General features: G+C 42.5%; 3 protein-coding genes, 1 long non-coding RNA gene and 1 other non-coding gene across 5 annotated transcripts; 3 read left to right on the top strand and 2 right to left on the bottom strand.

Annotated features, from left to right (window-relative positions):
• The first annotated feature begins 16,409 nt into the window (after window positions 1-16,409).
• LOC125372046 lies at window positions 16,410-26,551 on the top strand. Its single transcript, XM_048380920.1, has 7 exons — window positions 16,410-16,446; window positions 17,107-17,214; window positions 18,240-18,494; window positions 20,221-20,328; window positions 24,185-24,430; window positions 26,124-26,183; window positions 26,281-26,551. Exons 1-7 carry the CDS (start codon window positions 16,410-16,412, stop codon window positions 26,529-26,531), a joined length of 1,065 nt encoding a protein of 354 aa, XP_048236877.1. The 3' UTR covers window positions 26,532-26,551.
• A 5,463-nt stretch (window positions 26,552-32,014) lies between these two features.
• On the top strand, window positions 32,015-43,286 carry LOC124148308. Its single transcript, XR_007217959.1, has 4 exons — window positions 32,015-32,112; window positions 41,438-41,509; window positions 41,836-41,910; window positions 42,449-43,286. It is a non-coding gene; the product is annotated as an uncharacterized LOC124148308 (long non-coding RNA).
• Window positions 43,287-57,085: 13,799 nt separating this feature from the next.
• On the top strand, window positions 57,086-70,765 carry LOC124148333. Its single transcript, XM_046519369.2, has 2 exons — window positions 57,086-57,389; window positions 67,168-70,765. Exons 1-2 carry the CDS (start codon window positions 57,368-57,370, stop codon window positions 69,048-69,050), a joined length of 1,905 nt encoding a protein of 634 aa, XP_046375325.2. The 5' UTR covers window positions 57,086-57,367; the 3' UTR covers window positions 69,051-70,765.
• Window positions 70,766-84,871: 14,106 nt separating this feature from the next.
• Window positions 84,872-99,253, bottom strand: LOC124148335. The gene is made up of 5 exons (XM_046519370.2): window positions 99,139-99,253; window positions 95,631-95,860; window positions 88,970-89,086; window positions 87,498-87,572; window positions 84,872-86,419 (listed from the first exon to the last, which is right to left on the bottom strand). Exons 2-5 carry the CDS (start codon window positions 95,842-95,844, stop codon window positions 85,854-85,856), a joined length of 972 nt encoding a protein of 323 aa, XP_046375326.1. The 5' UTR covers window positions 95,845-95,860; window positions 99,139-99,253; the 3' UTR covers window positions 84,872-85,853.
• A 4,751-nt stretch (window positions 99,254-104,004) lies between these two features.
• Trnai-uau lies at window positions 104,005-104,113 on the bottom strand. Its single transcript has 2 exons — window positions 104,076-104,113; window positions 104,005-104,040 (listed from the first exon to the last, which is right to left on the bottom strand). It is a non-coding gene; the product is annotated as a tRNA-Ile (tRNA).
• Window positions 104,114-144,179: the final 40,066 nt, after the last annotated feature.

The raw sequence follows: 144,179 nt of genomic DNA, 5'->3' as shown, positions 1-144,179 counted from the left end.
ATCTTCATGTAGAGACACATGTTTACAGTACAATATAACATGTCTATATTGAAGAGACCCACATATCCTCATGCAGAGACACATGTTTAAAGTCCAATATAACATGTTTATATTGAAGAGACCCACATATCCTCATGCAGAGACACATGTTTAAAGTCCAATATAACATGTCTATATTGAAGAGACCCACATACCTTGATCTTCAGACACATGTTTAAAGTCCCATGCAACATGTCTATATTGAAGAGACCCACATATCGTCATGTAGAGACACATGTTTAAAGTCTCATGTAACATGTCTATATTGAAGAGTCCCACATATCTTCATGTAGAGACACATGTTTTAAGTCCCATGTAACATGTCTATATTGAAGAGACCCACGTCTCTTCATGCAGAGACACCTGTTTAAAGTCCCATGTAACATGTCTATATTGAAGAGACCCACATATCTTCATGCAGAGACACATGTTTAAAGTCCCATGTAACATGTCTATATTGAAGAGTCCCACATACCTTGATCTTCAGACACATGTTTAAAGTCCCATGTAACATGTCTATATTGAAGAGTCACACATATCTTCATGTAGAGACACATGTGTAAAGTCCCATGTAACATGTCTATATTGAAGAGTCCCACATATCTTCATGTAGAGACACATGTTTAAAGTCCCATGTAACATGTCTATATTGAAGAGACCCACATATCTTCATGTAGAGACACCTGTTTAAAGTCCCATGTAACATGTCTATATTGAAGAAACCCACATATCTACATGCAGAGACACATGTTTAAAGTCCCATGTAACATGTCTATATTGAAGAGACCCACATATCTTCATGTAGAGACACATGTTTAAAGTCCCATGTAACATGTCTATATTGAAGAGACCAACATATCTTCATGCAGAGACACATGTTTAAAGTCCCATGCAACATGTCTATATTGAAGGGTCACACATATCTTCATGTAGAGACACATGTGTAAAGTCCCATGTAACATGTCTATATTGAAGAGTCCCACATATCTTCATGTAGAGACACATGTTTAAAGTCCCATGTAACATGCCTATATTGAAGAGACCCACATATCTTCATGTAGAGACACATGTTTACAGTACAATATAACATGTCTATATTGAAGAGACCCACATATCCTCATGCAGAGACACATGTTTAAAGTCCAATATAACATGTTTATATTGAAGAGACCCACATATCCTCATGCAGAGACACATGTTTAAAGTCCAATATAACATGTCTATATTGAAGAGACCCACATACCTTGATCTTCAGACACATGTTTAAAGTCCCATGCAACATGTCTATATTGAAGAGACCCACATATCGTCATGTAGAGACACATGTTTAAAGTCTCATGTAACATGACTATATTGAAGAGTCCCACATATCTTCATGTAGAGACACATGTTTTAAGTCCCATGTAACATGTCTATATTGAAGAGACCCACGTCTCTTCATGCAGAGACACCTGTTTAAAGTCCCATGTAACATGTCTATATTGAAGAGACCCACATATCTTCATGCAGAGACACATGTTTAAAGTCCCATGTAACATGTCTATATTGAAGAGCCCACATACCTTGATCTTCAGACACCTGTTTAAAGTCCCATGTAACATGTCTATATTGAAGAGTCCCACATATCTTCATGTAGAGACACATGTGTAAAGTCCCATGTAACATGTCTATATTAAAGAGTCCCACATATCTTCATGTAGAGACACATGTTTAAAGTCCCATGTAACATGTCTATATTGAAGAGACCCACATATCTTCATGTAGAGACACCTGTTTAAAGTCCCATGGAACATGTCTATATTGAAGAGACCCACATATCTTCATGTAGAGACACATGTTTAAAGTCCCATGTAACATGTCTATATTGAAGAGACCCACATATCTTCATGCAGAGACACATGTTTAAAGTCCCATGCAACATGTCTATATTGAAGGGTCACACATATCTTCATGTAGAGACACATGTGTAAAGTCCCATGTAACATGTCTATATTGAAGAGTCCCACATATCTTCATGTAGAGACACATGTTTAAAGTCCCATGTAATATGTCTATATTGAAGAGACCCACATATCGTCATGTAGAGACACATGTTTAAAGTCCCATGTAACATGTCTATATTGAAGAGACCCACGTCTCTTCATGCAGAGACACATGTTTAAAGTCTCATGCAACATGTTTATATTGAAGAGTCCCACATATCTTCATGTAGAGACACCTGTTTAAAGTCCCATGGAACATGTCTATATTGAAGAGTCCCACATACCTTGATCTTTAGACACATGTTTAAAGTACAATATAACATTTCTATATTGAAGAGACCCACATATCTTCATGTAGAGACACATGTTTTAAGTCCCATGGAACATGTCTAAATGGACAATATATTTGTGAGGCTGGCTATGCTTTTGGAATTCATATCTAAAATATATCAATTCTTCAGCAAAGATGGAACATGAACGCCATGGAACAACAAGTCTCGATTATCTGTCGAAGCAGATTTCATCGCGGGGGAAAAGGCAACGCAAATAGTTATGCTGTTTTATTCGCATTCTGAGGTGTTCTTCACACAAATTACAGTGAAATGTTTGGCTCTTTTCATTCCCATATAGAGATAAAAAGTAGTTTTGTAGGGAAAGAGAATTTGAGGTGTGACTTTCTCTCTTACCCTATTCATATTCAAACGGCATCAAGCTGACGTGGTCTGTGGTGTCATCTGTAGCATTCAAGGGAAAAAACATAGGCCAATCTATTGGGATTTCAGTTTTCAGTTATCAATTTATCAGTTATTTTTTTCTGCAATTATTCTTATGCACACTGCTGACATTGACGCTGATGCACTCGATCCCTGATACCAGCGTTTCGTTTACACGTTCTTGGATGCGGTTTTGTTGAACCTATATTTTGCCTTAAGGAGATCATGACACTTTGTGTCAACCTTGATACTGGATCTAACTCACGATCAATATCTATGTCTCTCTTTTGTAGATAACTTTGCAAATGTATGAATGTTTCTAGAGTTGTTTATGCCTATTTCTGTTATTTTCTAGTAACTAGTAAATGTCAATTCAGCCATAGCTATTTGAGTTGATATCAGTATAACGAGAGCAAGTATTAATTGTTCAAAACAGGTTTGTTCCCGAAAATAATTTGTCCTCAGGTTACTTTTTAAAGCAAATTGCCCGAGTTAAGGGTGCTACCGCTAGTGCAGGACATGCTTACCTTTTTTCCAAACACACACCCACTCACTCACTCAAAACTCATCCACTCAAACACACACCCACTCATTCACTCAAACCTCATCCATTCAAACACCCACCCACTCATTCACTCAAACCTCACCCACTCAAACACCCACCCACTCATTCACTCAAACCTCACCCACTCAAACACCCACCCACTCATTCACTCAAACCTCACCCACTCAAACACCCACCCACTCATTCACTCAAAACACATCCACTCAACTCCCCCCCCCCCCCTCTCATTCACTCAAAACTGATCCACTCAAACACCCACCCACTCATTCACTCAAAACACATCCACTCAAACATCCACCCACTCATTCACTCAAACCTCATCAATTTAAACACCCACCCACTCATTCACTCAAAACACATCCACTCAAACACACATCCACTCATTCACTCAAAACTGATTCACTCAAACACCCACCCCCTCATTCACTCAAAACTGATCCACTCAAACACCCACGCACTCACTCACCCAAAATTCATCCACTCAAACAACCACCCACCCACTCACTCATTTAACTCAAAACTCATCCACTCAAACACCCACCAACTCATTCAATCAAAACTCATCCACTCAAACACCCACCCCCTCATTCACTCAAAACTGATCCACTCAAACACCCACCCACTCATTCACTCAAAACACATCCACTCAAACACCCACCCACTCATTCACTCAAACCTCATCAATTTAAACACCCACTCACTCATTCACTCAAAACTCATCCACATAAACACCCATCCACTCATTCACTCAAACCTCATCCACTCAAACACCCACTCACTCTTTCACTCAAAACTCATCCACTCAAACACCCACTCACTCATTCACTCAAAACACATCAACTCAAACACCCACTCACTCATTCACTCAAAATGCCTCCACTCAAACACCCACCCATTCATTCGTTCAAAACTCATCCACTCAAAACCCACTCACTCATACACTCAAAACACATCCACTCAAACACCAAACCACTCATTTACTCAAAGCTCATCAACTCAAATAACCACCCACCCACTCACTCAAAACACATCCACTCAAACCCCCACCCACTCATTCACTCAAAACACATCCACTCAAACACCCAACCACTCATTCACTCAAACCTCATCAATTTAAACACCCACTCACTCATTCACTCAAAACTCATCCACTCAAACACCCACCCACTCACTCACTCAAAACCCATCCACATAAACACCCTTCCACTCATTCACTCAAACCTCATCCACTCAAACACCCACTCACTCTTTCACTCAAAACTCATCCACTCAACCACCCACTCATTCATTCACTCAAAACACTTCCACTCAAACACCCACCAACTCATTCACTCAAAACTCATCCACTCAAACACCCACCCATTCATTCGTTCAAAACACATCCACTCAAACACCCACCCACTCATTCACTCAAAGCTCATCAACTCAAACACCCACCCACTCACTCTTTCACTCAAAACACATCCACTCAAACACCCACCAACTCACTCTTTCACTCAAAACACATTCACTCAAACACCCACCCACTCACTCTTTCACTCAAAACACATTCACTCAAACACCCACCCACTCACTCTTTCACTCAAAACACATCAACTCAAACACCCACCCACTCACTCTTTCACTCAAAACACATTCACTCAAACACCCACCCACTCACTCTTTCACTCAAAACACATCCACTCAAACACCCACCAACTCATTCACTCAAAACTCATCCACTCAAACACCCACCCATTCATTCGTTCAAAACACATCCACTCAAACACCCACCCACTCATTCACTCAAAGCTCATCAACTCAAACACCCACCCACTCACTCTTTCACTCAAAACACATCCACTCAAACACCCACCAACTCACTCTTTCACTCAAAACACATTCACTCAAACACCCACCCACTCACTCTTTCACTCAAAACACATTCACTCAAACACCCACCAACTCACTCTTTCACTCAAAACACATCAACTCAAACACCCACCCACTCACTCTTTCACTCAAAACACATTCACTCAAACACCCACCCACTCACTCTTTCACTCAAAACACATCCACTCAAACACCCACCAACTCATTCACTCAAAACTCATCCACTCAAACACCCACCAACTCACTCTTTCACTCAAAACACATCAACTCAAACACCCACCCACTCATTCACTCAAACCTCATCCACTCAAACACCCACCCCCTCATTCACTCAAAACTGATCCACTCAAACACCCACCCACTCATTCACTCAAAACACATCCACTCAAACACCCACCCACTCATTCACTCAAACCTCATCAATTTAAACACCCACTCACTCATTCACTCAAAACTCATCCACATAAACACCCATCCACTCATTCACTCAAACCTCATCCACTCAAACACCCACTCACTCTTTCACTCAAAACTCATCCACTCAAACACCCACTCACTCATTCACTCAAAACACATCAACTCAAACACCCACTCACTCATTCACTCAAAATGCCTCCACTCAAACACCCACCCATTCATTCGTTCAAAACTCATCCACTCAAAACCCACTCACTCATACACTCAAAACACATCCACTCAAACACCAAACCACTCATTTACTCAAAGCTCATCAACTCAAATAACCACCCACCCACTCACTCAAAACACATCCACTCAAACCCCCACCCACTCATTCACTCAAAACACATCCACTCAAACACCCAACCACTCATTCACTCAAACCTCATCAATTTAAACACCCACTCACTCATTCACTCAAAACTCATCCACTCAAACACCCACCCACTCACTCACTCAAAACCCATCCACATAAACACCCTTCCACTCATTCACTCAAACCTCATCCACTCAAACACCCACTCACTCTTTCACTCAAAACTCATCCACTCAACCACCCACTCATTCATTCACTCAAAACACTTCCACTCAAACACCCACCAACTCATTCACTCAAAACTCATCCACTCAAACACCCACCCATTCATTCGTTCAAAACACATCCACTCAAACACCCACCCACTCATTCACTCAAAGCTCATCAACTCAAACACCCACCCACTCACTCTTTCACTCAAAACACATCCACTCAAACACCCACCAACTCACTCTTTCACTCAAAACACATTCACTCAAACACCCACCCACTCACTCTTTCACTCAAAACACATTCACTCAAACACCCACCCACTCACTCTTTCACTCAAAACACATCAACTCAAACACCCACCCACTCACTCTTTCACTCAAAACACATTCACTCAAACACCCACCCACTCACTCTTTCACTCAAAACACATCCACTCAAACACCCACCAACTCATTCACTCAAAACTCATCCACTCAAACACCCACCCATTCATTCGTTCAAAACACATCCACTCAAACACCCACCCACTCATTCACTCAAAGCTCATCAACTCAAACACCCACCCACTCACTCTTTCACTCAAAACACATCCACTCAAGCACCCACCAACTCACTCTTTCACTCAAAACACATTCACTCAAACACCCACCCACTCACTCTTTCACTCAAAACACATTCACTCAAACACCCACCAACTCACTCTTTCACTCAAAACACATCAACTCAAACACCCACCCACTCACTCTTTCACTCAAAACACATTCACTCAAACACCCACCCACTCACTCTTTCACTCAAAACACATCCACTCAAACACCCACCAACTCATTCACTCAAAACTCATCCACTCAAACACCCACCCACTCATTCACTCAAAACACATCCACTCAAACACCCACCAACTCACTCACTCAAAACACATCCACTCAAACACCCACCAACTCACTCACTCAAAACACATCCACTCAAACACCCACCAACTCACTCTTTCACTCAAAACACATCAACTCAAACACCCACCCACTCACTCTTTCACTCAAAACACATTCACTCAAACACCCACCCACTCACTCTTTCACTCAAAACACATCCACTCAAACACCCACCAACTCATTCACTCAAAACTCATCCACTCAAACACCCACCCACTCATTCACTCAAAACACATCCACTCAAACACCCACCAACTCACTCACTCAAAACACATCCACTCAAACACCCACCAACTCACTCACTCAAAACACATCCGCTCAAACACTCGCCCACTCACTCACCCAGTTTGCCTGTTCCCAGAGTGCCGGCTGTTCAGCGCTCACTTTACCCTACAGTCCACCACACAATACAGCAAGTCATACCACAAGAAGCACATCAGTGTCAATGAAACGGTGTGTGAAGCGTTGTGTCTGGCAGTTCAGGATCACTTCTGTGCAGCCTTTCAGCTGAGGGAGGGCAACTGTTATCTACTAGACAGAGGTGGTGCATGGCCCAAAGTACACTGGCAGCAGGATGAACACTGCAGACAACCAGCTGTATCGCGGAATATATATATTATTTCTTCAAAACGAGAAGTGACATGAGCGTATGCATGCACAACTTGCTGTTCAGAAACATCTGAAACAACACATGTATTTAAATCATATCACCATGAGAAAGGTTTGTCAAGACCTGACTCAGTAAGTCAATCACAATGACAGCGCGTTGTAATACATTTGCATCAAGTACAAGATGTCAAAATGGCCGACACGATAAACATGACGGGAGTGATTTCGGAAGTTGTTTATGAACCTGTGGCGGTTACGTGTTTTAGCCATCATTGATCAACTGGTCTATCATTGAAAGGTGAATAAAGATGTGTCAAAAAGACACAAAGGTAAATTCATAGATTGCTGTAGGCTGTCACCATGGGCTGCAGCCTAGACACGGATAGAGTCAATACTACCATAGTTTGGATGTGTTTTTCTTCGTTTCGTTCACTAGGATGGATCGTAGCGAGGATATTCATGAACGATCATGCAGTCAAACTCTCTGACGTTTCTCAATGTATACTAAAACGCTGAGTTCAAGATTAAAGGGTCTAAATGTTCAGAAAGAACGCTTCTGTATGTTTTCGTGTTAGGGAATTCCCAGGGGTTCCACCAGAACCGTGGAAGTAGTCCGTCAGTGTTTACGTCATTTCAAGAACACGGTCTCGTGAAAAACGAATGAACGTCAAATTATGAACAACAATTTCGCGCTCATGTGACCGAGCTCTCGTCCAAGGAAAAAGTCGTATATCGTGTAAACTCCCAATTAAAGACTTATATACGTATGTATATCATATAATCATGTATATTATAATTATGTATATCATATAATTATGTATAACTTATTATTATGTGTATCATATAATAAAATTATTATTTGTATCATATAATTATGTTTATGAGGAGTGCTACATGTATGTAGGTCACTGTTGCAGATTTAATCTTAAAGATCACATAAAAGTTTGTTTTTTTTACCCTGGTTAAAGGGGCGGTCGGGTAGCCTTGTGGTTAAAACATTCGTCCGCCATGCCGAAGACCCGGTTCAATTCCCCACATGGGTACAATGTGTGAAACCCGTTTCTGGTGTCCCCACCTATGATATTGCTTAAATAAAGCTAAAAGCGACGTAAAAACCCTTCTCACTCTAAGGTTACAGTGTTATGACCCCATGTTCACCCACACTAAAACTAGAGAGACTATACAGACTTAATATCACAAGATTAACAAGCCTATTCTAAACTCAAGGTGAAGCACCGATCGTTGAGACGTGTGACAACTGCAAAGCTAAAGAACACCAATGCAATAATGGCCTCTGTGAATGTGCTATGGGTTACAGCGTGATCAAGGGAAGCTCTCGTTGTGTGAAAGGTAAGCTGGAAACTGGTTTTGCCACGGTCTGGTCTTCATTGTCTGGGTAGGTGTATTTAGAGTGAGTGAGTGAGTTGGGTTTAAGGCCGCTTTTAACAGTATTCCAGTTATATCACGGCGTGTCAGCTTTACGTGGGAGGAAAACCCGAAGTGATGCAGGTCACAGACGTTTACCACTTCGGTGAAACCCACGAGCACGGGTATGTTGCTGACAAACCTAGAAACATAATCGGGGCGAACCGGCATTCGAACCCACAACCATAGGTTCCTGGCGTGCCCAAGGGACGCAACTCTGCAGCGAATAGCGGTGCCTTACACGACTGGGCCTCGGTGTATTTAGAAACATGTGTGAGGTCGCGTAACGATTTCTGGTTGAAAGTGGCCTTCAGCAACCCATGCTTGTCATAAGAGGTGACATACGGGATCGGGTGGTCAGGCTCGCTGACTTGGTTGATGCATGTCATCATATCCCAATTGCCTAGATCGAAGCTCAGGAAGTCAAACACTCGACTGTCTGGCCCAGACTTCCGTCATAAAGCTGGAATATTGCTGACTGCTGAGTTAACAAGCTACGGCTTATAATCAATTTGTAGATGCCTGATAAATAAGATGATTTTAAATGAATAGTCTGAACATTAACCCGAGTCTCTATATTTCAGATGACTTTGGGAAACTGTGACGAAAAAGGACGAGCGTATTTTATTTTTATCTTTATTTCAGATGAGCAAACTTGTATAAAATGAGTGTAACAGTAAACTTCAGACAAGACAAGAGGTCCGAGAGAAATTATCTTTTTACGTACCGTCAACCATTTCCCCCACTGCATGTTCTGCATGTGTTATTCAAGGCTGCTTCTTAATTAATTTTTATAGAATTTTACGCACATTTCCAGCAAACAAATATGTATTTATAAGATAAAAAAACTGGAAACAAATATTTTTTTCAAACACAAATATAAGTCGATCCCATCCGATAGGATGGGCCGTCAACGAATCAGAATGTCTTTTGCAACATTCTCTCTCCACTTTTCCTTGCCAATAATTCTCATTTTCATTTTCAGAATGTCCACTTTACTCCAATGAGTTCTCCGTGCAATCGGAGCGTCTCTGCAAAACTACCTATCATGCAAAATACAAGCACGTCACTGAGGACCAGTGCAGACAGAAATGCGTCAGCGCCGAGTCGGATGTATGCGTGGCCTACGAGTATTATCGTCATGTATGTTTTCTCCTTACCAAACATACTCTCGACACAAATGTGCAGTGGGATGACTTGACTCAGTGCGTTCACCATCAGAGAATGTGTGAGTAGACCGTTGTTGTCAGGTACTGTCTAACATAAACCTTTGGAACCAGCCTCATGTATAATTGGCAATCTCATATTTGTCAGGGACTGTCTAACATAAACTTTTGGAACCAGCCTCGTGTATAATTGGCCCCGTCTAGGTTATGAATCGTGACCCACGGGGTACAGCTTGCAACGTGACACAGTAGTTGGTTAACTGAATATCGGATCTTGGTCACCTCCTTCTCTCAACTTCTAATATGGAGTCGAAATTTAGACTGATAAATGCATTGCATTTTCCCCGAAATATTATTTTATATTATTGTGATTGACTACGGTTGCATGAGAGTACATGATGCATCTATATACATATAAACATATGTAAATATATCGTATTTATAAACACTATCATATACATACATATATATATATATATATATATATATATATATATATATATATATATACCAACATTCACAAGCACATGCAAAGACAAATAAGTTCTTCATGGTTATGTGCGGTACGTTAAAATAGGCAATAGCATCAGACACCATTCACAAAAACAAATATAAAATTAAATAATTAGACATTTTGTATTGAAAGCATGACGAAAGATCGACAGAGACTCACACAATTCAATTCAAGTCTATTACATATCTAATCTGATTTTCGAACTATCAATACATTGAACATGTATACTAGTTTTACAGTCTATATAGTCAGAGATGATGTGGAACTCTGATTTGTTTTGACAAACTGAACGCTGCCAAGACGGTATTGAAGATGTAGCTCTCTATTTGAAGCCTTTTTTACTTCTCCGTGACAACATATCCACGAACCACGGATTCGTGGATGAGACAGGAGACACCGGTGGCCGTAATTCCCGATGGAGAGCACCCCTTTATCCCGGTCCAGAAGTCTATGATCGGTGGTTCCAATCTCATATTTGTCAGGATTATGTCTTCTTGGTTTGTCAGCACCATACCCGTGCTCGTTGGTTTTGTCTACCGACTGATTTACGATTACCATTGTCTGAAGTACATTTGACTCCAAAGGCAAATTACCCTGTAGCCATGTCTCCATAACTTAATTGTCATTAAGTTTTAGGCGCTAATCCCCGTTGTTAATCCTCACCAACATTTCATTGTATATTGACTGACAGTCAACCTGGACTACTTTATCACTTCCCGTTCATTACTGTTATTTATAGTATGACATTTATTGCCGTAAATGTTCATCCCCCAACCCCAGAAGTCCCATGTCCAGAGCAAAGTCATTGTCTTTCCATTCTTGTTCATTACTATATATGTGCTACCATTACACTGTTACTAGGGTGTTAGTCAGGCTTGGTATTCCGAGTGCTGGTGTAATGACGACCTCGAGCAGGATGTGCCGCTCGTAGGAAACGCCCTGAGGTGAGCTGGAGCTCCGCTCACCTCTTGTACGCCTGAGCTGGAAGGTCCGCTCATCGCTGTGTTTGTGTTGTCAGAGCAGGTATTCCGCTCATTGTGCAATTGTTGTTTATTGTTTACATGTTGTGCATAAAGCGTTCCTGGACAGTGATGTCGATTTTCTCCTTTATTCCCCCAAGAGCTAATTCCCCGTCAACATGCGCGTTGACAGTTTCACTAAGGTTATAAACGTCTTTATCTGTATCAAGACCGCCTCCGTGGTCTAATGGTAGAGCGTCCGCCCAGAGAGCGGAAGGTCCGGGGTTCGATCCCCAGCCGCGTCATACCAAAAGACGTTTAAAGATGGTACTTGTTGTTACCCTGTCTGGCGCTCGGCATTAAGGGGCTAAAACAAGGACTGGTCGGCTCGGAGTCAGTATACTGTGTCTGAGTGGGGTATTCGTGTTAAACTGCGGCATGGTATCTCAGTGTGCTAGCACTATAAATCGGCATCGGTCCGGACTAGTACAAGCAGCCACACACACACATATACATATATAAGTGCAATAATCTTGGACGCGACGTTAAACCCCATTTCACCTCACCTCACCTATCTGTATCACTTCGGGATTTCCTTCCACATTAAGCTAATTCCCAACGACATAACTGAAATACTGTTCAAAGCGGCGTTAAACTTAACTCACCTTCATACGAAACGTTAAGTAACACTTCCTAATCACTGTCATTTCAGGTAAAACATGTGACAAAACATGCAGGGCTCCAAATTACGCGTGTGACAGAGGACTGTGCCACTGCAATGTAGGCTATAGCCTCACAACGGATGAGAAATGTGTAAAAGGTAAGCACAATGTATGTTCCATAAAAAAGCATTTGTATCTTGCCATTGGATTTATTTATCACCAGTGAAATAAACTGATGACTACGACTTTCATGAAAATACACAAATAGATAAATACAACAATGTTGCAGTCAGAACAGAACAGATCGCAGCTTTATTTACACTCAGGCTGGATACTTTGATGTACAAATTAACAAACAATTTTCAATAACATGGCGGAATGGTTTACATGGAAGATTTTATAGTTTTCAAAACACATCTTTATATAACTCTTATTTATTTATTTTTATTTTATTTTTTATTTTTTTAAATATTTTATTTATTATTTTATTTTATTTTATTTTATTTTATTTTATTTTATTTTATTTTATTTTATTTTATTTTATTTTATTTTATTTTATTTTATTTTATTTTATTTTCGGGGCGGACGGGTAGCCTAGTGGTCAAGACGTTCGCTCGTCACGCCGAAGACCCGGGTTCGATTCCCGACATGGGTACAATGTGTGAAGCCCATTTCTGGTGTCCCTCGCCCTGATATTGCTGGAATATTGCTAAAAGCGGCGTAAAACTATACTCACTCACTCACTCACTCTGATTTTTTTCAATTAAAGAACTTCTTTAGATTTAAGCGCATTTCGGTTTTACTTATGAATTTGGAGCAAATATTTTCCGTTGGTTTTAAAAATGGACAAAGCAAAATATACCTTCCGCTCTCCGGGCGGACGCTCTACCATTAGACCACGGAGGCGGTCTTGATACAAATAAAGACGTTAACAACCCTAGTGAAACCAACGAGCATGGGTATGGTGCTGACTTCATCACCAACATGACTCATGTCGCTGAGGTTACACGTTCCTTCACAGATGGGCCATGTGGGCTGTGTGCCATGCCTGACTCAAAGGTAAACGATGGCATGAGGCTCTACACAATAGTTTACCAGCCAGAGAGATTGAGATAAATACATTTCACACTGAAATATTGGTTGTGAGGGTTGAAACTCCCTGGTATAAAGGACTGTCAGTTTGTTTGGTCCTGTTCTCTGCGTTCACAGTCGATGTCCAGAGATCACATTCTTATTTGCAGGGAATAAGGCATAGCTATTGTTTTCAGATATGTTACATATTAAAACATATTTAAATAATAGTTACCGAGATAAGTTGCCAGTAACCTTGTTGTAATACTTACATTTTTATCTTTTTGTTGGGACAGGTATAGAGAATTACATTCTAGCAATGCAAGTTGAATGTTGATTTTAGTATTTTTGAAATAAGGACTGACTCGTTGAATCAGTTTCAAAATACCTTAAACGACCCAATAATTTCATTCCTTATAGTAAATGTAGTCTTATGAGCATTCCTTGTTTGTGATTGTCATTGATTCACATTAACTTTAATTTCGATGAGTTAACCATTCTGCCATTCTTTGTGTGATGACAGGTTTAAACAGCACATAACATAAGTACGTCTGGTATTATGATCAACCACCGAACGTTAATAATATAAAGGAATTAGTTTTCCGTCTGAGTAATTTAACATGATGAACCTTGTGGTTTAATTATGTTGTAATACTTTCACCATAAAGGTTTACTCTTCCAAACAAGGATATACATTTACAAGTCCATGCTTTTCATGCATACCAGCCCACATGCACCTCTTGTTCTGTTAAATGTTGTAATGGTTTCCCCTAGATGAGATGAACATAAAGGTCTGCTCTTTCAGATATGGATATTAAAAATCGAATATAGTTTTTCACGCATATCAACCTACCTTGCTTTCTGTTAAAGGTTGCAATGCTTTCGCCAAGACCTTCACAAAGCATGCAACCGCAAGATGCCAGAGAGTGTATCCAGACTCAAATTATCGGATCAGTTCTCTCGAGAAATGCAGAGACAAATGTCTCAGTGAGAACTTTAAGTGTGCTGCATTCGCTTTTACCGGAGAGATGTGTTTCACTGCGATGTGGGACCAGGTATCTTTTGATTCCAAAGACTGGTATTATGCCCCGTCCTGTTCTCACTACACTCGTCGATGTGATCATGAAGGTGAGTGAGGGAGTGAGGGAGGGAGGGAGTGAGGGAGGGAGTGAGGGAGGGAGTGAGGGAGTGAGGGAGTATGGTTTAACGCCGCTTTCCAGTGAAGGAACGTGTAACTCAGCGACATGAGCCATGTTGCTTTGTCCATTTTTTAAAAGCCAACGGAAAACATTTGCTCCAAATTCATATGTAAAATTCGAAATGCGCTTAAATCTTAAGTCTTAAATTGAAAAAAATCAGAGTGAGTGAGTATGGTTTTACGCAGCTTTTAGCAATATTCCAGCAATATCACGGCGGAGGACACCAGAAATTGGCCTCACACATTGTGCCCAAATTGGGAATCGAACCCGGGGACAAGCGAACACTTTAACCACTGGGCTACCCGACCATAAAGGGGAGTGCCTCTATTTGACTTAAGAACCGACCATTCCATATTCCCGCATCGCCTGTCATTTTGGGGATAAGCAATTTGTTCACGAAGATATTGGAAACAATATTAAGACTCTGGTCATAATAAAATTACATGCCCTGAAAACATTTGTTGCGTGTATATATATATATATATATATATATATATATATATATATATATATATATATATATATACACACACACACACACACATATATATATGTGTGTGTGTATGTATGTATATATATATATATATATATATATATATATATATATATATATTCAGCTCCTCCCTTCAGAGAACAAAACATGTATTCTTCCTACGATACGTCATACGACTCTTGTTCCAATGCTGTTTGATCAAGATTGCAACATTTAAGATCTCAGTAAAGCTTCAAAAAGTTTTATAGCAGACATGTGGGTGAGATTCCCAAATCTGGCGTATCTGTGACAGAGATTATGTCAGAAGCAATTTTCTATTTTGACTTGTACCATATATCCCCGTGTATGTTTTACATGAACAATATTTTTCCACGTGAATATTCCGGGGTAGAATAGGTCTTCAGCAACCCATGCTTGCCGTAAAATGTGACTATGCTTGTCGTGAAAGGCGACCAACGGGATCGGGTGGTCAGGCTCGCTGACTTGGTTGATGCATGTCATCGTATCCCAATTGCGTGGATCGATGCTCATGATATCAATCACTGGATTGTCTGGTCCAGACTCGATTATTTACAGACCTCCGTCAAATAGCTGGAATATTGCTGAGTGCGGCGTTAAACAACAAACAAACAACACACAACATGAACAATTGACATGCTGCATGTGTTTGTGGTCGGTGCCAAGGATGGGGAAGGATGGAGAAGGATGGAGAAGGATGGGGAAGGATGGGGAAGGATGGAGAAGGATGGGGAAGGATGGAGAAGGATGGGGAAGGATGGAGAAGGATGGAGAAGGATGGGGAAGGATGGAGAAGGATGGGAAGGATGGAGAAGGATGGAGAAGGATGAGGAAGGATGGGGAAGGATGGAGAAGGATGGGGAAGGATGGGGAAGGATGCAGAAGGATGGGAAGGATGGAGAAGGATGAGGAAGGATGGGGAAGGATGGAGAAGGATGGAGAAGGATGGGGAAGGATGGAGAAGGATGGGGAAGGATGGAGAAGGATGGGAAGGATGGAGAAGGATGGGGAAGGATGGGGAAGGATGAGGAAGGATGGGGAAGGATGGGGAAGGATGGAGAAGGATGGGGAAGGATGGAGAAGGATGGAGAAGGATGGAGAAGGATGGGAAGGATGGAGAAGGATGGAGAAGGATGGGAAGGATGGAGAAGGATGGGGAAGGATGGGGAAGGATGGAGAAGGATGAGGAAGGATGGGGAAGGATGGGGAAGGAAACGCTCAACCTTCTGCCAATAACTGGTATCATCACTATTATAGTGATTCAGAAACACAAGCTCGTAATGAGGTCAGAATCAAACAATGGACTCGTATAAATATCGAAAGGGTATTGTCGCTTGTATTTATCCATATATTTTGTTGTCTGTGGAATGTGTCTACATTCAACTACCCCAATAAACGAACTTGCAGTTGGGAGGTACAGATTGGCTTTGGGTAATATTGGTTTGGATTTGCCCCAGTGTATTTGGCAAATACTATTTCTATTTGTTTTCAGTTGAGATCAGTCATATTAGATAGAGTCAGTGTCGCTCACTGTAGTTAGCAGTACGCGGTTTGATTGGTTGGTTGGTTGATTTGTTGTTTAACGCCGCACTCAGCAATATTACATCTATATGACGCCGGTCTGTAAATAATCGAGTCTGGACCAGACAATCCAGTGATTAATACCATGAGCATCGATCCACGCAATTTGGATCGATGACATGCATCAACCAAGTCAGCGAGCCTGACAACCCGATCCCGTAAGTTGCCTTTTACGACAAGCATAGTCACCTTTTACGGCAAGCATGGGTTGCTGAAGACCTATTCTACCCCGCAATCTTCACGGGTCTACGCGGTTTGATGTAATAGACCAAACATTATTTAGCAAGTTTAATATAGGTAATACATTGTTCCGTCCAGCTGGAGATTGTTTGACGACATGCAGACAGCCCAATTACATCTGTAAAGACAAGACGTGTGTTTGCAACATTGGATTCAGCACCACAACAGATGGCAAATGTGTCAAAGGTAAGCACCATCTATTCAGCAGGTTTGCCATTCTTGTGTGTGGATATGCAAATTACCAACGACTTAATTTATTGTTATTGTTATTATTTGATTTTTTTCGGTCTTGAATGAAACACTGCTGTTGATACTCATGCAAGGTACAATCAAATGAGCAGTCACGTTGAATTGAACTGTGACCATCAATAACCAATGCACAATTATGGAAAAATGTTTCTTGTGTTAAACTACAGTGAAATTATACCAACTTCCAGTGCATGTTGTCCTTGCAATTTTGTATCAGGTCATTCAAAAACCACACCTTTTGTTACTAAATCAACTTTCATGAAGTATTCAATCACGCAGTTAATAAAATGGCATAAAATGCCCTGTGTAGAGTTAGCTGGAAATTGGCATCTTGTTTAAAAAAATTCGACACAACAGGTGCTGAGCATTGTTACAATTAGAATAACTTCCCATGGGCAGTATAGTAAACTATTGAATTATTCAACAAAAGGAACATTTCCATAGTTAAACAGTCGTAGCCAAACGCCTGTTATGTGCTGGAGGGTACATGTTTTGTTTGTTAACGCCACGCTCGATAGCAGCACTCCAACCATATGATCGCCAGATAACCACCTATACAGAGTATAATGACTGATATCCAGAGCCTCGGTCTTCACAGTTGGGATACTGACTTGCAATCAACCAAGTCACAGTGTCTGTTTAGCAATCCATTAAGTCACCTCTAGAACCCCCTAGCACCTAAGTTAACCGGAATGTCCATGAGTTTTATAAAGTTATAATATATTATGGCTATAGCAGAGGTGACTTAAATTCCACTGATAACAGGACCAATCACCAATAGTGATGATTTCATGCTCAGTGGTAGAATGTTGCATTGAATCTACATGCAGTGGTAAATCATGCATTTATAATCGCTTGATTGGCGTACTAATATATCTCGGATAATTTAAATTAGTAGATGTTCACTGCTAAAATATAACTTCAAGTAGTGTGCATTCATGAAGTAATCAATGCTGATTCAGGTTGCAGCAGTTACAAGGATTCATTCACTGTCCAGCAAGAAGGACTCTGTATGTGGAAGTACCAGGAGAAATATGCAGGCCGCAACTCTGCCTGGTGCCACAAGAAATGCATTATGTCCGACTTTGAATGTGGAAGTTTCGAAATGTATGACGATACGTGTCATATCAGCAAATGGAAACTCAAATACTTTCAACATGAGATTTGGCAACCATATACAGGCTGTAAGCACTACACAAGAAATTGCAACCACAAAGGTAATTAGAAAACGACTATTTGACTGTTATTGAATGACATCAGATCATCGATGTTCCTAAGGCCTAAGTTAAACTTCTTGGCCAAATTCCTTGTTTTGATTCTGCCAATCCGAGCAGTTCCTATCCATATGCATGAACAGATCAGCAAGAAGAGGAGCACAACCGGTGCCCATGAGAATCCTACTTCATGTCCAAATCTCTTATCCCTAAATATTATCAAGTATGGTGCATTTCTGAACCAAGTAAGTGCAGCTCTTTTAAGGATTCCTTCCCTGAACTACAGACAGGACTCTTTATGCGGAAGTTTCAGAAGAAATGCACTGATCACGGCATTGAGTGGTGCAGAAGAAATGCCTCAGGTGCGACTTTGAATGTGCTTTTGTTAAATATATGACAAAGGGTGTCTTACCATCAAATGGAAACTGAAATATTATCAGCTCAAGGTTTGGGTAACGTGGGAAGGAGGCTGTGTGCACAACACAAGCGATTGCAACCACAAAGGTAAGTAGAAAACGACGTACTTAACACTGTTATCTGTCAACACCAAAACTGCCAATTGGGATCATAAGGTAGAATTTACTGAAGAGGTATAAAGGATAATTCTACCATGAATTTGGAATTTACTCGATACTGATTGGTCAATCAGAGGCTATTAAATCACAATAAGCCCCCTCTGATTGAAACAGCTAGTTTGACGGCCGCATCACCGCGGAAGCTAATATTCATAGAATAGTACTATTTTCAGTCATTGTCGGTAGGCATATTTAAATAATTATATCTACAATTACAGGTTACAAAATGCATAGATGCGGTTACTACAATATTCAAAGGATGTGTGGCAATACATTTCGTGCAGAAAAACACGACAGAAATCTACAAAGGGAATGTATTTACGTTTTGGAGACAACAAAGAGCTTGGAATTTTGTCGCTTTTCTATATACGACTGTGATGTCATATTTTTTGCGTCACAGTGAGCGATATGACGTCATAATGGTGACGTGTGATGTAGAGCGAAAGCCTTGCAAAGCTTGCTTTGTTTTCTTTAGGAATGCCCACCTTATGTTAGCTTACCAAGTTTCCTTGCTTATATGCTTTCAATGCCTGTCATATGTTCGAGTGAAGTATTACGGTTTAAATAAACTGCTTGAGTATGTACAGCACCATATTTTGTTCGGTGATTCCGTAATTCAGATCGATAACCCACTCAAAACACTGAGCTCAACCTATGCCGTTTCACTCAGTATATTTGCTAACACCAAAGAGTTCGCGTTTTATTTAGTCATGGCAGAATGGAGATAAACATACTGTGTTTTCAATCTAGAGCTAGGTTACCTGTAGATTTAACCGCGCTTAATTTAACATTTGAAACCTCACGCTGTGCGTTCGGTTCCAAATTCAATTTAGTGGGTTTAAATCTACAGGTAACCTAGCTCTACATTGAAAACACAGTATGTTTATCTCCTAAATGTAATGTGTCTCATGACCGCTGTGCAAAGCTTAGGAATGACTTTGTTTGGTTTTGGGTAACGATGGAAGGAGGTTGTAAGCACTGCAGAAAGGTAAGTAGAAAACGAAAATGCTATCTGTCAACACCAAAACTGCCAATTGAGATCCTAAGGTAGACCTCATTGAAGAAGAGCTATAACGGTAAACAAATATCATAAAAGGGAGCTTGTGTGTGTATGACTACACGTATAGCAAGTTATGACTTTGTTTGGTTAACAGGTAGCCACTGTGATGTTTGTGATGGACCCCAGTACCAGTGTCGAGACAACAAGTGCGTGTGCAGTCGCGGATATAGCTTCGTTGTTGGAGTGGGCACCTGTGTCGGAGGTAACTAGTAGTCACCATATTGTGTCACTGGTGTTGTAACATGCCCTAGGGTCCCCAGGTGACGCTTCCGCAGCTACCTACATATTGCCGTTCCGTCTCGTCATTGTGAGAGTCTTCTCTGGAAATGAGAAGTTCTCTGATCCTGAGGCGATGTGTCCATGAAACGAAGCACCTAAAAAACCTAAATAACAAACATTCATGAACTGTCGGACGCCTATACAAGAATTAATGCAACACAATGTTTGATACTCGCATAACTGCGTCGATCGCTGAATACACAACTAACTGGACAGGACAGGCTCGTCACAGAATTGACAAATGAAGCTCACCGATCACAAGATGCGAGTCTGACTTGTCTATCACGTGTCCTGAGATACCATCTAGAATCGTCAAAAACACAAGATGGTTACATGTCGTTAATTGCGTCATCGATCAATTCCCTTAAATGGGATTTAACGTCACTTCTAGTATTTTTCACTTATACAGCGACGTTTTATCTTGCCAAACGATGTGGAAACCTGTAATGTATGTCATATCCCAGTGGTACAAGGCATAGTATGCAAATAGGATAGATAGAAACGGAAGTATTTTTGCTGTTGCATGTAAACAATGGAAGAACATGTACTTCTTGATGGTGGAGACATATACTGAAGGGGAGTGTTATGGTGGTTTCAGGTGATTAGAAACAGGAAAACGTTTACTTTTACATCAGCAAACATGCATGCCTAAATCCTGCAAAAATGTTTTTTTCTTTTTTGAAATCGTATGAGAAAATGTAAACATCAACTCTCATGGAATGTATGTGTGAAGCCGCCATGCTCGAAACGTCAATTCGACGTACAAATCACCAGATAACCTATCAGCAATGAAGAACTGCTGATTAGCTGTATCAAGTGAATGCATTTTGTAAGGTCCTTTTTATGAGAAAAAAAAATGTGTCTCCATAATATTTCAATTTCTTACCAAATAGTGGAACTTTCAGGTGACATGCTGACCAGAATTTCTAACTAGAGTGTTATGGGATTTGTCAACCGAGTCACGATTATCAGTACAAATTAACACTGTTAACGTGCAGTGCAAATTATATCAACGTGATGCATATGTGTGTTACGGCCTTTCTGGCATGTGGATTGGGCACTGGGTCCTCAATATGACTGCCTCTGGGGTGTGGCTTGAGTGTCTGCCTGGAGGGCGGAGGGTTGGGAGTTCGATGCCAGGTTGCACCATAACAATGTGCTCATATAAAACAGGGTACACCATAAAACAGATCATCTGATAGGTTGAAATTTTCATCAGCTGGACAGAATGTTTCAATTGTTTCATTCTTAGCTCATTCCTTCAGTATTTGTAATTATTTGACTCCTGATAAAGTGTGAATGCACAATGCCGTTTAGAAATTGGTCAAATCTAACAAATGTAATGTATACTAGCCACATAAAGAAACTGTGCACGGAGAAAATATATTCTGGATTGAAATACAACACAGCAAGAACAAAATGATGCAGACGCTGTAGCAGCTGAATGATCGGACCATAAGAAAATGCCCACGGGACCTGAACAACATCTGTTACGATGACGTCAGAAGATCAAAATGGAGTAGGGGGTCAAACGACAAAGTCACAAAGTCAATAACGGGTATGACCACCCTGTGCGTGAATCACAGCAGTGCATCGGCGACGCATGGAGTCCACCAAATGGGCATGGAAGGCCTGGGGAATGGCCTGCCATATCCTCCTCAAATCCTGTGCCAAGTCACGGACGTTATCTGGAGGATGTGGAAGACGACGCAGACGGCGCTCCATTTCATCCCACACATGCTCTATTGGGGAGAGATCTGGAGAATTTGCAGGCAATGGCAGTAACATGACATTGTTATGGTGAAGGAAATCCATTGCGACCCTAGCCGTGTGAGGACGAGCGTTGTCCTGTTGAAATGTCAATCCCGGGCCATGACGTTGCAGGAAAGGAATGACCACAGGTCTCAGAATCTGATCTCTGTAGCCAACACCGGTGAGATTGCCCTGAACAACCACCAAAGGGGTTTGGTGCCGTGCTGTTATCCCACCCCAAATCATCACAGAGCCACCTCCAAAACGATTCCTCTCCACAATACAGTTGCGTGCATAACGTTCAAACGCCGGTAGACACGTTGGCGCCTGTCACTTTGGGAAATGTTGAACCTCGATTCATCTGTAAAGACAACATTTCTCCACCATATTCGAGGTTGGAGAATATGATTTCGACACCATCTCAGACGGTTGACGCGATGACGGTGTGTCAGGATGGGACGTATGGCAGGGCGTCGTGGTCGAATCCCGTACTGACGTAAACGATTCCTGACAGTTTTGGGATGGATATGGCGCAGTCCAGGAAATGTCTGGGACGTCGTTACTGCCGTTTGGAACCTGTGTCGGAGATGTGTAACTCGAATCCATCTGTCCTGTCTTGGCGTCGTTACTCGGGGATGTCCTGAACGTGGGTGGTCGGCAACGTCATTTGTGTTCTGATAACGCCTCACCAATGCCTCACCAATGTTACGATGGCATTGGAAATGTGTTGCCACCTGTTGTTGCCTCATTCCGCTCGGATCATTCCAATGGCTTCATGACGCTGTGCAGCTGTCAATCTTGGCATGATTTGCTTGTCATATGCTTGTGTCTGCGCCTGAGAAGTTTTGAATTTTTGAATGACCACAGATCATGCTTTCCAAAGTGACAGTGAATTTTGAGTTCAACATGTTGTGCACAGCTGCACAGGATGCACGTGCAGTAACACATTGCACGTCCATAGGCCCCCATCAATGACGTCATATCGCATGGCACGTGCATGAGCGTTTGAATGTCTCCAATAATTGCTGTGTTCAAACCTACATTCATATGTGGACGGTGTGCCCTTATATCTATATTTTCTCCGTGCACAGTTTCTTTATGTGGCTAGTATAACACTTTCTTGGTAAAGTACAAATTCTCAAACATTTTTTGTTTGAGTCCCATCAACCCAAATACTCCATGTCTTACATTTGACCACCTTCTAAAAGGCATTGTATATTCATAGCTTTAGGCCATGGGAGCCGTACCAATTTCTGCTTTTCAGAGGGATACACAAAGTATGTGATCTGGACTACAAGTTGTCGGACTTCTATTTTTAGATGCTGAGGCAGTTAAATTGCTGACTTTGCGCGCTGACGTTAAAGTGTCTCACTATGGCAGTGTGGGTTCGAATCCTGGACAGAACTCGGTCCAAAAACGTATGGGTGCGGTTCCAATGTACACTTGTAAGAGGGGTACACAAAGTACGTGATCTAAACTACCAGTTGTCGGAATCTCATTTTTGTGAAAGGCTCGGTGACTGAGTGGGTTAGATTGCTGACTTTGTGTGCTGGCGATTAGGTGCCTCTCTCTGTGATTCTCATTCGTGAACGTCTTTTTAGGGCCACTGTGTAGGTTAATTTACCCTTTTGCTTGCTTGTCACTTGAGTCTCTTTCATCCCTAATTGTCTAATAGTCCACCTCAGCAACTGATAAAAAAATATTCCTGTACATATGGTGGAGAATCCGGGTATCCTTGTTTAGGTTGCGCGCAGTTTAGAGAAAGTACGAATTTATCACTGTCGTGTGTTATACATTTTCTAAGAAAATAATTGCCATACGATTCCACTGTAATAGAATGAACAGCAATATACCTGTACATATGGTGGAGAATCCGGGTATCCTTGTGTAGGTTGTGAGTAGTTTAGAGAAAATACGATGTTATCACTGTCTTGTGTTATACGTTATTTAAGCAAACTCCAAGGTGACAATTCCAATGAACAGTTTAATCATAGTGTCGGCCCTTACCTGCTTACTCTCTTTTACAGAGTGTGTCTCATATGCCCATAGTTTCACAAAACAGTCGACACATCACTGTTTTCGGAAATACAAAAGGAAGTACCCCAAAACAACAGCTAAGACCTGTGAACACAAATGTCGACACGAGAAAAAGTTCACCTGTGGAGCATTTCACATTTATAAAGGAAACTGTTACACCATGGAATGGGATATGACCTCACTTGAGAAGACCTGGGAAAGAAAACAGAAAGGATGTGAACAATACATGAGGGATTGTAAGTTTACTGAATACTTACATCATAATACCCGTGAAGATCCGGGGTAGAATAGGTCTTCAGCAAACTATGCTTGCCGTAAAATGCAACTATGCTTGTCCAAAGAGGCGATTAAGGTGATGGGGTGGTCGGGCTTGCAGACTTGGTTGATGTGTATCATCGTATCTCAATTGCGTGGATCGATGCTCATGATTGTTTTGTCTCCCTTCCTTTCTTGAGCTTTGGTACATGTTTATGATTTGTGCAATATCCCCGCCCCAGGATGGCGTTCTGTATATAATTTGTTTCTTGTTTAATGCCACACACAGCAATATTCCAGCTATACGACGGTGGTCTGTAAATAATCGAGTCTGGGCCAGACAATCCAGTGATTGACGTTATGAACATCGATACGATGACATGCATCAACAAAGTCAGTGAGCCTTACAACCCAGTCCCGTTAGTCACCTATTACGTCAAGCATAGTCACCTTTTACAGCAAGCATAGTCACCTTTTACGTCAAGCATAGTCGACTGGTACAGCAAGCTTGGGTCTAATCGAATCTGAATCAGACCATCTAGTGACATAGTGGACAATGATCAGAAACAATAACATGCTACCAACTATTTCATCAAGCCTGACCACCCGATCTTACGACCAGCATAGGTTGCTGGGGGAACCCTCTTACCTGGGATCCCCACGGGGCTTATAGTTAAGAGGTACCACAGAGGAGAAAACGTGTGAACACCAGAATCATAATTAATTTACTGTAACACATTTGCATACAATCTGATCTCCCACGATGCATGAGCAAAGAATAAGTAAGAGAACCCTTTTCATATTACTTTGGATTTAATTAAAGAAATAAAGCTTTTGTCAGGAAATACTTGTAAAAAACAATGTGTCTTCATTGGACATGCTGGCTGCCCTTAAAAACATGTTTTGCAAAATTGTTTCCAACAAAAGTCTGAGCCCCGTACTGAGCAGTATTCAACCTGTATGATACCTGCCTGTAATTAATTGAGTCATCAGATAAACCAGTGATTGATATTAGGAGGAACAGATTAAAATTTTAAAAAATGCAGCAAAGAAGGTTTGGGTTTTCCTGGCACAGTCAGTCTGGTTAGGCTCATCATCAGCTCGGGACCCTTGCCCCCTCTACACGCTGCCCAGACGGGAACCAATCCAGAGCTTTTCCGAAAAAGTGAAGACTCCCTAAAACTGCAGCCTTCTGCATTACCCAGATTGTCAGAAGGGCTGTATTCCTGGTAGCAAACCCGGGTACTCTCCCAATGTCAGTCAATAGATTTGGGAGGTAGCAAACCTAAGGCACCAAGAACAATGGGGAGTCGGACTTGGTACTTGGGATGCAAGTGTGACATTTCAAAAGCGAGGTCCGCATATTTGCCATGTTTTTTTCTGAATCTTGTCAATCACGTTAGTGTCAAAAGGGACAGAAAATTCAACAATATAAATGATTATATTAGATCACTGTATTATTAGTATTATTATTGTCGTTGTATGTGACAGTTCACAGTAACTAATCGTGCCTTTCGTGTACGACTCCTTATAACCAGGAAACAAGGTAAAAATGACTTCTGTCTGTATAGACTACTTGTAAGTAGGAAGTGAAAGAGAGGAATTTTCTGCCTGTATACGACTTCTTATAACAAGGTAACGACAGTAAGGATGTAACTCCTGTTTGTGTTCCAGGTAAACCTAACTGCGAGATGGGCTACAGCCTCATCCCCGACAAGAACAGGTGCGTCCGAGGTATGTAGACCACGTCGGCTGACTGACCCCAGATAGTGAAACGTCAACCTTCTTTGTTAAACATATAAACCAACTATTGTGTTCCTCCCTGTTCCAGATTGCAAGGTGTACAGTACCAAGTTTCAGAAACAGTCCAACTTTATCTGTGACACAAAATATGACAAAAAACTAAAAAATGTCGATAGAAGAGGTTGTGAAAGGGCATGCCTGAAATCCAAGAAGATGTGTGACGGATATGAACTCCACAAGAACAACTGTTATATTATTCCAGAAAACAAGGGTCACGGTGCAGAGTGGAAGGTATATGATAAAGGCTGTACTCACCATCAGAGAATATGCAAGGAATAGTTACAACACAGGACACCTATTTACACCAGGAAATGAAATATTCCGCAAATGCAATATTACACACAACATGTGACAGTACACCAACATAAAATTATTCTGATAATGACATGTTTACAAGAAAATGTAAATGAAAACGTATGTCCATCTTTCCATTTTCACATAGATTGTTATTCTCTGAAATCTGATTCTCTCAGACATCTAGTGCAGATAATAAAGATTAAGGGTTGGCAAATACTGTTTCTCTGAGAAAAGCTGGTACTCAAGGCACTTTCATAGGCGTGATTATACCCAGTTGGGAAATGACACTGAACCATTTCCCTGAACCAATATGTACCAATTCCACGCAGGTATTGTGCAGCCAATGACTTGAACGTTTGCCCACCCTGACTCGCCGACCTTCAAAGCGATCACAGGACACGGTTGGGCCAGTAGTATTTGTCGCCGTAATTCGTTGTGCAGAGTTACGTCCCTTAAGCGCGTTGGAAACCTCTGGTCAAGTGTTCGAATCCCGGATTCGCCCTTTTGTTTCTAGGTTTGTTAGCACCGTGGGTTTAATCAAAATGGTAAACGTCTAAGACCTGCATCACTTGGGCATTCCTCCCTCCTCAAGCTGACACGCCTTGATAAACTTGAGTACTGTTCAAAGCAGCGTTAAACCCAACTCACTCACTCACGCCTCCCACATCAAGCTGACACGCCTTGATATAACTGGAGTACTGTTCAAAGCAGAGTTAAACCCAACTCACTCACTCACTCCTCCCACATCAAGCTGACACGCCTTGATATAACTGGAGTACTGTTCAAAGCAGAGTTAAACCCAACTCACTCACTCACTCCTCCAACATCAAGCTGACACGCCTTGATATAACTTGAGTACTGCTCAAAGCAGCGTTAAACCAGACTCACTCACTCACTCCTCCCACATCAAGCTGACACGCCTTGATAGAACTGGAGTACTGTTCAAAGCAGCGTTAAACCCAACTCACTCACTCACTCCTCCCACATCAAGCTGACACGCCTAGATAAAACGGAAATTCTGTTCAAAGAGGCGTTACACAGAGAAAATCACCCAGTAAATACAAAACATCAACACAAGAGAATGACCAATCAGGAGGCGTACACTCATTAAAGTAAATAAACCCTTTCCATATCTAACAGACATAGACATTGCACGACACCGACTGTATCAAGAGCATGTGTTTATCAATCACTATCAAATAGTAATGATACCAGGTGTTCGCGAAGAGATGAGCGTATCCTGCCCCACCGGTGGCACCCATCACAAACACATGCAAAGGCAAGTGAATTGTTCACCTAAAAACCCATGGGAACATATGGTACAAGTCAAAATAGGGAACTGCATCGGACATCATTTTTGTCACTGATGCGTGAAATTTGGAATGTCCTCCACATGTCGACCATGAAACGTTTTGAAAGCTTCACTGAGGCCTTGAATGTTGTAGCCTTGATCAAACAACTGCTGAGCAAAAGTCTTATGACGCACTTTGAAATCTTGGTAGAAAGAGCATGCTTGATTGTATCTCAGCTCGACATGTAGGGAAAGTTGACTGTTTTGTCATCCTGTATCTTTATGCAAATATTTATCTATGAAAAAGTTGAGGCGGTCTCACTAGTCCCATAAACAAAGCTAAATAGAACGACAACTACACAGTTAACTCTCTGTGTTTAGGGGTATATCTGCTGTGTGTAGTTGGGCCTCTGGAACTGACAAAGGTGATGCGGTCTCACTAGTCCCATAAACAAAGCTAAATAGAACGACAACTACACAGTTAACTGTCTGTGTTTAGGGGTATATCTATTGTGTGTAGTAGGGCTTCTGGAACTAACAAAGTTGAGGCGGTATCACTGGTCCCTAAACAAAGCTAAATAGAACGACAGCTACACAGTTAACTGTCTGTGTTTAGGGGTATATCTGTTGTATGTAGTTGGGCTTCTGGATCTGACAAAGTTGAGGCGGTCTCACTGGTCTCCTAAACAAAGCTAAATAGAACGACAGCTACACAGTAAACTGTCTGTGTTTAGGGGTATATCTGTTGTATGTAGTTGGGCTTCTGGAACTGACTGACAGGTGCGTGTGAGGGGTGTAGGATATAATACTACAGCTGCGTGTCTATCCACTTTCATCAACTCGTGTCCTATGTAACAAATCACATATTATCAGTACATTCGTGAGATCTTAATTTGACCTGTTGCTATTTCAGCATCATACACGTGCTCGTGGGTTTTACCAAAATAGTAAAAGGATTTCGGCTTCCCATTCATTTTCCTATTGAGCTGACACGCCGTGATATAAATCAAATGCTGTTCAAGATGGCGTTGGACCAAATCACTCACTCACTCATATTCTTTGGGGATAATGGGTGTTTAATAAAAGTGCCTTTTACGTGTGGACCAACAAAAGTCAGACTATTTGGAGTGACGATATAACTTCACTTTGAAGCACTTGTTATATCTGATCTGATGAAATATGAAATGGCACCTCAGCCGATTTGGCTACCCACTCACATGTACATCACTAGCAGAGATGCATCATCCATTCTGCCTCTATGGTATTCGATCACCGACCGTGCCATACCAAACGACTTGCTGTCACCCTATCTAACGCTCGTCACCAAGGGGATAAAAGAAGGATTGTTCAGTTTGTGTCTCAGTTCAGTGTTAAACAGGGGCATGGTATTTCAGTCGGCTAGCACAATAACACAGAGAGGGAGAGTGGAGAGAGAAAGAGTGAGAAAAGAGAGAGAGAAAGAGAGAGTAGGAGAGCGAAAAAGAGAGAGAGAAAGAGAACGAGAAAGAAAAATAGAGAGAGAAAGGGAGAAAGAGAAGGAAAGAGAGTAGGAGAGAGAAAAAGAGAGAAAAGAGAGAGAAAAAAAAGAGAGAGACAGAGAGAGTACAGGAGAGAGAGAAAGAATGAAAGAGAGAGTAGGAAAGAGAGATAGGAAGAGAGAGAAAGAGAGAGTAGGCAGTGCCGTAGCCAGCCGGGGAGGGGGGGGGAGATTTTTTGCCCCCCTAGATTTTTTATAGAAAACAGTTTTATTTGAATCAAGTTGGGGACAAGTGATCCCCCCGTCAAAACAAAAGTTAACTACGGCCTTGGTAGGAGAGGGAGAAACAGAGAGAGAGAGAGAGAGAGAGAGAGAGAGAGAGAGAGAGAGACAGAGACAGAGAGAGAGAGAGACACAGAGAGAGAGACACAGAGAGAGAGAGAGAGACACACAGAGAGAGAGAGAGACACACACACAGAGAGAGAGACACACACAGAGAGAGACAGAGAGAGAGAGACACAGAGAGAGAGAGAGAGACAGTAGGAGAGAGTGACAGACGCAAACACACATACAACAATACACACACAATGTTTATATCCTGAATTATTCAAACAAAACCTTTTGGTGACATGCCATACAGAGAATGTCATGTTGTCCATGTTGTATCAGAGGGGGGAGACTGAGTCTGATAGGGACAGTGACTAACAGGACAGCTTGCACAGAAACAACGAAACAAGTTCCATCGAAATACAACGAATAGAAGTGCAGTCTTACAACAACGCTTGATCACACCCAGTGAGAATAGCATGGAATAGACGCACTCGGTGCTTGAACCAGCAGCTGATGTTTTGTTGTGACTTGTCAGCTTGTCCATGTACATCAGGCGTCGCCACTGGGAGACTGGCGTATCTATCCATTGAAATTTATCATTTAAGAAGTCACAATTAAACTTGAATTTGTCTTCACCAAGTGTTGACAGCTGAAACCAGTCTTAACGCAGTCGCATTCCATTGCCACCTGTGTATTGTGCCTTCGCTGGTGGGGACATTTCAAACAGCTAATATGAGGAGTTAAAGATCACACGAATCGGGTGTCCTTCTTTCAAATAGTAAACTATGCCATGCAAGATAATAGGTTTTCAGCAACCCATGCTTGCCGTAAAAAGTGACTATGCTTGTCGTAAGAGGCGACTAACGGGATCGGGTTGTCAGGCTCGCTGACTTGGTTGATGCTTCTCATCGATCCCAATGGCGTGGATCGAGTGCGGCGTTAAACAACAAACAAACAAATTTACCAGACTTACTTTGATAGTTTAAAAGCGTCGCGTGTTCTTTAACTTGAGTAGTATATTAAGCCATGACAGATAAACTATAGTAATATGAAATATTTGGGTTTTTCACAACTTATGTTTAAGTAGTTCACAATGTGGAATTTTCTGCCAATGACAAAACGTTAAAATATGGCTCTTGTTATTGTGCCTGGCACCTGGCACCGTTCCTATAAATAAAGAGACACAATCATTTCCATATGCAATAGGGGCGGTCGGGTAGCCTAGTGGTTAAAGCGTTCGCTCGTCACGCCGAAGACCCGGGTTCGATTCCCGACATGGGTACAATGTGTGAAGCCCATTTCTGGTGTCCCCCGCCGTGATATTGCTGGAATATTGCTAAAAGCGGCGTAAAACCAAACTCACTCACTCTGCCTACGGGGTTCACCTACACTAAATCAGAGCGAGTTGTGCGACCAGGTGCTTTCGCTGAGAAGATTGAAACTGCAAGTAGGAGACAGAAGCTAATAATTGTTTGTTTGTTTCTTTGTTGTTCAACGCCTCTCTCAGCAATATTTCAATCTATCTGATGGTGGTCCGTAAATGATCGATTCCGGACCAGACAATCCAGTGTTTGACATCGTGATCATCTATTCACGCAATTGGGATGCGATCACATGCATCAACCAAGTCAGCGAGTCTGACCAACTGATCCCGTTAGTCGCATGTTAGTAACAAGCATAGTCGCCTTTTTCAATTACGACACACATGGGATGCTGAAGACCAGTTTAAACCAGGATCTTCACGGAGCGTTCAACAGCTTATAATCCTTTTTAAGGTTTTGATGGTTTTGTTCAAAATCTACGTCTAGGGACACGCCATGCAAATACAATAGTGGTCCTGTTTTTTCACATAGTACACGTGTACACCTATAGGAAAACGTTATCATGTGTGTACACACATGCACGTGCATGTGCGCCTGCGTGAGTGCATGAGTGAGTGAGTGAGTGAGTGAAAGGGATGAATGCATTAATACACATTCTTCATCTCTTCATAGGGGCGGTCGGGTAGCCTATAGGTTAAAGCGTTCGCTCGTTACGCCGAAAACGCGGGTTCGATTCTCGACATGGGTACAATGTGTGAAGCCCATTTCTGGTGTCTCCCGCCGTGATATTGCTGGAAATTGCTAAAAGCGGCGAAAAACCATATTCACTCACTTATCCCTTCATCACAGCAGTAAATAAATGTTAATGACATTGAACGCCCCTGTCAGCAATACGTTTAGAGTATTGGACTGCTGTTAAGTAACGCACACTGATTGTATTTTAACAAACGTCACCAAGAAGGCACAAAAGCAGGCACGTCTCTCTTTGCGGTCCAATGCTCGGTTGCAGCGGCACGTCATATAAGACTGACACATGTTCACACAGACGTTCACACTGACAACTCAACACCAGCAGAGCAGCGTGTGGACTTCCCTCCCTCGGAGTCGAGCAATGCTGAGGATTACTTTGTTAGCAACGTCACGGTAGGTACACCAATACCTGCTCACCACAGGTTATATAAAAGCGAATTTTTAAAACATTTTTATAATTATAAGAAGTCTCTCCTAAACGCAGAGTCCATTGAGCGAGTCCGACTTATCCATGATCAGGTCTTTATGAATCACTATCAAATAGTGATGATACTACATGTTTGCAAACACAAACACAAGTAAAGGCATGTCAAGTGTTGCGCTGAAAAGAAACGGGAACATGTAGAGTACAAGTCATGGTTGTCACTGATTTGGCAATATCTGTCATGCACATTTTTAAAAGCTTTGACGAGTCCTTGAATGTTCTAACAGTGATCATGTTTTGTTTGTTTGTTTGTTTGTTTGTTGTTCTCTGTGATCTGTAAATAATTGAATCTGGCCCAGACAATCCAGTGATTGATATCATGAGCAAACGTGATACGATGACATGCACAAGCCAGGTGAGCGAGCCTGACCACCCGATCCCGTTAGTCGCATGTCCCGACAAGGATGGGTTGCTGAAGACCTGTTCCACTCCGGATTTCCACGGATTGTATAACTACAGTAAACTACGGTTATAACGAACACGCTTATAACGAACTGACGGATATAACGAACTTACTTTTTGGTCCCGACTATTTGCTGTAGTTATGCTGTATATATGTTTATTACGAACTACGGTTATAACGAACTAAAATTAGTAGTCCCTTTGAGTTCGTTATAACCGTAGTTTACTGTATTATTATAGTTAAAATTGAATTTGGAACCGAACGCGCAGCGTGAGGTTTCAAATGTTAAATTTAGCGGGGTTAAATCTACAAGTAACCTAGCTCTACATTGAAAACACAGTATGTTTATCTCCATTCTACCATGACTAAATAAATCGCGAACTCTTTGGTGTTAGCAAATATACTGAGTGAGGCGGCATGGGTTGAGCTCAGTGTTTTGAGTGGGTTATCGATCTGAATTACGGAATCACCAAACAAAATATGGTGCTGTATATACTCAAGCAGTTTGTTTACACCGTAACACTTCACTCGAACATATGACAGGCATTGAAAGCATATAAGTACGGCAACTTGGTAAGCTAACATGAGGTGGGCATCCCTCAAGAAAACAAAGCAAGATTTGCAAGGCTTTCGCTCTCCATTGCGCGTCACCATTATGACGTCATATCGCTCATTGTGACGCAAAATATATGACGCCACAGTCGTATATAGAAAAACGCCAAAATTCCAAGCTCTCTGTTGTCTCCAAAACGTAAATACATTCCCTTTGTAGATTTCTATCGTGTTTTCTGCACGAAATGTATTGCCACACATCCTTTGAACATTGTAGTAACCGCATCTGTGCATTTTGTAACCTGTAATTGTAGATATAATTATTTAAATATGCCTACCGACAATGACTGAAAATAGTACTATTCTATAAATATTAGCTTCCGCGGTGATTTCGGCCGTCAAACCAGCTGTTTCAATCAGAGGGGGTTTATTGTGATTTAATAGCCCCTGATTGACCAATCAGAATCGAGTAAATTCCCAATTCATGGTAAAATTTTCATTAAACCATCCGCATGTTATCCGCATGAAACCAGCGGACCACTGTAACTTGATAATGCCGTCATTAGCTTGTCGACGGGCCATTATCACGCCCGTTGTTAGGTGACGTCATAGGGTAGGGATAGGTGACGTCACGTTCAATAGTGACGCCATCTGGTTTGTTCCATGACGTTACCATATTTGTAAAAGTTGGTCAGTGACATTCGTGTTGATTGCAGTAAATGTTTCAAAACCGATATTGTTGTTTCTTTTTATATGATAACAAATTCCATCCATTTTAGCTATAATAACGGTAACGCTGTTTTTCAGGGCATTATCATTTGCAGAAGCCCTCGGTCTTTTCAACTGCCCTCCTTCGTCGGGCAGTTAATGGAAGACCTCGGGCTTCTGCAAATGATAATGCCCTGAAAAATAGCGTTACCCTTAAATCACTGTGACGTAGCCATTAAACATCGTTACAAAGTTGTTTTCCAAAAGAAGTTTCATGTTTTCAGGATATATGTAAATAAATATGAAAACGAGTCGATCATTAATAAGTCCCCGTCGACAAATAGAGAATCTCACCCGAGTGTCTTTTGATATCAAATATATCAACACGAGTTGATAAAAGTGGAAAATTTCCGAGGCTTGCCGAGATTTTATTTATCATCCAACATCATTCTTCCAACTTTTTCAATTTGTAGACAATAATTAGCAGTGTCTTCAGTGTAAAAAGTACTGCTAACAGCTTCAGTAGCAGAGCCATTAGTGATGTCATTTGATTGTGACGTCATGGTAACCAGTGACGTCACAATGGTCTGCAAAGCATTGTGATGTAATTTCATTGCAGCGATATCTACAGTGTAGATATCGCTTGATCTCATCCAAGCGATATCACCTGTGGGAGCCAGTTTTGGATGATAAAAGACAGTTAACGCCTTGCTAAATACCTTAGTTTAAGTTTGAAACTGATAAAAAACATTACAATTCAATATCATCAAGTAGTACCAGCTTAAACCAAGTAACAGACCACAGCTTGATGTAAGAGGATGCATTCGTCTTCATCTCAAAGTATAACCCTATTTCTGTAGATGTTGACATCTACATGTACAAAAGGTATATTCAGTTGTGTACAATCATTAAACAATGACCCCTGACGATTCGGGATAGAATTGGACTTCAGCAAACCATGCTTGCCCGTAAGAGGCGACTAATGGAATCGGGTGGTCAGACTCGCTGACGTGGTTGATGCTAGCGTCGTGTCCCAATTGAGTAGATCAAGGGTCATGATGTCAATCACTGGATTGTCTGGTTCAGACTCGATTATTTACAGACCACCCTCATATAGCTTGACTATTGCTGACTGCGACATTAAACAAAAACAAACAATTATTAAACATTGAAATAATTTCAGAGTTGCAACAGTCAGAAATTTAAGTGTCACTTATGTTTATCGTATATTGAAAATCATTAATTGTCTGCAATGAACAGTTTACACTGGACATTTCATTCTCTAATGCTCTGTGCTGCATCTTTGTTCAAAATATATATATTCTAAAGAAGCCCGAGATATAATATATATTTCGAAGCAATATTCCAGCAGCTCCGGCCTTTTGTGTTTACTTTTCACAACTTTTGAGATACAATCGAGCATGCTCTTTCTACCAAGATTTCAAAGAGCGTCATACGACTCTTCCGCAGAAGTTGTTTGATCAAGGTTACACACTCAAGGTTTCAGTAAAGCTTTTAAAAAGTTTTATGGTCGACATGTGGAGGACATTTCCTAATTTGACGAATTAGTGACAAAATTTTGTCTTGTCCCATATGTTGCCGTGTGTTCTCATGTGAACAATTGACTTGCCTTTGCATGTGTTTGCGACGGGTGGGGCAGGATACGATCACCTCATATCATGACTATTTGATAGTGGTTCATACACACATGCTCATGATATAGCCGGAATCGTACAATCGACTCTGCTTTATGCAGAGATTTCTATTGGATATTGAAATGGTTTTGTCGCTTTATTTAAAGGAATACATTAAATGAACAGGCTTCGCCTAAGAACTGCCTATACTAATGCACGCCATTAAAAGCAGCAACCATACATTCAACGTGAATCCCATTGACGTGATAGCCATTGATGTAATGGTGAAGTTAAACCAGAAGAGATTTCTATGAGATAAGTTGATCGTGACAGGTGCGAGGAGCACACTACTGCCGCGGGAACATCCCCTCCTGCATAAGGCCTTTCATGAGGTTTTCCTTGGTTTACGGCACTGGCGATCTAAAAAACAGAATGGCTTGTTGTATACCACTGACGGTGAAGATAGCTTTGACAATAAAAATATTCCAAGAGATATAAAATATATGTTTTCTAATGATACATCATTACAAGGACAAAAACAGGACAAGAAATGTGTATCACCTACTGACCCAAATCAAACTGAAAAAGATCCACAAAAAAATGAATTTACCAAATTCTACCTCCAAATGTTTCACTATCAAAATGTGTAAACGAAAAATAAATATTGCCTTAGTTTGTACTTGTTTCACGACGTTGAGAGTGGGCATGTTTAGGCGAGCAGGCGAAGTTTTGTCAGTGTTATTGCACAGTCTTTGTTATGCGTTCACTAACTATGTCTTGCAGAGCACAATACATAAGCCAGACCCGTGAAGATTCCGGGGTAGAATAGGTCTTCAGCAACCCATGCTTGCCATAAAAGGCGACTATGCTTGTCGTAAAAGGCGACTAACGGGATCGGGTGGTCAGGCTCGCTGACTTGGTTGATGCGTGTCATCGTATCCCAATTGCGTGGATCGATGCTCATGATATCAATCACTGGATTGTCTGGTCCAGACTCGATAATTTACAGACCGCCGTCATATAGCTGGAATATTGCTGAGTGCGGCGTTAAACATCAAACCAACCAACCAACAACATAAGCCAAGGTGGTCGGGTCTGACATTTTTACATACTTGGTTACCGAGAATAACCTGTTATTCTGTGTCACGATTCTTCGTCCTTGCAAGAGTTAATAAGCACAAGTTCCCAACGTACGGAATGTTATTTGACTCGTCATTGGTATTTGGTATTTAATGATTTTAATATCTTTGTATCAAATTAATTTGTTCTTAACCATTGCCGAAGCAAATAACTGTGCAGGAAAACAAATATGGACTTGACTTCTTCTGACTGTCACTGTTGACAAGAGCAACCTTCATTGTGTCCGACAGGTGGTCCACTCTCACAGTGACTGTCCATGTCGAAAAGGGCAACCTTCAGTGTGTCCGACAGGTGGTCCATTCTCACAGTGACTGTCCATGTTGACAAGGGCAACATTCAGTGTGTCAGACAGGTTGTCCACTCTCACAGTGACTGTCCATGTTGACAAGGGCAACATTCAGTGTGTCAGACAGGTTGTCCACTCTCACAGGGACTGTCCATGACGACAAGGGCAACATTCAGTGTGTCCGACAGGTGGTCCACTCTCACAGTGACAGGCCATGTCGACAAGTGTAACATTCAGTGTATCTGATAGGTGGTCCAATCTCACAGTGACTGTCAATGTCGACCAGGGCAACCTTCAGTGTGTGCGACAGGTGGTCCACTCTCACAGTGACAGGTAATGTTGACAAGGGCAACTGTCGGTGTTTCCGACAGGTGGTCCACTCTCACATTGATAGGCCATGTCGACCAGGGCAACCTTCAGTGTGTCCGACAGTTGGTCCACTCTCACAGTGACTGTCCATGTCGACAAGGGTAACATTCAGTGTATCTGACAGGTGGTCCACTCTCACAGTGACAGGTAATGTTGACAAGGGCAACTGTCGGTGTTTCCGACAGGTGGTCCACTCTCACATTGATAGGCCATGTCGACCAGGGCAACCTTCAGTGTGTCCGACAGTTGGTCCACTCTCACAGTGACTGTCCATGTCGACAAGGGTAACATTCAGTGTATCTGACAGGTGGTCCACTCTCACAGTGACAGGCCATGTCGACAAGGGCAACCTTCTGTGTGTCCGACAGGTGGTCCACTCTCACAGTGACTGTCCATGTCGACAAGGGCAACCGTCAGTGTGTCCGACAGGTGGTCCGCTCTCACAGTGACAGGCCATAACGACAAGGGCAACCTTCAGTGTGTCAGACAGGTGGTCCACTCTCACACTGACTGTCCATGTCGACAAGGGCAACCTTCAGTGTGTCAGACAGGTGGTTCACTCTCACAGTGACAGGCCATGTTGACAAGGGCAACCTTCAGTGTGTCAGACAGGTGGTCCACTCTCACAGTGACAGGCCATGTCGACCAGGGCAACATTCAGTGTGTCCGACAGGTGGTCCGCTCTCACAGTGACTGTCCATGTTGACAAGGGCAACCTTCAGTGTGTCCGACAGGTGGTCCACTCTCACAGTGTCAGGCCATGACGACAAGGGCAACCTTCAGTGTGTCCGACAGGTGGTCCACTCTCACAGTGACTGTCCATGTCGACAAGGGCAACCGTCAGTGTGTCCGACAGGTGGTCCACTCTCACAGTGACTGTCCATGATGACAAGGGCAACCCCCAGTGTATCTGACAGGTGGTCCCTTCTCACAGTGACTGTCCATGACGATAAGGGCAACCTTCAGTGTATTTGACAGGTGGCCCGCTCTCACAGTGTCTGTCCATGTCGACAAGGGCAACCTTCAGCGTGTCTGACAGGTGGTCCACTCTCACAGTGACAGGCCATAACGACAAGGGCAACCTTCAGTGTGTCCGACAGGTAGTCCACTCTCACAGTGTCTGTCCATGTCGACAAGGGCAACCTTCAGTGTGACCGACAGGTGGTCCACTCTCACAGTGACTGTCCATGTCGACAAGGGCAACCTTCAGTGTATCTGACAGGTGGTCCACTATCACAGTGACTGTCCATGTCGACAAGGGCAACCTTCAGTGTATCTGACAGGTGGTCCACTCTCACAGTGACAGGCCATGTTGACAAGGGCAACCTTCAGGGTCTCCGACAGGTGTTCCACTCTCACAGTGACCGTCCTGACGACAAGGGTAACCGTCTGTGTGTCCGACAGGTGGTCCACTCTCACAGTGACAGGATGTGTTGGTTGGTGTTTCCGATAGGCGTTCATCTCTCACAATGACAGTTTATGCTGACCTAGAGAATCTTCAGTGTGTCCGATGGCTGTAGGTGCAGTATGGGTAATGCAGTATAACAGAGGCAGTACATTTTAAGCAATACAACATTTATCGTGCATCAGTTTACAATTAACGGTACACCAACAGTTTAAAGGACCACAGGGTCATCGGGGCAGATACGATATTACCCAAATGCCTCAAATACGTAAGGTTGCAAACTGTATTAGCTGACACACAATGCTGTTCTGTTTGATGAAGTTAAAATCAATCTCAGTTCTCGCTACCGCTGAACAAAGATCTGAGGACATCCCATTACGGGTCACGTCAGAACGACCTTTCATCCGACCAATCAGAGCATCGCTTACCAGATTATGAAAGTGACAGTCGGAATGTGATTTCTGATCATGCAACCTCGAAAGCTTTAACTACGAACGATAGTTACGGGCTTAACGACCGTATCCATACAATATAGACCATATGTCAGCCATTCAAGGATGTTCTTTTGTTCAGGTTTCAAATTGTAATCGAGATATTGTCAAAATACGTTTCGAAGCGTTGTCGCCAATTTGAAATTAGTGCCGTAAAGCACAAGAAAGCTGCCTTCTGATTGGTCATTCCATTGGTCGGTCAAAGTTCGCGCAAGGTCGGTCTGACGTGACCCATAATGGGATGTTCTCAGATCTTTGTTTAGCGGTAGCGAGAACTAAGATCTGATTTTAATGAGATTGGATGAAGTTATTTAATGATTTATTGAAATATAAATATGTCTAAACAGGAAGAATACGTGTCCTGTCATGCTTAATGACGTACGTCCAATGACACACTGTGTCTTATATTTGGTTTCAGTTGATTTTACATCCTGGGTTTTGGGCGACTGGGAGTTCTTGTTGACATAATTTTGAAGCAACAAGAAACCAAAACCGTCTAGTGCCAAATTATCATGGAGCGTTTAAAACATCAACTTTTGATTATTTGTCACAATCACTTGTCAACCATGACTGTTTTAGATTAAAGGGGGATTGATTCTTGTGATCGGCTACGGAGAGACAGATAAACCGATGGCGGACCACCAGTTGGATGAGTTTAAGAGATGGCTGCAAAAAGAGGGCTTCACCGACCGATCTGTTGCCAAGTTGCTGCTGGGAGGATTCACTGACTGTCGCAAGCTGACACGGTGGGGGGTATGGGGGTTAAGATGTGGTGTGTGGGGTGTGGGGTGGGGTGTTTGGGGTGTGGGGTGGGGTGTGATTCACTGACTGCCGCAAGCTGACACGGTGTGGGGTATGGGGTGTGGGGTGCGGGGTGGGGGGTATGGGGGGTAAGATGTGGTGTGTTGGGTGTGGGGTATGGGGTGTGGTGTGTGGGGTGTGGGGTGTGGGGTGTGAGGTGTGGGGTATGGGGTGGGGAGGTGTGGGGTGTGGGGTGTGGGGTATTGGGTGTGGGCTGGGGGTGTGTGGGGTGTGGGGTGGGGAGGTGGGCCTTAGATTTTGTATTGAAATTAGGTATATGTTTTCAGGTACAACTACAAAACCAGATATTTCTTTATCTAACACCAATGAGCCTGAATATTTACCAGTAAATCCCTAGTATGGTGATCTATCTTGGCTCCTGTGGATGTATAGCCCAGGTTTCATGTTATGCCACCAAGCAATGGGGAGATATTTGTAATGCTCGCACGCTAGTTTCTGTGATAATCTAGTTGCTGTCCATCGTCGTTAAGGTTTTGCAAATATTACTAATGTATAACCTTTGCTAGTCACGATATTGCTCAATGTCTCTATTTACCTATGCTTCTGATAGCCATTTGTCACTAGCTGCTGGAACCCTAGTCAGCTCAGTGACTTGGTTAATGCATGTCATCCTGTCCCGATTGCGTAGAACGATGCTCATTATGTCAATCACTGGAATGTCTTGTCCAGATTCGTATATTTACAGACCACAGGCATGTTGGTGAGTGTGGCGTTAAACAAAAAAACCAAACAAAGCTATTTGACACGTCTTTTGTTATTGGTGCAGTAACAAATGGCGGCGTTGGGCATCTCACTATCAACGTGGCTGGAGCCGTACATGATGGCATGGGACACAGGATCAGTGGGGGCTGTGTTCCTGATGACAAGCGAAGATGGTCGCAAGAACCTCTCACCACAGCAGGTTAACCCTGTTATCAGTACCTGCTGTAAAATACATGCATCTGTACCCCTACAGTTTTCGAAAAATTAGTCCTGTTAAATTTCTTAACGATTTTTCTTGAAGCAATTCACCCTATCACTTACATTATCTCAATGGCTAGTGTCTTTGAATGAGGTAAACTTGTCAGTTGTCCTTGTGACATTAATGTTATCCCCAATATTTTTCATCATACTGGACCACATCCGTGGTCTAGTGGATACAACGTCTGGCTGGAGATCGGAATATCAGTGGTTTGATTCCCGGCCGCGTCATAGCAAAATACGTTAAAGATGGCACATATAGTTGTTGTTGCCCTACCTGCCGCAATGATTTGGCCTTATGGTCATGCTGATATTAATCATTTTCTCCTAAATGAAACAATCAGTAACAAAATATTTTGTTTGCTAGGCAGCAAATTAAACAGAAACTGCCCGGTACCCTGCACATGGCAGATTCCAGACGTTGTTGTCTTGTCCATGTTGTAAATATGATATTGTTTCTCCAGTGTCGATTGAAGCAAAGGAATCGGACGTACATGAAAATGACACGCCTCTGACACCTTCTCATGATCATGGGGGTAAGACTGCTGATTGACGACACATTTTGTAACTTGAGTCGTTTGCAGAGACCCACTCTGTCCTTCTGTTCAGGAGTGTTTTTGTCTTAATTTTCGCTTGAACGAAATATTGAATGTTTTACGGGCAGTTATGGAAACATGTAATGTGGACAGCCATGACAATGTTTCACGGAATTAAGTCAGTAATGTAAAATGATATACCAGGCTCGTCGTCTATGTAAAAACAAAAATAAAAAGCAAATAAATCCTCTTGTACCCGTGGTTATTTCTGTTGTCGAAGCAAATCACATGTCAAGTTTCAAACAACATCTTATTCTTTTCTGCAGCCTCGAGTGACGAGCACGCTGATGAGCATGGGGGCACAGCATCTTCTGATGGAGAACCTGGTGACTATGAGGGAGGTGAGGGCAGCTGGTTGCATTATGATGCCAATGTTGAGAATTGTTATGTTTCAGAAACTGTGTCATAGTGAAGATCTTAGAGGAAAACATTTAGTTTTTTCAACTTGAAATTTGGTACGCCTACACTGCTTCTACTAAGGATAACATGAAGAAACAGTAAAAGTTCATATTATAGATACACAGACTCCCTCAGTCCACACAGACATCATGTTGCTTGCACATGTAGAGAATTCCTGTTTCTGTTGGGGGCACGGGTGGCCCAGTCGTCTAAGGCGCCGCGATTCGCTGTGCAGAGTTGCGTCCCCTTGGACACGCCAGAAACCTATGATTGTGGGTTAGAATCCCGGTTCACCCCGATTATGTTTCTACGTTTGTCAGCACCATACCCGTGCTTGTGGGTTTCACCGAAGTGGTAAACGTCTGAGACCTGCATCACTTCGGGCTTTCCTCCCACATTAAGCTGACACGCCGTGATATAACTGGAATACTGTTAAAAGCGGCGTTAAACCAAACTCACTCACTCCTGTTTCTGTTACAGAGTCACAGCCTCCCTCAGTCCACACTGACCTTCATATTGCCTGCATGAGGGGGGACCTGGCGGGGGTCCGACACATCTTGTCTCAGCATCTGATGGACATAAACAGCAGGGGACAGGTGGGCTGGACACCTGTAATAGAGGCAGCAAGGATGGGGAACATAGAAGTGATGGAACTGCTCGTGAGCGAAGGAGCTGATGTGTCACTGGTGGATGATCGCGGTGACAATATTCTGCACTTGGTCTGTTTTCAAGGAAATTTAGAGATGGTCAAATATATCCTCTCGAATAACATGGCGGACATCAACAGCAAAGGAATGTATGACAGAACCCCTGTGATTTGGGCAGGCGGATGGGGACATAGGGAATTGTTGGAATTTCTTGTAAATGCAGGAGCTGATGTGTCTGTGATGGAGGAGACAACGTCCTTCACTGGGCCAGTGGTAGTGGACATCTTGAGACGGTGAAGTATGTTCTGTCACAGGCCATGGCACAGATCAACAGTAGAGGACTATTTAACACAACAGCCGTGATGAGGGCGGTGCATGGGGGACATATACACGTAGTGGAGTTCCTTGTGGGGAAAGGAGCTGATGTGTCAGTCGTGAATGATTTTGGGGACAATATCCTTCACAAAGCCTGTGAAGGAGGACATATGGAGATGGTGGAGTATGTCCTGTCACAGACCATGGCTGACATCAACAGTAGAGGACGAGATAAGTGTACACCCGCGATGAAGGCAGCAGCTTTGGGACACAGAGAAATAGTCGAATTACTTGTGAATAGAGGAGCTGATTTGTCTCTGGTGGACAATTACGGTGACAATATTCTGCATACTTCCTGCAAGACCTTGAGATGGTGGAGTTTGTTCTCTCACTGGGCATAGTTGACATCAATGCCAGAAACAATTCTGGGAAAACAGCAGCTATGATATCAAGTAAACCCTCTTTGAAGGATCTTCTTCAGTCACGTGGGTGTGACGTGAAGTAGTTGACATTGGACAGACAACAATTGTAGGATATAAGTGGTGTCAACACCGTGCATCATCGTGTAGTCAGTCCTCTAGATGAAGATGTCCATGAAGTGTAGTAATAGAACCAGCGGGTTGAGTCGTTTTGTTTGTTGAGACTTGATATAGATGTACCTAACAATGCATATATAAAGTAAAATCGCTTCCGGGGCGGTCGGGTAGCCTAGTGGTTAAAGCGTTCGCTCGTCACGCCGACGGCCCCGGGTTCGATTCCCGACATGGGTACAATGTGTGAAGCCCATTTGTGGTGTCCCCCGCCGTGATATTGCTGGAATATTGCTAAAAGCGGCGTAAAACCATACTCACTCACTCACTCAAATCGCTTCCGAGATGTCTTTGTGAATCATTGTCCAGTTCAGTGAATCTTAGAAATTGAAATATATCGCATATAGCACAACAGACACTGTTTGTAACATTTGTCCAACATTTGGAACCTTCACCCGTCGTTGTTTGTATCATCCATCCTGCTCCACCGAGATGACGTCAGATAATGCCTACAGATGAGCATTGGGCCAACATCGGGTCACCATTGGCCCAACATCAGACAATGAGTATCAAGCCAGTACCAGACTCGCATCGCAGCGGATAGCAAATATCCGTCGAGCATTGGTCACTATCGGGTAAACGTTGGTCAACGACCATCCGTCCAGGCTTGTCCAGCATCAGGATAAGGAGGGGATAACGACCATCAGTCCAGGCTTGTCCAGCATCAGGATAAGGAGGGGATAACGACCATCAGTCCAGGCTTGTCCAGCATCAGGATAAGGAGGGGATAACGACCATCAGTCCAGCATCGGCCAGGAGGGGATAACGTGATAATCAACCCACTATTGACTTGTGGCCATAATTGACCCATATTTCCATAGGACATGATTGTTATTGGTTGCTTTGAATAGTGATGTTTTAACTTTGAAATAATTGTTGAATGATTTTATTATTAATTATTATTAATATTTTTAATTAATTTATGTTCTCAGTTTCGTGCCGGGGTGTAACTCGATAGTGCAATCTTTGATGGGGTTAGGCTGGGATATTGTACCGAGATTGCATTTTACAGTAAACCTCGGTTATAACGAACTCAAAGGGACTTCTAATTTAAGTTCGTTATAACCGTAGTTCGGTATAAGCATATATACAGCATAACTACAGCAAATAGTCGGGAGCAAAAAGTAAGTTCGTTATATCCGTCAGTTCGTTATAAGCGAGTTCGTTATAACCGTAGTTGACTGTATATCAGTTACAGCTACAAACACTTATTTTTCTATCTTAACTTTAGTGCCTGAAGAAAAGAACATGTCATCAATGTCATCTTGTGTCAGGCAATTTCTTCCTTTTTTCATCTGTCTGGGGCAGAATTTAATTTTTTAAATTGTCGGGGACAATTTCTTTTTTTTAAATGGTCTGGGACAAAAAAAAATTTTCGTTAATACAAAATGTAAACCTGTGTTTCTGAAAAGCTCACAACTTATGTGCGGCATGCTGGAGTCAAGTAAAAAATGCACAGACATGAATCGACGAGTTTGTGTTTTTCACGAATAAAAGGAAGTAACAAAGTAAATGACACCATGGAAATGGGACAATTTGTTCAAATTACTAGCCACAATAAGTAAATAGTTTAGCTATATATTCTACCAGCCTGTATTAGTGAATAGTTGTCCTAATTTGTATTTTGTATAATTAAATCACTTAAATTAATATCACTTGATAGAAATGTTTGTTCAATATTTTTCATTAATAAACAAACAAATGAAGTTGTGCTGTATTGTTTTCAAGGGTACAAGAGCACAGGTAACAACTAGCACAGGTAACAACTAGCACAGGTAACGACTAGTATAAACTGCCCCAAAGGCAGCGCCTGGTATACGGTGCCCCTTGGTGCAAGGTCGTTGGGAAGTTAGATGTGAACTGAGGTGAGATGGGGTTTAACGTCGCGTCCAAGATTATTGCACTTATATAGCGACGTGCATGTATGTGTGTGTGTGGGGGTGTGGCTGCTTGTACTAGTCCGGACTGATGCCGATTTATAGTGCTAGCTCACTGAGATACCATGCCGCAGTTTAACATGAATACCCCACTCAGACACAGTATACTGACTCCGAGATGGGGGCTTGTTTTAGCCCCATAATGCCGTGCGCCGGACAGGGTAACAACAAGTACCATCTTTTAACGTTTTTTGGTATGACGCTGCCGGGGATCGAACCCCAGACCTTCTGCTCTCCGGGCGGACGCTCTACCACTAGACCACGGAGACGGTCAATACATTGTCAAACTAATTTGATCAATAATTTCCTTCTATTGAAAGGATATTCATATTATGCGGTGCTGGTGATTGCAAGTTCATAGATATCAACACCTTTTGTGCCAATGTTACATAATACTAAAATATTGTTGTAGGCTTTAAGTGAGGGATTAAAAACAACACATACGTCTTCACATTGCACATGGATATACATGGCACTCGGTAATGAGAGATACGTCTACACATTCCACTTGGATATACATGGCACTCGGTAATGAGAGATACGTCAACACATCGCACATGAATATACATGGCACTCCGTTTTGAGAAATACGTCTACACATTGCACATGGATATACATGGCAGTCGGTAGTGAGAGATACGTCTACACATTGCACATGGATATACATGGCACTCTGTAATGAGAGATACGTCAACACATCGCACATGAATATACATGGCACTCCGTTTTGAGAAATACGTCTACACATTGCACATGGATATACATGGCAGTCGGTAGTGAGAGATACGTCTACACATTGCACATGGATATACATGGCACTGGGTAATGAGAGATACGTCTACACATTGAACATGGATATACATGGCAGTCGGTGATGAGAGATACGTCTACACGTTCTACATGGATATACATGGCAGTCGGTAATGAGAGATACGTCTACACGTTCTACATGGATATACATGGCACTCGGTGATGAGAGATACGTCTACACATTGAACATGGATATACATGGCACTGGGTAATGAGAGATACGTATACACATTGAACATGGATATACATGGCAGTCGGTGATGAGAGATACGTCTACACGTTCTACATGGATATACATGGCAGTCGGTGATGAGAGATACGTCTACACGTTCTACATGGATATACATGGCAGTCGGTGATGAGAGATACGTCTACACGTTCTACATGGATATACATGGCACTCGGTAATGAGAGATACGTCTACACATTGAACATGGATATACATGGCACTGGGTAATGAGAGATACGTCTACACATTGCACATGGATATACATGGCAGTCGGTAATGAGAGATACGTCTACACGTTCTACATGGATATACATGGCAGTCGGTAGTGAGAGATACGTCTACACATTGCACATGGATATACATGGCAGTCGGTGATGAGAGATACGTCTACACATTGCACATGGATATACATGGCAGTCGGTGATGAGAGATACGTCTACACATTGCACATGGATATACATGGCAGTCGGTGATGAGAGATACGTCTACACGTTCTACATGGATATACATGGCAGTCGGTGATGAGAGATACGTCTACACATTGCACATGGGTATACATGGCACTCGGTGATGAGAGATACGTCTACACGTTCTACATGGATATACATGGCAGTCGGTAATGTGAGATACGTCTACACGTTCTACATGGATATACATGGCAGTCGGTAGTGAGAGATACGTCTACACATTGCACATGGATATACATGGCAGTCGGTAGTGAGAGATAAGTCTACACGTTGCACATGGATATACGTGGCAGTCGGTAATGTGAGATACGTCTACACATTGCACATGGATATACATGGCAGTCGGTAATGTGAGATACGTCTACACATTGCACATGGATATACGTGGCAGTCGGTAATGAGAGATACGTCTACACGTTCTACATGGATATACATGGCAGTCGGTGATGAGAGATACGTCTACACGTTCTACATGGATATACATGGCAGTCGGTGATGAGAGATACGTCTACACGTTCTACATGGATATACATGGCACTCGGTAATGAGAGATACGTCTACACATTGAACATGGATATACATGGCACTGGGTAATGAGAGATACGTATACACATTGAACATGGATATACATGGCAGTCGGTGATGAGAGATACGTCTACACATTGCACATGGATATACATGGCAGGCGGTAGTGAGAGATACGTCTACACATTGAACATGGATATACATGGCACTGGGTAATGAGAGATACGTCTACACGTTCTACATGGATATACATGGCAGTCGGTGATGAGAGATACGTCTACACGTTCTACATGGATATACATGGCAGTCGGTGATGAGAGATACGTCTACACGTTCTACATGGATATACATGGCACTCGGTAATGAGAGATACGTCTACACATTGAACATGGATATACATGGCACTGGGTAATGAGAGATACGTCTACACATTGCACATGGATATACATGGCAGTCGGTAATGAGAGATACGTCTACACGTTCTACATGGATATACATGGCAGTCGGTGATGAGAGATACGTCTACACGTTCTACATGGATATACATGGCAGTCGGTAGTGAGAGATACGTCTACAAATTGCACATGGATATACATGGCAGTCGGTAGTGAGAGATAAGTCTACACGTTCTACATGGATATACATGGCACTCGGTGATGAGAGATACGTCTACACATTGCACATGGATATACATGGCACTCGGTGATGAGAGATACGTCTACACGTTCTACATGGATATACATGGCAGTCGGTGATAAGAGATACGTCTACACGTTCTACATGGATATACATGGCAGTCGGTGATGAGAGATACGTCTACACGTTCTACATGGATATACATGGCACTCGGTAATGTGAGATACGTCTACACGTTCTACATGGATATACATGGCAGTCGGTAGTGAGAGATACGTCTACACATTGCACATGGATATACATGGCAGTCGGTAGTGAGAGATAAGTCTACACGTTGCACATGGATATACGTGGCAGTCGGTAATGTGAGATACGTCTACACATTGCACATGGATATACATGGCAGTCGGTAATGTGAGATACGTCTACACATTGCACATGGATATACATGGCAGTCGGTAGTGAGAGATACGTCTACACATTGAACATGGATATACGTGGCAGTCGGTAATGAGAGATACGTCTACACGTTGCACATGGATATACATGGCAGTCGGTGATGAGAGATACGTCTACACGTTCTACATGGATATACATGGCAGTCGGTGATGAGAGATACGTCTACACGTTCTACATGGATATACATGGCAGTCGGTGATGAGAGATACGTCTACACATTGCACATGGGTATACATGGCACTCGGTGATGAGAGATACGTCTACACGTTCTACATGGATATACATGGCAGTCGGTGATGAGAGATACGTCTACACGTTCTACATGGATATACATGGCAGTTGGTAGTGAGAGATAAGTCTACACGTTCTACATGGATATACATGGCACTCGGTAATGTGAGATACGTCTACATATTATACATGGATATACATGGCACTTGGTAATGAGCGATACGTCTTCACATTGCACATGGATATATATATGCCCATTTGTCGTGTCTCCCGCAGTGATATTGCTGGAATATTGCTAAAAACGGCGTAAACCTATACCCACTCATTGACCCATTCCAACCATCTGTATTCTAGGTCTTATGAAAGTCATCAAAGATCTCATTCTCAGATGTGAACCTATCCGAAAATAACTCTTTATAACTTTCGTCGACGTTAACGCCATTCGTGCTTGTGCGTGCGGGCATGTGTGCGTGCGTGCATTGTGCATGTGTGCAAATGTAAAGCTGTGCACTTTTTCTTGTTCCAATTTTCTGTACTACTGTTTCAGCCCGCGAGAATCTGCAGAAGATGGGGGTAATTCATCACGTGCGTGTCTGTCACCCGGGCCGTGCAGAACGCGATTGCTTTCCCCCCGACTCGGGATGATTCCCGGCTCATGGATGATTCCCGGCTCATGGATGATTCCCGACTCATGGATGATTCCCGACTCGGGATGATTCCCGACTCGGGATGATTCCCGATTCATGGATGATTCCCGACTCATGGATGATTCCCGGCTCATGGATGATTCCCGGCTCATGGATGATTCCCGGCTCATGGATGATTCCCGACTCATGGATGATTCCCGACTCATGGATGATTCCCGGCTCATGGATGATTCCCGGCTCATGGATGATTCCCGGCTCATGGATGATTCCCGACTCATGGATGATTCCCGGCTCATGGATGATTCCCGACTCATGGATGATTCCCGACTCATGGATGATTCCCGGCTCATGGATGATTCCCGACTCATGGATGATTCCCGGCTCATGGATGATTCCCGACTCATGGATGATTCCCGACTCATGGATGATTCCCGACTCGGGATGATTCCCGGCTCATGGATGATTCCCGACTCATGGATGATTCCCGGCTCATGGATGATTCCCGACTCATGGATGATTCCCGACTCGGGATGATTCCCGACTCATGGATGATTCCCGACTCGGGATGATTCCCGACTCATGGATGATTCCCGACTCGGGATGATTCCCGGCTCATGGATGATTCCCGACTCGGGATGATTCCCGACTCGGGATGATTCCCGGCTCATGGATGATTCCCGACTCATGGATGATTCCCGACTCATGGATGATTCCCGACTCATGGATGATTCCCGGCTCATGGATGATTCCCGACTCGGGATGATTCCCGACTCATGGATGATTCCCGGCTCATGGATGATTCCCGACTCGGGATGATTCCCGACTCATGGATGATTCCCGACTCATGGATGATTCCCGACTCATGGATGATTCCCGGCTCATGGATGATTCCCGACTCGGGATGATTCCCGGCTCATGGATGATTCCCGACTCATGGATGATTCCCGGCTCATGGATGATTCCCGACTCATGGATGATTCCCGACTCGGGATGATTCCCGACTCATGGATGATTCCCGACTCGGGATGATTCCCGGCTCATGGATGATTCCCGACTCATGGATGATTCCCGACTCGGGATGATTCCCGACTCATGGATGATTCCCGACTCGGGATGATTCCCGGCTCATGGATGATTCCCGACTCATGGATGATTCCCGACTCGGGATGATTCCCGACTCATGGATGATTCCCGACTCGGGATGATTCCCGGCTCATGGATGATTCCCGACTCATGGATGATTCCCGACTCGGGATGATTCCCGACTCATGGATGATTCCCGGCTCATGGATGATTCCCGGCTCATGGATGATTCCCGGCTCATGGATGATTCCCGGCTCATGGATGATTCCCGACTCATGGATGATTCCCGACTCATGGATGATTCCCGACTCGGGATGATTCCCGACTCATGGATGATTCCCGGCTCATGGATGATTCCCGACTCATGGATGATTCCCGACTCATGGATGATTCCCGACTCATGGATGATTCCCGACTCGGGATGATTACCGGCTCATGGATGATTCCCGGCTCATGGATGATTCCCGGCTCATGGATGATTCCCGACTCATGGATGATTCCCGACTCGGGATGATTACCGGCTCATGGATGATTCCCGGCTCATGGATGATTCACTGTTGAGATTCGAACTCGACCTTCCGTCAAAGGGGCAGCAGGCGTTGAGAGAAATGGGGTTTCAATGACCCGATCTGACTTTGTCAGTATGAAAAAACAGGTTTGACACCTTCCCTGCAAAAATGGAAATCCATCCTTCTCCTGCTGGGAACGAAGAGGAGATGGGGTAGCCTAGTGGTTAAAGCGTTCGCCTGTCGGCCGAAGGTCCGGGTTTGATTCCCCATGGGTACAATGTGTGAAACCCATTTCTGGTGTTTCCTGCCGTGATATTGCTGTAATATTGCTAAAAACGGCGTAAGACCTCACTCACGCACTCAAACTGCAGCGATAGAGCAACGTCAAAGCGGCGTAAAACTATATTCACTGTGGAACAAGAACAACCGACAGTCCTAACAATGAATCATTGTTCATCCTCGATTATCCCGTTTGTTTCATAACTCCATCATATGATGATAAATGGTAGTTGTCCCAGAAAAGTATTCGAAGACGGAGTTTAATTAAAATATTATTATTTTTTAGCCTTTAACAAGTAACGTCAACATCAGAAAGGTGTTAATTACTGTCGGCCATCCTACCAGGCTGACACGTGACAATCGACTGTACATTCAAATGTCGTGACGTCACAGGTAGAAGCCGGGAAATTGGGCGTTAAGCCAGGTACGGGTAGCATGTACAACTCCGTATATGTAGACAGTGGAGGACCGGCCTTAAGATGGACCAAAGTAGAAATAAGCCTGCCGGGGGCACACTGTTCAGATTTATTTTCACTAAAAGAAAACTAATAGAAGCAGTCCACATTCGCCGCCACAAGCCATCAATCAACAGAGATCAAGGCTATTTCATCCCACCCGCCTACTATGAACTCATCAAGAAATAATCACTTATCCTGTTTATTGGCTTCATGTCCTATTGGCTTCCACCTATGTGTTCTCTGTCCATCGTGTTGTGACACCATCATCCCTTTGTTGTCAACACCTACCAATGTTATCCCACTCATGTATGCAATTGTTGTTACTGTTAATCCTCCATGCACCTACAATATATATTCTGTACTATGTCCCTCATTCATATGTTACTGGAATGTCAAGACCATGCCCCAGCCTGGGCTAGGTTAAAACAAGAATTGCAGTTAGATCCGCTATCTGTCATAGATCTCCTAAAGCCAAGAGATGCAATAGCGAAGGCCAAACTAACTATTTCTGAGAGATGGACAGCTACTCGAACGTATATAAACAGAGCAGCCAAGGATAAAAATGAAATCATATCAATATAAGAAAATAGAAATCATATCAATACAAAAACAGAAATTATGTGAAGACCAAACTCACAATAGATAGGTGTACCCTACTCACACACAGGAGTCCCAAAGAGGGACAGGTCAGCCGAAATTGCCTAGGCAAAAGGCGACCTCTTAAACACTTAATGCAACAACAACAACAACCTCATTCAGTCTTGCTTGACAACGGTATAATGATCTATACCGAAACGTCGCTTTTCACAGTATTAAAGAAGTTGCTATCCATAAAATTGTGTCTATCTTGTCATGTTCAGATTTGTATTGAGACCAGTTCGAATGAGACTTTTGCACAAAATAGCCGTCGGATCACATCACACTTTTCTTCCATGCAAGCGGGATAGAGGGTTACCCCTAATGTTGAATGCGGCACTGCTCTAGATGACGGCGGCGTGGAAATAATGGACCACGGACCAGACAAACCAGTGATTGATAAATTGATAAAATGATGTTATGACCAACAAACATCAGGTACGATGGCATCATCAACCGAGTCTCCTCTTTGCTTCCGAGACCGCCTCCGTGGTCAAGTGGTAGAGCGTCCGCCCGGAGAGCGGAAGGTCCGGGGTTCGATCTCCGGCCGCGTCATACCAAACGACGTTAAAAGATGGTACTTGTTGTTACCCGTCTGGCGCTCGGCATTAAGGGGCTAAAACAAGGACTGGTCGGCTCGTAGTCAGTATACTGTGTCTGAGTGGGGTATTTATGTTAAACTGCGGCATGGTATCTCAGTGAGCTAGCACTATAAATCGGCATCAGTCCGGACTAGTACAAGCAGACATACACACACACACACACACACACACACACACACACACACACACACACACACACACACACACACACACACACATACACATGCATGCACGTCGCTATATAAGTGCAATAATCTTGGACGCTTAATCACCTTCGCTTCCGACCAGCATGGGTTCTTGGGGATCAATTCTAACCCTGGATCCCTTCGAAGATTGTTCTTCTTATAAGTTCCTTGGGATTGTGTGATCTTCACACGCCTAGTTTGGGTTCTGTCTTTGATCTACACCTTAATGTTTTACTGAAAATGTGTGTATAATTTGTTTTCGTTGGCTGAGATATTGTCGATACGTTAAATATCAAAAGGTTCTCTCAATGCAGCTTTATTTAAATCCATTGAAATCCGTGTGCATATGTTAAAACGTCTATCACATTTTTCTCGAATGTTTTAAAAATAACGCTTCTAGAATTTCATTGTATAGCAATATTTTATCAGTTGGAGGTCACAGACAAATCTTTATGGTGATATTTCATGTTCATTAATACATAACATTTATATATTTAAAAATATATTTTAAAAAAATATTATGTCAACAAAATGAATTGATTAACATAAAGTGGATATCTCATTTGTCGAATGAAATATCATGTTTCTCTCCTCGAGTGACGGGGGAAATGAGATATTACCACGAGTGAAAATATCTCCTTGCCTCAGTCACGAGATGAATGAGTGATTGAGTGAGTATGGTCTTACGCTGCTTTTAGCAATATTCCAGCAATATCACGGCGGGGGACACCAGAAATGGGCTTCACACATTGTACCCATGTCGGGAATCGAACCCGGGTCTTCGGCGTGACGAGCGAACGCTTCTCGTTTAACTTCACCATTACATCAATGGCTATCACGTCAACGGGATTCGACACGTTGAATGTATGGTTGCTGCCTTTAATGGCTTGCTTTATCATAGGCAGTTCTTAGGCGAAGCGTGTTCATTAAATGTATTCCTTTAAATAAAGCGTGAGTGAGAGAGTGAGTGAGTGAATATGGTTTTACACTGCTTTTAGCAATATTCCAGCAATATCACGGCGGGGGACACCAGAAATGGGCTTCACACATTGTACCCATGTCGGGAATCGAACCCGGGTCTTGGGCGTGACGAGCGAACGCTTTAACCACTAGGCTACCCGACCACCCCTAGTCACGAGATGAGAGAAACATGATTTTTCACGAGATACTCTTCGTGTCGTTGTCTTTCGGAAAATAAATTATCTCATTTCAAATGTAAATCCTTGAGGCGTCAATTCTCCCTACATAACAACCTCCACCCACACCCACCCCCACCCCCACCCACACAACTTCTAACCATACATTTGGATATGATTATATACAAAATCAACTTCAACAAAACATATTCTTGTAAGCCACGAGACCGCTTGACGAGATAAATGAGAAAATTACAGTTTATCACGAAACATTTTCGAGAGGAAAATAAACGGCATGAAGCGATATTAGCGCCATAAATGACCAAATGTCATTGTCAATGTGGAACAAACGTAAAAGGAAGTCAATAGTTTGTGTACGGGCGAGACAAATACGATAAAAGGAGACAATGTGAGGGGAAGTAACTCTTGTATGACAATAGTTCTGTCAAAGTGTCATGTTCACTGCAATGAAATATCAATTTTTACGTTCACTGCAGTAAAATATGAATTTTTACGTTCACTGCAATAAAATATCAATTTTTACGTTCACTGCAATAAAATATCAATTTTTACGTTCACTGCAATAAAAAAACAATTCTTACGTTCATGCAGAGAAATATCTTTTTTTACGTTCACTGCAGTAAAATATCAATTTTTACGTTCACTGCAGTAAAATATCAATTTTTACGTTCACTGCAGTAAAATATCAATCTTTACGTTCACTGCAGTAAAATATCAATTGTTACGTTCACTGCAGTAAAATATCAATCTTTACACGTTCACTGCAGTAAAATATCAATTTTAACGTTCACTGCAGTAAAATATCAAGTGTTATGCTCACTGCAATTAAAAATATCACTTTCCACAACTTCATAAAGTCAGTCTTTCACACTGAAGTATATAATCATTATATTTACAAGTTCTTCTCACAGACATCTTGTATCTAGCAGCCTCACAACAATTATCAACTTTAACGTATTTGGTATGACGCGGCCGGGGATCGAACCACCCATCTTAGGTCCTACGGGTAGACGCTCTATCTAGTCGACACATACGAGGACGGAGCCATGGTTCAATCCCGGCCACGTCATACCAAAATCCGTTAAAAGATTATACTTGTTGTTACCCTGCCCAGCGCACGGCATAAAGGGAATAAAACAAGGACTGGTTGGATCGGAGTCAGTGGTATCCATGTTAAACTGCGGCATGGTATCACAGTGGGCTAGCACTGTTAGTCACACGCACGCACGCACGCACGCACGCACGCACGCACGCACGCACACACACACACACACACACACACTATATCTATTAAGTGCAAGAATCTTGAACGCGACGATTCATCATCTCAAAGTATGGAAATTTCCCGCTTTGCCATCGGAAATCAGGAGGAGATAACTCCTGCAAGACTGTTGTCAATATACGGCCCTTCATTCAGATGCATGCACTAGTCGGTGAGTGAGTGAGTGAGTGAGTGAGTGAGTGAGGTTTTACGCCGCTTTTAGCAATATTCCAGCAATATCACGGCGGGGGACACCAGAAATGGGCTTCACACATTGTACCCATGTCGGGAATCGAACGCACTAGTCAGTGTCCCCTCACAGCTTTGTTTGTTTATTTGTTGATCACCGCCGCCCTCAGCAATATCCCAGCTATATGCCAGCGGGCTGTAAAAAATCGAGTCTGGACCAGACAATCGAGTGATTGAAATCATGAGCATCGATCCACGCAATTGGGATGCGACGTGCATGAACCAAGTCAGCAAGCCTGACCACCCGATCCCATTAGTCGGCTCTTACGACAAGTATAGTCGCCTTTTACGACAAGCATGGGTTGCTGAAGGCCAATTCTACCCTCACAGCTGTGTACGAGGGACGTTACCACTCACACTGCGTCAATGTGAGAAACATGAACACCATATCATTACCCCATACAGCAGACTTCGACAACTGGTTACGTTATAGTATGTTTGTTTGTTGTTTGTCGCGGCGGCCTCAGTGATGGTGTTGTTTTACTTTAACGATCCACACCGTCAGGATAAGATGAGACGCAAGTCAACCGACTCTCACCGAGAGTCACCGAGTTATGCCGAGTTACACCGAGTGTCGCCGAGTTGCACCGAGTCACACCGAGCATGTATGTATGTATGTATGTATGTATGTATGTATGTATGTATGTATGTATGTGCTAGTTTCACAGTTTTTACTGTGTCACTAGGTTGGACCGTTGACTCGCGTGTCATCTCTTAACTATATATTATATATTATCTTAAAATCCATTGATATTTAACACAAACATCGTCTGTCGTCACAAACTGAATTCCCCGGGAAGATCCAGGTGAAAATGGGTCTTCAGAAACCCATGCTTGTCCTAAGAGGCGACTAACGAGATCGGGTGGCTGCTGACTTGGTTGATGCATGTCATCGATCTCAATAGATCGATGATCATGATGTCAATCACTGGATTGTCTGGTCCAGACTCAATTATTTACAGACCGCCGTCATATAGCTGGCGTTAAACAACAAACAAACAAACAAACAGACTTTAGAATAGGATCGCAGGCCCTGAGGCAGATCGAGATTACCCGTGTTGTTTAACGCCGCACACAGCACGCTATGGCGCCATCATCCAACTCGCCGAGGTCAGCCACCCAATTCCTGCTGTCGCCTACCCGGAATCCCCACGTCCACCCCGAGAAGCCAGTTGAGCTAAATATAGACGGAGGGTCACAAGATACAACCCGGAATAACAGGCCCACAATACGTAGGTTGTTCAGTGACACCGACAACCAACTGAATGCAACAACGTGTCATGGCCCAATGAAGACGGGGGCTCTTTCGTTCCGTGATTTCACAATCACGACAGTCGATCTGGAAATTTCCCCTTTGGTTTACTTAAGCTGGGAGGTATTTTTCACTTGTCACATCCTGGTTGATATTGCCTGATTAGTCATGCGTGACGTCTTGCAACTGCACAGCCAAGACTAAGGACGAGTTTAAACGTCGTAAATCTAACACCATGGACGACACGAGAATTGAAGGTACGTGATGTTTACAACACGTTGAATAATATGTACACACGAACACCTTGTTAAGGACGTGATGGGATATGATACACATGGATGTATATGTTGAGGTATAGTCATGTATATGTTGAGGTAAAGTCATGTATAGGTTGGAATATGGTATTTATGTGAATGTATACCTGGACAGATATGTATAACCTACATTCAGTAACCAGTCACCGTGACATACATCAAGATGTCACAGCCCCTCACCACCCTCACGACAATACGGGATTCAAGCCTTACTCCACTGAGACACGTCGAGTTAGTTGGCGTTTGACACCGTCCTTCGTGTTCTCATTCCGCGGCTGTTATATGGAATCCTGGCAGGGCCATTGTCGCCTTTACAAGACATGCAAAAGATCAGGGGCCCGTTCCACAAAGCGAGACCGCCTCCGTGGTCTTGTGGTAGAGCGTCCGCCCGGAGAGCGGAAGGTCCGGGGTTCGATCCCCGGCCGCATCATACCAAAAGACGTTAAAAGATGGTACTTGTTGTTACCCTGTCTGGCGCTCGGCATTAAGGGGCTAAAACAAGGACTTGTCGGCTCGGAGTCAGTATACTGTGTCTGAGTGGGGTATTCATGTTAAACTGCAGCATGGTATCTCAGTGAGCTAGCACTATAAATCGGCATCAGTCCGGTCTAGTACAAGCAGCCGCACAAACACACACACGTACATGCACGTCGCTATATAAGTGAAATAATCTTTGACGCGACGTTAAACCCCATTTCACCTCACCTCACCTCCACAAAGCGAACTTAGCGCTAAAGTGATCATAGTGTCCCATACTTAAACATAGGCGCTTTGATTAATCTTGATACTCTTCATGTGGAGGAAGTGATGCGGTTCTCGGATGTCTACTTGGATGAAACCCACGAGCCATGTGTGGATAAACGTAGAAACATACTCAAACAAACTGATGATCCGCCTATAAACATACAATATGACCATTAGCCCATTTGATGATAAACTTTCAAGACTACGCGAGTGCAGACCCCGAGATCATGGATAGATGCTCTTAATATCAATCACTTGATTGTCTGATCAAGACAAGATTATATCCAGTCATATGTTACAGCTGGAATATTGCTAATCACGGCGGTAAACAATAAACAAACAAAAAGCTGTATCCTCACTTGGATCATTATGAGGTCGAATTGTGAATAACTCGATTATTTACAGACCGCCGTCATATAGCTGGAATATTGCTGATTGTGACGTTAAACAACCAACCAACAAACAAACAAACAAAAGCTGTATCTCGTACCCCGACAATGTGGACCGTTTTTTCCAATATCAATTACCTGATTGTCTGGTCAAGACTCGCTTATTTACAAACAGCCGTCAAAAAGCTGCAATATTGCTGATTGTGACGTAAACAACTCACAAACAAACAAACAAGCAAACAAACAAAAGCTGTATCTGTACCCCGACAGTGTGGACCGTTTTTTCCAATATCAGTTACCTGACTGTCTTGTCAAGACTCCCTTATTTACAGACCGCCGTCATATAGCTGGAATATTGCTGATTGTGACGTAAACAACTCACAAATAGATGTACCTGTACCCCGACACTGTGGATCGTTTTTCCCAATAAACAAACAAACAAATAGCTGTATCCGTACACCGACAGTGTGGATCGTTTTTCCCAATAAACAACTCACAAATAGCTATATCTGTACCCTGACAGTGTGGATCGTTTTTCCCAATAAACAACCAAACAAAAGCTATATCTGCACCCCAACACTGTGGATCGTTTTTCCCAATAAACACACAAACAAAAGTTATATCTGTACCCCGACAGTGTGGATCGTTTTTCCCAATAAACAAACAAACAAAAGCTATATCTGTACCCCGACAGTGTGGATCGTTTTTCCCAATAAACAAACAAACAAAAGCTATATCTGTACCCCGACAGTGTGGATCGTTTTTCCCAATAAACAAACAAACAAAAGCTATATCTGTACCCCAACACAGTGGATCGTTTTTCCCAATAAACACACAAACAAAAGCTATATCTGTACCCCGACACTGTGGATCGTTTTTCCCAATAAACAAACAAACAAAAGCTTTATCTGTACCCCGACACTGTGGATCGTTTTTCCCAATAAACAACCAAACAAAAGCTATATCTGTACCCCGACAGTGTGGATCGTTTTTCCCAATAAACAAACAAACAAAAGCTATATCTGTACCCCGACAGTGTGGATCGTTTTTCCCAATAAACAAACAAACAAAAGCTATATCTGTACCCCAACACAGTGGATCGTTTTTCCCAATAAACACACAAACAAAAGCTTTATCTGTACCCCGACACTGTGGATCGTTTTTCCCAATAAACAAACAAACAAAAGCTTTATCTGTACCCCGACAGTGTGGATCGTTTTTCCCAATAAACAACCAAACAAAAGCTATATCTGTACCCCGACACTGTGGATCGTTTTTCCCAATAAACAAACAAACAAAAGCTATATCTGTACCCCGACAGTGTGGATCGTTTTTCCCAATAAACAAACAAACAAAAGCTATATCTGTACCCCGACAGTGTGGATCGTTTTTCCCAATAAACAAACAAACAAAAGCTATATCTGTACCCCGACAGTGTGGATCGTTTTTCCCAATAAACAAACAAACAAAAGCTATATCTGTACCCCGACAGTGTGGATCGTTTTTCCCAAATAAACAAACAAACAAAAGCTATACCTGTACCCCGACAGTGTGGATCGTTTTTCCCAATAAACAAATAACAAAAGCTATATCTGTACCCCGACAGTGTGGATCGTTTTTCCCAAATAAACAAACAAACAAAAGCTATATCTGTACCCCGACAGTGTGGATCGTTTTTTCCAATAAAGAAACAAACAAAAGCTATATCTGTACCCCGACAGTGTGGATCGTTTTTCCCAATAAACAAACAAACAAAAGCTATATCTGTACCCCGACAGTGTGGATCGTCTTTCCCAATAAACAAACAAACAAAAGCTATATCTGTACCCCGACAGTGTGGATCTTTTTTCCCAATAAACAAACAAACAAAAGTTATATCTGTACCCCGACAGTGTGGATCGTTTTTTCCAAATAAACACACAAACAAAAGCTATATCTGTACCCCGACAGTGTGGATCGTTTTTCCCAATAAACACACAAACAAAAGCTATATCTGTACCCCGACAGTGTGGATCGTTTTTCCCAATAAACAAACAAACAAAAGCTATATCTGTACCCCGACAGTGTGGATCGTTTTTCCCAATAAACAAACAAACAAAAGCTATATCTGTACCCCGACAGTGTGGATCGTTTTTCCCAATAAACAAACAAACAAAAGCTATATCTGTACCCCGACAGTGTGGATCGTTTTTCCCAAATAAACAAACAAACAAAAGCTATACCTGTACCCCGACAGTGTGGATCGTTTTTCCCAATAAACAAATAACAAAAGCTATATCTGTACCCCGACAGTGTGGATCGTTTTTCCCAAATAAAGAAACAAACAAAAGCTATATCTGTACCCCGACAGTGTGAATCGTTTTTTCCAATAAAGAAACAAACAAAAGCTATATCTGTACCCCGACAGTGTGGATCGTTTTTCCCAATAAACAAACAAACAAAAGCTATATCTGTACCCCGACAGTGTGGATCGTCTTTCCCAATAAACAAACAAACAAAAGCTATATCTGTACCCCGACAGTGTGGATCTTTTTTCCCAATAAACAAACAAACAAAAGTTATATCTGTACCCCGACAGTGTGGATCGTTTTTTCCAAATAAACACACAAACAAAAGCTATATCTGTACCCCGACAGTGTGGATCGTTTTTCCCAATAAACAAACAAACAAAAGCTATATCTGTACCCCGACAGTGTGGATCGTTTTTCCCAATAAACAAACAAACAAAAGCTATATCTGTACCCCGACAGTGTGGATCGTTTTTCCCAATAAACAAACAAACAAAAGCTATATCTGTACCCCGACAGTGTGGATCGTGTTTCCCAATAAACAAACAAACAAAAGCTATATCTGTACCCCGACACTGTGGATCGTTTTTCCCAATAAACAAACAAACAAAAGCTATATCTGTACCCCGACAGTGTGGATCGTTTTTCCCAATAAACAAACAAACAGAAGCTATATCTGTACCCTGACAGTGTGGATCGTTTTTCCCAATAAACAAACAAACAAAAGCTATATCTGTACCCCGACAGTGTGGATCGTTTTTCCCAATAAACAAACAAACAAAAGCTATACCTGTACCCCGACAGTGTGGATCGTTTTTCCCAATAAACAAACAAACAAAAGCTATATCTGTACACCGACACTGTGGATCGTTTTTCCCAATAAACACACAAACAAAAGTCTGTATCCTCGCTTGGGCCATGTCAAGGACGAACTGTGAATACGTTTATGTTTTGTGAAAACGATTCTATGATCAGCGGACATGCATTGGTATGTAAACAATCCTTGCTCACCTATTCAAAGCCTGTTTGGCGCTATCGCGATGGATTGTGTGGGAGAAGCTTATCGTACATCTTGGAATAAGAACTGGTGTTTTTTTTGTTAGGTCCATATATCCGGCCTTTGTGTGACAGAGTGAGTATTATTTTGCGCCGCATTTATCAATATTCCAGCAATATCACTGCGGGGTACGTCAACAATGGGATTAACAAATTATACCCATTTGGGGAATCGAACCCGGGCCGACGTGATGAGCGAATGCTTTAACCACTAGGCTACCCCACCGCGCGTCCCTTGACTGTGGGTTCGAATCCCGGTTCGCCCCGATTATGTTTCTAGGTTTGTCAGCAACATACCCGTGCTCGTGGGTTTCACCAAAGTTGGAAACGTCTGAGACCTGCATCACTTCGGGCTTTCGTCCCACATCTAGGTGACACGCCGTGATATAACTGGAATACAGCTCTGAGCAGCGTTAAACCCATCTCGCCTACTCACTCACTTTTTTCGATGTTTAACACAAATATAACTGCATTTCAAGTTTTAAAAAGATATAAATGTGAGATCGTTTTTAATCCATCAAACTTCTGCCCTATTTATTCTGGATGCGTCTCTTTCTGTAGTGCGTCTATTTACCAGGTGTAAACTGGGGCAGATTACTTAATGACTCACGGTATATATGACAGGTAGGCTTGTTCAGACACACTGGGGCAGATTAATTAATGACTCACGGTATATGGGACAGGCAGGCTTGTTCAGACAAACTGGGGCAGATTACTTAATGACTCACGGTGTATGGGACAGGCAGGCTTGTTCAGACAAACTGGGGCAGATTACTTAATGACTCACGGTGTATGAGACAGGCAGGCTTGTTCAGACAAACTGGGGCAGATTACTTAATGACTCACGGTATATGGGACAGGCAGGCTTGTTCAGACACACTGGGGCAGATTACTTAATGACTCACGGTGTATGGGACAGGCAGGCTTGTTCAGACACAGTGGGGCAGATTACTTAATGACTCACGGTGTATGGGACAGGCAGGCTTGTTCAGACACACTGGGGCAGATTACTTAATGACTCACGGTGTATGGGACAGGCAGGCTTGTTCAGACAAACTGGGGCAGATTACTTAATGACTCACGGTGTATGGGACAGGTAGGCTTGTTCAGACACACTGGGGCAGGTTACTTAATGACTCACGGTATATATGACAGGCAGGCTTGTTCAGACAAACTGGGGCAGATTAATTAATGACTCACGGTATATATGACAGGCAGGCTTGTTCAGACAAACTGGGGCAGATTAATTAATGACTCACGGTATATGGGACAGGCAGGCTTGTTCAGACAAACTGGGGCAGATTACTTAATGACTCACGGTATATGGGACAGGCAGGCTTGTTCAGACACACTGGGGCAGATTACTTAATGACTCACGGTGTATGGGACAGGCAGGCTTGTTCAGACACACTGGGGCAGATTACTTAATGACACGGTGTATGGGACAGGCAGGCTTGTTCAGACACACTGAGGCTGATTACTTAATGACTCACGGTGTATGGGACAGGCGGGCTTGTTCAGACACACTGAGGCAGGTTACTTAATGACTCTCGGTGTATGGGACAGGCAGGCTTGTTCAGACAAACTGGGGCAGATTACTTAATGACTCACGGTGTATGGGACAGGCAGGCTTGTTCAGACACACTGGGGCAGGTTACTTAATGACTCACGGTGTATGGGACAGGGAGGCTTGTTCAGACACACTGGGGCAGGTTACTTCATGACTCACGGTGTATGGGACAGGCAGGCTTGTTCAGACAAACTGGGGCAGATTACTTAATGACTCACGGTGTATGGGACAGGCAGGCTTGTTCAGACAAACTGGGGCAGATTTCTTAATGACTCACGGTGTATGGGACAGGCAGGCTTGTTCAGACACAGTGGGGCAGATTACTTAATGACTCACGGTGTATGGGACAGACAGGCTTGTTCAGACAAACTGGGGCAGATTACTTAATGACTCACGGTGTATGGGACAGGCAGGCTTGTTCAGACACACTGGGGCAGATTACTTAATGACTCACGGTATATGGGACAGGCAGGCTTGTTCAGGCAAACTGGGGCAGATTACTTAATGACTCACGGTATATGGGACAGGCAGGCTTGTTCAGACAAACTGGGGCAGATTACTTAATGACTCACGGTGTATGGGACAGGCAGGCTTGTTCAGACACACTGGGGCAGATTACTTAATGACTCACGGTGTATGGGACAGGTAGGCTTGTTCAGACACACCGGGGCAGATTACTTAATGACTCACGGTGTATGGGACAGGTAGGCTTGTTCAGACACACTGGGGCAGGTTACTTAATGACTCACGGTGTATGGGACAGGCAGGCTTGTTCAGACACACTGGGGCAGATTACTTAATGACTCACGGTGTATGGGACAGGCAGGCTTGTTCAGACACACTGAGGCAGGTTACTTAATGACTCACGGTGTATGGGACAGGCAGGCTTGTTCAGGCACACTGGGGCAGGTTACTTAATGACTCACGGTGTATGGGACAGGCAGGCTTGTTCAGACACACTGAGGCAGGTTACTTAATGACTCACGGTGTATGGGACAGGCAGGCTTGTTCAGGCACACTGGGGCAGATTACTTAATGACTCACGGTGTATGGGACAGGCTGGCTTGTTCAGACACACTGAGGCATATCATGATTGACGGGTCTCAGATTCGCGATTTTGTGACAAGCCTCAGGCATTACCAGTTCAGGATAAAATTCGTCACCCTGATCTGACCACTGGGTGTTTTCTCTGATAGTTCCCGAGTAGAAACCCAGTCAGAAATCCAGGGGAAACCACCAGGTGAAACCCCAGGTGAATCCCCACGTAAAACCCCAGGTACATACACGTAACTGGTCGACATTGGCCGGCACGGCAGAAGACAGTCCTCAGTGAAATGACGTATGTGTTGAGTGTGAACTGGAGCGGAGAAATCACTGGGCGTTCTATGAAGCCAGTTGCGGATATAATCTTAAGACGAAAACGAAATACACCTCAACATTTTATCTGTATGACCATCACAGATTTCTTGATAGTGTCGATAATTCCCAATCATGGGCAGCACTGCCGGTTGTAGTCATGAGTGAGTGAGTGAGTATGGTTTTACGCCGCTTTTAGCAATATTCCAGCAATATCACGGCGGGGGACACCAGAAATGGGCTTCACACATTGTACCCATGTCGGGAATCGAACCCGGGTCTTCGGCGTGACGAGCGAACGCTTTAACCACTAGGCTACCCGACCGCCCCTGTAGTCATGAAGGAAGATCCTAAGGGCTGAAGGCCCGCAGGATCTTTCCGACCAGGCGGGTTTACATTTTCAACCAAAACCGAGGATAAGTGTTTTATCTGACTTATAAACCGACAAAGTTAATTCTAATTGAGATACGCAATAACGAGGATCTATATATGCGATATAACGAGACTATAAACGCATCCGTCAGCTATGTTGAGTGACGACTACAGGTGTCATGCACGTGCTGGTCGTGCACGCACGCATTGCCCGTGAGCGTCTCCGTCATAATGTGGACAGCTTACAGTCGAGTTTCATTTTGTGGCAAGATGTGGGAGAGAGAGGAAGGTGGCGATTTATTTCTCACACAAACGAAAACTAAAAAAACCGCTTCTGCGCTGCCGTAGGAAGGGGGGCCTGCAAAGATTATCATTGTAAATGTCAACTTCAATTAAAGTGAAGAAAATCTAGTATTGCGTGTGTTTTTTTTAAAATAAAGGGTATGGAAGTCCTGGGGACTTACTGTGGAAGACCCAGGGACTTGATCTGAAATATGTAACTTTTTATAACGATGAAAATCAAGTCCCAGGGTCTTCCACAGTAAGTCCCGGGTTTTCTACTCAAGTAAAACCTCATGTGGGTCTTTCTCAAGTTTGAAGAAACCTTACGATCAATACAAATGAACACTCTGAGGTTTATAATTCTGTTGTTAAATCTAATCCAGTTTGTTTCTTGTTTAACGCCTCACTCAGCAATATTCCAGCTCTATGACGGCGGTCGGGAGAAAATCGAGTCTGGACCAGACAATCTAATGATTGACATCACGATCCACGCAATGAGATACGATCAACCAAGTCAGCGAGCCTGACCACCCAATACTGTTAGGCGCCTCTTACGACAAGCATAGTCGCCTTTCACGACATGCATTGGTTGCTGAAGACCTATTCTACTCCGGATCTTCACGGGTCTATTATCAATTATTAGTGATACATTTACTAGTATTCTCACATGTTTAAGCTACAACCTTCGTCATTAATGGATACCGTATTCACCAAGAAAGTAATGTTTATGTGATCACGTTTAAAAAAAATAAATGAATCTACTTTCCATTATGTTGCTCACCCAACTCACTCACTCACTCACTCACTCAAAAGAGTCATGTACCCGTCACTTTGCAAGGTTGTGAATACATGTCTCTGGAATTATGCCAATATCAGGGCAGATGAAACAATTATTTCATTATTGATATTGATATATTTCCCCACCCCCGCCTGTAGGGGACCCTGCAGACTATACAACTCACCTAAACATGTGGTAGAAAGTAAATATGTTCTGATTATTATACAAAATGACTATTTGCATTAAACAAATTAACTTTTATAGTTTGTTGTATTCAACAAATAGTCCGTACTTGTAGAACAGGGTATCCCAGAAATCATAAAAAAACATCACCTTTTTCGGGTCACCCAATGTTTGTTTGTGTGTTTGTTTGTTTGTTGTTTTACGCCGCACTCAGCAATATTCCAGCTTCATAGCCTGTTTGTGGTGTTTCCCGTTAACAATACTCGCCAACTAACTTTTACAATTGTTGTTCATGATGATGATGAGGAGGAGGAGGAGGAGGAGGAGGAGGAGGAGGAGGATGACCGTTGAGGTGGCTAAGTGGTTTAAACGTCGGCTCGTCTCATCGAAGACCCGGGTTCGATTCCCACATGGGTACAGAATGTGAAACCCATTTCTGGTGTCCCCATTGTCATGTAGCCTGAGTGAGTGAGTTTGGTTTCACTTTTAACAGTATTCCAGCAATATCATGGCGGGGGACACCAGAAATGGGCTTCACACATTGTACCCATGTCGGAAATCGAACCCGGGTCTTCGGCGTGACGAGCGAACGCTTTAACCACTAGGCTACCCGACTGCCCAGAGCGACAAAGATAAGTCAGATTTATAGTAATTTTTCATGGTTTGTGTACAAAATTCCCTCAGAACTCTTCTATTTTTTTAGGGTCTTCGTCCCTCAGCCGACATGATTCCTTCAGTCGGGGATTCCTGGAATGTGGCATCTGCTTCGACCAGTTCAAGGAACCCAAGTTCCTCCCCTGCGTCCACACCTTCTGCAGAGGATGCCTGTCCGGCTACATCCAAAGCGTCTGCTCGAGATCCAACCCTCGCTTCAATTGCCCAACATGTCGGGAAAACATCGAAATTCCAAATCCAAGTGTTTCAATTGATAAGTGGGCCAGTCACTTCAAAGACAACTTTCTGATCAAGAACCTTCTGGGCATGGTGTCCAGTGGAACAGACTCTATACCCACCGTGCAGGGGCGGCTCTGTTACAAGCACCCAGGCAAGTCTTTGGACTTTCTGTGCGTTGACTGTGATGTGATGATCTGCTCGTCCTGTGCTCCAACTCTCCACAGGACGTGCCTGCAAGTCATCACACTGGAGGAGGCTGTGGCTGAGAAGAGGGCCAGGATCAGGATGTTTCATCACTCCTTCTGTTCCCACCTTGACAGGTCTGCAGCCAGGAAGCTGGAGCAGGCGAGGGAACATGACAAGCTGGAGCATCAGTACTGTACAGAGAAGAGAAAGATCGTTCAACATGTGGCAGAGGTCGTGCAGAAGATCAAAGGAGAAGAAGCCAAAATCTTGGAGGAGCTGGACCATGCTTACAGCAGGTTTGACAGCGAGCTGAATGAAGAACTGCGTAACCACAACAGTCAAACTCAATTTCTCACTCGTCTGAAAGATGCATCTCATGACCTGATCCACGGTGGTGACCTCCATCGCGTTATTGACCAGTACAACACAATGGAACAGTACTGCATTAAATTCTCATCATACAAGGAGAAGTCCTCTTGTGATATACAGATGCGGAACCTGAGCTACCAGGCGAAACACTGGAACGTGCCGCCATTAGGAAGCCTCAGTAGCCAGTCGCGTACCAGACAGTTGATGCTTTTGCCGATCTCCACACCACCACCGCTCCCCCCAACGGCACCTGCTTCCCCTGCCACGCCCACGTCTCCCCAGACACCAGTTCAGGTCGGAAACATCTCTCCTTTCGAACCCCTTGTTACCGAAAGGCGGGACTTGAAGCTGGAAAGAATCATCTCTGCTAAAGTAAAGGGGGATAAGAATCAACCAAGCTTACGTGATGCTGTGTCTGTAGCCGGTGGAGTTTTGGTTGTCACTGACGGGGAGAATTTCTGCGTCAAGTCCTTTTACACGCATGGTACCAAGGACATGCAGAGCAAGCTGACCATGGAGAAGAAGCCGCACGGTATCTGTAATTATGTTGGGAACATGGTGGCAGTCACTGTCCCTGCAGCCAAGCATGTTGCTATCATGTCCGTCTCACCGACCCTGATACTACAGACGACCCTCAAGACCGAGCTGAAATATTGGGGAATCACAGCTGTGGGCACAGATGCCTTCGCCGTCAGCACCTGCCCTGGGACAGGGGCGGTCCTCATCCACATCATGGACTTAGAGGGTAATATTCTCAAGTGTATTCACAACGGCACAGCTCTGTTCGCCAACCCCTTGTACATGTGCACTGTTGCCAATGGAGACCTCATGGTGTCTGACTGTACGGTGTCCAAGGTAGCCTGTCTGCGGTTGAGTGGCCACGTGATACACATGTGCGAGCTTGGGTTTGGTAAGTACATTAAGAAACCCATGGGCATGGCCGATGATGGCAAAGGTTACATCTTTGTGGTGGATAGCAAGCCGGCCCTAGCGCTTGTGGACTATGCGGGAAGTATACGGTACATGTTGCACAAGACGGAAGGAATGAAGGATCCGAAATGCGTGGCGATCGGATCCAAAGGAACTGTGTATGTTTGTAATGAGAATGGGAAAGTGGGTGTGTTCACAGTTCAGTGAATAGGTTTGTTACCAGTTTCAACGTTACGAATGGATATGTTTGACAATGCGGACTCTTTAAACCACCGGGGGGTAAACTCGCCGATTGGCAGTTCTAGCACGGAAGTCATCGATCGATACCCAGACCGTGGCTAACTTTAATACACATAGACAGGTCTGTGTCACACTAGACAGCGTCTAGACCGTGGCTAACTGTAATACACATACACAGGTCTGTTTCACACGAGACAGTGTCTGGGCCATATCTACCTTTAATACACACAGACAGGTCTGTGTCACGCGAGACAGCGTCTAGACCATGTCTACCTTTAATACACATAGACAGGTCTGTGTCATCCTAGAGAGCGTCTAGACCGTGGCTAACTCTAATACACATACACAGGTCTGTGTCACACGAGACAGCGTCTAGACCTTGTCTACCTTTAATATACGTGTAGAATATGTGCCATTTTATTTGGGGAACTTTACATGTGGGACAGAGCCCAGTGGAATGGCGAAAGTCTAATTTCGTGATGCCTACATATAGCCAGTTTAGAGCGGATTGTATTTTACGGGAGGTACTAGAAATATTTACTTTATTGATTTGTTTATTTATTGTTTTGTATGTCCATGTGGCGGGGAAGGTGTGCAGCTGTTTGAAGTTTTCTTCAATGCGGAATCTTTAAACCACCGGGGGGGTTAACTCATCTCTAGCACGGAAGTCATCGATCGATACCCAAAGGCAACAAGACTTTAAGTAACACGGGAACACAATACACTGTGATGGAATTCACTTTCTGCCCATGACCGCCTCCGTGGTCTAGTGGTAGAGCGTCCGCCCGGAGAGCAGAAGGTCCGGGGTTCGATCCCCGGCCGCGTCATACCAAAAGACGTTAAAAGATGGTACTTGTTGTTACCCTGTCTGGCGCTCGGCATTAAGGGGCTAAAACAAGGACTTGTCGGCTCGGAGTCAGTATACCTCAATTTCACCTCACCTCACCTTTCTGCCCACGCAGCCAGATGTGACTAGTGTAGGAAAACTAAGTGAACTTAAAAACAGCACGATAATTTATGCTAAAAAGTTTTATGAAATGGTGTATTTATACGATAGCCAAGGAAAGAAGAATTGGGTTACTAATATAAGAACGACGTTATTTTCACTCGGATTCGGCCATGTTTGGTTATCACAATCACCCGGTAACGTACAGGTATTTACTTCGATGTTATTTCAACGTTATGAAGATACTTTTCAACAAATATGACATAGAAGATAATGTAATAGCTCCAAATTGTCCTTCTATTCTCATTTTAAATTAACGTTGAAGTGTAAAGAATATTTGTATTGTGTACCCGGGAGTAAATTCCGGTCATGTATGTCAAGGTTCAGATGCTGTGCACACTGGCTGGAAACAGAAACTGGTAGAAAACTTAATATCCCTCGTGAAGAAAGATTTTGCAAACTATGTCAAGTTGGCCAAATAGAAGACGAGTTACATTTCCTGCTAGTGTGCCCTGCATATACTCACCTACGCAATCTCTATATTCCTTCAAAATAAGTTAAAAATTCTTTTATCTACAACCAACACAAAGCTGATTATTGATATCGCTAAATATCTGTATCACAGTAAAGAAGAGAGAACACGTATTTTATCATTGTGACTGTTGCCATAAATATGCCATACATTTTGTACAAAGGGCCTGTGGCCTGTACTGCACTGAATAAAGAATTCAAGATACATGTACTTTATGCTAGGCATTGGAGATTGAGCAGATCTTCTACTTGCTGGTCCATGGCTACCTTTAGTAGATGGGTCTGTGTCATACGAGACAGCGTCTAGACCTAGATCGTAGAGCACACTTCCTCTATGAATGATATGACCTAGACACAGATGTTTGGGCTGTAGAATTGAATCATTCAAACACACTTTGACATCGCACCGTCACTGTCTGGATCGTTGCTCACAATATCAATCACTAGACTGTCTGGTACATACTCAGTTGTATACAGACCGCCGTCATATAGCTGGAATATTGCTGAGTGCGGCGTTAAACAAACAAACAAACAAACTGAAGTCTGACTTGCCTTTATTCAAATAACGGTCATGTTGTCATCATGATACTTTCATGTTGTATTCCCTCTTTTGTATTGTACCATGTTTATATTCTGTCATCACCACTCCTATTCAACGTTATCTGATTCGCCAAACACTGCTTAAACGTGCAAATATTTAACTTATTGAAGATTAAGTTCTTGTAGTGATGTATTGGTTGGTTAGGCTAGTTGTTAAAGCGTGTCCTTGTCGTGATAAACCTGTTTTCGAATCTGTGTTCATGTACGTTAATTTTTAAAAGTAAAAACAGCTGTAAAATAAGCATTCATTTTTAAATCACATACTCGCTCAGCTTAGTGACCAATCGATCTCAAAACACAATACAGTAAACTACGGTTATAACGAACTCAAAGGGACCACAAATTTAGTTCGTTATAACCGCAGTTCGTTATAAACATACATATAGCATATATACAGCATATATACAGCAAATGGCCGCGACCCAAAAATCAGATCGTTATATCCGCCAGTTCGTTATAAGCGTGTTCGTTATAAACGTAGTTTACTGTATTTTATTATCTCTTTGTATAGATGCTAACGATTATACGTAGCGTTTGAAAAGTAATTACCCCGACTTCTGATTTATCTCAAATCACCGTTAAAGAACGATGTTTTTCAGCAAATTTCGTTTTTACATCTCGTTTCGACTTTTTGCACACGCCATGCCATTAACGGTGGATCAGTATCACCCAGGTCCACAACGTTACCTCGGCCGAGGGGGTCATGTCACGGCTTCATGTCAAAACGTCCTCAAACCTCAAAAATCAAAACGGCAAAAAAAATTAAAATGGCCCCAACAAAAAATAATAATAATGTGAGCAGGATGTGTACAGAGTGTTCATCTTGGACGGTTTTAATAACAAATGAATATCCAATGTGAGCAGGATGTGTACAGAGTTCATCTTAGATGTTGTTAATAACAAATGAATATCCAATGTGAGCAGGATGTGTACAGTGTTCATCTTAGATGTTGTTAATAACAAATGAATATCCAATGTGAGCAGGATGTGTACAGTGTTCATCTTAGATGTTGTTAATAACAAATGAATATCCAATGTGAGCAGGATGTGTACAGAGTTCATCTTAGATGTTGTTAATAACAAATGAATATCCAATGTCAGCAGGATGTGTACAGTGTTCATCTTAGATGTTGTTAATAACAAATGAATATCCAATGTCAGCAGGATGTTTACAGTGTTCATCTTAGATGTTGTTAATAACAAATGAATATCCAATGTCAGCAGGATGTGTACAGAGTTCATCTTAGATGTTGTTAATAACAAATGAATATCCAATGTCAGCAGGATGTGTACAGTGTTCATCTTAGATGTTGTTAATAACAAATGAATATCCAATGTGAGCAGGATGTGTACAGTGTTCATCTTAGATGTTGTTAATAACAAATGAATATCCGATGTGAGCAAGATGTGTACAGTGTTCATCTTAGATGTTGTTAATAACAAATGAATATCCAATGTCAGCAGGATGTGTACAGTGTTCATCTTAGATGTTGTTAATAACAAATGAATATCCAATGTGAGCAGGATGTGTACAGAGTTCATCTTAGATGTTGTTAATAACAAATGAATATCCAATGTCAGCAGGATGTTTACAGTGTTCATCTTAGATGTTGTTAATAACAAATGAATATCCAATGTGAGCAGGATGTGTACAGAGTTCATCTTAGATGTTGTTAATAACAAATGAATATCCAATGTGAGCAGGATGTGTACAGTGTTCATCTTAGATGTTGTTAATAACAAATGAATATCCAATGTGAGCAGGATGTGTACAGTGTTCATCTTAGATGTTGTTAATAACAAATGAATATCCAATGTGAGCAGGATGTGTACAGAGTTCATCTTAGATGTTGTTAATAACAAATGAATATCCAATGTCAGCAGGATGTGTACAGTGTTCATCTTAGATGTTGTTAATAACAAATGAATATCCAATGTCAGCAGGATGTTTACAGTGTTCATCTTAGATGTTGTTAATAACAAATGAATATCCAATGTCAGCAGGATGTGTACAGAGTTCATCTTAGATGTTGTTAATAACAAATGAATATCCAATGTCAGCAGGATGTGTACAGTGTTCATCTTAGATGTTGTTAATAACAAATGAATATCCAATGTGAGCAGGATGTGTACAGTGTTCATCTTAGATGTTGTTAATAACAAATGAATATCCGATGTGAGCAAGATGTGTACAGTGTTCATCTTAGATGTTGTTAATAACAAATGAATATCCAATGTCAGCAGGATGTGTACAGTGTTCATCTTAGATGTTGTTAATAACAAATGAATATCCAATGTGAGCAGGATGTGTACAGAGTTCATCTTAGATGTTGTTAATAACAAATGAATATCCAATGTCAGCAGGATGTTTACAGTGTTCATCTTAGATGTTGTTAATAACAAATGAATATCCAATGTGAGCAGGATGTGTACAGAGTTCATCTTAGATGTTGTTAATAACAAATGAATATCCAATGTGAGCAGGATGTGTACAGTGTTCATCTTAGATGTTGTTAATAACAAATGAATATCCAATGTGAGCAGGATGTGTACAGTGTTCATCTTAGATGTTGTTAATAACAAATGAATATCCAATGTGAGCAGGATGTGTACAGAGTTCATCTTAGATGTTGTTAATAACAAATGAATATCCAATGTCAGCAGGATGTGTACAGTGTTCATCTTAGATGTTGTTAATAACAAATGAATATCCAATGTCAGCAGGATGTTTACAGTGTTCATCTTAGATGTTGTTAATAACAAATGAATATCCAATGTCAGCAGGATGTGTACAGAGTTCATCTTAGATGTTGTTAATAACAAATGAATATCCAATGTGAGCAGGATGTGTACAGTGTTCATCTTAGATGTTGTTAATAACAAATGAATATCCAATGTGAGCAGGATGTGTACAGTGTTCATCTTAGATGTTGTTAATAACAAATGAATATCCGATGTGAGCAAGATGTGTACAGTGTTCATCTTAGATGTTGTTAATAACAAATGAATATCCAATGTCAGCAGGATGTGTACAGTGTTCATCTTAGATGTTGTTAATAACAAATGAATATCCAATGTCAGCAGGGTGTGTACAGTGTTCATCTTAGATGTTGTTAATAACAAATGAATATCCAATGTGAGCAGGATGTGTACAGAGTGTTCATCTTAGATGTTGTTAATAACAAATGAATATCCAATGTGAGCAGGATGTGTACAGTGTTCATCTTAGATGTTGTTAATAACAAATGAATATCCAATGTGAGCAGGATGTGTACAGAGTGTTCATCTTGGATGTTGTTAATAACAAATGAATATCCAATGTGAGCAGGATGTGTACAGAGTGTTCATCTTGGATGTTGTTAATAACAAATGAATATCCAATGTCAGCAGGATGTGTACAGTGTTCATCTTAGATGTTGTTAATAACAAATGAATATCCAATGTCAGCAGGATGTGTACAGTGTTCATCTTAGATGTTGTTAATAACAAATGAATATCCAATGTCAGCAGGATGTGTAGTGTTCATCTTGGACGTTGTTAATAACCAATGAATATCCAATGTGAGCAGGATGTGTACAGTGTTCATCTTGGACGTTGTTAATAACCAATGAATATCCAATGTGAGCAGGATGTGTACAGTGTTCATCTTAGATGTTGTTAATAACAAATGAATATCCAATGTCAGCAGGATGTGTACAGAGTGTTCATCTTAGATGCTGTTAATAACAACTGAATATCCAATGTGAGCAGGATGTGTACAGAGTGTTCATCTTGGACGTTGTTAATAACAAATGAATATCCAATGTCAGCAGGATGTGTACAGAGTTCATCTTAGATGTTGTTAATAACCAATGAATATCCAATGTGAGCAGGATGTGTACAGAGTGTTCATCTTGGATGTTGTTAATAACAAATGAATATCCAATGTGAGCAGGATGTGTACAGTGTTCATCTTAGATGTTGTTAATAACCAATGAATATCCAATGTCAGCAGGATGTGTACAGAGTTCATCTTAGATGTTGTTAATAACAAATGAATATCCAATGTCAGCAGGATGTGTACAGAGTGTTCATCTTAGATGTTGTTAATAACAAATGAATATCCAATGTCAGCAGGATGTGTACAGAGTGTTCATCTTAGATGTGTGTTATTACAATGTGTTATCTTCCAATGGAGTTCACGTGTTTTTTGTTTTAACCAACCTCATCAATTTTCTTTGTTCTGTGTTCTGACCAGTGTACCAATCTGTTGTGAAAACATGAGTAAACTTTTATCCTAATGATGAAACCTTTTGGGGCATGGAGCTCATACAAGGGGAGCGACATAACACCATCGGAGCTCCTTCAAATATGCGCTTCAAACCATGGATCAAGGGTTTAAAAGTGTGACCGTCACGATATGGCTGAAATATTGCCGTTGTGACGTAAAGCACTCACTCACTCACTCACTAACTAAATGTGTGATATGCGATGTGTTGTTAGTGCTGAAGATCTGTGTGTATACAATTAATCGGATCTGACCTATGAACAGTTATACAATGCATATAAAACAATTAATGCATAATACAATTAGTGTGGCCATTTTGACTTTTTTCTGTGGCCTTTTTGACCCGCTCCCGCCCTAAGAGTGGCAGGGGTGTGTCTAAAGGGGGTCACGTGGTACACTAGAAACAAGCTTATTTTTTTTTTTACCTGTAAACTATTGAGGAAATAAAACTAAAAAATCCCCCTTCCCTACCTTTTCAGTTTTGAAAATAATCATACGAAATAAGCAACGTGTTTAAAGTGAGTGAGTGAGCTGGGTTTAACGCCGCTTTTAACAGTAGTCCAGTTATGTCACGGCGTGTCAGCTTAATGTGGGTGGAAACCCACGAGCACGGGTATGCCGACAAACCTAGAAACATAATCGGGGCGAACCGGGATTCGAATCCACAATCATAGGTTTCTGGCGTGCCCAGGGGACGCAACTCTGCACAGCGAATCGCGGCGCCTTAGACGACTGGGCCACCCGTGTCCCCTCCGTGTTTAAACTGGCCGACACCTCATATACCTACTCGCGGATGTGAGTCATCCACGACAGTCAGCGATGTTAGTATATTTATAACCCTAAAACATTGTGGACACCCAATACACATTGTGTAGTATAGTACGAACCATATATATGCTAGTGAGTGTGTGAGTGAGCTGTATGCTCACTTAAAGTTGGTCTGTCATGTTTGGCTAAAATCTAAAATGGAATTCACATGCTGTTCGGAACTGAACTTTGCTCTTCAATTTACCAAGAGAACGCCTTAACAACAGGCTGGCTACCTGACACCGCCATAACTACTTCACCTGCTAGCTATGGACACATTTATTGTATAGGTATAGACTTAGTGTTCGAAAGAGACATCTGGGGGGTTAACTCACGCCGATTGGCAGCTCTAGCATGGACGTCATCGATCGATACCCAAAGGCATCAAGACAAAGTAACACTTGATCATAATACACTAAAATGGAATTCCCTTTCTGCCCACGCAACCAGATGTGTCTAGTGTAGGATAACTAAGTGAATGTTGGACATTTCATTGTTTTATCAATTCGGCTTTGAGAATGAGTGAGATTATTGAAGGACACTTTGAACTGTATTTGAGTCATGTTGACTTCAAGTCGTGTTGGCGTGTTGACTTCAAGTGTGAAGCGTGAGTATGATGGGTTTAACGCCGCTTTTAGTGATCTTCCAGCAATATCACGGCGGGGTACACCGGAAGTGGGCTTCACACATTGCACCCGGGTCTTCTGCGTGGCGAGCGAACCTCAAGGCCACATCACCAAACTTTATGTGTGAAGAAAGTGTTGGCCGTGGCTGAGACCATGAGAGCAATCATAACCAGGTCACATCGACGAGACTCGAACAACAATCAGTGGATCCTGGCATGGCAAAGGGATGTAACTCTTCACAGCATGTGAATCAACTCTAGGCACCGGATAGCGGACAAACCCTAGTTTCTAAGCTGCCTGGCCTGTTCAAACGTGTTCCTTGTCTTGTAACTAAACGCTACACTCTGCAATATTTCGGTTATCTGACAGTGACTGTGAATAATCAAGTCTGGGCCAGACAATCCAGTGACTGATATGCTTGCCCGCATCCCATTAGGGAACGTTGATAGACAAACCAAATAAGTCGCCGAGCCTGATGCCCCGATCTAGTTAGTCGCCTTGTACAAGAATAGGTTTCTTTAACCCTGAATCCGGAATCCAATGTAGGTTGGTTAGTTGCTGAAGACCTATTCTACCCCGGATCTTCACGGGTGTAGTTATAGAAAAACAGCTGATGAATCGTGTTTAGTACTGACAGTTTTCAATCTTTATTGCAATTAAACATGAACAAAATAGGAAAACAATCTTTAACAGAAAGAGGGTTAAAAATGGTTTACAATACACACGTGTCATACGATGAAGTAGACAAAGACAATGTATTGTTATACTGCATAATACTGTCAGTACTGCCCCACAGTACTATCTTTCACAAACCCATGGAGATGTCATCTCTCCATAAAGAGGCACAATGGTGTATTAATTTTCTAGGAAACTGGAGAATAGTATTTATCATCCAAAACTGGCTCCCACAGGAGATATCGCTTGGATGAGATCAAGCGATATCTACACTTACATCACAATGCTTTGCAGACCATTGTGACATCACTGGTTACCATGACGTCACAATCAACTGACATCACTAATGGCTCTGCTACTGAAGCAGTTTGCAGTACTTTTTACACAGAAGACACTGCTAATTACTGTCTACAAATTGAAAAAGTTGAAAGAATGACGTTGGATGATAAATAAAATCTCACCCTTGTGTCTTTTGATATCAAATAGATCAACACTCGTTGATAAAAGTGGCAAAAATCCTCGGCAAGCCTCGGAATTTTTCCACTTTTATCAACTTGTGTTGATATATTTGATATCAAAAGACACAAGGGTGAGATTCTCTATATGCATGGAGCATGACGTTACATTGATTGTCACGGATGATGCAGACTCCCTGATGATGCAATGAAACACGTTACAGGTCATGTATAGGTCCTGAAAAGGTAATAATCATCAAATTCCATTCATAAATACTCAAATTATCATGTAACACAGCTTTTTTTACGCCTAGTTAATAATGGGTGACCTTGACCTTCAAGGTCATCCAATCATATGTCAGAAAATTTCCCAGGGGTATATTGAAGGTATATCAGGTATTAAGTCTCCAACATTTTAAATAAGCATTGCTGCTCAACAATGCATATGACCTGAATAATTGCAACAGTAAAACAAAACATATATCTGTAGAACAAAACATGCATCCTTCATATTCGCAATAACGGTTTGAATACACATCCAGGGCGATGGAGTAGCCTAGTGGTTACAGCCTTCGCTCGTCACGTCAAAGACCCGGGATCTATTCCCCTCATGGGTACAATGGGTGAAGCCCTTTACTGGTGTCCTCAGCCGTGATATTGCTGGAAGTGGCTTAAAACATTAATTACCTACAGGTGTGAAACAACATCTTTGTTGTCCTGCATATGAATATAAGGATATATATATATATATCCTAAATAGAACAATACATACATCCTACATGTGTCCGTAATACTTGTCACACACAAGTAGAACAATGCACACATCTCACATAAGTAGAACAATGAATACATCCCACACAAGTAGAACAATGCATACATCTCACATAAGAAGAAACAATGCATACATTCCACACAAGTAGAACAATGCATACATTACACACAAGTAGAACAATGCATACGTTCTACACAAGTAGAACAATGCATACATTCTACACAAGTAGAACAATGCATACATCCCACACAAGTAGAATAATGCATACATCTCACATAAGTAGAACAATGCATACGTCCCACATAAGTAGAACAATGCATACATTCCACACAAGTAGAACAATCCACACATCCAACACAAGCAGAACAATGCATACATCCTACACAAGTAGAACAATGCACACATCCCACACAAGTAAAACAATGCATACATTCCACACAAGTAGAACAATGCATACATCCTACACAAGTAGAACAATGCATACATTCCACACAAGTAAAACAATGCATACATTCCACACAAGTAGAACAATGCATACATCCTACACAAGTAGAACAATGCATACATCCTACACAAGTAGAACAATGCATACATCCCACACAAGTAGAACAATGCATACATTCCACACAAGTAAAACAATGCATACATTCCACACAAGTAAAACAATGGATACATCCCACACAAGTAGAATAACGCATGCATCCTACACAAGTAGAATAATGCATACATTCCACACAAGTAGAACAATGCATACACTCCACACAAGTAGAACAATGCATACATCCCACACAAATAGAACAATGCATACATTCCACACAAGTAGAACAATGCACACATCCCACACAAGTAGAACAACGCACACATCTAAAACAACACATTTACCCATACACATAACACGCACGACTCTCTCGTATGATTTGTTGTCATAGATACGTAGAACAATACAGATCAGCATGCAAGGACACTTTCCTACATTCTGCCTCCGTGGTCTAGTGGTAGAGTGTCCGCCCGGAGAGCAAAAGGTCCGGGGTTCGATCCCCGGCCGCGTCATACCAAAAGATGTTAAAAGATGGCGCTCAGCATTAAGGGGCTGAAACAAGGACTGGTCTGCTCAGAGTCAGTATACTGTGTCTGAGTGGGGTATTCATGTTAAACTGTGGCATGGTATCTCAGTGGGCTAGCACTATAAATCGGCATCAGTCCGGACTAGTACAAGCAGCCACACACACACACGTGCATGCACGTCGCTATATAAGTGCAATAATCTTGGACGCGACGTTAAACCCAATTTCACCTCACCTCACCTTTCCTACATACACAGAATTATCTTGCAATAGCTTATGTCAGTGACAGCGTCAACACAAGCGCGAAAGTAAAACATAATAACCATAATAAAATAACAACACATGAGTATGTTCTAAATGAAATTAAAATAACATGATCACATGTTTAATTTAGATGCACACACATATTACACAGATGGAGGTCTGAAACACAAGCATAAACCACACAAAAAACTCACTTGGGAAAACCACCACAACCATGGAATGATTGCCAAATAAAACAAATAGAAACAAGAGTCATCAGAAAGATGACATATCCCCCCGGCAGCTGTCTGTAAAGAAACCACCAGTAAATGTGCAATTCTCTATGTAATGAGTGAACAGTTCTTTAAGAAGCATACATTGTTTACCCACTGAATGGTTTTCGAATTCTGCCCCGGAAACGAACCCGTTCCCCAATGGAGTCTATGTCCAACTTCATTCCATAAAAATTTTAAAAAATAAAAATTAGAAAAATCCCAAAATATCAAAAGGCACCACTTCAGTATGTGCCTGATAGACTTGCCAAGTTTCGATCAAATACACTGAATGGTTTTGGAATTCTGCCCCGGAAAAGGAAATGATTACGGACGGACAGACGGACGGACAGACAGACTGGCTGATCCCTATATCCTCCGGCATAACATGCCGGGGGGATAAAAAGCTAATGTGTCAGTAAATATGCAGTAACAATTTCATTAGTAACAATATAATGTTGCAAAATATTTTCAGGCCTTACAAGAGGTGGTTTTATCTCCACATCTCTCATTGCAAGTGGCTATGTACATCTTGGGTGAAAATTTGTGATAAGGCCAAACTTTAAGGATTTTTGGCCTTAAACTTCAGGTTGGTAGGTCGGAAAAATAAAATAACGAAATTTCAACTTCAAATATTATTTTTTATTTCCTCTTACAAATCGTCATAATTCGTTGTTTTTTAAAAAATTCATGATACATTTTCAACGTTTTTCGTACAGGATTTTAATAGTTAAAATTTATTGAAAGTGATAGTAAATGAATTTCATAAACGTTTAACTTATTTCTGGTTGGTGGAAAAACAAAAATCATTGTTTTTCATTTCTAGTCAGTGATTCATTTAGATAAATACATGAAAAAATATATCGGTATGCGGGTAACGTTGACCCAGTTTCCGTATAATGAGATATTAGCACTTTTGGACAGTGTGTGAAAATACCCAGAGTTACCATGTCAGGTTGTGTGCCCGTAGGACATTTCAGATCATTATTAAATGGACGACGGCTGGCATCAGATATACATGAATTCTGCCGCTGTCAATAATGCACGAACTATCACCTAAAACAGCATTGTGTGCAAAATTACAGTAAAAACTGGTTATTATTTGTTCATAAATACTCACAAGGATTAACCCAATGGGAGAAAAAATATATTGAGTGAGTGAGTGAGTGAGTGAGTTTGGTTTAACGCCGCTTTTAACAGTATTCCAGTTATATCACGGCGTGTCAGCTTAATGTGGGAGGAAAGCCCAAAGTGATGCAGGTCTCAGACGTTTACCACTTTGGTGAAACCCACGAGCACGGGTATGATGCTGACAAACCTAGAAACGTAATCGGGGCGAACCGGGATTCGAACCCACAATCATAGGTTTCTGGCGTGCTCAAGGGTTGCAACTCTGCACAGCGAATCGCGGCGCTTTAGACGAATGGGCCACTCTAGATTCCATAGGCAAAACCTTGGACTACATTGTGAATGATAACATGGGAGAACACGTAAACACTCAACAGGTCAGAATTAAATCTGGAGCTCTGCCGTATTCATAAATTATTTTAAAAACTACAATTAAAACTTGCATAATTTTTTCATATTTTTCCTCCACCTTCTTAACATTTTGAGGAAATCAATAAAAACATTTGAAATTCATATCCCCAAAACAAACTTGACCTACCAACCTGAATTCTGTGGCCTAAAAAACGTAATCCTAACAGAAATCTGGCCTGAGTAAGTTTGGTTAGATCATGGCGTGTGAGCTTAACAAGTGAGGTAAGTTCAAAGACGTAATACTGCATACAAACGCTGGTTTTGATTTAGCCTTTCAACATCCCTGAATGATGAAAGTGTATTCCATTGTTTGATTATCACGTGACTAATACAGGACTTCAAATCGAACTACACACAGGGAAACTTGATATTACAATGATCAAACTTGCATAGTTTCGCTACATTTGCCTTTTAGAAAGATGACAGTTCATCATACTGAGGTTGAGTTGACATTGTATGGATTAAACCACTGCAAACAATTGAGCTGTAATAATACTCTTTGTCAAGATATGATATATATCTTGATAGCAAGGTCACTATACGAAACATAGTACGAAACATGAAAACTCAAACACTGCCTGTACCAATCTGGTACCGTGTAAAATATACAGGCCTCAAATCAGGAAAAGATGAGCAAAGCTGGTGGCGGAGAGTAGGTGGATGGGTGACCAAGTTGGTAAGCTTGACTCCTGTTTCTAGGACTTTGGTCATGTAGTGCTTTGAGCATACTTTAGGGTGTTGACTTGGCATATAACAAATATCATCATCATCATCATCATCATAGGAAAAATGGATAGGAGTTTCATGTAGTATTTAGTTTTTAATGTGTAACACAGATGGCTTGATTCGAACTTACTTGCAATGTTTCTGGAATTTGTACGTCAAGATAACTATAACAACAATATATGGAAACATACAATTTTCTACCAACTCTTAAATATGTTTTTGATGGGTATTTCCAGCTGTCATAAAAAACAAAACATTTGAGTTGTAAGTGAAAGGTCGCCAGGGTTTCCTGGAACACAAGTATTTATTTGGCCTCACGAAAGATATGTCACGTCATGGACAGGGTCACAGGATGATTGTCTGACAAACACCTGCTTCATCAGATTAATAGCATCATTTAATATCCCAGAGCAACAATCTTGCTACTTCGGCTTAAATGTGGCTTGGGCCATCCGATCAAAACCTGAATATCAGGGGTTCACACACAAGTCACTTGGCTTACACAATTGCACGAATTTTGAATAATATTGTAAAATTTAACTGCTTTTCTCTTCAAATCATTATACCATTTTTGGATATACTGTTATTAAAATGTCTTTTAGATCAACATAAAAAACTTGAAACTAGAGAGACAAAATCATTTGAAAACATATTTGGATTTTACAGATAAAAATATTCTGTTATTAACAGAAAAGTACAAAATAAAGTTTCACAGACAAAAATATTTCTGTTATTAAATAATATTTGCCTTATTTGTTATGGGTTTGAGAAACATTACATAGGGGTATGGGCCATGGGGATGAGTAATCAGTGGGAAGAGGTAACCAAACTCTTAAAAGAAACCTTATCTTCGTCTCACATGTGTATAATGATATGCGTACATATGAAATACATAAATAATTATGAAAATATGCTTTAAAACATTCCTAACTGCAAATTATTACACTAAACATGATCATGTATTTGGCTAAAATCATAAGAGGGAGTCACGTCCTGTCCTAGACTGGTTTATCTGCCTTCAAGCGCTTGAGAGCCTTGCCTGCAGCCCGCTGGGTGCTAAGGGCAGGGTACCAGTCTTGCTCTATCCGACCTATTTCCCATGCAGAATTTCACTGCGGTGAAACATTGAGGGACGGAGACAAGCCTACGGCATATTGCTAAGTGGGAAACGTTCACCCAATTCGTGTAGCGAATCTGCCTGTTGAGATGGTCGGAAACAGGCATGTAGCATATCGGTTTGCAGGAAACGACCCAGTTTCCGTATAATGAGATATTAGCACTTTTGGACAGTGTCAACAACTGTCAGGCTACAGGAGTACACTCATTACCATAAGGGAAGAATAGTTCATGCTTAAAGACAAAAAACACACTCACAAAGTTGTCGGTTTCAATTTTAACAATATCTGTGTCTCCATGTGCAGATCTACATCATGATAAAATAACATTATAACATTGTAGCTATTTCTTTGAAAAATTAATTATAAAAAATATCAATAACTTAACACTGTAGATATGTCAACGTCAACAGTATCATGTATACCACTATGATTGTTTCAACTTAATACCTCATGTTCCTTGAAAACAATTACAAATGCTTCGGAAGTCATTGTTGTGATCACATATTACTAGTTACTAGTTACTGTTTTCATAATGTTTTTGTTTTCTACTTTTATATTACATAAATATTTACGTACCATATTCTCATTCCTGAGTCTGAAGGTACATCAATAGATAGGTATACTATAACACAGGGATCTGGAAACGGTCATATGCGCCGGACATGTCCGATTGGGAATCTCAAATGTCCGGCTTAAAATATTGCCTACTGGACATTTAAATTTTTCGGTCCGGACATTTTAAATAACAAACAACGCTACCTTCGGGGTCCAAACAATTGATGAGCGTTATCGTAAACCTTCAGCGAATTCAGGTGAATAAACAGGTATAACAAACTTGGTCAATAAAAGTATGAAATTTGATATAAAACACCACTAGACATGATGATTTACCATTTAAAATGTATTTCCTGCTTTCCAAGGCATTGTTTTATATGCAGAGATTAAGATTACCGTGTGTGTTTTCTCGTAAACAAAGCCGGAAATAGCAATCAGCTGTGCACACACTTCCTCCCAATCTACCGGTGATTCAGTTAAAACGTACCCAATGATACAACTTCAAATTTTTTGATGCAATGGTCGGAAAAAATTATCTGAAATTATTATTTTATCAGGAATAATATTCCAATATCGTGTTATTTTAGTTGAAGCTTCCACCATATTTACTTAAAATTATAAGAACCATAAGCATTGCACTTTGGTACAGATGGTATGCAGGATATTTTTTTATGTATGGAACGATTTTGACCAGTCACCGTAGTATATAGTATAACACCTTTTCGTACTGTGTTGATCTCTGGATCAAAGTTATCTTGTAGCTCATTATATCAGTTAGGAATAGTTGTAAGACAGTATTATCTAAGGGGAGACCACTCTCATCTAACTTCCTGTACTGACCATGTGCTCAGTGGTGACCATATTAACTGGATTTACACACACACACACACCAAAATCATGTAACACAGTTATCAATGGTTATTAGTTGTATTACCAGGATAAGAGGCTTAATAACATGTATTAAATACTGGACACATTGATTTCAGTTAACTATTTTGAAATAGAAAACTAATCTGGCTTCTGGGTAAAACATGACAAAAAACTCCACTGGTAAACTGACATAGTAAGGGAAGTAACTCTTGGACATCTCATTCACTGAAATAATCAAATAAGTGTATATCAGGCTAAAAAAAATAATAGTCTTGGTTCTCAGGCTCCGCCCGCCTCATCATAAAGTTCACCACACGTTTCATTTTTATTTCCATTTTATTAAAAAAAAAATCATCAAAAATTCCAATCCAACGGTAGTCAAATACTGTATTCCAGTGTTTTACTCATCAAGGAATACATTTCTGTAGGGAGGCCGTTTCCCAGGTTGATTGTACACAATTGTTTATTGGTTACATACTAGTACAACAACAACAACAATAAGAGACACCGCCCACCCGCACTATAGTTTCAAAAACCATTGCCTGAGAACTAATTCTTTTATTTTTTTAAACCTTATTTTTTACCATGATCATAAAAGATGAAATTGACAAATTTAAATTTAAATTCACCACCTAAGGAACTTCATAAATCAAGAAATAAAAACTGAATTATTATTAAAATCTGCGAAAATCACAGACAAAAGTTTATCCAGCATTGATATATCTCTCCTGTAAACTGTCCACATAGGCTTGGTAGCGATCACGACCAGTCCGTACGATTGTCAGGAAATTTTGAAAATATTCGCTTCTTTGTTCTTCCGTCGTTTGAGCAAAGTATCCAGGAACGAGGACCAGGCCCATGATGAACGCGAGGCGTAACATCGCGATAAACGCCTCCGAAATAAATATGACCAGAGCACATGTCCACTCTATCACAGCACTTAGCACAACGAAGGGAATCTGGGTCGTGTAGAAAGTCACCAACGTCAACGAAACCATCGTCCCGAAAAAGATGTCCCACAATGCTAAAAGCACTTCCAGAATGCACTGCCCGACACAGACGAGCGGCCGACAGATCACCAGCAGCAGACAACACAGAGTTTCACGGAAGACGTCCTTGCATAGGCTGCCGACAGGGAAGACACAGTTGTGGAAGAGTCCCACAGGGTTCTGGAGATCTTTGATGAGGAGGGATGCAAGGAGGATGAGGATGAGAAGGGTGAAGAGCTGCACCTCCGGGCCCAGATTGAACCAAGACAGCAACACGGTGGCTGGAACACAACGATCATTATTCAGTAAGGCATCTAGCAAACTCAACTGTCACTATCCCCTTCCTCTGGCTGAAAGTCTGTCACCAGATAGGTTTAATTGTCATTGAAAATTTTGTAACCCGTGAAATCTGATTGATAAATTTGTTATATGTGTCACAAGCAGGGTGGACAGGAAGAGCTGAATGTTTCTGTACACTCGACCTAACCAATTCAGCTGGTAAAATCCTATACGCCCATTTAATTTTCACGTCGATTAGCTGTACCTTTTTACCCAATACCGATTGTCATATCTCGCCCACTTTTGGATGCGATCATTCTGCCACTGCGTTTATCTGCTTTGCCTAGCTACATCTATGGAGACAACTTGCAAGACGCGCCCCTCTCAAAATTAGCGTCATCCAACATACGAAATCATCAAGTTGCGAGCAAATGTTCAAATCTCCAGAAATGATGTCATGATAGAGTGAGTGAGTGAGTATGGTTTTACGCCGCTTTTAGCAATATTCCAGCAATATCACGGCGGGGGACACCAGAAATGGGCTTCACACATTGTACCCATGTCGGGAATCGAACCCAGGTCTTCGGTGTGACGAGCGAACGCTTTAACCACTAGGTGAGGTGAGGTGAAATTGGGTTTAACGTCGCGTCCAAGATTATTGCACTTATATAGCGACGTTTTAACCACTAGGCTACCCGACCACCCCTGTCATGATAGAACAAAGTTTTTTCGTGACACAAATCAAGCTTCGTTCTTCATTATTCTTTGCGTGAAGATATCATATATTGCCAGGGGGCACGGGTGGCCCAGTCGTCTAAGGCGCCGTGATTCGCTGTGCAGAGTTGCGTCCCTTGGGCACGCCAGAAACCTATGATTGTGGGTTCGAATCCTGGTTCGCCCCGATTATGTTTCTAGGTTTGTCTGCACCATACCCGTGCTCGTGGGTTTCACCGAAGTGGTAAACATCTGAGACCTGCATCACTTCGGATTTTCCTCCCGCATTAAGATGACACGCCGTGATTTAACTGGAATACTGTTAAAAGCGGCGTAAAACCCAACTCACTCACACTCATAAATTACCTGGCAATCTCCTGATCCTCCGTGCTGCCTGGACAACATTAGGAATCTGGTATCTCTCCGTAGCCTGCTCCAGCTCTGAAACACATGCCTCAGTCAATGAATGTTGTTTAAAGCCGCTGTCAGCATATTCCAGCTCTATCACAGAGACCTGTAAATAATGGAGCCTGCTCGTGGCAAACCAGGGATCATCTTCCCGAGGCAAGTGAGTTAACTGACTATAAAAGTCCAGTTTCCACCCTTGCCGAACTAGGCTGGTACTATGGAGTTACAGTTTGGCTGGACTAACGAGTCTCTACATAGTCCAATCAAAACTGCGTAAAGAAATGGACATCTGGTTTGTAAACAATATGGATTTCAGTCGACTGCAGGATTTGGAAAGAATGAGTACCGCCAACTGGGCGTCGACAGATATTTTCCAAATTTTTCATGTATTTAATCAAGGTGCTCACATGATTTGATTTGAGGTAAGACCCGTTCTACTACAATATAGATCCTGATCATCGATCATATCGTCCCGACTGTGCGCCGCCATTTTGTTTGAAGCCGAAGCAAGTGACACGATAGGTGGAATCTGATTGGTTAAGGAGGGATATAGAAGGGACACATCTCAAGAAAGCCACTGGCGCTACGATCGAACCAAAAAATTCCAGCCTAGTTCGGCAGTTAAGTCAGTTAACTCTCTTGCATAGGGAAGATGACCAGAGATTGGAAACAAGAGCAACACCTCAGGGCACGGTGACAATCAATCAGCCACGTCAGTGAATGAATGGTGTTTAATATTCCTGGTCATGGCGGCCTGAAAATGATTGAATCTGGACCAGATAAACCAGTGATTGATGGCATGAGTGACATCCTAAGCCTATCAGCATAGTATGACGATCATACAGCTGAGTCAGCCAGTTAATCAAGTTTTTGGTTGTTTGTTGTTTAACGCTGTACTCAGGAATATTCCAGCTTCATGACGGCTGTCTTGAAATAATCGAGTCTGGACCAGACAATCCAGGGATTGATGTCATGAGCTTTGATCTAATCAATTGGGATACGATGATATGCATCAACCAAGTCAGCGAGCCTGACCACCCGATCCTGTTACTTGCTGAAGACATATTCTAACCAGGATCTTTAAGGGTAAGGTGAATCAAGTTTAATGCAGCAGTCAGCAATATTCCAGCTAAACACTGGTCTGAAAATAATCGCATCTGAACCATACTACTAACAATATCATGAGCAACATCCAACTCATTTCAGGTACGATGACATGCAATCAACCAAGTCTGACCACCCAATCCTTCTAGTCTCCCCTTATGACCAGCATACATTCCTGTGTTTATACCTTACTCTCGCACACCTGTGTTTATACCTTACTCTCACACACCTGTGTTTATACCTTACTCTCGCATACCTGTGTTTATACCTTACTCTCACACACCTGTGTTTATACCTTACTCTCACACCCCTGTGTTTATACTCACCTCTTACACTGGTGGGGACCTCCACGGCGAGATCGTGCACACTGCGTGTGAGAGAAAACCACTGTTGGTGGAAGAAATTCACGGTCCGGGCCAGGACAGAAGAATGATGTATGGAAACTGAAATTATTCACATCATATATACAAATCACTTGATGAAAATCCACAACAGTCAAAAACAAGTAATCAACATTGTTTCAAGTGTCGGTATTCCAAATACTGTAAATCTTGAAATTAACGCAAGTGTGAATTAAATGCGAAAAATGTGAGTGTTCTTTGCTCGCATTAATTAACTTCGCATTTATGTCTCCAAAATTACTATCAACAATAAGACAGCCTCACTGCACCCTTTGGATAGTGGAACTTGAATATAAACACAAACACGGTTTATTGAGCAGCAGTTGCAGTGTTCCCATTTACCTGTAATTACCAGTTTTTTACCGATAAAATTAGGCTTTGACTGGTAATTCATGTTACTGCCAGTCCCTGTGGACCGGCAAATAAAGTTCCTTTTAAATCTTTGTTGTTGAACAAAACATCGGCGATATTCATAAACCGTATTCGACCCAATAAGCGCCCATGTCCCAATAAGCACACCCCCCCCCCCCCCCCCCGCCCCTTTCCCGGATACCCAAGTAAGATTTACTCACCTGTTTTTTACATACGGACAAGAATCTTTTGTAGTCGGTTAATGAGGAGATGTTCACCAGTAAAACGTAAGTAACAGTTTATCTCTAGCCCTCAGCAACAGAAGAATATCGATAGGCTTACTGATGAATTTACGCCAATTTGACTCTGAATTGGTCCCAATAAGCGCCCACCCCTTCTGTCTTTATTTTAAGCGCCATGGGCGCTTATTGGGTCGAATACGGTAAGTATATTTTGCGAACAAAGTCAGATTGTCAGTTGCCCTTCCTAAAAATTCAAAGCCTTGCACACCAAATTGTATGAATGCTCAACTAATCAAAACATTTCAAACTTGGCCTACAGCAGAGCTACAGATAGGCTGCGTATCTGCGTTAAATACGCATCAGAAATGCAGAAATACGCAGTAAAATACGCAACGAACATTACAGATACGCTACAAAAATAAAACTTGTGCGTATCATCAAAATATGGTGAAGTAACCCTGCGTATTCGATTAGCAAATCAGCAACTTATTTTGAAATTATAAACGGGCATTCCTTCAACCTTGCCAAACTCCACGATGACAGTTACATCATGATCATTTGCCATCACACTTTCTTGTGGAAGTATCGTGGTATTATTGAGTCCTATAAAGCTCTCGAACCCACATGAAACCAGTTTGCAGGGACTAGATGAATAGTGTTGTTAAATATTTAACTTAAATACCCACATGTGTAAAAACTAGTGGGTAACAGAAATTTGAATACCCAGATAGAATTACTGATACCCAATGATTTTAAAATGCATGGGTAAATACCCACAACACCAAAAGCTGATCTGGAGCACTGCCTACAGACATACACAGCTAACATGAGACAGGTAATTCACAATACGTCTCCAGGGCTCCAGGTATTTTGTTTTAGCTATTTAAGAGATAAACATATTCTGTTTTCAAAGTAGAGCTAGGACACCTGCAGATTTAACAGTGCTAAATTGACTTTGAGACCGAAAATACAGGTTTCAAATGTTAAATTTAGCACAATTAAATCATCTTCCCGAAGCAAGAGAGTTAACTGCCTATAAAAGTCCAGTTTCCACCCTTGTTGAACTAGGCTGGTATTATGGAGTTGCATTTTGGCTGGACTAGCGAGTCTATGCATAGTCCAGTCAAAATCGCGCACCGAAATCGAAATCCTGTTCGTAAACTGTCGTGCAGATTTTGATCGATTGCAGGATTTGCAAAGCATGTGCACCGCCAACTGTTTTTAATCAAGGTGCTCACGTGATTTGATGCACTTCGCGATGTAAGACCCATTTTATCACAATATAGATCTTGATTATCGATCAGATCGTCCTGACTCGGCGCCACCATTTTGTGTGAAGCAAACGCAAGTGATACGACAGGTGGAATCTGATTGGTCCATAGGAGAGGCTTAGCGGGGACATATCTGGTAATAGCCACTGGTGTCGCTACGATCGAGCCCAGTAATTCCAGTCTAGTTCGGCAAGGGTGGAAACTGGACTTTTAAAGTCAGTTAACTCTCTTGCCTCGGGAAGATGAATTAAATCTACAGGTAACCTGGCTCTACATTGAAAACACAGTATGTTTATCTCCATTCTACCATGACATAATAAAACGGGAACTCTTGGTGCTAGGGAATATATTGAGTGAAGCGGTATGGGTTGAGTCCAGTGTTTGGAGCAGGTTGAAGAACAGAATTTACGGAATCACCAACAACAGCCTTTAACATGTTTAAAGGGCAAGTTCACACGGAAATGAACCTATTTTTCTTGTACTTTTTCCACATTAAAAGTGTTAACATAGAAGTGTCATAGACAAAAATATAAAAATATCACTAATAATTGACATATTTTTTGCATTAAAATGATTTTTATTTTTCACATTTACCAAGTGTTCTATTTCCATAACTAAAACACCATGGCTTATGCCCCTTACAATATGACGTCATTGGTGCCAATTGATAAACATTATGACGTCATCATGCTTTGTTAGAGCCGCTTCACGTGGTGTAGATACAGGTGTGTGATTCTAGCGTCTCAGATGCCAGCCAGCATAGTGTTATGCTGAGTCACCACTGCGCCGGAGTGTGTCGTAGGCAATGTTGTTTTACCGAAAACTGGTACTTGATATCTTTTGCGTTGAGAATAGACAGGGACCCAGTTGAATTGGCACCAATTACGTCATAATCTAAGGGGGATAACTCAGGCCTGTTTAGCTCGAAAAACGAAGGCCTCATAACGGCATATCATTTTCACGCTATTGTGAGCTTCCTACTTTCACCGTGAAAAAAATGAGTGTATATTTTCAAACACAGATACTAACTAATTCTAAAATTGCGTTTTGTTTAGAAAAAGATAGAAAGTGATTTTTGTGTGTACACTTCCCCTTTAAACAAAATATGACGCTCTATATGCTCAAGCAGTTTCTTAACACCGTAATACTTCATTCGAACTTATGAAAGACACTGAAAGCATGTAGCACGCCAACTCCGTAGGCTAAAATAAGTTGGGCACCCGATAAAAACATAAGCAAGCCTTGCAAAGGTTACGTTCTGAACCACACGTCACTACAGCGGTAGAAACTAACAGTTTCAGTCCACTAGTCCTTATAATGATAACATATAGCAAAACCCTTAAAAATGGCAAATTTCTACTAGTCCTTATGATAACTTTACTATTGGGCAGTTTGGCCAGGACTACAGGACTAGTGCCAATTTCTAACCCTGCACTATTACGACATGATATCCCTCATTGTGACGCAAAATATATGATGTCACAGAAAAGCTCCTAACAGCAAACTCTCTATTGTCCTAAAGAATTGAAACACATACTCTTTGTTGATTTCTATTGTGTTTTCTGCACGATATATATTGCCATATAAGGTCGTAACAGCAACTTTTCACATTGTAGCCTATAATCGTACGTATAATTATCAAATATGCCTCCCACCAATTATTGTAAAAAAAGTACCATTCTATAAATATTAGATTCCTCAGTGATCTGGCCGTCACATCGACTGTTTCAATTTGAAGAGGTGTATTGTAATTTGATACCTCTGATGGCCATCAAAATTGAGTATTTCCAAATTCATGGTAGAATGAATATTTACTCACAAGTTGGACATTGGACATTGATCTGTCCATAGTGTTCTTGTCACATGTTGCTTTAGCTTATAACAGGATTGCATCTCTAATAACTTACAATATTTAAGGTGAGGTGATGGTGAAATGGGGTTAACATCGCGTTCAAGATTGTTGCACTTATATAGTGAGTGAGTATGGTTTTACGCCGCTTGAAGCAATATTCCAGCAATATCACGGATTCACGGCGAGGGACACCAGAAATGGGCTTCACACATTGTACCCATGTCGGGAACCGAACCCGGGTCTTCGGCGTGACGAGCGAACACTTTAACCACTAGGCTACCCGACCTCCCTGCACTTATATAGCGACGTGCATGCACGTGTGTGTGGCTGATTGTACTAGTCCGGACTAATCTGCTTTCATAATGCTAGCTCACGAAATACTATCTCGTAGTTTAACGTGAATACCCAACTCAGACACAGTATACTGGCTTCAAACCGACCAGTCCTTGTTTTAGCCTCTTAACGCTGAGTGCCAGACAGGGCAACAAAAAGTACCATTTTTAAACGACCTTCTTGTATGATGCGGCCCCGGTTCAAACCGTGGACCTTTCGCTCTACCACTAGACCACGGAGGCAGTCGACAATATTTAAAGCATAATGTGTGTTATTCCCTGCAGTAAAGTTCAAATATATGTGATGCCTGCATTCACAACAAGATAACATCAGTAAGGACACGGGGGCACGGGTGGCCCAGTCGTCTAAGTTGTCGCGATTCACTGTGCAGAGTTGCGTCCCTTGGGCACGCCAGAAACCTATGATTGTGGGTTCGAATCCCGGTTCGCCCCGATTATGTTTCTAGGTTTGTCAGCACCATACCCGTGCTCGTGGGTTTCACCGGAGTGGTAAACGTCTGAGACCTGCATCACTTCGGGCTTTCCTCCCACATTAAGCTGACACGCCGCGATATAACTGGAATACTGTTAAAAGCGGCGTTAAACCAAACTCACTCACTCACGGTAAGGACACACATGGCCACAAGCTGAACAGGCTTCACTGGGTATATGCAGGGTTGTCAGACTATTAGTAGTCTATGTCTATGTGGATTTGTTTGCAAGCAGCTCAAAAGTTAAAGCCAGGGCCCCGTTCCACAAAGAGATGTTAGCGCTACGACTGTCATACATCTATGTTAAAATATGGGGGTTACAATCGTCTTAGTGGGCCTCATTCCTCAAAGCAGTCTTAGCGCTAAGGTGATAGGCTTACGACCATTGTAGCGCTAAGATCGCTTTGAGAAACGAGGACCAGATCTTTGGGGGGGGGGGGGGGGGTTACAGAATTAGAATTACTCTGATTTACAGAAGTCAAAACCAAACAAGTACAATTTCAATTTAATTTTCTTTAATATCCCAAAAATGTTAAGTGGATTGAAAAAAAAATGAATCAACACTTTCCAAAATCTATGGTAAATTTATTTTTTTCAAAACGTGTTACTTTCTTCTGGACAGCAGAACATCAAACCCATTTTTTTTCCATTTTTTGTTTTACATTTCAATATTCATAAACATTCGTGTTCATAAACTCTAAAAAGGAATTGGTCAGCAATCTACCCACCTTAGCCACCGAGCCTTCCAAAAGAATGAAAGATTAGACAATTGGTAGTCTAGTGCTGGCGATTAGGTGCCTCGCTCTGGCAGTGTGGGTTCAATCCCAGATGGGATTCAACCCAAAACAGAACAAGAATCTGTACTTTACTAAGAAAGTGTCATCCCAAATATAACATCGGTTACATTTGACCACTTTCTAAATGTCATTGTGTGTTCTAAATAGAGCTGTCTGCAAGTAGTCTAGATCTGAGTAGGGGTGGTCGGGTAGCCTAGTGGTTAAAGCGTTCGCTCGTCACGCCGAAGACCCGGGTCCGATTCCCGACATGGGTACAATGTGTGAAGCCCATTTCTGGTGTCCCCCGCCGTGATATTGCTGGAATATTGCTAAAAGCGGCGTAAAACCAAACTCACTCACTCACTCACTAGATCTGAGTATTGCCTGGTATCATGCGATATGATTCTTATCACAATATGGACTGACGATAATACTGCTATCACGATACTCTACATCAAATACAATTTGTTTGTTTGTTTATTTGTTGTTTAACGCTGCACTCAGCAGTATTCCAGCTATATGACGGCGGTCTGTAAAATAATCGAGTCTGGACCAGACAATCCAGTGATTGATATACATCATGAGCATCGATCCACGCATTTGGGATCTATGACATGCATCAACCAAGTCAGCAAGCCTGACCACCCGATCCCGTTAGTTGCCTTTTAACATGAGCTCTAAAAGCTCTTCCTGCATTCATTCATTGTTATCTGTAAAACTTTAACACAAAAACCACAAGAACAAAACAGTAAATGAAGGGATGGTTATTAAATGTAACAGTTAGTAGGTGCGTCCTCAGCCCTCGTCTTCTGCCATGCCTACAGGTGGCGCTATGCTACGTCTGATATTATGGGAGGTAACTCTATTAGTTCCTGTTCTATTTATAGTGTATTGCGATCTCACAAACAGGCGATGCAAGTATCGTGTGTACCGAAGTGTCGACAATATCGCAGGTATCGGTGAATCATTACATTTTTTCTTGCTTGCTTGGCTGGTTGTTTAACGCCGCACTCAGCAATATTCCAGCTATATGACGGCAGTCTGTAAATAATCGAGTCTGGACCAGACCAGTGATTAATATCATGAGCATCGATCCACGCAATTGGGATCGATGACATGCATCAACCAAGTCAGCGAGCCTGACCACCCGATTCCGTTAGTCGCCTTTTACGTCAAGCATAGTCGCCTTTTACGGCAAGCATGGGTTGCTGAAGACCTATTCTACCCCGGATCTTCACGGGCGTGAATCATTACAGCCCTAGAGTACTCACTGTGTCCGTCATCGATGCGCAGGGTCTGTATGGAGAGGATGGAGGTACGACACTGGGGGCACAGGCCGCGTGCCCCGCCCCTGGTGGTGGAGTACCACTGGCTGATGCAGAGGTTGCAGAAGACGTGGCCGCAGGGGATGCAGGCAGCGGGGGAGTTGAAGGGGTCCAGGCAGATGGAGCAGTTGGTGTGGCTGGAGCTGCTGGATGTCGTCATCTCGCATCATGTGTCTCTGTAAACACACAGCAGAGTGAGTGAGTGAGTATGGTTTTACGCAGCTTTTAGCAATATTCCAGCAATATCACGGCAGAGTACACCGGAAATGCACTTCACACATTGTACCTATGTCAGGAATCGAATCCGGGTCTTCGGCATGATGAGCAAACACTTTAACCACTTGGCTACCCGACCGCCCCCTGAATGATCTGGACCAGGCAAACCAGTGATTCAAGGAATGAACAACAACAGACCATTAGGGGCATTATGACACCCATCCAATTTATATGACAGGGGGCACGGATGACCCAGTCGTCTAAGGCGCCGCGATTCGCTGTGCAGAGTTGCGTCCCCTTCCCTTGGGCATGCCAGAAACCTATGATTGTGGGTTTGAATCCTGGTTCACCCCGATTATGTTTCTAGGTTTGTCAGCACCATACCCGTACTCGTGGGTTTCACCGAAGTGGTAAATGTCTGAGACCTGCATCACTTCGGGCTTTCCTCCCACGTTAAGCTGACACGCCGTGATATAACTGGAATACTGTTAAAAGCGGTGTTAAACCCAACTCACTCACTCACTTTGTATGACAAGCTGAGGACCTTTCCTCACCCATGCCCCCGGGAGTCGGTTGAAGATAAGGTGAAATTGGGTTTAAGGATTATTGCACTCACATACCGTAGTCGACGTAATAATCGCCCAGGGCGCTCTCAAAATTAGAAATAGGGGGCTCTTATGAGAATATTATTTTGTCAAAAAGTTGAAAGATTAATTTTGTGGTATATGCTGACAGCCTGAAATGTTTATACAGCGTTAGAAATTGGCACTAGTCCTGTAGTCCTTACCAAACTGCCCAATAGTAAAGGTATCATAAGGACTAGTGGACAAAAACTGTTAGTTTCTAACTCTGTTTATATACGAGAGATATATTTTTTCAGAATTTATTTGCCCATAATTAAGGGTGCATATAACACACAAGTGGGTATTATACGCGAATAAATAAGCATTGTGTACATCGATCAATTGGAAAGGGTGCTAATTGGGATTGTTCACGAGCCAATATTTTATAAGGGTACGCTATTTTTCAGGGCATTATCATCTGCAGAAGCCTGAGGTCTTCCATTAACTGCCCGACGAAGGAGGGCAGATGAAAAGACCGAGGGCTTCTGCAAATGATAATGACCTGAAAAAGAGCATTACCATTATTATAGCTAAAATGGATGAAATTTTTTATTAAATAAAAAGAAACAACAACATCGGTTTTGAAACATTTACTGCAATCACACGAATGTCACTGACCACATTTTACAAATATGGAAACGTCATAGAACAAACCAGATGACGTCACTATAATACGTGACGTCATTTTCTCTACCCTATGACATCACCTAACAACGGGCTTGATACTGGCCCGTTGTCAAGCAATATGAGGGCATTATCAAGTTACAGTGGCCCGCTCATTTCTGATAACGTGCGGGCGGTTTAATGATAATTCTATCCATTTTAGCTATAATAGCAAATATCGCCGGGGGCATGATGTGCATGTGTGTGTGGCAGTTTGCACTAATGCCAGTGTTATATTGCTAGTCCACTGACATACCACGCCTCAGTGCTAATAACAGGCCAATCAGCGTATACATATACTGTAGGACTGCAACGAATACACTATGAGGCGAATATGATTTGTATCGCGAATATAGGGTAACAAATACGGATATTAATTCACAAATACAATAACAAGTCAGCAGCTGAAGTATTATTTGTTATATTCAGTGAAACATTAACATCATAATTTATTTGACATGGTTTGTTAATAATTAATATATTATTAATTTATATACTGCACTTATCCAGGTATTAGTATCTGCCCAAAGTGACAATGAACAGTGCCCACAATACTGTCAAATTAAATGTTTTGAGAGTGTTGTCTTTGAAGATATCTGTGCATCTAATATAGGTTCTTATGGATATTTTTAGGTACAGGTTACGTAAATGCACATGCTTGCATATCCATAAATGTTAGATTCTAGTGGCCACAAATAACAAATTCAATTCATGAATGGATACGGTTCAATTCACTGAACACGTGAGTGTATCGTAACGGCCCGAGTATACTGCCATCCAGTCCTTTATAAAATGCCGAGGAGCAGGCAGGGTAACTACAAGTACCTTCTTTATTAGACTTGTTATGATGCGGCCAGGGATTGAACCCCTTGCCTGCTATCCAAGCAGATGCTCTATCAACTGGACCATATTTTTGATGACTTGTGTCGTAATGGTGTTTGTTGTAAACCCCTGTCAGTCACGTCCTTCACCAATCTCAGCTAATGCTGCACACAGCAATATTCCATCTCTATGGCAGTGGCCTGTCTAATGACATCAAGGGTATCAATCCACACAATCAGGATCTGATGACATGTTACTAACCAAGTTACAATCCGGGGTAGAATAGGTCTTCAGCAACCCATGCTTGCCGTAAAAGGCGACGATGTAAGAGGCGACTAACGGGACTGATGTGGTTAATGCATGTCATCAATCCCAATTGCGTGGATTAATGCTCATGTAAATCCCTGGATTGTCTGGTCCAGACTCGATTTTTTACAGACCGCCGTCATATAGCTTGAATAGTGCGGCATTAACAACAAACAAACCATGTCACCATGCAGGCCTCCGAAGGGTCGCCGACAACAACCATAGGTTGCCTGGGGTAATATTGTTGTGGTTGGTTAATAATCCATTCACGTAAAAAAAAGCATCCATTAGCAACAATTTATCTCACCAAATGTAACCAAGGAATGCACCTATTTCCCTGCTCACTTATAAATTTGTAGCAGAATTCACAGGACACGATCCATATTTAAACCACGTCATTGAAAGCAAAATAACAAGTTTATGCCAACATATAAATATCAAATGAATGAAAACCAATGTAATTTTCCTGAAAAAAAATTAATTTTGTATATAGCCTCATTTCGCAAAGATGAAAAAATAAAAATCTCACATTCTGAGGCAGAATTAAACTATCAGTAACATCAAGTCGTTTGCCGTCTTCTTCGGAGTTGACTGTAAGGCCTACACTATTTCCAACCTGCTGTATAGGTGACACTAAGTGACTAAGTGACAGTAAGTGACGACCTAATGTTTGCGTCACTCACTGTTAGTCACTCCAAACAAAAACATGTTGTCAGAGAAAAATCATGTGACAAATCGATCAACAATTTGTTTTCATCAACGACCTTAGGTTGATAATGACATTTCAAAGTATGTCCAATGAATATAATGAAAATATGGTTTACCATTTGTTCGCTTCACACTAATCCGTCTCTCGCCGGCCTCAAGTTTGTGTGAGGTATGTCAAAACTGCACCAACAGGCTCCTACATCACGTCTCGCCGGAAGTCTCGAAATCACGTGACATCAACAAAAATGTACTATTTATAGAGACGTGGGTTTTCCAAATTTCAAGCCTCCTCAAAATACGAAATCATCACGAAGATCGAGTCCAAGAGAATCGTTTCTGTGGGGGAAAATGATATCAGAGACCATATATGATCTCTGATTTACAGTTCCACTGAGCAATTTTCGTTTATTGTGTATAAGCCGATTTGTTATGTTTAGGTCAGTAAATATACAGTAAAAATTATTTTTGAAAAATAACACCTCTCAGAACTAACTGTACGGGAATCAGGGAGACTCCAGATTTATTTACAATCAAATAATTCCGTGACTTGTATATACAATGTATGTGTTAAACGTCTAGATGTATATACCGTAAATCCCTGAATAACCCTATCTCGTCTCACCTCATTTCAATATATCCTATACAAAACAGGATTCATCATCATCATCATCATCATCATCATCGCCTCAGGGATGCATGCTTCAGGAAGGGGGATGACACATTTTACACAGTAACATAGACTTGCATTTAGTCTATGAAATCTTATATTACACAACACCCTTTTCGACTCTAAAATTAAACAAATAATGTTCCCGATAGATCTAGCTAGAGCTGGCTAGACTTGCTTTTGTATACATATCTTGATTGTTGTTTTTATTCATAAAATAAATATATTCTACAGTCATGGTGCAGGTCAAACATTAACATTAATATTATTGTTATTGTTGTTGTTATTATTGCTGCCTTAGTGGAAGCATATCTTATTTATTTTGATATGACATTAAACTAGTCGGGTGGTATCGAGAAAGGCGTTTATATTTATTCAAAGAGTGTTGGCAATTAAGAAAACAACACACATGTCTTTTTTTAAGCTAACAATCCAATTTTATTGAAGGTTTTACGGTTGGCAGCATATGGTACGGCGTGGTTAATATGCACATCTATATGTACATCAGCTTAATTTGTTACCACTGATTTTTCTTATTTATTTATGATCATTTTCTATTGACTACGGGCCACACTTATGGGGACACAGTTCGGCTGAACTGATTGGTGTAACTACCGGTATGGTGAGGTGAGGTATGGTGAGGTGAGGTGAGGTGAGGTGAGGTGAGGTGAGGTGAGGTGAAATGGGGTTTAACGTCGCGTCCAAGATTATTGCACTTATATAGCGACGTGCATGTACGTGTGTGTGTGTGGCTGCTTGTACTAGTCCGGACTGATGCCGATTTATAGTGCTACCTCACTGAGATACCATGCCGCAGTTTAACATGAATACCCCACTCAGACACATTATACTGACTCCGACCAGTCCTTGTTTTAGCCCTTAATGCCGAGCGCCAGACAGGGTAACAACAAGTACCATCTTTTAACGTCTTTTGGTATGACGCGGCCGGGGAACGAACCCCGGACCTTCCGCTCATCGGGCGGACGCTCTACCACAAGACCACGGAGGCGGTCCTGCCGGTATGGACGGTAATGACCTGAATTCTCCAGTTGGGTTGTCCAAGTTGAGGATCAACATATTCCGTTTTAATAGCATTTGCTTTGTTGAACATAACGTAAAGAGATGCGTGATCTTTATATGACGTCATCATACTATACTAACTACAGAAGGCGCCACTGCCCGGAGAGTTGTGTTCATGACGTGTGTCAGGATCCGCGGATCGAATTTCAAATCAGATCAAATATTTATGGACTTGGGTTTCGCCAACGTGTTAAACGAATAAGACCTGCATCAATTTGAGATTTCCTCCCACGTCACACTGACACGTTGTGATATAACTAAAATACTGTTCAAAGTGGCTGTCCCTAATGTATTTGAAAACATAATATAGAGCATTAAAACATGTCTGCCTCTTATGTTCAAACACCGAGCCTATTTACATGCCGTTAATCTGTTATAATGTTTACAATTAACAACATAATTTACTTACCTTCTATCTCAATAATGTGATTGTTTATTTTTTTTAAAACTTGAGCGTTTGTGTGTGTAATTTACAGCATACTAACACTGTCTCTCTATGCAACTGTGTGTCTGTGAATGATGAGGTGGATGAAGAAATACAGTTTGCACTTTGAACGTCCTGGTATTAATTCTTTTTCATTACTTTATTTGTGAATGCCATTTTATAAAATCAAAGTTTTTTTTATAATTTGCACCGAGCAAATTAAACGTCATCATCATCAACATCCTCCTCATCCTCATCATCAACATCCTCCTCATCAACATCCTCCTCATCAACATCCTCCTCATCAACATCCTCCTCATCGTCATCATCATCAACATCCTCCTCATCGTCATCATTATCATCATCCTCATCATACTCCTCCTCCTCATCATCATCATCATCAACAACATCCTCCTCATCAACATCATCAACATCCTCCTCATCATCATCCTCCTCATCGTCATCATCATCAACATCCTCCTCATCAACATCATTATCATCATCCTCATCATACTCCTCCTCCTCATCATCATCATCATCAACAACATCCTCCTCATCAACATCATCAACATCCTCCTCATCATCATCCTCCTCATCGTCATCATCAACAACATCCTCCTCATCAACATCATCAACATCAACATCATCAACATCCTCCTCATCAACATCATCAACATCCTCCTCATCAACATCCTCCTCATCGTCATCATCAACAACATCCTCCTCATCATCATCCTCCTCATCAACATCATCAACATCCTCCTCATCAACATCATCAACATCCTCCTCATCAACATCCTCCTCATCGTCATCATCATCAACATCCTCCTCATCGTCATCATCATCAACATCCTCCTCATCGTCATCATCAACAACATCCTCCTCATCGTCATCATCATCAACATCCTCCTCATCGTCATCATCATCAACATCCTCCTCATCGTCATCATCATCATCATCCTCCTCATCGTCATCATCAACAACATCCTCCTCATCAACATCCTCCTCATCAACATCATCAACATCCTCCTCATCAACATCATCAACATCCTCCTCATCAACATCCTCCTCATCGTCATCATCAACAACATCCTCCTCATCATCATCCTCCTCATCAACATCATCAACATCCTCCTCATCAACATCCTCCTCATCGTCATCATCATCAACATCCTCCTCATCGTCATCATCATCAACATCCTCCTCATCGTCATCATCATCATCATCCTCCTCATCGTCATCATCAACAACATCCTCCTCATCATCATCCTCCTCATCAACATCATCAACATCCTCCTCATCAACATCATCAACATCCTCCTCATCAACATCCTCCTCATCGTCATCATCATCAACATCCTCCTCATCGTCATCATCATCAACATCCTCCTCATCGTCATCATCATCAACATCCTCCTCATCAACATCCTCCTCATCGTCATCATCATCAACATCCTCCTCATCGTCATCATTATCATCATCCTCATCATACTCCTCCTCCTCATCATCATCATCATCAACAACATCCTCCTCATCCTCATCATCAACATCCTCCTCATCAACATCCTCCTCATCGTCATCATCATCAACATCCTCCTCATCGTCATCATCATCAACATCCTCCTCATCGTCATCATCATCAACATCCTCCTCATCGTCATCATTATCATCATCCTCATCATACTCCTCCTCCTCCTCATCATCATCATCATCAACATCCTCCTCATCCACATCATCAACATCCTCCTCATCGTCATCATTTTCATCATCGTCATCATTTTCATCATCGTCGCCATCCTCCTCCTCATCATCATCAACATCATCATCATCATCATCATCATCATCATCAACAACAACATCCTCCTCATCCACATCATCAACATCCTCATCATCGTCATCATTTTCATCATCGTCATCATTTTCATCATCGTCGCCATCCTCCTCCTCATCATCATCAACATCATCATCATCATCATCATCATCATCAACAACAACATCCTCCTCATCCACATCATCAACATCCTCATCATCGTCATCATTTTCATCATCGTCATCATTTTCATCATCGTCGCCATCCTCCTCCTCATCATCATCAACATCATCATCATCATCATCATCATCATCAACAACAACATCCTCCTCCTCCTCCTCATCACCATCCTCATCATCGTCATCATTTTCATCATCGTCGTCATCATCGTCATCATTTTCATCATCGTCGTCATCCTCCTCCTCCTCATCCTCCTCATCATCATAACCTGCATGTATACTTGTATACATTTACTGTATGTTGACAAACGCGACCCCAATCATTTTATATTCCTCATTGCAAACCAATATAGGGAGCATTTAGTTGATTTTCAGGGAGGGGAGATTTTTCTGTTTAAAAATATCAAGGCCCTGTGTTGCAGAAAATAATTTACATTGGGAACAAATAATGTGCCCTTATTTCGTAGACAGGTTTGAGCGTCTGAAGTATACATTTCGTTATTAATGTAAACAATAATTTAATTGAGCTCGGGTCTGTTTATGTCGAAAAAAATAATCCAGCTCCTTGTAATAAAACAAAAAATGCTGATCTCAAACCAAAATCCACACACACACACACACACACACAAACACACACACACACACACACACACAGTATGCACGTCGCTATAAAAGTGCAATAATCTTGAACGAGACGTTAAACCTATTTCACCTCACCTACAACCATGCGGTAAGCCAGTTGTTTGATTAGCCTATAGTTCTGAAATACCGATGTAAATACACACCTTCAATTGAAATACATTTGTTACAAAAATAGTGCTTTGCCCCGGGTGAGGCTCGAACTCACAACCTCCGCATTCCTCGTCCCGATGTGACTCGGGGAAGGTACTGTCTATAAGTACGGCGCGCTAACCGATTGTGCCACCGGGGCTGCACGGAAAATTGGAGTAAAATTACCGTTGAGTTCGCCGAACAACTAGGTCATCGTGACACATCGTTTCATTTTCAATTAAATTTCCACACTATTTGAAATTGTTGGGTTTATTCAGAAGAAAGCTTGTTCGGTGAAAGCCCTATTTCGCCAGGGTGTAAATAGGGCACTTGAAAGGACAGTGACGTCACGATTCGACTAATTATTTCACAACCACGAATGCGGAAATCAATACGAAGCAACTGCGCTGTGAACAGCTGGGGGTTAGGATTTTAGAGTTACCTCCCTTTCATCAACTGCTGGTACAATCACTCGTGACCAACTCGTCCCATTCCGGGACAAGGCGAATGTAGGTAACGGAAACTTGCGATTGGTGGCGAATGCTGGTACAATTTGTGAGATAAAGAGGTTTGTGTGGGATTGGGAAGAGGGACGCGCAATCTTTTTTTTTCAGACACCTCGGTAACAAGTGTCCCAGGGAAAAAAACAACAACAAACTTGGATGGATTGGCTGTTCAATGCAATAATAGATACATTTTTAAATCAATTTATATATTTCTGGATGGCAGAATAATAACACTGCTTTCCTTTTTTTTAACGCCTTTCAATTTATTTTAACTTGGCGGAGTTGGTAAAAAAAGGTTGAGATTATTGAACTGTGAATTAGTTAGTGGCCATAATGTCGTCATAACCCCGAGTATCACCCAAACGTTGAGTTGTCTTATTTGCAATAAAATGCAAGTTCTGTAAATTGTATACCAAAACATATACGTTCATGTAAACATTAAACTGGATTATGTACCCTTGCTATCGCCATGGTTATAGTGAGTGAGTGAGTGAGTGGGGTTTCACGCCGCTTTTAACAATATTCCAGTTATGTCACGGCGTGTCAGCTTAATGTGGGTGGAAAGCCCGAAGTGATGCAGATCTCAGACGTTTACCACTTCGGTGAAACCCACGAGCACGGGTATGGTGCTGACAAACCTAGAAACATAATCGGGGCGAACCGGGATTCGAACCCACAATCGTAGGTTTCTGCCGTGCCCAAGGGACGCAGCTCTGCACAGCGAATCGCGGCGCTTTAGACAACTGGGCCACCCGTGCCCCCGCCATGGTTATAAGACACACCTTTACAAAATAAGAAATAGAGACATTTATTAATATTCATACATGTATATCTATACAAACTATTCTATGATAAGACCCGTGAAGGTCCGGGGTAGAATGGTTTTTCAGTAAGCCATTCTTGTCTTAAAAGGCGACTATGCTTGTCGTGAGAGGCGACTAACGGGATCGGTTGGTCAGGCTCGCTGACTTGGTTGATGCCTGTCATCGTATCCCAGTTGCGTAGATCGATACTTATGATGTCAGTCACTGGATTGTCTGGTCCGTCAAACAGCTGGAATATTGCTGAGTACGGCGTAAAAACAGCAAACAAACAAAACAAATATTATAAATAATCCGGGTACCCTACACTGTAAAGCATATCAATGGCGGATCCGGAAGATCGGGCTCGACCCAGTTGTGTTTAAACTTCCTCGGGGGATATAGTTTGATCTCACACAAGCAATATCGCATTTGGTGATATCTTTTCAAATAACAAACACCGACCATGCGAATACAAACAATCCAAATTTGCACCATTCCCTTAGAAAAGGTGTGGTCCGCTTATGATCAATGAATGATTAGTGGGTCTAGCTTTAGGACGATTTAGAAATATTCCAGCACGGGGAGGGGAACACCAGACATGGGCTTCACACATGGTACCTTTGTGGGGAATAGAACCCGGACATTCGGCGTGAAGAGCGAACGCTTTAAACGCTAGGCTACCCCTCTGCTCTGGATTTTATAAATATTCTTTCATATTTTGAACCTTTCTGTGAACTGTGGTTCTTATTATTGTTTTTGTTTTTTCAAAAAGATTAAAATGTTTTGTGCGCATTGTATGAAGTCACATCAGGTAATGTTAAAGCGATTATTTGCAGTCCGCCGTCATACAGCTGGATTATTTCTGAGTGCGGCGTTACACAACAAACCAACAAACCAACAGGTTGCTGTTGGAGTAAAACCGCAAGTGATACAGGTCCAACCACTTTTGTGAAATCCACGAGCCGGTATGCTTCTGACAGACACAGAATCATAATCAGGACGAATTTGGGAGTCGAACCCTTGATCAGCGGAACCTGACGCGGTTAAAGGGCAAGTTCACACGGAAATGAACCAATTTTTCTTGTACTTTTTCCACATTAAAAGTGTTAACATAGAAGTGTCAAAGACAAAAATATAAAAACATCATATTTAATTAACATATTTTTTGCATTAAAACGATTTATATTTTTCACATTTACCAAGTGTTCTATTTCGATAACAAAAACGCCATGGCTTATGCCCCTTGCAATATGACGTCATTGGTGCCAATTGGTAAACATTATGACGTCATCATGCTTTGTTAGAGCCGCTTCACGTGGTGTAGGTACAGTTTTGTGATTCTAGCGTCTCAGATGCCAGCCAGAATTGTGTTATGCTGAGTCACCACTGCGCCGGAGTGTGTCGTAGACCATGTTGTTTTACCGCAAACTGGTCCTTGATATCTTTTGCGTTGAGAAAAGACAGGGACCCAGTTGAATTGGCACCAATTACGTCATAATCTAAGGGGGATAACTCAGGCCTATTTCGCTCGTAAAACGAAGGCCTCATAACGGCATATCATTTTAACACTATTGTGAGCTTCCTACTTTCACTGTGAAAAAAAATTAGTGTATATTTTCAAACACAGATACTTATTAATTCTAAAATTGCGTTTTGTTTAGAAAAAGAAAGAAAGTGATTTTTGCGTGTACACTTCCCCTTTAAGGGACGTAACTCTGGTCACCATAGACCATTAAGCTTGCCGCACCTCCTCGTTGTAAATAGAACTACTTGGCATTTGGTGTGTCCTTGAAATAGCGGTTCAACACGTCCGGTAGTCAACTGCCAGACAAGGAATGGCTCCATCCTTGATGGTCATAATCCTTTTTCACAAAAAAACAAACTGATCGTCTTTTCATAAAAAATCGGTAATTATGTTATTTTTTATAAAAAAAGATAACTCTCCACATTATCGTCTACCATTAATGTTTTTTAGATCTGTCTTTCAAAATATCACGCGAAGTCTGTAATTACTCTCATCCACAGGGCGGGGTCGGTCGATGCTGGTCATTAAGACTAAGCACATGAAGGAGGTGAATTGGTACACAGCCAGTTTTAGCATTAAGTCTGTACTTTGAGCGTATCTCAAATCTATAGTATCTGGGCGTATGATTTCCGATGCTCGCAATAACAGAGTCAGCTGAACCTGCCCGGAAGATCTGGATGAGGTGATGTGAGGTGAAATGGGGTTTAGATTATTGCACTTATATAGCGACGTGCATGCACGTGTATGTGGCTGCTTGGACGAGTCCGGACTGATGCCGATTTATAGTGCTAGCCCACTGAGATACCATGCCGCAGTTTAACATGAATACTCCACTCAGACACAGTATACTGACTCCGAGCCGACCAGTCCTTGTTTTAGCCCCTTAATGCCGAGCAGGCGGGGTAACAACAAGTACCATCTTTTAACGTCTTTTGGTATGACGCGGCCGTGGATCGAACCCCGGACCTTCCGCTCGCCGAGCGAACTCTCTACCACTAGACCACGGAGGCGGTCGAGATCTTGATGAAATAAAATCTATTTCTTATCTTAATACTGATGAATTGCATTAACCCAGCAAAAGTATGTATTTGTGTCTACTTACATCCCCTATATAGAGCTCCTATATCACTTAACATACTGGTTCTCACCCACAGTCTTCAAGTACCATGCTGGGGCACTGGTGGCCCAGTCGTCCAAGGCGCCGCGTTACGCTGTGCAGAGTTGCGTCCCTTGTGCACACCAGAAATCTATGATTGTGGGTTAGAACCCCGATTATGTTTCTAGGTTTGTCAGCACCATACCCGTGCTCGTGGGTTTCACCGAAGTGGTAAACATCTGAGACCTGCATCACTTCGGGCTTTCCTCCACATTAAGCTGACACGCCGTGATGTAACTGGAATAATGTTAAAGGCGGCGTTAAACCCGTTTATATGTATAAAAACGTTTATATGTATAAAGATGACTTAATTACAAACGAGTTAACAAATACATTACATATTGCACAAATACAACGAAGTCTAAATACAATCAATCACGGACACAACACGTCTTATTATAGGAAACCGCCTATATACATGTACACTTAAAGGTAAAAGTCATTGTGACATGACAAACAAAATAAAGAGAGTCGTTCAAAAATATTTATATCCGTGGACAGAATTTTTTCACATGGAAAGAACAAAGGGATTGGCCTTCAGTATGTGGGGAGGTATAAACCGGAGTTGATGTCCCGTCGTAAGGCAAAGGAAAAATGGATGTCACATCCATGACATCCAAACAATGAGACCCATGAGAATAGGTCTTCAGCAACCCATGCTTGCCGTAAAAGGCGACTAGGCTTGTGGTAAAAGGCGACTAACGGGATCGGGTGGTCAGACTCGCTGACTTGGTTGATGCATGTCATCGATCCCAATTGCGTGGATCGATGCTCATGATATTAATCACTGGATTGTCTGGTCCAGACTCGATTATATACAGACCGCCGTCATATAGCTGGAATATTGCTGAGTGCGGCGTAAAACAACAAACCAACTAAACAATGAACTTCGCTAGTGCTTAGACCGCACTGAAAGAAACTTCGAATAATTCACAACTTTGATGGGTATCAGACATCTTATCTTCGAAACTCAATAAATCCGGTTGTTTTCGGCACCAACTTATAACATTTCAAACATGGTAGAGGCCATGTTGATGCCAGTTCGTTTCTTACCCCTGTCTTCATTGAACCAATAAATTTTTACACAAAATATCCAGCTACAGATTATCGTTTATAGAATTTGGCAGGAATGAGTGATGGTTAAATAGACATGATCAAATTTAACAGCAGTTCTTTAAATTTTTGATTACATAAAAAACAAACTCGGCATGCTTTTATCCCTCAGCTTTGTAAGTGAGTATGATCCACATCACAATAACATTCGAGCAAAATTTTTTTTATCCAAAGCGGCTTCTTTGTACACGAAATATATTACCATGGACTTACAAGGTACTTATTTACTCCAATGTTTAAAAAAAACATTATTGCCGAATCTAAGTTGTACAGAATAACATAAACAGTAGGGTATATAGCGACACTATTCTGTATATACATATATACACTCTTCTAAAAAAGAAACGCACAGTTGGATTGGTAGTAAATTTATTGTACCTAATAAAGTCAATATATTTAATTTAATATCATAGATACAAATATGAGATGTTGTCGTTGTACAAAGGCATTGAAAACTGTTCATTGTCATGTCACATGAGGCCACAAGGTTGCGCTGAACTCAGTATCTCGTGTGACAGCCCCGGGCAGCAATCTCGGCTCTGCATCTCCTCGGCACTGACTGGATAAGTGTACGAATTCTGTCCTGCGGAATTCTGCGCCATTCTGCTTGTAACGCGTTGGCCAGTTGTGGGAGTGTCTGCGGCGTGTTCCGACGTTGACGTACACGTCGATCGAGTTCATCCCAGGGGTGTTCGATTGGATTGAGATCTGGAGATCTCGACGGCCAGGGCAAGTCGTTGATGTTGGCATTATGAAGAAATCGTGATTCATCGCTGAACCCCACTCGTCTCCAGTTTCTCAAATTCCAAGGTTGTAAGGTATGGCACCAACGCAAGCGTCGCTGTCGATGGTTATGTTGCAAAACAGGGGCGATAACTGGTCTTCTGGGTCGGATTCCAGCCTCGGGAAGGTGGTTCCTGACAGTCTGGTCCGATATCCTCCTCAAACCAGGGATGCGTCCTGTAGTCTCCGTAGCTGTGGCATTGCGATGACGTAAATGGAACAGTCCAATCTCATTAAAATCAGATCTGAGTTCTCGCTGCCCCTAAACAAAGATCTGATGACAACCGATTACATATATCCGGTGAGTGTTGATAGCTAGCTAGCTAGATAGATAGATAGATGCATCTCCAAATTAATACGACTGCTGACCCCAAGCCAAAAATGCGACTCAAAATCAATGCGACGCCCCCACCCCATCCCCAGTGGAATGATACACATCCTTACCTTAAGCAAACCTTAACAATCGAAGACAAATAGCACCGCTTAGTTATTCTGTTGACTGGCATTTAAGGAAGTTCAAAGGCAATAAGATAATTGAACCAACAACAGCCCATTGCGTAATTCCTATTCTTTGAATGACATTGTTATGTACTTGTTACAACTGCTGCTCAATAAACCGTGTTTTATATTCAAGTTGGTATTTCCGCTATTCAAAGTGTGCAGTGAGACCGTCTTATTGTTGATAGTCGTTTTGGAGACATAAATCCATTTTTCGCATTTAATTTCAAGGTTTATAGCAGTTGATTAGTTAGTTGATGTAATCCACATTGTTAGTTTACGCCCAAAAGATTTACTTTCACTACATTCCCAGCATGTCCATTTATATAATATTGAAAATATTGGCAACGTATTCTCTTTACCCTGGATGATGACAAGGACACACAGCCTCCCAAGTATGCATCACTGTCAATCCTGAATATAGCCACCTAAATGTACGCAGAACGAACAACGAGCAGACTAATTACAATATTTTGTGGGAATTGCTAATTATCGTGAACAAACTGACAATCATGTTGATTGATTAATTCCCATTATGCGCTAATACTGATGAAGGTCCGCGGTGCGTGGGTTAGCGGCATATGTGTTTATCGCAGTCACCATGGTAACCAACTTTGAAGATTGAACACTGTCCAGAAATCAGTTATTTTCTCCCGTATCTATGGCGACATTTGACAACGGTACGTGAGGTTCTTATGATAAAACTGGGTTTGTGTTGGTGTCGGTTTATCATCTTGAATCTATAACTGGATGTTTAAGGGCACTGTCTGGAGAAAATCATTATCTTCTCCGGTGATGGCGTGTTTAAAGAAGGACAGGGCGATTTGTTTATAGACAATAGCGTGAGTTTACACAGATACATAAACGTGCAAATATTAAGATTGTTTGTTTGTTTGTCGTTTCGTGCCGCACTCAGCAATATTCCAGCTACATGACGGCGGTCTGTAAATAATCGAGTCTGGACCAGACAATCCAGTGATTGACATCATAAGCATCGATCCACTCGATTGGGATACGATGACATGCATCAACCAAGTCCGCGAGCCTGACCACCCGATCCCGTTAGTCGCCTCAAACGATAAGCATAGTCGCCATTTACGGCAAGCATGAAGACCTATTCTACCCCGGATCTTCACGGGTCGCACATATTAAGAGAGTAGGGGGCACGGGTGGCCCAGTCGTCTAAGGCGCCGCGATTCGCTGTGCAGAGTTGCGTCCCTTGGGCACGCCAGAAACCTATGATTGTGGGTTCGAATCCCGGTTCGCCCCGATTATGTTTCAAGGTTTGTCAGCACCATACCCGTGCTCGTGGGTTTCACCGAAGTGGTAAACGTCTGAGACCTGCATCACTTCAGGCTTTCCTCCCACATTAATCTGACACGCCGTGATATAACTGGAATAATGTTAAAAGCGGCGTTAAACCCAACTCACTCACTATTAAGAGAGTATTACGAAGGCAGTGAAGGCTTGAGGGAGCGGCCATTTTTTATTCTAATTGTCTTGTATTTGTCTGAAAACAAATGTCTGGACTGATTGTTTTTAAATCATGGCAATACACAGTCATGTTCAAATGGACGTTTCTGTGTGTCTCGTGATACAAGAGGAGGTACCTTCTTGCGACAGAGCCTCAATGAGTGGTCTCCAATTCTGTTTTGCTTTGTTTAAGTTAGTGTCTTTGTTGTTTAATGCCGCACACAGCAATATTCTAGCTTTATGACGGCGACAATCCAGAGATTGACATCATGAGCATCGATCTACGCAATTGGGATACGATAACATGCATCAACCAAGGCAGCGAGACTGACCACCCGATCCATTTCGCAGCCTCTTACGACAAGCATAATCGCTTATCTTCATGGGTGTGTGTTTTACTACTACTACTACTACTACTACTACTACTACTACTACTACTACTACTACTACTACTACTACTACTACTACTACTACTACTACTACTACTACTACTACTGACCGCCTACGTGGTCTTGTGGTAGAGCGTCCGCCCGGAGAGCGGAAGGTCCGGGGTTCGATCCCCGGCTGCGCCATACCAAAAGACGTTAAAAGATGGTACTTGTTGTTACCCTGTCTGGCCCTCGGCATTAAGGGGCTAAAACAAGGACTGGTCGGCTCGGAGTCAGTATACTGTGTCTGAGTGGGGTATTCATGTTAAACTGCGGCATGGTATCTCAGTGAGCTAGCACTATAAATCGGCATCAGTCCGGACTAGTACAAGCAGGCACAAACACACACACACACGCACACGCACACGCACGCACGCACGCACACACGTACATGCACGTCGCTATATAAGTGCAATAATCTTGGACGCGACGTTAAACCCCATTTCATCTCACCTCACAGTATTACTACTATAGCTGTAATAATAATAATCATCATCATCACCCCCATCTCTACACAGTGTATATGTTGATGCTGATCTTGTTGAAGGAGGCCCTGGTGCCGCAGTCGTGTGAGGCGCTGTTCAGAGTTGCCTCCCTTAGGAGCGCCAGACATCTGTGATCATGGGTTCGAATCTCAATTTTGCCGATTATATTTCAAGGTTTGTAAGCCCGCGTTTGTGGAGTTCATTAAAGCGATAAACATCACGTCGGTGTTTCCTGCAACATTGAACTGATACAGCTGACATACTGCTCAAAGCGCTGTAAAACCAAACTCAGTCACTCACTCACTCAATCTACATCAACTTGATATAACAGATAAAGTTGTGTTCAAAGCGCTGTAAAACCAAACTTACTCACTCACTCAATCTACATCAACTTGATATAACAGATAAAGTTGTGTTCAAAGCGCTGTAAAACCAAACTTACTCACTCACTCAATCTACATCAACTTGATATAACAGATATAGTTGTGTTAAAAAGCGCCGTAAAACCAAACTCAGTCACTCACTCAATCTACATCAACTTGATATAACAGATATAGTTGTGTTCAAAGCGCCGTAAAACCAAACTCACTCACTCACTCAATCTACATCAACTTGATATAACAGATATAGTTGTGTTCAAAGCGGCGTTAAACCCAACTCACTCACTCCTCCCACACTAAACTGATATAACAGATATAGTTGTGTTCAAAGCGCCGTAAAACCAAACTCACTCACTCACTCAATCTACATCAACTTGATATAACAGATATAGTTGTGTTCAAAGCGGCGTTAAACCCAACTCACTCACTCACTCAATCTACATCAACTTGAGATAACAGATATAGTTGTGTTCAAAGCGGCGTTTAACCCAACTCACTCACTCCTCCCACAATAAACTGATATAACAGATATAGTTGTGTTCAAAGCGCCGTAAAACCAAACTCACTCACTCCTCCCACACTAAACTGATATAACAGATATAGTTTTGTTCAAAGCGCTGTAAAACCAAACTCACCCACTCACTCCTCCCACAATAAACTGATATAACAGATATAGTTGTGTTCAAAGCGCCGTAAAACCAAACTCACTCACTCCTCCCACACTAAACTGATATAACAGATATAGTTTTGTTCAAAGCGCCGTAAAACCAAACTCACTCACTCCTCCCACACTAAACTGATATAACAGATATAGTTGTGTTCAAAGCGCCGTAAAACCAAACTCACTCACTCCTCCCACACTAAACTGATATAACAGATATAGTTTTGTTCAAAGCGCCGTAAAACCAAACTCACCCACTCACTCAATCTACATCAACTTGATATAACAGATATAGTTGTGTTCAAAGCGGCGTTAAACCCAACTCACTCACTCACTCAATCTACATCAACTTGATATAACAGATATAGTTGTGTTCAAAGCGGCGTTAAACCCAACTCAGTCACTCACTCAATCTACATCAACTTGATATAACAGATATAGTTGTGTTCAAAGCGGCGTTAAACCCAACTCACTCACTCACTCAATCTACATCAACTTGATATAACAGATATAGTTGTGTTCAAAGCGGCGTTTAACCCAACTCACTCACTCCTCCCACAATAAACTGATATAACAGATATAGTTTTGTTCAAAGCGCCGTAAAACCAAACTCACCCACTCACTCAATCTACATCAACTTGATATAACAGATATAGTTGTGTTCAAAGCGGCGTTAAACCCAACTCACTCACTCACTCAATCTACATCAACTTGATATAACAGATATAGTTGTGTTCAAAGCGGCGTTAAACCCAACTCAGTCACTCACTCAATCTACATCAACTTGATATAACAGATATAGTTGTGTTCAAAGCGCCGTAAAACCAAACTCACTCACTCACTCAATCTTCATCAACTTGATATAACAGATATAGTTTTGTTCAAAGCGCCGTAAAACCAAACTCACCCACTCACTCCTCCCACAATAAACTGATATAACAGATATAGTTGTGTTCAAAGCGCCGTAAAACCAAACTCACTCACTCCTCCCACACTAAACTGATATAACAGATATAGTTTTGTTCAAAGCGGCGTTAAACCCAACTCACTCACTCACTCCTCCCACACTAAACTGATATAACAGATATAGTTTTGTTCAAAGCGGCGTTAAACCCAACTCACTCACTCACTCCTCCCACACTAAACTCATATAACTGACCCACTGTTCACGGCGGCGCTAACCAAACTCAATTCTTATATACTAACCACCAAAAGAAACGAGAATAATAGAAACAATGTGAACTCCTTATTGACAAAGTTAACAATCAATCAAGCGTTACTACATAGTGTCCTTATTCTTATGTTCTAATTCACTATGTTCAACCGAACATAAAACATTTACTATGACAACATACTCCACTCATGGGTAATGCCTACCGCTGTTAACAGGCGAGCGGGTTTATTTACAAAATCATACATGTAGACACGCGACTGTCGTGTTATATTCCATTCCAAACACCGACACTCCATATTCTCTAAGGTATTCTTTCTGTAACAAAAACGTACATTTTAATATTTTTGGCACATAAAACCGTTACGAAATACTGCAATATCCTTGTAATATCGCGCTTGAACACTTTATAAATTACTGCGAAATTAACTTTTTGAAAATATAAAGATAACTTATCTGGACGGTGGGTCTTCTTGTGTATACAAATCCATGTCCGGACTCCTGAATCACCTCTCTGTGGGATCACTCACTGAAAGAAAGCAACACCCTTCTCCGTGCCAAACAGCACTCAATGCCCTGCGGCAATTTTTCCCATACGGTTTTACCTGCCATTCGGCAACACTGCAATAACAGGCCGTCCAACACAGACAAGCATTACACTAAAAATCTGATTACCTTTATGTGTATATTTTTAACAAACAAAGAAGACAACAGCTCGCCTGTGTGACGCGAAGGCCTCGAGTGGTGTTTCTTGCCCTCTCCTCTGCACCTTAAGCACGTGACGCCACCGCTTTCACGTGCACAGCCTTCTTCAAATCACATTCGTTACCGTATTTACCCCATAGTAAGTACATTTGTGTTCTAATTCACTATGTTCAACCGAACATAAAACATTTACTATGACAACATACTCCACTCATGGGTAATGCCTACCGCTGCTCGAATTAAAAGAACGGGTCCATGCAGCAGATTTATTTCGACTTATTTACAATCCCAACATTGATGACACACTCAACAGTTCAGAAACATTGTCTTTGATATAACCGTCTTTGGCCTTATCTGACGCCCAGCGTCCGTGTCTCTTGAACAGTCTGTCTGTTACTCCGGCGTTAGCTGCAGCAGTCGCCCCTCCTGACCGAAAACTGTGAAGACCCACTTTTTTTACATCTTCACCAATTAGTTTGAATTTCTCAATAAAGATTTCCCTCGCTCTGGTATATGATAAAGGTTTCTGACCTTTAAGTACATACTTTTGTACAGATTTACAGAAGGAAAGTTGACGAAAAATATATTCATTGGAAGTTTCAGCAACATTTCCAGCAATCAGGTACCTGTTTAGCATATTTACTGGACATAGATCTGAGCCTGTAGCAGCGATCAAAACATGACGCCCATCCCTATAAACGTCAGTTTTACTGTTCTCAACAAAAATACTCATGAAGCCATCCTTGAATTTAATGTTTGACCGTCTGATATTCACTACTTCAGAAAATCTGAAAAACCCAGCAAAAGATAAAAGTGACATTGTTAAAAACCTTAAATCAAGTAGAGAGGGAGTTTTCCCAGATATACTAACCAATTTCTTTAACGTGTCACAAGTAACAGGTTCTTTTTTCTTGACTGGAGTACTACACATTCTTAATGCCGCTTCTCTGATGTTCACAATCAAATCATGTTTACAAGGATCTGGCAGACATGCAAGCTTGTGCGCCCAACTAATACCGTAAATAGCTTCCATGACAGATGGAGCTTTCTTACCTCCCTGAACAAGTGATGTAAGATACAAAGCAACATGAAATGGATGAGCAGGCAAACATGTAATCTCCTTAAATTTTGAACTCCATTTTTTCCAACTATTATAAGATCTTTCATATTTATAGACTGTCGCTGGGGCCTTAGACTTGAGAACTAAATCTGGCATATGTCCTGCTAGATCAATAAGGTCTGTATGAACTAAATTGTTCTTCAGCTTCCAGATACCGGAGGAGAACATGTCTGAAACAACAACATTGATCTCATGGAATAATTCTAACTGCTAATGCGTAGCCATCGAATTTGTCAAACAAGGATTTCTTGCTGCCGCCTGAAAATGCAATACTTCCATTTAATTGCAAACTATCAGCGATATAATGTTTGAACTTTCCGTCATCAAAAAGTGAAGACCAGAACACAGCTGATTGCCACCTAGGCACTACTAAAGTTATGCTAGCTTCACTTTGAAGAGCATATCTAATAGCCTTTGTTACCAAATGCACAGGGGGGACAACCCAGTTGTTATCATATTGCCATGACTGTGTAAAAGCATCTACTGCTTCTGTGCCAGGGCACCAAGATCTGGAATTGAATCTACACAACTTAGCATTATAATGACTAGCAAATCTATCAACAGTATGTGGACCCCACTTCTGGTTTAGCAACTTGAAGACAGCATCAGTAACAATCCAGTCATCAGCATCTTTAAATTTACTTAACGCATCTGCTCTGTCGTTCTCTGAACGTGGAATCCAGCTAAACTTTATCCTGATGTTATACATCCTAACCACGGTGAACACGGACATAGCAAGCTCCTGTAGGGATGAATTGAAACTACCAAAAGAAACAATTTGACAGCAAGCCTTGCTATCTGAGAACCACTTAACAGTCTGATTAGACAGAACCTCTCTGAAAACGTTCAAAGATAATTCAACAGCCTTCAATTCCCGCCAAGTTGAACTCTTGCCCACTTGATCCTCGTCCCATAAACACTGAAATACCCGGTCAGAATTCTGTATATAAGCAGCACAGCCCTTGGAACTAGCATCTGAGAAAACGGTCAAAACAGGAGCAAAAGTTTCATAAAATCTTCTGCTATTAAAAGTGTAAACATTATCTCTCCAGAATATAAGTTCAAATACACACAGGGGGTCAACTAGACTTTGCTTTCTATCCCAACTTGAAGCTCTTTGTATTACTGAATACATGCGTCTAGTCAAAAGTCTGCAGACATCCCCATAAACTGGTGAAAGAGAGATAATTTGTCCTGTTAAACTAGCCAGGTTACGTGCTGTGAATTGCGGTAAACCTGCCAAAACTCCTGCGCATGTGTTTCTCACATTATCTAATCTCCTAGAAGGAATAGATATCACACCTATGTCAAGATTCCAATTCAGCCCGAGCCATTCAAGGTGTCTTGTGGGTTCCCAAACTGACTTCTGATCGTTACAAACAAAGCCTGCTCTGCACAAAGAAGATTTAACAAAACCAGATCGCTCCTTGCCTAAGGCTTCAGACGAAGCAAACCCAAATCCATCATTTAAGTAAACTACAACATCTACAGAATGTTTTCTCCAGTATCTAACTAATGGCCTAAAACACTTAGTAAATATATAAGGGGCCGAGGTTAGACCAAAAGGTAAAACTGTGAAACAATAAAAACGCTGTACACCTTTAACTGACCAAGAAAAGCCCAAAAACGTGTGTTGACTAGGGTGAATATCTATGTGGTGATACCCAGACTTAAGATCAAACTTGTACATGTATCCACAAGGTCTAACGAAATCCAAAGCAATCTTGTAATCCTCAAAGACTATCTTTTCTTTCCAAACATATTTGTTTACCACTCTTAGGTCTAAAATCAACCTTTTCTTACCAGAGCTATTAATAGAAACTGATAGGGGATTTACAACCTGAGGTAAGTCTACGACTTCAACAATACAGTTGTTTAACAGGAGATCCTGGATAGCCTCAGAGACAAAGTCGCTATGTTTTACAGCAGAAGCGTTGTTCTTACTAATAGACAAGGGAGGCGACTCCACAAAGGGGATGATGTAACCTTCCATAATAGTTCTAATGATGAATTCTGGAGCTTCTATATCCTTCCAAAATGAGATGTGCCTCTTAAGATTTTCCTTAATGTTATGCTTACTCGCTGACGTATCTGTTCTGTCAAGATAACTAGGTACAGGTACAAAATCAGTACTAATACCTCTGGTTTCAGGTTTGACTTTGTCTATGGGTGAAACATCAAGCTGTGACCTACTACTAGGCTGTTCTGATATTGAACGGGAGACCTGTGGCAAATCCATGTTAGTTTTTCTTTTAATACTTCTGCTTGAGTTCTGATCCCCTGAAACATATGTAATACGATCTCAATCAAGATAGTAACGCATTAGCCACTCAAATATATATGTCATATCTCAAAAGTGGTTTTGATTTACCTGAATAATCACTGCTTTTTGCAGGCCTCTGTAGGCTGAAGTCCTTGTGGTGGGTTGAAATTACTTGACTGTGATGACCTCTGGGCGGCTGCAAGGGGACATGTGGCTCTCCAGTGCCCAAAGGCTCCGCAAAAGTAGCATTGTTGGTTTGGAAGTGGTGTTTTCCTAGGTTGAAAACGAAAGGGCTGGTTCTGCTGAACCTGAGGGGCCTGTTTGGGTAATTCGCTGTTAGGATTGGGGAAAGTTGCAGAAGGATAAGGACTATAACCTCTACCACGGGAATTGAAAGAAGTAGGGCGCTTTCTGCGCTGTGCCTTACTTTCTGCTCTCTCGAAACGTCTCTCTTCATCCGAGTTTGAAGCCAACTCATCCCCTTCCAACTCCGAGACTACTGCCCAACCGGCTGTAGATCTGTCTGCAAGTCTAATGTGCTTGTTTCTTTTACTGATGTTAGAGCTAATTTCTCTCAAGACATGCACACAATCGACTGTGTTATCCCGATTGATAAACCGAATAGCAGAGTCAACCTGATCCAAAATACCAATGTTGAACTTATATTGTAACTGATTCCCTTTGAATCTAAACTGTGGAGAGTCAAAGTCTTTTCTAGCTCTCTTAATGACAGAATACGACCTCTGCTCAGTTTCATCAATAATTTCACTTTTGAAAGTTTTCAACTTACAGTCCATATATTGCTTAAAAAGTTGAAACGTTTCGTACCCTTCAACAGAATCCTGTGCTTTGTTAGGTTGACCAGGAATGTGTAGTTCTTCAACGGAGTCAAGATTTTCCTGCTGTGGTGAATCCATTCCGAACAAAGAAGACAACAGCTCGCCTGTGTGACGCGAAGGCCTCGAGTGGTGTTTCTTGCCCTCTCCTCTGCACCTTAAGCACGTGACGCCACCGCTTTCACGTGCACAGCCTTCTTCAAATCACATTCGTTACCGTATTTACCCCATAGTAAATACATTTATCACGATGTGCTGCACGTGATTTCCCAACTTTACACGCTAAACCTGCACGAGACAAATGGTGATTCTCCAGTCAAGGATCTTTGACGTCACATGTGATGCGTTAATGAGGATCGGTTCACGCAACATACTAGTATGATCGTTTGTGCATCGAACCAATCTAATATCTCTTGAATATGAAAGATTCTTCATGCATTAACCTATATGTATGGTATGTCGCGTTTCTTTTGGCGGTGAGTATATTTAAATTTGTTTAATCACGTCTTCTCGAGACATGAATTTCCACTAGCCTATATCAAAGATTTGTTTCTGCTAGATAAGTACCAGTAGACAAGTGGGGGAGCCAATATTTCACTTTACGTTATCGCATAAGAGAGAGTGTGTATATATGGTTTTACGCCGCTTTTAGCAATATTCCAGCAATATCACGGCGGGGGACACCAGAAATAGGCTTCACACATTGTACCCATGTCGGGAATCGAACCCGGGTCTTCGGCGTGACGAGCGAACGCTTTAGCCACTAGGCTACCCGACCGCTTTCGATATCGCATTAAAAGGTTTTTATTCTGACCCATTTTTTAGTTTATGTTTCAATAGTTTTACAAATAATGCTGAAAGCTTATCAAAGATTCAAGAGCACCATCAATCATGCCAGCATAACCCCACCATCACAGCTCCAATTCCACACTTCTTCCAGTGTCATTTTATACGTGCCGTCTGCTAGTGTTGGGTTTCACGTCAACACGGCGTCAATAAGTGAGTGAGTGAGTTGGGTTTAACACCGCTTTTAACAGTATTCCAGTTATATCACGGCGTGTCAGCTTAATGTGGGAGGAAAGCCCGAAGTGATGCAGGTCTCAAACGTTTACCACTTCGGTGAAACCCACGAGCACGGATATGGTGCTGACAAACCTAGAAACATAATCGGGGCGAACCGGGATTCGAACCCACAATCATAGGTTTCTGGCGTGCCCAAGGGACGCAACTCTGCACAGCGAATCGCGGCGCCTTAGACGACTGGGCCACCTGTGCCCCCACGTCAATAAGTATGTAATTGGTAGGGGTGACTATTGGTCTGGAAATCACTATTGCGATAACTATTGATATTGAAAGAAACTATTGCGATAACTATTGTTATTGCAAGCAAGTATTGCGATATATATCGATAGTTTTCAGTGTATCATTTAAGATGGATTTTAGAGTTGAAATAAACCTTGGAACTGAAGTTTCCTTTGAATGTGATAACCATAACAACAAATAAAAAGTAAAGTTTGAGATATGACTGATTTGTTTTTTCTTTACCCTAACAATTTAAGAAACCTCCACAATACCATGCCTGTGTGAATTACTACCACTCATGATCAAAAGAAAAACAAATTTGACCAGCATTGCATGTATTTTATTGATATGGTAAATACAATCGAAACTATCGATATTCCTAACTAAAAGCGATACTATTAATCGGAAACTGATTTAACAATCGATGTATTGACTTTAAGTGCTTACCAATAGCAATATATCGATATTTCGATTATCGTGACACCCCTAGTAATTGGGGATTAATACAAAGCAAATAGCATCTTTTTAAAACGTTGATGACACGTGATACGTTCCTTGACAAGACAAAGCTGACCATTGTCCACTACAGTTTCAAACACAGATGTCGAAGCACGTCCTGACTAAGAGTTTAACAGCGAGAGGTCTGCTGTGTTTACTGGGAGACAACGGCACGTGGCAGAACAACGGAGGTAAACATGCTCCATTGATGCGTGCCTTCATTAACTTGACATTCAATTGACAAGATACCCACTCTTTGATGTCACCGCCCACCGATCAACTTGATTGATCTACGCGTTAAGCTTTGCAGATCGATCGTCCTTGAACCTGTCCAGCAAGATCCCCTCTGGTAAAGTGGTGACCAGAAGCATTGGACCAGTTGTTAGGGAAGAGTTTTAGTGGTACATCAGGTGGTAGTTGTGAGGGAAATAGCATTAGGTTGTTAAACAAGGCGAGGAGAAAAAGAAAGTTTGTGTCATTAAAACTTAATAGACCCACTGTGGTTATATCTTAGCGCTGATATGAGAAGAGAGGATGTTAAAGGGGTACTTGAGGGTGTGTGGACGGGGTGTTTGTGAGAGAGGGTGTCTGTGTATGTGTATGTGTGTCTGTGTGTCTGTGTGTGTGTCTGTGTGTGTGTGTGTGTGTGTGTGTGTGTGTGTGTGTGTGTGTGTGTGTGTGTGTGTGTGTGTGTGTGTGTGTGTGTGTGTGTGTGTGTGTGTGTGTGTGTGTGGGAGTCTCAGTGTGTGTGTGTGTGTGACTGTGTGCGCACGGGGTGTTTAAGTGTGCGTGTGTGTGAGAGAGAGAGCGAGAGAGAGAGAGTGTGTGTGTGTGTGTGTGTGTGTGTGTGGACGTGGTGTTTGTGAGAGTGGGTGTCTGTGTGTGGAAAGTGTGTGCGTGTGTGTATGTGTGTGGAGGGGCTTTTGTATGGGTGGGTGTATATGTATGGAGGGGTGTTTGAGTGAGTGGGAGTCTGTGTGTGGAGTGGTGTTTGTGTGAGTGGGTGTCTCTGTGTGGAGGGGTGTTTGTGTGAGTAGGTGTCTGTGTGTGGAGGGGTGTTTGTGTGAGTGGGTGTCTGTGTGTGGAGGGGTGTTTGTGTGAGTGTGAGTCTGTGTGTGGAGGGGTGTTTGTGTGAGTGGGTGTCCGTCTGCGGAGGGGTGTTTGTGTGAGTGGGTGTCTATGTATTGAGGGGTGTTTGTTTGAGTGGGTGTCTGTGTGTGGAGGGGTGTTTGTGTGAGTGGGTGTCTGTGTGTGGAGGGATGTTTGTGTGGGTTGGTGTCTGTGTGTGGAGGGGTGTTTGTGTGAGTGGGTGTCTGTGTGTGGAGGGGTGTTTGTGTGAGTGGGTGTCCGTCTGCGGAGGGGTGTTTGTGTGAGTGGGTGTCCATGTATTGAGGGGTGTTTGTGTGAGTGGGTGTCTGTGTGTGGAGGGGTGTTTGTGCGAGTGGGTGTCTGTGTGTGGATGGGTGTTTGTGCGAGTGGATGTCTGTGTGTGGAGGGGTGTTTGTGTGGGTGGGTGTCTGTGTATGAAGGGGTGTTTGTGTGAGTGGGTGTCTGTGTGTGGAGGGGTGTTTGTGTGAGTGGGTGTCTGTGTGTGGAGGGGTGTTTGTGCGAGTGGGTGTCTGTGTGTGGAGGGGTGTTTGTGCGAGTGGATGTGTGTGTGGAGGGGTGTTTGTGTGGGTGGGTGTCTGTGTATGAAGGGGTGTTTGTGTGAGTGGGTGTCTGTGTGTGGAGGGGTGTTTGTGTGATTCGGTGTCTATGTATGGAGGGGTGTTTGTGTGGGTGGGTGTCTGTGTGTGAAGGGGTGTTTGTGTGATTCGGTGTCTGTGTGTGGATGGGTGTTTGTGTGAGTAGGCGTCTGTGTGTGGAAGGGTGTTTGTGTTAGTGGGTGTCTGTGTGTGGAGGGGTGTTTGTGTGAGTGGGTGTCTGTGTGTGGATGGGTTTTTGAGTGAGTGGGTGTATGTGTGCGGCGGGGTGTTTGTGTGAGTTGGTGTCTGTTTGTGGAGGGGTGTTTGTGTGAGTGGGTGTCTGTGTGTGGAGGGGTGTTTGTGTGAGTGGGTGTCTATGTATGGAGGGGTGTTTGTGTGAGTGGGTGTCTGTGTGTGGAGGGGTGTTTGTGTGAGTGGGTGTCTGTGTGTGGAGGGGTGTTTGTGTGATTCGGTGTCTATGTATGGAGGGGTGTTTGTGTGGGTGGGTGTCTGTGTGTGTAGGGGTGTTTGTGTGATTCGGTGTCTGTGTGTGGATGGGTGTTTGTGTGAGTAGGCGTCTGTGTGTGGAAGGGTGTTTGTGTTAGTGGATGTCTGTGTGTGGAGGGGTGTTTGTGTGAGTGGGTGTCTGCGTGTGGATGGGTGTTTGTGTGAGTAGGCGTCTGTGTGTGGATGGGTGTTTGTGTGAGTAGGCGTCTGGGTGTGGAGGGGTGTTTGTGTGAGTGGGTGTCTGTGTGTGGATGGGTGTTTGTGTGAGTAGGCGTCTGTGTGTGGAGGGGTGTTTGTGTGAGTGGGTGTCTGTGTGTGGATGGGTGTTTGTGTGAGTAGGCGTCTGTGTGTGGAGGGGTGTTTGTCTGAGTGGGTGTCTGTGTGTGGAGGGGTGTTTGTGTGAGTGGGTGTCTATATATGGAGGGGTGTTTGTGTGAGTGGGTGTCTGTGTGTGGAGGGGTGTTTGTGTGAGTGGGTGTCTATATATCGATGGGTGTTTGTGTGAGTAGGCGTCTGTGTGTGGAAGGGTGTTTGTGTTAGTGGGTGTCTGTGTGTGGAGGGGTGTTTGTGTGAGTGGGTGTCTATGTATGGAGGGGTGTTTGTGTGAGTGGGTGTCTGTGTATGAAGGGGTGTTTGTGTGAGTAGGCGTCTGTGTGTGGAGGTGTGTTTGTGTGAGTAGTCGTCTGTGTGTGGAGGGGTGTTTATGTGTGTGTGGGTGTCCGTGTGTTTATGTGATTATGTGTGTGGAGGTGTGTGGGCGGTTTCTCGGTGTTTGTTTGGATGTGTCTGGGTATCTTTATGTCTGTGTGTGTGTGGTTGTGTGTGCATGTGTGTATGTATGTGTCTCTGTGTCAATGTGTGTGCGCGCGTGGGTGTGCAGAAAGGAAAATTATTTTTTTACTTAAGGCCTTCCAGCCTATAGGGGGCACGGGTGGCCCAGTCGTCTAAGGCGCCGCGATTCGCTGTGCAGAGCTGCGTCCCTTTGGCACGCCAGAAACCTATGATTGTGGGTTCGAATCCTGGTTCGCCCCGATTATGTTTCTAGGTTTGTCAGCACCATACCCGTGCTCGTGGGTTTCATCGAAGTGGTAAACGTCTGAGACCTGCATCACTTCGGGCTTTCCTCCCACATTAAACTGACACGCCGCGATATGACTGGAATACTGTTAAAAGCGGCGTTAAACCCAACTCACTCACTCACTCACTCCAGCCTATAGGTAGCGCTCGACGACGTCATTTAGAGCTGATCGATACTCGCTACTCTGTGTAAATCCGAAACCTTCAACCCATCACAAACAACAGCTTCCATCTGAAAGGCTTCCTGTTGAATGATTATTTCATGTAACGAATATAATTAGTAAGTTCTCTCGTAACAGGGGTAACTCTTTCTCCTATTGTTCGCTGTAACCCAGAACGTCTATCAATACATTCATAATGGCGCAGATATTGAACAAACTACTGCTTTACATAAACACAGTGATGGTTGATTAATACTTTCTCTTGATATCCATATTAACATTGACGGGATGTAAATACAGTGAAAGATACATCTCTCGTTTTATGAGAAATGTTTTCCATCAATGCCCCCTCCCTGGCGAGAAACCCCGTCCCTGACATTGATTGATGACCCGAACAAAGGGATGCCGATATGGGCGAAGAAACTGCCACCCGTTGTCGGAAATGGTTCATTATCTTGTCATGATCCAACCTGCTACACGCGGGGGAGAAAGTGATATCTTGACGATTTCTGGTTCTGTTTATATTCTCTGCGCACACGAACCGCCGTGTGTTTAACGCCATGTTTCAAGGCAATCTATCGCCATTATGAAGCGGTGCGGTTCAGAATCACGGCCGACATAATCAACGCGTTATCAAATATGAATTGAGCTTATTCCTATTTTGGAATGGTAAACAATGTTTAGAAGGTGAATGTCTGTACCGCCCGAACGTTCTTTAAACTGTGACAGAATGTTTGTTTATAACCTCGTTGCATGTAACCGTGAAGATCCGGGGTAGAATAGGTCTTCAGCAACCCATGCTTGTCGTAAAAGGTGACTATGCTTGTCGTAAAAGGCGACTAACGGGATCGGGTGGTCAGGCTCGATGACTTGGTTGATGCATGTCATCGATCCTAATTGCGTGGATCGATGCTCATGCTATCAATCACTGGATTGTCTGGTCCAGACTCGATTATTTACAGACCGCCGTCATATAGCTGGAATACTGCTGAGTGCAGCGTTAAACAACAAACAAACAAAGCAACCAAGCCATTGCGCTGAATGACGTTGAATGTACTGCCACTGCACGTTAGAAATTGAGGGAAATTTGAAGGTTCTAAAATTTTCATTCATTCGCTAAAATTTAGCAGACGAACATATTCAAATTGTGAGGTTTCCCATTGAGGAACGTTTGTCCGTCTGTGTGATGTTTCATTATTGACGAACGTTTGATCCTTCTGTTTGATGTCTCCTCATAGACGAACGTTTTATCCATCGATGAGATGTTTCCATAAATAATGTCATTATCGGTCTGTAATGTTTCCTTATAGACGAACGTTTTATCCGTTTGTGTGATGTTTACTTATAGACGAATGTTAAATCCGTCTGAGATGTTTACATACAGGCGAACGTTTTATCCTTCTGTTTGGTGTTTGCATAAAGAATGTTTTTTCCGTCTGAGATGTTTACATACAGGCGAACGTTTTATCCTTCTGTTTGGTGTTTGCATAAAGAATGTTTTTTTCCGTCTGTGATGTTTCCTCATATGCGAACGTTTTATCCGTCTGTGTGATGTTTACTTATAGACCAATGTTTTATCCGTCTGTGATGTTTACATACAGGCGAACGTTTTATCCTTCTGTTTGGTGTTTGCATAAAGAATGTTTTATCCGTCTGTGATGTTTACATACAGGCGAACGTTTTATCCTTCTGTTTGGTGTTTGCATAAAGAATGTTTTTTCCGTCTGTGATGTTCCCATATTGACGATCGGGTTATCCGTCCGTGATGTTCCCAAATTGACGATCGGGTTATCAGTCTGTGAGATGTTTCTTTAAAGAGGAAAATTCCAACGACAAGTGTGATGTTTCCTGGCAGACGAACGCTATATCCGTCTGTGTAAAATAATAGAAATATGTCGAGCGGTCATCCCAGCTCAACTTCAAGTGAAGTCCACGTACTACAGACTGCTGCTCAAAACAGGTGCAGTCGGCATACCAGAAGCTAGCAGTGTAGATGTAAACACATATAGTAGTGGTCAGCCAAGTACAGAGGGACAGACAGTGTAGATGTAAACACATATAGTAGTGGTCAGCCAAGGACAGACGGACTAGCAGTGTAGATGTAAACACATATAGTAGTGGTCAGCCAAGGACAGAGGGACAGACAGTGTAGATGTAAACACATATAGTAGTGGTCAGCCAAGGACAGACGGACTAGCAGTGTAGATGTAAACACATATAGTAGTGGTCAGCCAAGGAGAGAGGGACAGACAGTGTAGATGTAAACACATATAGTAGTGGTCAGCCAAGGACAGACGGACTAGCAGTGTAGATGTAAACACATATAGTAGTGGTCAGCCAAGGACAGAGGGACTAGCAGTGTAGATGTAAACACATATAGTAGTGGTCAGCCAAGGACAGACGGACTAGCAGTGTAGATGTAAACACATATAGTAGTGGTCAGCCAAGGACAGACGGACTAGCAGTGTAGATGTAAACACATATAGTAGTGGTCAGCCAAGGACAGAGGGACAGACAGTGTAGATGTAAACACATAGAGTAGTGGTCAGCCAAGGACAGACGGACTAGCAGTGTAGATGTAAACACATAGAGTAGTGGTCAGCCAAGGACAGACGGACTAGCAGTGTAGATGTAAACACATATAGTAGTGGTCAGCCAAGGACAGAGGGACTAGCAGTGTAGATGTAAACACATATAGTAGTGGTCAGCCAAGGACAGACGGACTAGCAGTGTAGATGTAAACACATATAGTAGTGGTCAGCCAAGGACAGAGGGACTAGCAGTGTAGATGTAAACACATATAGTAGTGGTCAGCCAAGGACAGACGGACTAGCAGTGTAGATGTAAACACATATAGTAGTGGTCAGCCAAGGACAGACGGACTAGCAGTGTAGATGTAAACACATATAGTAGTGGTCAGCCAAGGACAGAGGGACTAGCAGTGTAGATGTAAACACATATAGTAGTGGTCAGCCAAGGACAGACGGACTAGCAGTGTAGATGTAAACACATATAGTAGTGGTCAGCCAAGGACAGAGGGACTAGCAGTGTAGATGTAAACACATATAGTAGTGGTCAGCCAAGGACAGAGGGACAGACAGTGTAGATGTAAACACATATAGTAATGGTCAGCCAAGGACAGACGGACTAGCAGTGTAGATGTAAACACATATAGTAGTGGTCAGCCAAGGACAGAGGGACAGACAGTGTAGATGTAAACACATATAGTAGTGGTCAGCCAAGGACAGAGGAACTAGCAGTGTAGATGTAAACACATAGAGTAGTGGTCAGCCAAGGACAGACGGACTAGCAGTGTAGATGTAAACACATATAGTAGTGGTCAGCCAAGTACAGAGGGACAGACAGTGTAGATGTAAACACATATAGTAGTGGTCAGCCAAGGACAGAGGGACAGACAGTGTAGATGTAAACACATAGAGTAGTGGTCAGCCAAGGACAGACGGACTAGCAGTGTAGATGTAAACACATATAGTAGTGGTCAGCCAAGGACAGAGGAACTAGCAGTGTAGATGTAAACACATATAGTAGTGGTCAGCCAAGTACAGAGGGACAGACAGTGTAGATGTAAACACATATAGTAGTGGTCAGCCAAGTACAGAGGGACAGACAGTGTAGATGTAAACACATATAGTAGTGGTCAGCCAAGGACAGAGGGACTAGCAGTGTAGATGTAAACACATATAGTAGTGGTCAGCCAAGGACAGAGGGACTAGCAGTGTAGATGTAAACACATAGAGTAGTGGTCAGCCAAGGACAGACGGACTAGCAGTGTAGATGTAAACACATAGAGTAGTGGTCAGCCAAGGACAGACGGACTAGCAGTGTAGATGTAAACACATATAGTAGTGGTCAGCCAAGGACAGAGGGACTAGCAGTGTAGATGTAAACACATATAGTAGTGGTCAGCCAAGGACAGACGGACTTGCAGTGTAGATGTAAACACATAGAGTAGTGGTCAGCCAAGGACAGACGGACTAGCAGTGTAGATGTAAACACATATAGTAGTGGTCAGCCAAGGACAGAGGGACAGACAGTGTAGATGTAAACACATATAGTAGTGGTCAGCCAAGGACAGACGGACTAGCAGTGTAGATGTAAACACATATAGTAGTGGTCAGCCAAGTACAGAGGGACAGACAGTGTAGATGTAAACACATATAGTAGTGGTCAGCCAAGGACAGAGGGACTAGCAGTGTAGATGTAAACACATATAGTAGTGGTCAGCCAAGGACAGAGGGACTAGCAGTGTAGATGTAAACACATATAGTAGTGGTCAGCCAAGTACAGAGGGACAGACAGTGTAGATGTAAACACATATAGTAGTGGTCAGCCAAGGACAGAGGGACTAGCAGTGTAGATGTAAACACATATAGTAGTGGTCAGCCAAGGACAGAGGGACTAGCAGTGTAGATGTAAACACATAGAGTAGTGGTCAGCCAAGGACAGACGGACTAGCAGTGTAGATGTAAACACATAGAGTAGTGGTCAGCCAAGGACAGACGGACTAGCAGTGTAGATGTAAACACATATAGTAGTGGTCAGCCAAGGACAGAGGGACTAGCAGTGTAGATGTAAACACATATAGTAGTGGTCAGCCAAGGACAGAGGGACTAGCAGTGTAGATGTAGACACATATAGTAGTGGTCAGCCAAGGACAGACGGACTAGCAGTGTAGATGTAAACACATATAGTAGTGGTCAGCCAAGGACAGAGGGACTAGCAGTGTAGATGTAGACACATATAGTAGTGGTCAGCCAAGGACAGAGGGACTAGCAGTGTAGATGTAGACACATATAGTAGTGGTCAGCCAAGGACAGACGGACTAGCAGTGTAGATGTAGACACATATAGTAGTGGTCAACCAAGGACAGAGGGACTAGCAGTGTAGATGTAAACACATATAGTAGTGGTCAGCCAAGGACAGACGGACTAGCAGTGTAGATGTAAACACATATAGTAGTGGTCAGCCAAGGACAGAGGGACTAGCAGTGTAGATGTAGACACATATAGTAGTGGTCAGCCAAGGACAGAGGGACTAGCAGTGTAGATGTAGACACATATAGTAGTGGTCAGCCAAGGACAGACGGACTAGCAGTGTAGATGTAGACACATATAGTAGTGGTCAACCAAGGACAGAGGGACTAGCAGTGTAGATGTAGACACATATAGTAGTGGTCAGCCAAGGACAGACGGACTAGCAGTGTAGATGTAAACACATAGAGTAGTGGTCAGCCAAGGACAGAGGGACAGACAGTGTAGATGTAAACACATAGAGTAGTGGTCAGCCAAGGACAGACGGACTAGCAGTGTAGATGTAAACACATATAGTAGTGGTCAGCCAAGGACAGAGGGACTAGCAGTGTAGATGTAAACACATATAGTAGTGGTCAGCCAAGTACAGAGGGACAGACAGTGTAGATGTAAACACATATAGTAGTGGTCAGCCAAGTACAGAGGGACAGACAGTGTAGATGTTAACACATATAGTAGTGGTCAGCCAAGGACAGAGGAACTAGCAGTGTAGATGTAAACACATATAGTAGTGGTCAGCCAAGTACAGAGGGACAGACAGTGTAGATGTTAACACATATAGTAGTGGTCAGCCAAGGACAGAGGGACAGACAGTGTGGATGTAAACACATATAGTAGTGGTCAGCCAAGGACAGACGGACTAGCAGTGTAGATGTAGACACATATAGTAGTGGTCAGCCAAGGACAGACGGACTAGCAGTGTAGATGTAAACACATATAGTAGTGGTCAGCCAAGGACAGACGGACTAGCAGTGTAGATGTAAACACATATAGTAGTGGTCAGCCAAGGACAGACGGACTAGCAGTGTAGATGTAAACACATATAGTAGTGGTCAGCCAAGGACAGACGGACTAGCAGTGTAGATGTAAACACATATAGTAGTGGTCAGCCAAGGACAGACGGACTAGCAGTGTAGATGTAAACACATATAGTAGTGGTCAGCCAAGGACAGACGGACTAGCAGTGTAGATGTAAACACATATAGTAGTGGTCAGCCAAGGACAGACGGACTAGCAGTGTAGATGTAAACACATATAGTAGTGGTCAGCCAAGGACAGACGGACTAGCAGTGTAGATGTAGACACATATAGTAGTGGTCAGCCAAGGACAGAGGGACTAGCAGTGTAGATGTAGACACATATAGTAGTGGTCAGCCAAGGACAGACGGACTAGCAGTGTAGATGTAAACACATATAGTAGTGGTCAGCCAAGGACAGAGGGACAGACAGTGTGGATGTAAACACATATAGTAGTGGTCAGCCAAGGACAGACGGACTAGCAGTGTAGATGTAAACACATATAGTAGTGGTCAGCCAAGGACAGACGGACAGACAGTGTAGATGTAAACACATATAGTAGTGGTCAGCCAAGGACAGACGGACTAGCAGTGTAGATGTAAACACATATAGTAGTGGTCAGCCAAGGACAGAGGGACTAGCAGTGTAGATGTAGACACATATAGTAGTGGTCAGCCAAGGACAGAGGGACTAGCAGTGTAGATGTAGACACATATAGTAGTGGTCAGCCAAGGACAGACGGACTAGCAGTGTAGATGTAGACACATATAGTAGTGGTCAGCCAAGGACAGAGGGACAGACAGTGTAGATGTAAACACATATAGTAGTGGTCAGCCAAGGACAGACGGACTAGCAGTGTAGATGTAAACACATATAGTAGTGGTCAGCCAAGGACAGACGGACAGACAGTGTAGATGTAAACACATATAGTAGTGGTCAGCCAAGGACAGACGGACTAGCAGTGTAGATGTAAACACATATAGTAGTGGTCAGCCAAGGACAGAGGGACTAGCAGTGTAGATGTAGACACATATAGTAGTGGTCAGCCAAGGACAGAGGGACTAGCAGTGTAGATGTAGACACATATAGTAGTGGTCAGCCAAGGACAGACGGACTAGCAGTGTAGATGTAGACACATATAGTAGTGGTCAACCAAGGACAGAGGGACTAGCAGTGTAGATGTAGACACATATAGTAGTGGTCAGCCAAGGACAGACGGACTAGCAGTGTAGATGTAAACACATATAGTAGTGGTCAGCCAAGGACAGACGGACTAGCAGTGTAGATGTAAACACATATAGTAGTGGTCAGCCAAGGACAGAGGGACTAGCAGTGTAGATGTAAACACATAGAGTAGTGGTCAGCCAAGGACAGAGGGACAGACAGTGTAGATGTAAACACATATAGTAGTGGTCAGCCAAGGACAGAGGGACTAGCAGTGTAGATGTAAACACATAGAGTAGTGGTCAGCCAAGGACAGAGGGACAGACAGTGTAGATGTAAACACATAGAGTAGTGGTCAGCCAAGGACAGACGGACTAGCAGTGTAGATGTAAACACATATAGTAGTGGTCAGCCAAGGACAGAGGGACTAGCAGTGTAGATGTAAACACATAGAGTAGTGGTCAGCCAAGGACAGACGGACTAGCAGTGTAGATGTAAACACATAGAGTAGTGGTCAGCCAAGGACAGAGGGACTAGCAGTGTAGATGTAAACACATAGAGTAGTGGTCAGCCAAGGACAGACGGACTAGCAGTGTAGATTTAAACACATATAGTAGTGGTCAGCCAAGGACAGACGGACTAGCAGTGTAGATGTAAACACATATAGTAGTGGTCAGCCAAGGACAGACGGACTAGCAGTGTAGATGTAAACACATAGAGTAGTGGTCAGCCAAGGACAGAGGGACTAGCAGTGTAGATGTAAACACATAGAGTAGTGGTCAGCCAAGGACAGAGGGACTAGCAGTGTAGATGTAAACACATATAGTAGTGGTCAGCCAAGGACAGACGGACTAGCAGTGTAGATGTAAACACATAGAGTAGTGGTCAGCCAAGGACAGAGGGACTAGCAGTGTAGATGTAAACACATAGAGTAGTGGTCAGCCAAGGACAGAGGGACTAGCAGTGTAGATGTAAACACATATAGTAATGGTCAGCCAAGGACAGACGGACTAGCAGTGTAGATGTAAACACATAGAGTAGTGGTCAGCCAAGGACAGACGGACTAGCAGTGTAGATGTAAACACATATAGTAGTGGTCAGCCAAGGACAGACGGACTAGCAGTGTAGATGTAAACACATATAGTAGTGGTCAGCCAAGGACAGACGGACTAGCAGTGTAGATGTAAACACATATAGTAGTGGTCAGCCAAGGACAGAGGGACTAGCAGTGTAGATGTAAACACATAGAGTAGTGGTCAGCCAAGGACAGACGGACTAGCAGTGTAGATGTAAACACATAGAGTAGTGGTCAGCCAAGGACAGACGGACTAGCAGTGTAGATGTAAACACATATAGTAGTGGTCAGCCAAGGACAGAGGGACTAGCAGTGTAGATGTAAACACATATAGTAGTGGTCAGCCAAGGACAGACGGACTAGCAGTGTAGATGTAAACACATATAGTAGTGGTCAGCCAAGGACAGACGGACTAGCAGTGTAGATGTAAACACATAGAGTAGTGGTCAGCCAAGGACAGACGGACTAGCAGTGTAGATGTAAACACATATAGTAGTGGTCAGCCAAGGACAGACGGACTAGCAGTGTAGATGTAAACACATAGAGTAGTGGTCAGCCAAGGACAGAGGGACTAGCAGTGTAGATGTAAACACATATAGTAGTGGTCAGCCAAGGACAGACGGACTAGCAGTGTAGATGTAAACACATATAGTAGTGGTCAGCCAAGGACAGAGGGACTAGCAGTGTAGATGTAAACACATAGAGTAGTGGTCAGCCAAGGACAGACGGACTAGCAGTGTAGATGTAAACACATAGAGTAGTGGTCAGCCAAGGACAGACGGACTAGCAGTGTAGATGTAAACACATAGAGTAGTGGTCAGCCAAGGACAGACGGACTAGCAGTGTAGATGTAAACACATATAGTAATGGTCAGCCAAGGACAGACGGACTAGCAGTGTAGATGTAAACACATATAGTAATGGTCAGCCAAGGACAGACGGACTAGCAGTGTAGATGTAAACACATAGAGTAGTGGTCAGCCAAGGACAGACGGACTAGCAGTGTAGATGTAAACACATAGAGTAGTGGTCAGCCAAGGACAGAGGGACTAGCAGTGTAGATGTAGACACATATAGTAGTGGTCAGCCAAGGACAGACGGACTAGCAGTGTAGATGTAAACACATATAGTAGTGGTCAGCCAAGGACAGAGGGACTAGCAGTGTAGATGTAAACACATATAGTAGTGGTCAGCCAAGGACAGAGGGACTAGCAGTGTAGATGTAAACACATATAGTAGTGGTCAGCCAAGGACAGAGGGACAGACAGTCACGTTGTCCTGGGGGTGAGGCGTATGGATCCTCATTCAAGTTTGTTCGTTTGTTTGTCTGTTTTACGCCCTACTCAGCAATACTCCAGCTACAAGACGGCGGTCTGTATATAATCTGGTCTGGACCAGACAATCCAGAGATTGACATCATGGGCATATGCATGTAATTGGGATACGATAACATGCATCAACCAAGTCAGCGAGCCTGACCACCCGATCCCTTTAGTCGCCTTTTACGGCAAGCATAGGTTGCTGAAGGCCTATTCTACCCCGGATCTGCATGGGTCTTATTCTAGTCAGCTTTGTCATGGGTACTGTGATCTATTCAGCCCCGAGATGACCCCGGAGGTGTTTCAAATGAATTTAAATACAATACTGGTTGGTAATGTTTAAATTTTAGCTCTCATGTAAAAAGCTCATTAATCAGTGCAAGTTATTGTACAACTAAGTTGTACAATGGAAGTCAGTCGTCGACCGTAAGTTCACCAAATTGGTGCCTAAAACTTAGTGATTCTACCATGAATTTGGAATTTACTCGCTTCTGATTGGTCAATCAGAGGCTATTAAATCACAATAAACCCCCTCTGATTGGAACAGTTGTTTTGTCGGCCGCTTCACCGCGGAAGCTAATATTCCTAGAATAGTACTATTTTCAGTCATTGTCGGTACTATTTTCAGTCATTGTCGGTAGGCATATTTAAATAATTATATCTACCATTACAGGTTACAAAATGCACAGATGCGGTTACTACAATATTCAAAGGATGTGTGGCAATACATTTGCAGAACATCACGACAGTAATCAACAAAGGGAATGTATTTACATTTTGGAGACAACAGAGAGCTTGGAATTTTGGCGCTTTTCTTTATACGACTGTGACGTCATATCTTTTCGGTCACAATGAGCGATATGACGTCATAATGGTGACGCGCGATGTGGTGGGAAAGCCTTGCAAAGCTTACTTTGTTTTCTTTAGGGATGCCCACTTCATGTTTGCATGTTTGCTGCGCCTTCAGTTCCAAATTCAATATAGCGCGGTTAAATCTACAGGTAACCTAGCTCTACATTGAAAACACAGTATGTTTATCTCCTAATTCACTCAATGGCGCACACCAACCCACACATTGTCACACAAACTCACTCACCTACACATTCACTCGCACTTTCTCACACCATCTCTCTCCTCCCTCTCTCTCTCTCTCCATTTCCCTCTCTCTCTCTCTCTCCATTTCCCTCTCTCTCTCTCTCCACTCTCTCTGTGTCTGTCTCTCTCTCCCTCTCTCTCTCTCTCTCTCTCACTCTGTCTCTCTCTCCCCCTCACACAAACTCACTCACCTACACATTCACTCGCACTTTCTCACACATCTCTCTCCTCCCCCTCTCTCTCCATTTCCCTCTCTCTCTCTCTCCACTCTCTCTCTGTGTCTGTCTCTCTCTCCCCCTCTCTCTCTCTCACTCCGTCTCTCTCTCCCCCTCACACAAACTCACTCACCTACACATTCACTCGCACTTTCTCACACCATCTCTCTTCTCCCCCTCTCTCTCTCTCACTCTCTCTCTCTCCCCCTCACAAACTCACTCACCTACACATTCACTCGCACTTTCTCAACCCAACTCTCTCCTCCCTCTCTCTCTCTCTCTCTCCATTTCCCTCTCTCTCACTCCACTCTCTGTGTGTGTCTGTCTCTGTCTCTCTCTCACTCTGTCTCTCTCTCCCCCCCCCCCCCCCCCCCCCCCCCCCCCTCTCTCTCTCTCTCTCTCCCTCTCTCTCGTGAACCAAAGCAACACACACTCGGCCCCACTATTAAGCTAACTTTTCCTCGCCAGCTCACTCACAAACTAACCCACTCTCAGTCACACTAACTTGCCATTCCACCAACTAACTCACTCCCTCGGTTACTCTCTTGTGTCACTCTAACGCACTCTCGCCAACTCACTAACACATCCGGTCACACTTACCACCAATTCACCTCCTCCACGACGCTGAGCTAACATCTCCTGCCAATGAATTATTAGGGCATCGATGACAAGCTTCCCTCTACGTCCGTGACCAAAGTCAGTTAACCAGTCAACACAGCACAGACGATTTACGCCAACTTCCGCGAGGCACCCTATTGTGCCGTCTTGACAATACATCTCCCAGTCTGATCGCATAACACCAAATTACACCCACTTCCGGTTCAAAGGGGTCATGGATTTCACGGTAAACTGGTTCCCTTGATGGAATGCGCGATCGCCAAGACATTAGATTTACGCAGGTAATGGGGGCCGACGAGTGTAATTCCAGAAATTGATATGACGTAGGATCTGGCAAAATACAGCTGTTAGGGGGATACCGTGTACCGGAAGTAAACACGGGACCGAAATACACTTCGACCGGAAGTGACGTGGAGCGTGGCGCTATTTTGGAACAAACGACCAGGGGGTAAATTGCGCATTTTATTGCGCCGTGTGTAGTACCGTGGAAAACACAAAAATGGGTACCGTATATCCATTTGTCTATACGGCGAGACAATAACGTCAATTGACGGAAACACAGGATTAGATACTGGTGCCAAGTTGTTTGTTTGAGGCCATGGGCCAACGATTCTCTTCAGAAAACGCCGTTTTCAGTTTTTGACAGAATGCTTGAAGAGCGTGTCAGTAATTAAATCTCGATCCCTTTTACGTGTCGATAACATGTAAAAGTAAGAAATGAGCGCTTGACACTGTATTTATTTTCTATTTGAAACACTGCAGAGAGTGTGTGAGTGAGTGAGTTGGGTTTAACGCCGCTTTAAACAGTATTCCAGTTATATCACGGCGTGTCAGTTTAATGTGGGAGGAAAGCCCGAAGTGATGCAGGTCTCAGATGTTTACCACTTCGGTGAAACCCACAAGCACGGGTATGGTGCTGACAAACCTAGAAACATAATCGGGGCGAACCGGGATTCGAACCCACAATCATAGGTTTCTGGCGTGCCCAAGGGACGCAACTCTGCACAGCGGCGGCGCCTTAGACGACTGGGCCACCCAGTGCTGAGACCATTGTGCTGTGCTTGTCGCCACTCACAATATTGTACCTAAATCACGGCTTGTTGGCCCAACGGAAAGGCAAATTTTCGAATTCTTTGAAATATTTTTATTCCAAGTGTCAGGCGTTCATATTCTTACGGCGTCATACCAAAAGAAATTTAAAGATGGCACTTGTTGTTACCCTGCCTAACTTTCGGAAATAAGGAGATAAAACAAGGGACTGGTCGGCTCGGAGTCATTATACTGTGTCTGAGTGGGATATCCATGTTAAACTGCGGCGTGTTTGTTATACTTATAAAAAGCACATATTCGGAGAATGTGAAGACTACCTAACACTGCAGCCTTCAGCATTACCCAGATTGTCAGAAGGGATGTATTCCTGGTAGCAAACCCGGGTACTCTCCCAATGTCAGTCAACAGACCTAAAGCACCGAGAACAACTTGGTACTTGGGATGCAAGCGTGACATTTCGAAAGCGAGGTCCGCATATTTGCCATGTTTGTCCTGAATCAAAGGGACAGTTAATTCAATAATATAAATGATTTCATTGGATTTATCAAAAAGGTTGGTTTGTTGGTTTGTTGTTTAACGCCGCACTCAGCACTGTTCCAGCTATATGACGGCGGTCTGTAAATAGGACCAGACAATCCAGTGATTGATATCATGAGCATCGATCCACGCAATTGGGATCGATGACATGGATCAACCAAGTCAGCGAGCCTGACAACCCGATCCCGTAAGTCGCCTTTTACGACAAGCATAGTCGCCTTTTACGGCAAGCATGGGTTGCTGAAGACCAATTCTACCCCGGAATCTTCACGGGTCTTATCAAAAACGGCAAGATCAGGTTTGCTGGCCTGGATACGTCTGAGGCTGTATACGGGCCTATTCCAAAGAATTTTGTATTCATTATTTTCCATGACGCCCTCTACATATTCTGGGCCGTACCATGGATGGACCTCTGTATCAAAACCACAAGCATGGCGAAGACGGTAGTAAAATGATCGAGCCACTCCATCATTCTGCTTAAGATACTGTGTTTGTGCCAAAGCTGGGCATCCACTGACAATGTGTTGGACAGTATAATCATTGAAATTATTATTATTAATATCTATATAGGAAACAACTGTATTCACTGATAAATTAAGGAAAAAGCTATCCATTTGATACATTTTCATTCCAAACCCGGAAGAAATTTTTTTTGAATGAACGTGTTAACTCGAGTTTCATTCGAAGCCGGCCTCCATCTGACATCAACGGACTACGGCAATTGTCTACACAACCTACACAGCGCCGAGTTCGATAAAAACAGACTACTTTTATTCTCTGGTAACGGTTGATTGAGTAAACAGACAAAGCGGATAAAGTGACAGCACTGAAGTCTTTTAGAAAGAACTTTTACATATATTGAAATGACTGGCAATTCTTCACGTGATAACATTTATTGATGTCAGCACGTGACATCCGCGGTACATTTGTGTTTGAATACTACGATGGAAGCGCTGTTGTTGACGTTGCTAGTGTGGCTGTCGTTGTTGTTGTAGCGTGACGGCATTGGAGGAGTATCGTGCCTGTTAGTAATAGCTGACAAATGATTGTGCTGGTGGTGATTAAATTGATAACTATGATTTTGATGATGATGTTGATGATTATGATTGCGTTGGTGGTGGTGATGGTGGTGGTGGTGGTGGTTGTGTTGACGATGGTCTGTCGAATGCGTTTGTTGGTTTCGATGTTGTTGTGGTCTTCAGCGTTGCTGTAGGTATGGTTACAGTCGAGGGGGTTGATGATAGCGTCTGTCAAAGGTATTGCTGTTCACGATGTTGATGAGGATGGCGTATGTCGATGATGATGCTGTCGATATCGTTGCGTTCTTTTGTGTTGCTGTCAACGGTATTGATGAGGATGGCGTCTGTCGATGTTGTTGCTGTCGATATCGTTGCTTTCTGTGGTGTTGCTGTTAACGGTATTGATGAGGATGGCGTCTGTCGACGTTGTTGCTGACGACGTTGTTGCGTTCTATAGTGTTGCTCTCAGCGGTATTGATGATCATGGCGTTTGTCGATATTGTTGTAGATATCGTTGCGTGCTATAGTGTTGCTGGCAACGGTATTGATGATGATGGCGTCTGTCGATGTTGTTGCTGTCGATATCGTTGGTTCTATAGTGTTGCTGTCAGCGGTATTGATGAGGATGGCGTCTGGCGATGCTGTTGCTATCGATTCCGTTGGTTCTATAGTGTTGCTGTCAACGGTATTGATGATGATGGCGTATGCCGATGTTGTTGCTATCGATTCCGTTGGTTCTATAGTGTTGCAGCAGGTATTTTAACACAGTCGGTTGTGATATTGTCGATGATGCTGATGGTGATGACGTCTATTTTGACAACGGTTCATACTGGAGCAGATGCAGTATCCCTGACAACACGTTAACGTTATGGGATTTCATGTTTGCCTCCCCTCAGGGTGAGACGAACTGACATCCTCGATGACAAACTGTAGGTGGTCGGACTGTACTCGAGTCGTGGCGTCACATCTAATACGACCACTGCTACTCCTTTATATATCTAGAGTGAGTGAGTGAGTTGGGTTTAACGCCGCTTTTAACAGTATTCCAGTTATATCAAGGCGTGTCAACCTAATGTGGGAGGAGTGAGTGAGTGAGGTGGGTTTGACGCCGCTTAAACAGTATTCCAGTTATATCAGCGTGTCAGTTTAATGTGGGGGGAAAGACCGAAGTGATGCAGGTCTCAGACGTTTACCACTTCGGTAAAACCCACGAGCACGGGTATGGTGCGGGCAAACCTAGAAACATAATCGGGGCGAACCGGGATTCGAACTTACAATCATAAGTTCCTGGCGTGCCCAAGGGACGCAACTGTGCACATCGAATCGCGGCGCCTTAGACAACCGGGCCTCCCGTGCCACCCACTATATTTAGAGCAAGCCCAAATATGTTATATATACACCAGTGTATGTAATATATACTATTATTTAGGAAATAAACATACTGTGTTTTCAATGTTAACCTAGGTCACCTGTAGATTTAACCACACAAAATTATGTTTGAAACCGAATGCGTAGCGTGAGGTTTCAAATGCTTAATTTAGCGAATTTACGGAATCACTGACAACTGCCTTCAAACAAAATATGGCGCTCTATATGCTCAAGTAGTTTGTTTACACGTAATACTTCACTCGAACCTATTACAGGCAGTGGGAGCATGTAGCACATACAATTTTTTAAATATGCCTCTCGACAATGACTGTAAAAGAAGCACTATTCTAAAAATATTAGCCCCAGGTGATGTGGCCGTCGAAACGACTGTTTCAATCAGAAGAGGTTTATTGTGATTTGATAATGATGGTGGTGACCCTGTCGACTGTATTGATGATGAAGATGATGACAGCGATGTTGAAGATGATGATGATGATGATGATGATGATGATGATGATGATGATGATAATGATTGAGCTGAGGACATTATTGGTTCTCATAATTCAACGATAGCGTTGATGTTATAATTATGGTATGACCACGGTTAGTGAGCGTTGTTTTACGCCGCAGCAGTATTACCGCTTGAAGCAGCCTGTAAAGAATCGAAACTGGCAAACCAGTGTTTGATATTATGAGCCACGAGCCACACCAACGGGGTAAGAAAACACGCAATGACCAAGGCCACTGTCAGAGATCAAATGTGTGTCTGAAGCAGTCACCGAACCATGCAGGGGTGTAGCTGGGGAAAATAAACCAGTAAGAGTGAGTGAGTGGGTTGGGTTTAACGCCGCTTTTAACAATATTCCAGTTATATCGCGGCGTGTCACCTTAATGTGGGAGGAAAGCCCGAAGTGATGCAGGTCTCAGATGTTTACCACTTCGGTGAAACCCACAAGCACGGGTATGGTGCTGACAAACCTAGAAACATAATTGGGGCGAACCGGGATTCGAACCCACAATCATAGGTTTCTGGCGTGCCCAAGGGACGCAACTCTGCACAGCGAATCGCGGCGCCTTAGACGACTGGGCCACCCGTGTCCTCCGAGACCAGTTAGAAACCATTGTGCAATACATTTCTTTCTAAAACATTTGTAACCGCCGCAGGCCACACACAAACAGGCCCGTACTATACATCTAAAACAGAGAAACACACTCTTGACTACATTGGTTTGGTCTAAGATAAGCCTCCGTGGTCTCGTGGTAGAGCGTCCGCCCGGAGAGCAGAAGGTTCGGGGTTCGATCCCCGGCCGCGTCATACGAAAAGACATTAAAAGATTGTACTTGTTGTTACCCTGTCTGGTGCTCGGCATTAAGGGGCTAAAACAAGGACTGGTCGGCTCGGAGTCAGTATACTGTGTCTGAGTGGGGTGTTCATGTTAAACTGCGGCATGGTATCTCAGTGAGCTAGCACTATAAATCGGCATCAGTCCGGACTAGTACAAGCAGCCACACACACTCACACACGTACATGCACGTCGCTATATAAGTGCAATAATCTTGGACGCGACGTCAAACCCCATTTCACCTCACCTCACCTTAAGATAAGCATTTTATTTATATGTTTAGGAACTCAATTAATTTTTTCAAGATAATAAGTGCTCTAATATTTTTAAATTAAAAAATAAAGGTATCACTCTGGCAGTGTGGGTTAAAATCCCGGACGGGATGCAACCCCCAAAAGTACGAGAATCTGTACTTTCCCAAGAAAGGATTATCCCAAACATAACATTTGTTAAAAAATTAAGGAGCTGTGTTTTTGGCCACTGGCAAGAAATGGGTACATTAATATATATTTTCTACAAAGTGTAATTTGTTTTAAATAAAAGAGTAGCGCAATCATTTTTTTAAATCAATTGGTTGCTCCCTCACAACAAACCCATTATTTTATACACGGCATCAATGTCAACAAGCAAATCACAAATGTTCAAAGAGCCATGGACAGCCACGATGAGCTGTTCAGTATTAATTCATCCGTCACGGTGTTGGGCTTGAAGCGCACATAGACACTGTCGCTACAACAGTGTCTGTGTTGTATCAACAAGTTGCCGCGAACCCAAGCGTCCAGTGAATGTCAATACCAATTACATGTCCTACTAACGTAGATAAACTATGTCCTCAATATAAGCCTGGCGTGTCCATCACTGATTCAACGCCATCAGACGAGAGAAACACGCGCATTCGCCGGAGGCTATGTTCGATTTGTCTCTCACGGGGCTATTTCTGTATCAAGGCGTCAAAGCTTGTGAGCTTAGCTCTTCAAATATCCACACAATTGATCTGAGAGTAAATAGAAAAGGATAGAACAAAATAGTATTTTGTCTCCTGGTTTTGTGTTTAGAATAATGTTTGTTGCCTAGCAACGCGGTGTGCGCGTGTTACTTTCATTAATTAAAGAGATGTCGCTGTGATATTGCTCACCAGTGATACAGGAAATTTGGGATGATATAGATATTGCCAATGGCAATAAGTTACGAATTTACAGATGACTTAAACGTTATCTTAACGTAGAATACCCCTGTCTCACAACCCCAGAAAGATCTGAAAGAAATAGTTTGGTACAATTTAGATGATAAGTACTTATACTTGGAATGTGGAAGGTTTACAAGGTCTGTGTCTGTTAACATTGTGATGAATTGGTGTCTATGTGTTTTTTGTTTTACGCCGCACGACATCAGCGATATTCCAGCTGTATGTAAACATTGAAGTCTGGACCAGACAATCCAGTGAATGACATCATCAGCATCTATCTACGCAATTGGGATACGATGACATGCATCAACCAAGTCAGCCAGCCTGACCACTCGATCCCGTAAGCCTCCAATTGCGACAAGTATAGTTCCCCGAACCGCAAGCATGAGTTGCCCGAATGACAAATATAGTTGCCCGAACGGCAAGCATGGGTTGCCCGAACGGGAAGCATGGGTTGCTGTAGAACAATTCTAACTAACAATTTCTCTCTCTCTCTCTCTCTCTCTCTCTCTCTCTCTCTCTCTCTCTCAAAATTATTTTTACCCCAGTATTTTCCGGAACAAACCCCGGCCAACGTTAATATATCACATCATCATTTCCTCAAGTTATGATATTTAAAAACGTCAATCTGAGAACTTTAAACCTCTCAACTAGAGGATTCTCAGCGTCCGGTTGAGAGGAATCCTTCTCTAGTTCTAGTCTGGTTGTATGTCTGAGTTGGAGTGAGTGAGTGAGTGAGTGAGTGAGTGAGTGAGTGAGTGGGTGTGTGGGTGGATGTGTGGGTGGGTGGGTGAGTGAGTGAGTGAGTGAGTGAGTGAGTGAGTGAGTGAGTGAGTGAGTGAGTGAGTGAGCGAGCGAGTGAGTTGAGTTTAAGTATTACAGTTATATCACGGCGTGTCAGCTTAATGTGGGAGGAAAGCCCGAAGTGATGCAGGTCTCAGACGTTTACCACTTCGGTGAAGCCCAAGAGCATGGGAATGGTGCTGACAAACCTAGAAACATAATCGGGTCGAACCCGGATTCGAACCCACAATCATAGGTTTCTGGCGTGCCCAAGGGACGCAACTCTGCACAGAGAATGGCGGCGCCATACACGACTGGGCCACCCGTGCCCCCTCCCTGAGCTGGAAGCTGTATGTCTGAGCTGGAACTCCGCTCACCTCTGTATGTCTGAGCTGGAAGCTCCGCTAACCTCATGTATGTCTGAGCTGGAAGCTCCGCTAACCTCATGTATGTCTGAGCTGGAAGCTCCG

This window comes from Haliotis rufescens, unplaced genomic scaffold (assembly GCF_023055435.1).
Source record: "Haliotis rufescens isolate VD_foot unplaced genomic scaffold, xgHalRufe1.0.p SCAF_34, whole genome shotgun sequence".
Classification (NCBI taxonomy): Eukaryota; Metazoa; Mollusca; class Gastropoda; order Lepetellida; family Haliotidae; genus Haliotis; species Haliotis rufescens.
Note: the sequence above shows the minus strand (reverse complement) of the source record. Positions and strands in the feature narration are given on the sequence as shown.

Excerpts from the sequence above, each read along its gene's own strand:
- LOC125372046 (XM_048380920.1), top strand. The coding sequence starts at position 16,410 with ATGGGGAAGGAAACGCTCAACCTTCTGCCAATAACTG. Across the intron at positions 18,495-20,220 it reads AAGAAATTGCAACCACAAAG|GTAGCCACTGTGATGTTTGT; the intron begins GTAATTAGAAAA and ends TTTGGTTAACAG. Across the intron at positions 24,431-26,123 it reads TGAACAATACATGAGGGATT|GTAAACCTAACTGCGAGATG; the intron begins GTAAGTTTACTG and ends TTTGTGTTCCAG.
- LOC124148335 (XM_046519370.2), bottom strand. The coding sequence starts at position 95,844 with ATGACGACATCCAGCAGCTCCAGCCACACCAACTGCTCCATCTGCCTG. Across the intron at positions 89,087-95,630 it reads GCGCATCGATGACGGACACA|TTTCCATACATCATTCTTCT; the intron begins GTGAGTACTCTA and ends GAATAATTTCAG. Across the intron at positions 86,420-87,497 it reads GAGGATCAGGAGATTGCCAG|CCACCGTGTTGCTGTCTTGG; the intron begins GTAATTTATGAG and ends GTTGTGTTCCAG.
- LOC124148333 (XM_046519369.2), top strand. The coding sequence starts at position 57,368 with ATGGACGACACGAGAATTGAAG. Across the intron at positions 57,390-67,167 it reads GGACGACACGAGAATTGAAG|GGTCTTCGTCCCTCAGCCGA; the intron begins GTACGTGATGTT and ends CTATTTTTTTAG.